The 144,179-nt window shown below is 46.6% G+C and overlaps 3 protein-coding genes, 1 long non-coding RNA gene and 1 pseudogene across 4 annotated transcripts in view; 2 read left to right on the forward strand and 3 right to left on the reverse strand.

Annotated features, from left to right (window-relative positions):
* Positions 1-4,117, forward strand: part of LOC121838104 (alpha-tocopherol transfer protein-like) — a 4,853-nt gene extending 736 nt beyond the window's left edge. The window contains exons 2-4 of the mRNA XM_042294172.1: positions 1-134; positions 1,313-1,423; positions 3,936-4,117. The exon at positions 1-134 is cut by the window's left edge and continues 60 nt beyond it. Of these exons, the coding sequence (XP_042150106.1) occupies positions 1-134; positions 1,313-1,423; positions 3,936-4,106 (416 nt within the window). The 3' untranslated portion in view covers positions 4,107-4,117. The remainder of the gene's footprint in view (positions 135-1,312; positions 1,424-3,935) is intronic.
* Positions 4,118-15,651: 11,534 nt separating this feature from the next.
* On the reverse strand, positions 15,652-73,951 carry LOC120841439 (alpha-tocopherol transfer protein-like). Its single transcript, XM_040212329.3, has 6 exons — positions 73,926-73,951; positions 30,154-30,289; positions 27,752-28,003; positions 24,648-24,841; positions 17,712-17,822; positions 15,652-15,961 (listed from the first exon to the last, which is right to left on the reverse strand). Exons 2-6 carry the CDS (start codon positions 30,257-30,259, stop codon positions 15,728-15,730), a joined length of 897 nt encoding a protein of 298 aa, XP_040068263.1. The 5' UTR covers positions 30,260-30,289; positions 73,926-73,951; the 3' UTR covers positions 15,652-15,727.
* On the forward strand, positions 43,515-59,969 carry LOC120841440. Its single transcript, XR_005715751.1, has 3 exons — positions 43,515-43,553; positions 59,392-59,474; positions 59,946-59,969. It is a non-coding gene; the product is annotated as an uncharacterized LOC120841440 (long non-coding RNA).
* On the reverse strand, positions 44,865-57,128 carry LOC115330166 (annotated as a pseudogene).
* A 17,531-nt stretch (positions 73,952-91,482) lies between the features above and the next one.
* LOC8052096 (zinc finger protein GLI4) lies at positions 91,483-118,423 on the reverse strand. Its single transcript, XM_040212330.2, has 12 exons — positions 118,203-118,423; positions 117,242-117,352; positions 116,365-116,547; positions 114,134-114,306; positions 111,576-111,797; positions 108,577-108,726; positions 105,472-105,636; positions 102,634-102,891; positions 100,463-100,651; positions 99,173-99,338; positions 95,785-95,889; positions 91,483-94,299 (listed from the first exon to the last, which is right to left on the reverse strand). The coding sequence occupies exons 1-12, from the start codon at positions 118,390-118,392 to the stop codon at positions 91,859-91,861; spliced, it is 4,353 nt and encodes a 1,450-aa protein (XP_040068264.1). The 5' UTR covers positions 118,393-118,423; the 3' UTR covers positions 91,483-91,858.
* Between the last annotated feature and the right edge of the window lie 25,756 nt (positions 118,424-144,179).

Below are 144,179 nucleotides of genomic sequence, written 5' to 3' on the forward strand. Positions count from 1 at the left end.
CAGAATGGACCCTGCTGAACCAGGCGTTTCAAATCGCAGGAGTCGTGGCATTGGTGGATATGGAAGAACTTCACCTCACTCACCTTCTTCACTACACACCGTCGGAAATCAGAAGGGTGTTCAAGCTAGTTCAGGTACAACTGCCAAGGTTTACATTTATTCGGCGATTGCAACAACTGCAAGACGTGCGTAGAGTCTTTAAGAGCCACCCCTGTAACATTGCTCCTAATTAACAGTATGCATACTATACTGATATCGTACACCAACGCACGTTTGTAATGCCAGGAACACACGTGCCAGCTAATGACACTTTTTGTTGAATGGGTGATGCATTTCTTGATTTAAAGAAAACATCCCTGAAAACCACGAATTTATTTTCTTGGTTACCATACAGCACACATGTTGTGAACTACATTGATTCCATGATGGTTCAAATTATCAAAATTATTAGTAAAAAAACAACTATGACTGTGACCGACGAAAAGAATCAGGATCCACTGTTCATTTTATTTTATTTGCCTCATGGGTAGATATTATTAAATGAAAACCACATTAAGAATATACATCTTATCATTCACCACTAAAAAAGGCGCAACAACACAAAAAAGCGAAACCGGATTTCGGTCGATAAAGATATTGTCATTAAAGTGATAATAACAAAACTGACGACGGTGCCCAGGCAACACAAAATCGTGCAAAAAAAAAACAATTTAATAATCTCGCGCTTCAATAATGCAGTGAAATGCAGATCAGACTCAGCAATTATGGAACTGTTTATAATGGTCTTTAAATAATATGGCATACTTGTACAATGATGCATGCTCCAGTTGTTGTGCTAGTAATGAGTACTATCTAACCGTTTAGGTAGAGGATTTAGTTACTGACTTTTGTTTTACATTTGCAAGTGTTAATGTGGATTTGCTACAAGAAGAAAAATGAAGATATTGCACTCATATCGTCTAGAAGGATATTGTAAATATTGTGTGTAGTGTTTTTCCTCTTTCCTATTAATAACACAATCGTCCGCGAAAAGTCTAGTTGGTAATTCCAAAGCAGAAGAGAGGTCACTTATATAGATTAGAAAGAATAAAGGCCCGAGGACACTACCTTGGGGGACACCAGATGCAACTGTGGTCGAACGCGATGTTGATTCATTATTACCACTTGGTTTCTTGTTCCAAGCAAGAGCTACTGCGCACGCCCAGAACGCCTTCCATAGACCAGTGGAAATAGATGACCGCACACAAAAGGCGTTCAACGAAAAGGGCTATAGCAGATAGGCTCCAAGATATATTTGTCTTTTTAATTGCAGGAGTGCTACCCCGTGCGCCTCAGGGGTATCTACGTCGTAAACAACCCTCCAGTCTTTCAGCTCTTGTACGCTCTCGTCAAGTTGGTGCTGAAGCCTAAGCTTCAGAGGAGGGTAAGGAGTTTCGCGGCGCTCATTTAGAGCGACGAAGAATATTTGACGCATCGCATTGAGCTGCTATGTGACAGCGCCACAAAAATCAGCTCTGTTCATGCTTCTACCAAAAACTTCCACAATATGTTTATTAGAAATTGTGTGTATTGAATCTCTACAGTCCGCGGGAACTAAGATAACAACCTGATTTTCTATCGTTTGCTATGTACTGTCTAGAAGTAATATTTTTGAGACTGAAATATACGCGGCTTTCACTTACGTCACATGGGCTACCGTTGTAGGGGCGTTGGTGCCGAGCACGTACCTTTGCAGCCTATTGGGCAGGAGATCGAACTATAGGGGGCGCTCTGACCCGTTTGTTTTCCCCACGCTCGGTGTTTACTCAACACAAGGCCTGTGCACATGCCAACAGGCCTTATGGGCATGGCCATGTCATCTTCTACAATAGAGCGCGGGGCACAGTTTAATGTAAAAAAATACTAACAATCGACGAAGCGACGTTAAGTGCCGGATCTATCCTCAGAGAATGGGAGCTTGACCCACTTCGGCTTTTGTGCTAAGCTGGGATCGTGCATGCTGCATTGTTCATGCAGGCCCTAGTGGAAACAAAAGAGCCCCTCCTCCCCCTCGCCGGAGAACACGAACTCCAGCCGAACGCTGACGCCGCGCTCGGTTATGTCGGCCGAGCGCTGCGTCATTGTATTTGTTGTCCCCATCCGTGTAGTTGATAAGTTAACCGCTTGGGGCGTCACGGTCTGTCCTCCTCCCCAATAACTTACACCGTGCTCGCAGAAAAGGATTTTTCTTTTCTGCGAGCACAAGTAAAAACTACTTGTGCTTGCAGAAAAAAATGAAAGCCGTTTACAATTCCCTGTAACGCCGGTTGGAGCAGAGCTCTTGAGGAGGAGGATGGAAACGTACTGAGGGACAGGTGACTCCTTAAGGTCACGTGACCTCGTGGGAGGTCGGATGACGTCAACGGCGTCACGTGACCTCGGGGGAGGGGGGTCACGTGACCTCAAGAGAATCACGTGACCTCAGGGGGTCACGTGACTTCAGGGGTCACGTGACCTCAGGCGGTCACGTGACCTCGGAGGGGGGTCACGTGACCTCGGGGGAGGGGCTCGCACGGTGTATTATGGGACATTTCCCATAATGCACCGCGCGGTTACGCCGACGGCGACGCCGACGCCGACGCCAACGCCAACGCCGACGCCGCTCAAGCTGGAAACGGGCGCCTAAGAGCTGCGCTCTAAAAAAAGTTTCACAGCGCGGTGAAGTAAGGTTCTAACTTCTAGCCCACTAAATATACGGGCAAAAACAAGGGAGAGGAGGATACGAGCGCGTGGGGGCGCCAGAGCTCCGAGCTTTGGTTGGAATGGTTGGCGGGTAGAGGAAAAGTTAACTTTCTTTCCCTCTATTCACTGTTTGAAAGCGTTCGAGCGTAACCACCGTACGCCGGCGCTTGGCGTCTGAGTGCGTTCGAAGGGTGAGTATAGAGACAACGGCTGGCTAATCTTTCCAACCAGAGCTCGGTGTACAGACTTTTTCGGCCACTCTCATCTTCCCTTTCCCAACCGTTTTAGCCGTGCGACGAGGCGTGAATTCGAATTTTTGTACAATAAGCTCTAACTGTTGTAAAAAAAACACACACACAAAAAAAGAAATCCCAGTTGCTTTAAGATATTTGACTCGCGGTTTCCTCTAACAAAGCTAATTGGGGATAAAACCGGTGCCTTCCTTTCGTTTCCAATTTTATCGAACAGATTTTAAAGGCTTTACGGAGAGCAAGCTTTTCGCGCAGGAGTTGCGGTGACGCCGGAAAAACGCCGAGCTATGATCGGTATTCATTGAAGAGTAGTGGGTAGACCTCAAAGCAAGCTGCCTTGAGGTCTACCCACTATCCTTCGTTCAGAACCAATTAGAACTCGGCGTCGTTCTGACGACACCACAACCCCTGCTAAAGAAGCAGAAGAACCTGTGCTCCGCGTATACTCACTGGCCTCTTAAGAAACGCATTACGTGACGAGCCCCGATAATCTTCCTATCGTTCTGCAGCTGATATGATTGCGGAAATGTTCGATAAGGAAAGCCGCAACCGAATCATGAAGCAAGAAGCTTGAAAATATTGAGGCACGCCCTGCCTTTCTTGAACTGTCAGAGGATATATGTGGGAAGAAGCTGAGGGAGAGTGTAGGAGACGGGAGAGCGCGGGGACACCAGAACGGCGAGCTCTGATTGGACCGCTTAGTGGGTAGACCTAAAGCTAGCTGCCTTTGTCTCCGCTGCACTGTTCGAACCCGTTCGAACGGGAACGCCGGATGCCAGCGTTGCGCGTTCTAATGCGCTACACAAATGCAGTCGGAGACAGAGGCAGCTAGCTTTAGGTCTACCCACTAATCATTCCAGTCAGAGCTCGCCGTTCTGGCGACCCTCAGCGCTTTTGTTTCCTCCTCTCACCCAGTTTCTCTCAACTGCAGATCTCACATTTTGGGTCGTCATCTTCTTTCAGATACACATCATTGGGCGCGACTACCAGAAGCTTCATAAGCTCATTCCTCGCGAACGACTGCCCGAAGAATACGATGGCACCCTGGAAAAATACGACTACGACGATCTTGAAAGGAAGTTGCTAAGCCAAGAAAACTTTTTTGTGGAGCTTGGCAGCTACGGCTACCAGTAAAGACAGCCAGGGAAAGAATGGACTGGAGTGAATAAATCATCCGAGTGCGCTTACAAGAGCCTGGCCAAGCAACTAGCCTGCGCAATGCTCTACATTGTCTAGTAAGAAAATAAATATTTACCCGCAGGTTTCCGTAGCACCAATTGAAGTGAATTAAATGAAAATCTGCTGCGTCATCGTTGGGTTGGAACTCGTGTTCTCACTGACTGATCAAGGGTCTCAGACGAATCTGATGCAGTATTGAAATCTACACCTCTGCTCGAGTAGCTCTCCGGCAAGCAACGCGGGACATTCGACACTACGGCGTTAATATCCATGAGCATAGGTCGGCATTATCAGCTGACCTTACAAACACTCGCGATCACTTCAGCTTCCCTCATCAAGACTCACTCACAATCACGACTTATTCAAAACAGCGCCATCAAAAACAGTCACAATCAGAATTCAACGCGAAACTAAACCTCACTTCCAGTCAGAATCACAATTTATGCAAAAAAGCGGCTCACCATCACGAGTAAAGACGAGACAAAAACACGCTCTCTTTCGTTATCGCACTTAGAGATCACCAGACTCACGTTTCATCACACTCAAAACTCATCACGATCATCACACAGCTCATCGCGGTCATCACACTCGTAGCTCAGATCGCTCATCACACACCACAGCTCAGTGCGCTCATCACACTCGCAGCTCATCACGGTCATCTAACTCATTCACACACTTACCCACTCGCTCGCTCTATCGCTCGTTCACAGAGTGACTCACTCACTCGCTCACTACCTCACTCACTCACTCACTTACTCACCCATTCATTGACTCACTCACTCACTCACTTACAATCACGATTTATTCAAAAGAGTGTTATCACAGTCACCACAAGAATTCAACGCGAGTCTAAAACTCACTTGCACTCACAATCACGATTTATGCAAGACAGGACCATCTTACATGAGCATGGCAAAGCGACTAACCTGCGCATCGCTCATTCACTAACACAATTAATTCAAAGTAGGGTCATCACAGAGAGTCACAATCAAAATTCAAAGCGAAACTAAAACTCGCTCGCACTCACAATCACGATTTATTAAAAACAGGGCAGCTCACATTAGAATGGCCAAGCGACTAACCTGCGAATCGCAGTGGGTGTATATCACTCACTCACTCATTCACTCGCCCACACTCTCAGTCACGATTTTTTCAAAACAGTCATCACAGTCACCATCAGAATTCAACCCCAATCTAGAGTTCACTCCCACTTACAATAATGCTCTATGCAATGCAGGGCCCTCTTACGTGAGCATGGCCAAGTGGGTAATCTACGCATCGTAGCATATCGCTCAAACCACTCACACTCAAATTTATGTAAAAACGAGTCATCACAGTCACCTCCAGAATTAACCACGAAACTAAAACCCAAACCAACTCACTATCGCGATTTACGCAAACCAGGGCCATCTTCATGAGCATGGTCAACTCACTCACTAACTGACTCCCTCACTCACACTCACATTTATTCAAAAAGGGCCATCTGACATGTGTATGGACAAGCTACTAACCTGCCCATTGCCGGGGGTGTATATCACTCACTCCGCTCGCTCACTTACTCCCTCGCTCTCTAACAGACTAACTCAATATCTCTCTCACTCAATCACTCACTCACTCTCACAGTCACTATTCATGCAAAACAGGGCCATTTTACATGAGCATGGCCAAGCGACTAACCTGTGCATCGCAGATGGTGTATATCACTCACTCACTCACGCGTTGCGTGATTTTGATAACGCGTCCTTGAACATCGCTGGTCTATTTTGCTTTCCCTCTTCCCCCCTCCCTCCCTTCTTGCCTCCCTCCTTCTCTTTCTCTTTCTCTCGCGCGCGCGAGCGCGAAAGAACGGAGTTTGGGCCCCAACCGGTGCTCCCTCACTCCATACCTCGCTCGCTCTTTCCCTCTCTCTCTTCAACCTTTCCTCTCCCCCTGTTTCTCTGCCTCCCCCCTCTCTTTCTCTCCTTCTCTCTCGCGCGCGAGCTGAGCTGGCGCAACAGGCACTTAAGCACCATACGCACATTCGCGTTTGAACGCGTTTGAGTGCGTTGCGGAGTCCTTGCGGCCAGGCGCGGTCGCTTGCGGACCGACGCGCGCCTTCCTGCAACGCTCGGTAGCGCGACGCAAGCGAGTAGAGACTCGTTCAACTCTCCGAAGCGTTGCGGTGCGTTCGGGCGCGTTCGACCAATCAGAAGCCGAAAGAGGAGAGGGGGTGACGTGTTCGCTCCGGCCGACTCGGCGAGACGTATCCGGTTCGCCGGTCGCAGAGCTTGCTTTTTCGTTTTGGGGAGCGGTGGGGACTGTATTTTCCAAGGCTGCGATGGTTCAAGCTTGACAAAACGTCGGGGAAGCCGGCGAGATTGTCCCAAGATCGAACGCTTCGACGCTGTCGCCGTGCGCCGCCATGTTGCCTTGGATTTCGCTTACTATTGGTGAGCCACTAGCGACGATAGCGCGTTCTTATTGGCTCTTGACTGCGGTTGACTGCGTGTCAACGCAACTGTGCGTACAAGTTTGGCGCAAGCGGTCTTCGCAACGCAACGCGTCCGCTTGCCGCTACAAAACGCACCGCGCTCAAACGCGAATGTGCGTATGGGCCTTTATGATTCAGCCACAATCGCTTTAGCCAGAGGCGTTGCGTCACCTTGAAGACACGACTTTGAGGGCAGGACCTTGAGGACACGGCCCTGAGGACACAACCATGGGGACATGACCTTGAGGACGAGGACGTGACCTTGGGCGTGCTTTGGCCTATAAAGCTACCGTTTTAAAAGTAAAGCCTTGTGAAAGTTTGATAATTCGGAAATGCTATTCTCGAAATAAAACAGGATTCCCGATCAAAGTTGGAAGTTAAGCTACACGATGTTGGTATAGATAGCTTAAGGAACATATGACAAAACACCGAAGGTGATATGCAATGGTCTTCATTCGAATGCAGGAAAGCTGTTATTAGATATAGTTCGCATAATGACCATTGCAAACATGGCGCCCCGACAATATGCCCCATGAGTGCAGGAACTTGCAGCCTACGCGTGAAGATAGCTTTGACAAGCTTGAAATTGCACGGGCTTGTCCGAACGACCAGGGACATGGCGGCGGCCAGTGGCTTTGCTTGCAAAACTGAGGGGAAAGAAATGAGAAACAATTGGCACTTGGAAGTTTTTTGTTTTTTTTTTAATATTTGTGCACAAGGAGTTTTGACATAAGATGGAAAAGGCAACTTATAAATCTCAGATAAAAATCTGTGGCTGGAAGTAGGGGTCAAACTTGGACGTAGTTCAACTACTCTACTCAAACTACTGTAGTTTAACTACTTTTCCGAGTAACTTGGTAACTTTCAATTCCAACTTTATTTGGGTAATTAGTAGTTTAATTTAACTACGTTTTTTGAATAACTTCTACTCAAATTACTAACTACTTTCGAAATCTACTGCTAATTTTGCTCATCACGAAAGTTTGAACGCAGAAATAAATAAGACGCCGGCAGATGAAGTGGCATTCCCGAACAAGAGGCCCCCTCACATTCCGTTCCCACGCATTTATACTTGGCAGGCGGCCGTAAAACTGCATCACAGGCGTCCTTGGGACAAGGTGGCGACGAGCAGCCAAAACAAAACACCGGCGCGCACGAACGCAGGAAGAGATGCTTAACAAGCCTTGGTCGGGTATTGACCTAACCCGGTAATGCACGCAGGCGCCGCGCCTCCAGCTGCAATCGTGAAAAACGGGGACACTCCGAGGGTTGTTGTTGTTTTCATGTTGTCTGCCTTTAGTGAGTTCTCCCGCAAGCGGTTTGGGGGTTCCACGAGAGGCACCAAAGGAATGACCTCGCAGCTGGACGCCTGTTCCCATGGTCGCCTCGTCGTCAGCGCATACTCGCTTGCAAAGCCGGACTCCCCCGCGCACAAACGCAGACACGGATAATTCGTTCATGGGAGCTCGTTCCCGCTTCCAGCTGCGACTGTACGAGCGACGATGCTTGTTCACGTTATCCTTCGCGTCCTTCCGACTTTCCACGCCAGGGAGACCTCCTCTTTGTTGAAAACGATGTACTTGTAAGGCGTGTCAGGCGCGTCAGGATACCGTAGTCGGCTACGAGGATTGCAAGTCACCCTTGGGAGATCCTTTTGTTAGACCCGGCGTCAGCGGCGAACTATATTTCGTTTCATGTTCTGTTAAATCAAAATAATCTTTTTCAGTAGCGTAGCACTAAGGTGCCTTCATGTCCCGCAGCAAACATGAAGGCACTCCACGTAGCACTAGCACTGCAACGAGATGCGCAGTCACTCGGATGATCTCATCGTCGTGGCGTGAGACTTGAACACTTAACGGTCAAGTGCACTTGCCCAGCGTACTCTCCGAACGTCGTGGGAATAAAGTGGGGCCAGTCATAATAATCTCAACTAGCGAAAGAAAAAGTAGGAGAGCTAGTTATAAGCGACCCTCTAGCCGAGGCAAACCTCACATGTTTCGTCATAGACACCTAAGATGCCGACACTTGGTTACCCCACCCTGCACAGCCTGTTTCTGAAATTTAACGCTGCCCTTCTATCGAGCGCGTTGGTGGAACGCGTTTTTAGCTCTGGCTGGAAATGTTTTTAGGGAAAAAAAGGGGAAAACTCTCCAATCAAGAACTTTGAAAGTCAATTGCTTCTACGAGCGAATAAACTATTTTATGACAATGCAAGTCATAAAATGACTGCATTTATTTTAGGCTCGCAGGGTGTTTTACGAATCAAAACAGCTATTCATTTCGCTACGACAAAATATGAAAAGAAACTTCGAAAGTAACTTCAAAGTAACTCGCTACTTTTTTTACAGTAGTTAGTAGTTAACTCAATTACTATTACAAATGCGTAATTTCTACTCTACTCCAATTACTTTTTGGCGTCGATACTCAGTAACTTAACTACCTTTTTTGAGTAATTTGTACATGTCTGGTAGGGATGCATTTTAGAAAATACAGGTAAGAAAATATCTCTTTACGCCACAAAAAAGTAAATATAAGATGCAAGACCGCGGACTAGATCGGGCTTCATTACGTGTAGATAACACAGGACGGATATTTCATGAGGAAGTATGTGCATTTGACGATATTAGAGGCACTTCATTGTATGATGCCAGGGTGGGAGATGGGCAAACTAAGAAGCACATAGCAAAATATCCGGATATATAGATACAGTGTGTGGAGCCTTGTCGAGGGGAGGAAAAAGGCTGAACACTTGGTACTTTAAAGCAGTGGTTCTCAAGAGGGGTTCCGCCAGACACTGCCTCATCAGTAAAGCCCGGCAATAAAAGTTGTCTTCTTTCAGCTTGAGAAGAAATGTTTCAGTTCTCGGGCGAGTTTTCTCTTGTGTATGTCAATAAGAAAACTCTAGTTCACACTAGCCCTTAGTCACATCCATTCATTAAATCATTATTATATTTAACCTGCACATTTCCCTTCCCTTCACCACGAACGGGGTCCCTCATCATGTCCGCCGACCCACAAGGGGTCCACGAAACATCGATGGTTGAGAACCACTGCTTTAAAGGGTTCACTTAGCAGTTGCCGAAAGCGAGATTGATTTAGTGGTGGAATCGGGGTTCATGGGCAGAGAGGGATAAATAGACCATGGCAAAGTGGAGGTGCCCAAGCGGAGAATGTCTGACTAAGGGCATAAGTCAAGAGAAGTATAAATATTAATTACCTTATTAATATCCTTTCGATCAGCTGGGCGGACGGCGCGCATACCCCGTTGCGAATAAGCATTACGTTACACTGATCATAATTTTCAGCAGTATTACTATTGAAAGGCCTAACGTAGTCTGCGTATCAGGTCATGGCCCACGAGATTTTTCGCGCACTCTGCTCCGGCTTGTCAAACGCTCGGCTGCCCAGCAGAAAAAGCGAGCCGAGTCAGTTCTATAGATGTCCGCATGCTGTGCTTAGAACCAAACTACAAAGGGAAACAGAATCGCCTCAAAGCGCGCTGTCAAGTGTGAGGCCGCAGCATGAAGCATGCAGCTTCCTTGTTCTTATTATCAAAATAGAGTAGAAGTAAGACGATATCTGTTGTTTTTTTTCATTTTTATTTGCTGCTCCGGTATTTGCGCTGTTTCACTGGATGATAACTCAGAAATCAAGATCTAAAGACGAGGAAGCCAGCTGGGTGTAAGACATGTTTTTCCCATTGTAAAGGAGCCAGCAGGACCAGCGGCATACACCATGTTTTCGATCAACAGGATGGTCGCACTGCTCGGTTACCAGGTCAACCGAAAGCCCGGAAGACTTCAGAGCCCGCATTCGCGAAGACCGCCACCCAGCCAGTACATGATGTTCGTATCGTTGGTCTCTCCTTGTCCTTTGCGTTTTTCTATTTAAGATACTGGACTCCTTTCGTTGCCGAAAATTCGGGCGGCTTGTCTACAAGCCGCGCACGTAGGACGCCCTCGCCGGGCGCTCGAGATCGGCCTGCTAGAAGTCAGCAGCCCATGCCCCACGATGACCACCGTCGCGAAGACCTCTGCAAGCCTAACACTCTTCATCCTCTTCAACCGCAACATCAACCCCTCACGCTCGTCCACAAGCTACATTTAAATTATCATCGCCATTTACTTTAATAATGCATCTGTGCAATACCATCTCATCATCGCTGGATGCGACGCCATGGGCCTTCATGGCATACGGGGGACTTGCCTTTCTGCGGTGCCGCGGCTCTCCTGAGCCGAACTAAATCACTTTCATTATCGCTATTTAGTGAGAAACTATATTTTGACTCGACTTCCTGATTTTGATGGAGCCGACTTGCTATTTTATACCGAAATGGTAAGATGCGCAGTTTGTTTGAAAACAACATCGTGGGCATTTATTCTACACCTTTCACCCTTCAAAAAAATGAACCTTCAAATCTCGACCAAACTTCTTCCTTCCCAAAGATTTGTGTGTTGCGCCGAGAGGCGAGGACCACATTTCGCGCTGTTCCTCCCTAAGTTTCGTAGACCGACGATAATGGTGATAATTCACAGCTATTTCTTTCTTCGGTTTGGTTGCGAGAGCCACCAAGCGCCCAGCAGTAACAGTTCCTACCGTGCGAATGCAATGGCCTGAGGAGCGCAGCAAACGCGATAAAAATCTCGGGGGCCATGATCAGGTGTAGGAGGATTACATTTAAAAACATCAAGCTGGGTGGCGAAAGTCGGTTCTCAATCTAGTGGGATCAGTTGTACGCATGAAATAATTCATCCATCGTCGATAGGTAGGATTTTGTATTTTCAGATAAATACAAAAAAAAAAATCCGAAAAACAGTCGCCGGCAAAATTTCTGCGAATTTGGATTTATCCGATTAACTTCGAGTTTCGATATCCTAATGCATGAAGAAAAAAAAACGTTCATAAAAAATTAGGTTAGAAATTAGAAAGTGCCCGGGGGAATCAGTGCCCTAGTGGGCTGGCGTACACAAGCTCGGAGCACGTGGAGCGAAAGCTCGCGCTGATCTTGGGTCCAATCCCCCACCCGTGCCCGTTTCGATGTGGCCGAGCATCGTACCGGCGTGCGGTCGTGTATCACTACTGCGTGGTGCACGTTGAGACCCCAGGCTAGCAGTTGTGCTGCACTGGCTAAATTTTTCCTCTACAGGTGGGAGATAAGTCGCCCGTTGAGGCAGACTAGGCTCTAGGCTGTATAAACATACACACACCCAAATTTATAAAGTGCCACTCCAGCTTTTTTTTTTTTTTTTTTCATCTTTTCTGGATTATTTGACAAAAAGTTCTTACCATTTATCTCGTCAAAGTTCCCTCAGGACCACAGGCAATTGTAATTCTAGGTCAGGATAAAAAGAAACCTGTTCCTGTTTCCAGTTTGGACTACACTATTTGTGTTTCTTTAAGAAAGGGCGGGTTTAATTAAATTTATTAAATTATTAAATAATTTATTTAGCTCAGGAGAGTCGGGAGTTCGCTGAAAGGCCGAATGCCCGTACCCGGTTGGCTTGCAAACACCCAATTTAAATTATTGGACGTGGTGCCCGGTCCAGTAAAAGTGATCATTGGATGATATATATATTCATTCATTCATTCATTCATTCATTTCATTCATTTGTTTATTTTCTGTGCTCATGAACAGCTTGATGCCTTGGTAATGATGCGCAACAAAATGTTCAAAGGTTAGTTACAAAAGTCTTAAAAGCTACGAAATTTGGGTTGAAAACATCAATATCTGCTTCCCTGAGGGTATTGTAGAAGTGTTGAATACGGATCATGGGACTAGTTGGGATGATGTGATTAACATGGAAAGTTGGAGAAACCCGCAAAACTCGACTCGGAACGTGAATATTCATAGCAGATCTGAGATCTGGGCAATCAATTAATCCATGAATACATTTATACAAGAAAACAAGATCGCGCTCACGCCGTCTGGAACTCAAGATAAGGCATTTGCATCGTTCCAAGAGTCTCGCATAAGAATAATAAACAGTACGACCAATGAAACGATCGTAAACAATTCAAAAAAAAGTGAAAGCCGTTTACAACTCCCTGTAACACCGAATTAGAGCGCAGCTCTTGAGGAGGAGGAGGGAAGGGTACTGGGGGGTGAAGTGACCTTAGGGGTCACGTGACCTTGGGGGGTCACGTGACGATGCCGATGATGTCATCAGTGACGTCACTGATGACGTTATCCGTGATGATGACAATGACAATGCGGATGCCGGTGACGTCACCAGTGACGTCACTGGTGACATCATCAGTGATGATGACGATGACGATGCGGATGCCGGTGAGGTCACCCGTGACGTCACTGATGACGTCATCAGTGACGATGACGATGTGGACTCCGATGACGTCATCAGCGATGATGACGATGACGATGCGGATGTCGGTGACGTCATCAGTGACGTCACTGATGACGTAATCCGTGATGATGACGATGCGAATGCCGGTGACGTCATCAGTGACGTAACTGATGACGTCATCAGTGATGATGACGATGACGATGCGGATGCCGGTGAGGTCATCAGTGACGTCACTGATGACGTCATCAGTGATGATGACGATGACGATGCGGATGCCGGTGACGTCATCAGTGACGATGACGACATCGGGGAGGTCACGTGACCTCGGCGGGGGGGTGGTCACGTGGCTTTGGGTGTCACGTGACCTCTGGGGGTCACGTGACCTTGGGGTGACCTTGGTTACGCCGACGCCGACGCCGCTCAAGCCGGGAACGGGCCCCTAAGAGCTGCGCTCTAAAACGCTTTTGGACATTTTCAATCATCTCTTAGCTCGTAGAACTAATAGAATTCCAGACTACAGAGGAAAACTCTAACTTGGTCCGGATTAACGAAAAATATAACCTAAAAATACAGGTTGATGTGGAGAACTCACGCGCGATTCTAGAAATTACCCCCAGCTTAGGCAAAGAGCCATTTATAAGGTTGTTGACATGTACAGTAAAGTATAACGAAGAGTCTATGTATACACCAAGATCACGCGTGCCCTCGACTCTTCGCAGAGGATCATTGCCAATCTGGTAACAAAAGTTAATCTTTTCTACCTTTCTAGACAAAGACATAACAACGGTTTCAGAAAGATTGAGCGTTAGCATGTTCTGACGACACCAACTGCACACACGCCTAACAACCTCCATAAGTTTTTCACAGTCTTCCAAGGATATGATCTGCCTAAACAACTTGACACCATCTGCATATTGCTGGACGACCGAATTGCGAACAATTGAGCTCAAATCATTAATAAAAACATTGAAAAAGATTGGCCCAAGTATGGAGCCTTGCGGCACAGCCGAAGAAGAAACGTAAGGCCGGGAGTGATGTCCAATTACACGAACAAAATTGTGTCTATTAGACAAATAATCTAGAAACAGGGAACAAAGGGAGGTACTCACGCCGTATGATTCTAGTTTGTGTGCAAGGAGCGAATGGTCTAGTAGGTCAAAAGCCTTAGAGAGATCAAAATATACAACGTCGACCTGTCCACGTTGACACACAGTAGGAGAAACAAAATTTAAAAAAAGACACCAGATTTGTCTCAACCGACCTTCCACGCATGAAGCCGTGTTGTGAAGGACTTATCTTATGCTTAAAAAAGTTTGAAATGCGCTCAAATAAAACAATTTCATAGACCTTAGCAAAGGGAGATAGTAATGACACAGGTCTGTATATATATACAAAGTGCATGATGATTGCTGGGAATTTGCAACAGAGAAAGCAATAAACCACAAATTTCATAGAAGGGGAAAAGGTTGTTGAATCGTCTAGATCAATTTACCACTGCACTCCGCGCAACCACAGGGTAGGGTGAATGAGTAAAATGGGATCAAAAACGTGCTTCCCAGCGACTACCCTCATCAGTTTAGTGATTTTAAGGTATCAACGAAGCAAGACTTGTTTATAAGTTACCATTGACAAATTACTACTGATCACACCAAGGGCTCCAGCGCCTCTCTAACTGAAGAAATATTTTAATGCAAGCGCGTTTTTTTTTAAATTCAGCACAGGTTCACACCCGAATATTGTATATTTTTATGTTTTTAAAATAGGAGACAATGAAAACTTCTCCAGAATTCGGGGAATTGGGAAAACAACAAAATAAACTCCAATCTCTAATAAACTCGAAGTTTAGCGCTCCCTTCCCCTTCCCTCCCCTCCCCTCCCCCAATCCCCCTCCCTCCCCCCCCCCCCCCCCAAAAAAAAAAAAGAAACATCCGTTAAACATTTTTAGATTACAACGAACAATAAAACTCGAAAACAAGGAACCGTTCCCATAGGCAGACCAGTGTCAAAGTGTCGTGAATGCAGAAATCCCTTTTGCTACACGAGGCTAAATCTCGAAGTTTAATAAAGGGAGTGTTTTAACACTTCTGAGAGTATTGTGGAAGTCATACCTTTCGAATGTCTACAAATCTGTATACCATGCGTGCAAAGTTCACTAATCAGCACGTAGAAGTTCACCACCTTGGAAGAAATACGCAATATGGGCCTTGGAATATGTCGATCCAGTTCACGGATTTCTGACTGCTACAGTTTGTTCAACGCGATTATGGTCACTCTCATAACAGCAGGGCAAGCCTTTCGAAACTCCGGCCTCCAACATTCGCTCCGTGCCTTCCGCTGTACATTGGCTGCGCTCGCGCTTGAGGTGCACAAGACGCTGAACCGACATCGGAGAAATGAAGTTCACGCTGGAAGCGGGACAACTGAAGCTCCTTCATGGCGTTGTCAGCTTGTCAGCAACTACAAACGCTTAACGCACGCGCCAGATTACAGCCGCCATTGCTGAGCTCTCTTGCATTACTGAGATGCTGAGCCACTGAAGCGGGCGTTGACGAATCTCCACAATGGCCTATGCTAGGGAGAAGGACACAGTGGAACCTAACATGGCAGTAAACTGTCCTGCTGCTGTAATGATCAAGTGAAGTAAGCGTAATGAGAGGAAACAAAAACTGAATTTCGGTAATGACGGCGCCCATGCAGAGATGCTGCGAAGCGTGTATAGCTGTGCGAAAAACTTTAAGTACATTTTTATTTTCCGAATGAACACGGTTCTCTTTTCTGCAAACGTTAAGCGCCCTCTGGCATTTTCACTTCACAGCACTCCGACGATCGGTTTGTTCAGATTCAACCGATTCCTTGAACTCCTGTCGCTCCTGGTAGCCGTATCTACCGAGGTCCACAAAAATGTCTTCTTTGCTTCGATATGTTGCTTCCAATTCGCCGTAGTCGTAGCTTTCCAGGAGGCCACCGTATTCTGTGGGTAGACCTTCACGAGGAACGAATTGGTGAAGTCTCTCGTAGTCGCGTCCTATGACGTGCAACTGAAAGGAAGTAGCGTCCAAAGATATAAAAGCGTTCAGAGACAAGTAATGCCACCATGAACGTTGCTCACGATTAGGTGGAAAATTTTCAATACGATAGACACAGAAAGCGAAATAGATTAGGCATTTCAATTACATATAAACAATGTTTTTTTTTAATGTAGTCACAGAATAACTTAGTACACTTCCATCAAATATAAAAATATTTTGTGAAGCCGTCACGGAAATTGTCTACACACTCTTTTTGCAACAATATCCCAGCAGCTGTCACAGACTCTTTTTCTTGAATGCCAAGTGATGTCCATAAAGGAGTTCCCTGAATTAAAAGAAGTCTGAACTGTGTATGGTAAAAGCAAGTGTGTGCTGATAATCACATTTTATTTTCAATTGCTTTGCTTGCGGCACGTATTGTGCGTGGCCTGGCATTGTCAGGTTTCAAGAAAAGCGCCTTTCTGTTCCACGTGAGGTTTTTGTAATTGCTGTTTGTAGCGCCAAAATGTAACACTCTGAGTTCATTCCATGAAGTCAAAATGGACACAATTAAACAAAAAAAGACTGTTGCCTTAACATTTACGGTACAAGCCTGCATCGTATGCTAATCTTCGTGTTCGATATTTTCATTGTCTAGCAAGACGATTCACAGTTCTCACATACATACAGTTACAATAAACAGCTTGCACTATTTTGGGAATTCCTACTGGAGGGAGTGACACCTTCTGTTGTCGAGAATCAATTACAACGCGTTGCGTATATCGCAGTGACGAGGGTTCTGCACGGGTTTCTATATCTTCCAATGTTGCTCCATAACCATTCACTCTAACGATTTGAAACGTAATCAGGCTCTGGAGTGGAATCCACCAATACAACATTTCAGTGCTTCTCAGAGGTCGCTCCTGTAATCGGTTCACTGCTCATGAAGGTGAAGGCATTACTTTTTATTAAACATTAGTGAACATCGACCGTAATATCCCGAGAGATAGCCAACCTAAAATCAAGAGCAAATCAGGGGAAAATACGGAGTGGGCTAACTTTCGCTGTACAATCAAGAATGGTTCAAAAAAATTATATTATTAGGTCATGTGTCCCTTCGAAACTTGTTATGGTGGCGAGGGGCGACGAAGCAAAGATGACTGTGCTTCCCAGTCAGCAACGTACGCTTATATCCCGCCATAGATAAGTAGCTGCAGTTACGCCGAGGCCATCATCGATACCAATTCCCAACACTGCTATTAGTAGGAGTGGGCTATCTTTCGGTGTTTACAAATATATAGCAAATCAATTAAAAAATATGGGTGGGCTATCTTTCGGGGGGGGGGGGGGGGGGGGAATTTTTCTAGAATTTAAGGTAGTGTTCAAATATACCGTCGATATGTGTTTGGAAAAATTTCCATTGAGAAGCAAGTGCCTTCCGTTCGGCCTCTTTAGAGCTGTGCGAGGAAACTGAGAAGTTAGCTCTGGGTAAATTTTCTTCGGTATTATTTCAATGCATAGTGGAAAAAAACGAATGCGCGACTTGTAAATTCGAAACACAAATTTAATTATAAACAGTTCACGTTAAAAGTAAAGTATTCCGTTATTACCTAAGATAGCTGCCACATTACCAAGTCAATATATTATTTTTTTTCTTAAAGGCGGCTTACGTTTCAAAGCAAGTTTGTATGGCGCTGCTTTTTGTCAGGTAGTATACATCAGTACACTGGGATATCAACTATTTTTCGTTAAGAAAAATGGGCGTTAAGACGAAGCTTACTCTTTCCCGATGCTTCTGCTTAAGCAACACCCTCACACAAGCGTAGATCAGCTGAAAAACTGGAGGATTGTTTATGACGTAGACGCCTTTGACCCGCAATGGGTAGGAGTCCTGTAATTAAAAAAGCACGTATATCTTTAAGCCTTCCTGAAAGTTCCGAGTAGGTTACCAGTTATGCGTTTACTTGTGGTTTTGATCTCAAATGAAGTATGCATATACGCTCGCGTTTGCGACATAAAATAAAACAGAAAAGCAAATTCGTGGTTTTATTGAAATATGTTTTTGAACCAGGAATCACTCTCTGTTCAATGAAGAAGGCGGCTACTATACTTCGTGTCACGATAACTTGGAGAACTGTGGAGGACCCCACGACCCAATAAGGGCGTCGGAGCAAGCCACGTGGCAGTACTTCATGGCCAAGGCTATGGACGCCTCCTCACCACCACAGCAACAGCGCCGTCCGCGACAAAATGTAGTTCTAGGCTTCTTTTTATTTTAATGACAATTGAACTGGCACGATCACATCTCTATCGACACCACAGGAAAGGAAGACAATGACATGTTAGTTTTCAACGATAATCAATACGGATCAAACCTTTTCAGAAAACAACGTGGGTTTTCAACGATGTTTGTACGATGGCAGCCCTGTAATCGACCGCTTCCGTTTAGAACTTCGCCCTGGCCTTGGCACCCGCCAAAGGTTCGTCAGAAAATTGAGCGTATGGTAGTACCATGAACTGATCCCGAAGACCTCGCTACTTTAGAGGACGGCAACATTGCGGCGTTGGACGTTCATCCATATTTTGTTGGCTTCGCAGCGGACGACTCTTTGCCAGCAGACGACAGCCAGTTCCTCCGGTCCTCGCATTGGGTGCAGTGACATACACGCTCCCGTGGCTCGGTGACACGGGCCTCGCTCCGACGCTCTTATTGGGTCACGGGGGCCGTAGCCTCCACAGTTCGCCAAGTTATCGTGAAACGGAGTATGACACAAGTATGTCGCCACACCAGATCTTCTCGGCTGGCTATGGAAGAGCGAAGGTTAACTGGGTATTGCCAAGTTGCGGAGTAAACAGAACTCTTTCACCTCCACTCGGAGACGGTAGCAAGATTATTTTCTGCCTCACGGCACGAGTATCGAACATACCTACAAGAATGCTCTTCTGTACGTCTTGTTTCAGCGCTGATTCCGCGTTTTTCTGGCGCTTATTTTCAATACTGGAAGAAATATTGGAAGAAAAGTCGGTAGTTATGGGGGGTTTATAAAAGAAAACAGGAAATAGCCGTGGGATCAGCGCTGCCAACAGAAAACAAGAGCGTTCCCGGAACTGTTGGAAAACGACAAGGTTCTGAATAGGGAAGTACGTGAGGCGAAGAATGTGCTTTTAAAAGTAAAAAGAAGCCTCACAGAGAGTTATGTGGAAGCTGTGTTCCGGAATAACAAGACAAATAAACTGTAGATAAGTTATACTTCTGCGAAGCTTCAGCTTTCCTTATTCAAGGACAACGCCAAACCAGCATCTTTCGTGTTTTTTTTTTGTTTTTTTTTAATAATTTATTTTATTATTACTACACCACTTGATTGGGGCTTGATTTCCATGGTTTGTCGATATAAAGGGTGTTCAATTTTTTATTGAACAGGTTTAAAAACGAATGAAGATGAGAGTTAGACGATTGTCGTCTTCAACACGTGCTTATCAGGCTCGGCGGACATTAGATGAGGGGATGATAATCACGATAAGTTGACTAATCAATAAAAACGGGTTAATAACTTCTTAGTGATTGATTTTATGGATAACGTTGCAACTGCAGTATTGACGGCAACGACGATTAGAGCACAGACCAATTAAAAGTATTTAAAAAAAGATATTGTATTTTGTTTAGATATTACGTGACAAATTTTCACGTAATTCAGCCCGATTAAAAATTAGCGCGCAAGAAGCGCTCCGCCAACACTGCCCGCAATCACGCGTAGAAAAGTGACGTAGCAGTTTCGGTAACATCACTTGTGCCGTATGCGTACCCCCCACCAAAGACCAGACTTGGGAAGAAATCCGCTAAAGGTAACGAATTACTTGTAATCCGTTACTTTTTTAAGGAATATTGTAATTGTCACGTTACTTTTTTTCGGAAGTAATTTGTAATGTAATTTCGTTACAAAATGTTGGTAAAGGATTACTTTAATTCCTCGTTATTTTTTAAAAAATGTGAGTATACTACAGTAACTGGAGCAATACAAGAACATTCAGCGGCATAACGAGAGCAAGTTCAAGAAAATAGAAAACATCAGGAAGGGGAAAATAGCCGAAAAGAACACGATTTGTTATATTACCGGTCACTAGAACCACTAGAAAAACGGGCCACGCACGTACAAGTAAAAGAAAGACAAAGATCAAGTAAGACAACGTCGAATAGGCTCTCCGTCGTCTTCCATCGTGTTTTTCTTCTTCTCCCAGACAGGAGAAAGCTCTTCGTGTTTATTTGTTTTTTGTCTTTTACACGTTTCACCCTTTCCAATTTCTTCGACGTCTCCCGCCACCTGCACAGACATCAAAAGCGGGTCCCCCTCGATTCGCAAGTTCACAGCTCGCGTAACGTACGATGTAGCCTCGCGCGAGGGGGTCCAATTCTCTTTGCCTTTGATATGTGTTACAGTATTCTAGCATGCTCTTGAGGTATGGCTCAAAAAGCGCCCGGCGCGAGGCTAAGAGCATCGTTTTCGAGGGTAGGGCAGACATGGAAGTAATCCGTTGCGAGTAACGGGACTACTTGTAATCCGTTACTTTTTTTGTAATTTAGTAATCAATCTATTACATTTCTGAAATTGTAACTCTAAAGTAACTTCATTACTTTCCGGGTAACGAATTACTCAAAAATACTCGTTACTTTCCCACCATCCGGCGAAAAGAAAATGTATGGTGGAAGAAGGGCGATGCAACTATATCTGCGCTTCTAACTCGGTCACACAAGATGCGGGTTCCAGGCGAAGGAAGTGCTAGCCAGGGAGAGAAAAGGAATTCATGGAAAACGGGACAGCGCTGTGTTCCTAGCAACACTCCGAGTGCACCCTCCCGCGGCTCGGGAGAAGGGAGGTGCAGAAGCCGTGCTTTGACACAAAGACGGGGTTCGGTGTTTTATTGTCCAGCGTCTGCGACCACTTCCGGACAACTCAACGAGCGGGTCCTGACCTTCGCTGCACGTTTCAAGAGCAGAAAGAACGTATACCAGCAATCGTTAACCAAACGGGGGGACCGAAGCACATGTGAGTGTGTATGTTAGCGCGCGTGAGATGGGATGAGGAAGGAACGGACTTGAAGAAGCTTGTTCGGGCAAATGCGGTGACCAAACCGTGACACCTTCACATATTAATGTCCCAATTTTTTTTTTCCTTGGAGGATGAAAAGCGATGGATTCAACGAGAGAGGACCAAATGCGGCAGGCCGAACCGAGAAGGATGCTTCGAGAAAGGACCTTGTGAGAAGCTCGAAATCAGAACGGGCTCGAAAGATAACCAGCTGTCTGCGTTTTCTTTTCGTGTTTGATCGTTTATTGATGTTTCCACCTAAGCGCGATCACCCCGCAAACACACACAGAACAGCGTGGGGCCTGGCCTCCGTTCACGCCTTAACGTTGTAAAAGCTCAATATTGCAGTCCAACCAGCTGTGCGCTTTGTGCCAAGTGACTTCCCACTAGCGGGTTCGTGTAAGTGGAACATGCGTCGGCGATATGACACCGGCCGCTTATTGTAACAGAAAAATCGTCAGTTTAAACGGAGATCGGCCAAATACCCTCGTCACGTTCGACGGCAAACAATGAGCAGGCAGTGGAGACTTCCAAACCGCATTCTCGAAAATGAGAATGTTGAAGGAAGTTCCAGTTGGGGGTCGGTGGTGGTTGTCTTAGCGGACTGTGCATGCGGGAAGTTAGACCGAAACTTTGGGGAAAGGAAAGCAGCGAATAAGCAGTGGCTGACATGGACACTCGAGTTGAGGCAGGAGCGGGCTGGCAAGGCACTTGCGTAATGGTTCTCACTTTTCTGTTCAGTTTTGCACGCCGTCAAGGATGTCCTTGTTATGTGCAAATAATAATAATAGTAATTATTATTATTTTTAAATGTGTGAGAGACGTGGGCGAGTGCTGATACTGATACTTTTTGATAATTTCTTCACGGCATACGCGATTCCGCCATGGCTTTGAGCATTAATATTTAAATTAGGTGAACAAGAAAAAAAAAGTCATTCGGTCGGATAGCAACATTCATCAAGCAGCAGTCTTCGAAACGTATCCGAAAGGAAGTAAAACATTTTGATCTCACTACTAAACCTCCTAAAATAGCAACAATAGCCCTTTAGCGACATGAAGCAGCCAGTGCTGGCTCGTGGAAGGAGAGTTTTTTGCAGTTCACGGATACTGAACTATGATTATTTTGAGTCGTGTCTGTGGTCTCCGCCAGCATTAGAAAGTGTATTGCCCAAATGCAATCGTTGTATGTTCATGTGATGCAACTCTGTCTCGGTCGATTATATGCTGGACCCATTTATCTCAAACACCAGTTTAAGTCATTTATTATTTTATACGTTTGACCTCTTAATGTTATTAACCTTAACCTATGTGACGAATTCTACTGAGTGCATTTGATCCGGGTTTTATTATTGATGAGGCAATAAATGCCGCCCCGAAAACACACAGTAAACATTGAATGTTTTTTGTGAGTTTCTTTGGAGTAACGCAAAAGTAATCGAGTAAAGTCACGAAGTAATTAATTGATTACTTTTTACGGCAAGTAATTTGTAACGGTAATCAGTTACATTTAAAGTCAAGTAATTGTAATGGTAATTGATTTCTTTTGAGTAACGGGCAGAAGTCTGGGGTACGGATGATACTTCTTCTGGTTTAATTATCTGGGAATGGTGGTCGAGTCTACTCCTCACTTTACAGTAGGGGGAGGAGGTTACACCATCTAGGGAGCGCTGACACAGAGAAAGAGAGAAGGCGTAAAAGAGGTGTGATCCTCTATTGTTTTGTGAGACCGATAGACACCGCTTCTCTCGCTCTCCATTCCCTCCCCTCCCGTGGCCTCCACGAATATCGCCAATATTCGTGCCATATTGGTATGAAATTGAGAACCGATGAACAATTGATAACCCGTAACCGCTACTTTTTCTCTGACTGGTCGAGTTTTCGTTCATGGAGTGTCCGTCGTCTCCATGGCCATCTCTTAATGAGATGTTCAAAATTCAGGGCATTAAGGAGAACGGAAACCTAAAGTTTCAGTGCATACTTCTGCTTGCCGTAAAAACATATACTGTAATCAGCAAGAACAAACTCTAACCTACGAAAACAGATCAAGGTAAGCAGGGACAACTGCATTCTGCATTGGCTATAGATTGTATCGTTAGAACGAAGTTTTTATTTTTGTGAATAACAGGTGAAATACAAGAGTCAAGAGGGAGCTTTCATACATCGCTTCTTTAGCTCCAAATCTCGTAGATGGAGGCAGACGCTGTTACTGAGAATGAGCACCGCTAGCTTTGTCTGCACAATTCCAGGGATCATTTTCGGAGGCCTTAAGCTAACGGGATGGTGGGTGTGGTTGCAGCTATCGGTGCCTTGTCAGCTTACAGGTGAACGGAGAGCACCTACACTCTTTCTATTAATACAATATTTTATTTTTACAAAGACTACTATAATATGGGCATATGAGAAATAAAAAGTAGTGTTGCAGAACATTTTTGCAAAATATCAAAATCGTTTTATAATTTTCTGGTTAAGTGTACGGAAAAAGTAACGTGAAAGTAATTTTAACGTAACGAGTAAACTAATCCGTTAATTTTGAGCAAAAGTAAATTGTAACTTGTGGGTTTTCCCTTTGGGGGTACCACTTAGAAACACAGAAGGTTCCTTGGGTCCTAATATAGACGTGTTTATTGACTCAAATGCCAACACGCTTCCGCTCTTAGACAAGAGAAGTCTGGGCGCTGGCTCAATTGCCAGTATCACCCGGTCGGTTTCCCGCGCTGCCACATTAGACAGATTCACGGGAAGTCGGAGGCCCACAAAGAAAAACGGAGCTCCGTAGAGCCAGGGCCTCCGCCGACGAGAGCCCCTGGCCCACGTTCGGGGCCAGCTTATGTAGCCTCGGAGAATGGACGCGCCCGGGGAGGCCGCTAGCAGTCGCGTCCATTATAACTCTCAAGGGTGCGCCAGTGGCACATTAACCCAAAATGGGCAAGGGAGCGCCGGCCCCTTCGGGGAATTCGGCCTCGGTTCCTTGTGTCCGGGAGGCCGACGCCATTGGTGACGACGGCTCCCACGGCCTGCTCGAAGCTAGGCCTGGATAGGGATAGAGGGAACCCCATGGTTCCCACAAACTGTAATCCATTATATTTGAGGCTCGGTAATTTGTAATTGTAATCTATTACATTTTTCAAGTAGCGAGCACAAGTCTGCCAAAGACAAGCTGCCGAGATAGTGACGATATGATTGAAACTTCTAAGTCAATCTTCTAAGCTTCATTGAGAGCAGGGCGTGCAGTTAACTCTTTGCGCGCAATTTTTAAATCTGGTGAAAAACGTGAATATGTATAAAATAACTTTTTAATAATAATTGTTTTCCAAATTCTCCTAATTTACTGGTATGGCAGCTATTAGCAATGGCCGTCAATACTGTAATTGCATTACGACTCCTAAACTAAAAATTTAAAAAGCTAGCTGATTAACAAATGACACTTAACCAAATACCGTGACGACTATCCCCTCATCTAATATCCTTCGAGCTTGATAAATACTTGGTTAAGACGTCACTCATCAAAATCTCAACACGTTTTTTTTAAGGTGGATTCGAGTTAAAACTCATTCACCCTGTATACCGAAAACATGGAACCATATCATTTTAAGGGTGAACTTTTCAAGTACACGTAAATGTCAAAGTTATACCTGCATTATCTTGACTGCCCTCCTGATTTCCGATGGCGTGAAGTAAAGAAAGTGAGAGATGTGAAGTCCATCCAGATCAACAACTCCTACGACGCCTGTGATTTGGTTCGTCGGAACCATAAGATTGCATTCTGTCCCAACAAGCACCAATCTGAAGAGCTCGTTCAGTGAACAGACAGCCGGATTCCAGGCACCTAAGAAGAAATGTTTGGAGCCAGAATGTTAACGTATTTGGTTCATTTTATTTATTGACACTGCCAGCCCGTGAGGGTTATTAGAGGAGTGGAAATCACAGCGCAGTGAAGGTGGTTCTTGATGACACAGCGCATTTCGTGAGGTTGCCACGGGACCCCACTTCAAAATCTGAGATATCCCTTGTCGATAACCTCCGTGACTGAAAAAGAAGAAACACCTATCCGGTGCCAACCACCGTCGTCTTTTTTCTTTTGATGAATCTCCTCCTAAAGTTTAGTGACTTCCTAAAGTTCCCAAACCCGAGGGTTCATTGCGCTAGATTGTTTCATTCATTGTTACTTCCATTTACAGCCTATCAAAATTTAGAACTCATCACTCCCGTAAGCGAAACAAACAATTTGATAGTACGTAATTCCCAGGAGTTCGTGGGATACGTTTCAGGTCAGCACCTTGACGAGGATGAAATAATGCTTTTTTTCGATGTCTATTTGTTTACAAATGGTCCCAGCCCTCTGGTTGAAAGAGTAGCTCAAACGCGCTAGCTCCACTCAAGCCCATCGTTAACACTCTAGGACATTGTTATGCTGTTACTGCTTTGCCTCAGTCAGTCTCATAGGTTTAGTTGACAAATTTATCACCAGCAGTGTTGCCGTTGGGGGCTGTTTTGCGCCGAATTGGCTACTCTCAAGTCTATCTGGCGGCAAAAAAAAAAATTAAGTTTGGCTCCCTGGCTTCCCTGGCTACATTTTTTTAACTTAAATTCTGGCGCATTTGTAGTCAAATCAATATTTCTGTATACAAACAGACAGAGAGATGACACATTACTTCTGTCATTACGATAGGCTTTAAAAAATACTAAGAACCACCTGACACTTTCCGATCATCACAATACTGAACGAGTGGCCAATCAGAAATCTGAGATGAACAAAATCCTTAGCTTCGTCGAAATCAGTCATTATTAGCCAACTAATCTTTTTTTGTGTTTACTACACAGCCAGAAATACGACAGATAATTTTTGGGCATTACTACGGGCTTTAAAAAGACAAGAAAAAAAAACTTGGCACATTATGGTTATCACGATACTGAATGAGAAGCCCATCACGTGGCCACAAACGTAAGGTAAACAGGAGCATCAGCTGATGCTTCGCTAAGATAAACAAAACCGCAGCCCAGGCTTCGTCCGCGGTTCGGAGGCTCAATACCATCAATCCAGAAACCGTAACCAAGAGCCGCGCAGACATATTGAGACATCCAGCTCACTTTTCTGGACCTTTTTCTCACGAACTCAAATTAGTAATCCGTTACCTGTAGTCTGTTTCAAGCACCTTGGAGCATACGACCTGCCTAAGCGTTTGACACGATGCCGCCGCTTACAAGGGCCCTTCTGGCGTACACCCTTTTCCTTACCTCTCAAAGGGTGCTCTAAAAATCTTATCACTTTCCATATAGAACGCGGATTCCGAGCGTGTGATCTCTCAAATATCGTTAACAAAGCCGAAACGTAATGAAGCTCGACGTCCGTGAGGCAATTCTGAGGCTGAAGGTCGGGCTGGGGCTGCATGAAAAAACATCCTGAACTTTTGACTTGCCCATTGCGCTTCTTTAGCCAATGAACCTCAATTGCACTAGATGCGGTAGCTTTTATTCGTGTCGATTGCGGTTGCACAGAGCAATATTTTCCCTAATATTTCCATTTCTTGTAGAGTTTAATTTTGTACACTTTTTATGATGTATTTCTTTTTTAAAAATACGGTGACGACACATTCGGCGCGAAAATAAATAAACTGCACACGTTTGGATACAGTCGGTTTGTGCTTTGGCTACTTCAATCGACCCCCCAATGGCAACACTGATCTTCACGAGATTCAAGGTTGTCCAATGGGTAGTTTGGTGTCAGCGACTATGGCGACTCTTGTCATGGAGCAGGATGAGGAAACCGGTCTACAGCGGAGTGTGCACCCAGTAAGGTTTTATAGGCATTACGTGGACGACACTCACGTAATTTTAAATAAAGACAGTGTTAATCACTTTTATTTCACTTTGAAGAGCGCTTAACCGTGAATACAATCTCACGTGAAAAAGAACGAAACGGTACACTGTCTATCCTAGATGTTAATGCATGCCCAAACAGCATTACACACGTAGAAACAGCCGTACAGCGCAAAACATGCTGGACAAGTAACTTCTTAAATCTCAACTTAATCACCCGGTTGAGCACAAAAGAGCAGTCGTAAAAAAATCGGGCAGGAGCAAATATTCTGCAAACAATTATATTTTTTTCGGTGGCTGTAACGCTCAAGCCTAATTACCGCACACCTTACTCAGGTATAAAGAAAAGGAATCTTCTGTATTTCACAAGTATTATATCCTAACTTCTAGATTAATCTGTGTGTGATCATTTGAATGCTGTGCTTTTTTTTACGCACCAAACGTATTTTTGTGATGTCGCGGTGCGCAGACCAAATGTTCCCTCCATTCATAATTAGGGATGCAAATGCGTTTTTCTTTCTTTCTTTCTTTCTTTTTTTGGGGGGGGGGGGGAGGGGGGTTCTACAAGGTAAATCAATTTAGTGCGCCCCTTGTTGGTCATCGATGAACCATCCGGCGGTGATCAAAGTCGTACGGCTTTGAGCCATTTTCGTAACCGCGATCCAACGTACAACGCGTTTAATCTCAAATTAGAAGGCTAGCTACATTCAATTCAAGGTTAGGCTGCATGGCGTGGCAGTGGAAGCCTTGAGCTCGCCGGACCCCTGAGTCACCTATATTTTATAACCTGTCCTGTTATCTTTTATAACCCCCCGTTCGTAGGCATGCGTAGGTGGCTTGGTTTTATAAAATTTGATCTCTCTATTCAGCACTACTAACCGAAAGGTTCGAAAGTTGTTTCGTGGAGAATCCGACTCACCCAGCTTGACAATGACAATCAGCCTTCCCAAAGAATCACGCTCCTTGGGAACAGTCAATAGCTTGTTTTGGTGCAGTGTCGCATCGTACAAGATGCGTGACGGCAGCAGATCGTCGAAAAGGTCGGTGTATTCCTGGCGGACCCGGAAATACCTCCGAATTATATCCAGGGTTTCCCTCACGTGGAACTTCCGGCTACGCAGGAACTTCACCAGGAAATCTTCGTCCAAGGGGCAATGCAATACCGGATCCTCTGTCAAGGGTGCATGGAGTGAGGTATGTGTCGGAAATGCCCAATCTATTAATTCGTACATGGATCTCTTATCACTGGCAAGCAAAATCACTTATGTACAGCACTCGCCAAACTTATCCTCAACACGCCAACGGTACCTATTCTCGTGAGAGCGCTTTCCTGACCTCAGTCAAAGAACTACAGCTTGAACTAGCGCTGAATGAAACAGCCTTAGCAGTAGGGTGACCAGACGTCCCGTTTTGGCCGGGACAGTCCCGTTTTTGAGGTCCGTTTCGGCCGTCCCGTCTTTTTGTCCCATTAAGGAATCATTCCCCTTTTTTGCAGGAGTGCATAATTTTGAAATTGGCACAGAGCGAGTTGAAGCAAGCGGAAACTATACCAACTTGTTACAATTATATTTAAAAAAAAACAAAAAAAAAACGTAGTTACTTTAAAATATTTACCCAGTAAAATTGAGAGTACTATCCTTGCCCACAAACACGTTTTTTGTCAAGACTCGTGAATAGAATTATTTTTTCTTGTTACTGAATTCAGCACGCATGTAGTACGTTAACGCTTTAAAATAGCAGTTCTTGCAATAACTCTTTTCTCCCAATCTCAACCTTTAATATGCCTCCCCTCCTCTCCCTCCCTCCCTCCCTCCCTCCCTCCCTCCCTCCCCCCCCCCCCCCCCCCCCCCCCCCCCTCAGGGCACGCTGGACCGTGGACACTGCGGCTATTTTGACGTTCAGCCAATCTATTGTTACAGCCACCTTTTCGCACGAAGGTGCAAAGGTGACTGTCGGAACAGTCAGTAATTGAATAATTCGATCAGAAAGCAATGAGTCTTCCTACTGAATAAGCTGAAAATCGTATAACGCATCGAAGGAAAAACTGCTGCGTTGTCCCGTGCCCAACAGCGATTTCGGTCTTGAGCAAGCAGCCTACCCTCCCATACTTCGTCTCAGCTTAAGTCGAGATGCAGCCGACGCTACGAGGAAATGGCATGGGATGAATCAAGCAACGTCAAGAGTGCAAGTCACTGGTCCTTTTACGTTTATGATTGGTTCAGCGACGATAGAATACGTACAGACACATGACAAACACCATGATGGTGCGGTTTTGACGCTCTCTAAATTGGTCTTATTTGCTCGTAGCCTTCGCTTCGTCTATACTTGAAATGAAACGACGTATGGAACTGTTCTATTGAGCGCTGAGTCGTGGATCAGTTTTTCCGCTGCCGCCAGGATAGCACGTCCATGAAATCAGATGTCGTTGACGTGTTCCGGACAAGTTTGCCGAGCACTGAACACACGTTTGCATATGCGGCCTTTGAGCACCGCCACTTTGGTGCTGCTGTGTGGACATCACGCGATCCGCCAGTTTAAATAATAAATAATAAGCTCTAACCTTTCGAACGGACATTAGGTTGTTGCGCCAAGGGTACGCCTTTCTTCGGTTAGACATCTAGTCTATTAAATTTGGATATTCATTTATACTCCCCAAATCCTTTTAGAGGAGAGGGGGGTTTAAGTTGCCTGGTTGACGGAGGAGGGAAAGAAGCGGAGGTGGTCGAGGCTCGGCTGACTAAGGTGATTCGCGCGCTAGCCTTTAGGCGGATTTCAGATTTTGTTGCCCGGCAAGCGTATGCAAATCTGGGCGCCGGCTAAAAGCTTCTCGCTGAATGAGTAAGGTGTATTTATCCGAGCCTCGGACCTGTTCTCCTCTCTTTCTCCCCGTAAACCAGGCGATGTGGCAAACATGCGGAGGCGCTAATCACTGCGCCCAAATTGACTCGTTGTCTTACTTCACGGGCTTTACCGAATGCGCCGTCCCTTCACCATAACTTCTTTATAAATAACCAAGTTCGTAGTCCCATAGTGCCTTATGCATCATTACAGGTTCATTTGAATTTTACTTTCCCCAATATTATTATCTTATACACTTAAATTTTTATACCAGGCCTTAGCGGTCTCAAGTTGCTCCTCATTCATACAGCCCATTTTATCCTCCTTCTTCCTACTTGCGTGATAATTACTGCTTATTCTCGAAGCGTTTCATTTCCAAAAACTTCGTGAGATATACAAATTCAAGCTTTCCGATGACCAGACCTTATTACCTTTATGTATACGTTTAACGGAAGTCCACCACGTCATTGCGTTTCCATTTACCGGAAAGAAGCGCCCGCAGTTGAGCCACGGCTTCTTCTTTCACTTGCGGTGTTTCACCGAGCTCTCGCTTGGCAATCATCTCCAAGTCGGGGGAAATTCTTTCCATGGTCAAGCTGGGTGGGCTGCCTGATCGGCTCTGAAAGAATCATTCAAACCCACAATTGTGTAAGCGTCAGCTAGATTTCGCCAGAAAATATACCATACGATATTTTGAAACGTCTCGTACTTGGTACGCAGTACAATCGAGGCCGCTGGCACGCCAGTTGATTTGATACTGTAGTGTACCAAACCCTACTCACGCTTCGAATACATCGAACAAAAGACAGTCCGCAAACGCTTTCTGAGGCATGTTTTTAATGCGAAAGCATTAACTGGGTCCCATGGAGCGATCCGACGTCATCAGCTTTGAAACCACGCCAAACGTTTGCGAAACGGCACCTAAAATCCCCTTTTCCAAGTGAAGCCGATTTCTGATGGATTATGCTGCCACGGGGTAACGCGCGTTTTCAAGGAACCAGAGGCCAGATTCACGAAGAGCTTCTTAGTTTACGACAACTTAGCTAAGAAGTTCGTAAGTTAAGAACATCGTAAGAAGGGGAGAAATCGGTATTCACGAACGCGTTCTTAAGTGAGAGGAGGAAAGCGACGTTGTCGTACGGAAAAACTAAAACATACCGGAGCTGTTGCTATGGCGACGGCGTCTTCGGCAGCACGAACAACCAATCGGAGAGCTCGGCATTTGTTCGGAGCCGTTCGGAGCCGTTCGGAGCCGTTCGGAGCACGTGGATTTTTCATAACAAATACAGGCGGCCTTTCTGCCACCGCTTTATTTATTTATTTATTGAAAGTACCCTCAGGGCCCGAAGGCATTACAGAGGGGGAGAGCACATACATGAAACAAAGATAGTAATATAGTAACAGGTCAACAATATTAAATATACAACAAACAAAGAATAATAATAATAATAGGTCATGGGTCACTGCTAAAATAGCTAGTGATGGAATTTCTAAACAGGTTAGTATCAGTTATAGTAGCAATCAAACCAGGGAGGTGGTTCCATTCCTCGGCTGTGCGGGGTAAAAAAGAAGATTGAAATGTTGTGGTAAACGAGCTTGGAACTCCAACTTTATGCTGATGGTCAAGACGGGATGAAATGTAAAAGGGGGGAGTAATCATCCGATTGCGTAGGAGAGGGATATGAAAATACATTTTATGAAATAGACATAGGCGTGAAATTTTACGTCGCAAGGAGAGAAGTGGTAAACATAAACTATTTTTCATTGATGTGACACTAGCAGTACGATGGTAGTTGGAAAGAATGAAACGGGCTGACCTATTCTGAATGGATTCCAATGCAGTGATTAGAGTATCGTGACCGGGATCCCAGATGGAGGCTGCATATTCTAATTTAGGCCTGATTAATGTTTTGTAGAGGATCAATTTTAGTGAAATAGGTGCCAATGAAAAGTTGCGTTTTAAGTAGCCCAACATGCAGTTAGCACGGGTAGTAACATACTGAATGTGGGGTTTCCATGAAAGGTTATTTGTTAAGTGAACACCAAGGTACTTGTACGTTGCCACTTGCTCCAAAAGGTTGCCATCTAGGTGGTAACAGTGACTGTTGTTAGGCTTGCGGGACACTCTCATCTGTTTACATTTACTAGTGTTTAGTTTCATTAGCCATAATTCACACCAACGAGAGACAGAGTTAATATCAGACTGAAGTGTAGACAGGTCAGAATCGTGACAGATTTCACGGTAAATTACACAGTCATCGGCAAAGAGACAAACGGATGAAGACACATTAATGGGAAGATCGTTAATATAGATTAAAAATAGTAGTGGGCCTAAAACCGACCCTTGAGGAACTCCAGAATTCACAGACACGGGAGGAGAATTTTCGTTGTTAATTGTTACAAATTGTGAACGGTTATTTAGAAAAGACCGAATCCATGCGAGAACGTTAGGGTCAATGTTAAGTTTTGAAAGTTTTAACAGTAATAGCTCGTGACACACCTTATCGAATGCCTTGGCGAAATCTAAGAAAATGCAGTCCACCTGGGAGCCTCGGTCAAGAATAGAATGAATGTCATGAGTGAAGGATAGGAGCTGAGTATCACAAGATAATGATTTACGAAATCCGTGCTGTGCTTCGGTGAAAAAATTATTCGACTCTAGGAAATGTACGAGTTGGGAAAAGATAACGTGTTCCAGAAGTTTACATGGTATGCTGGTTAATGAAATGGGACGATAATTGTTAGGGGAATACTTATCGCCACCTTTCGGAATTGGAACCACCTTCCCCACTCGCCAATCACAAGGTAAAATACCACCTTGCAGCGACTGTTCAAACAATTTTGAGAGAATAAGAGATGAGTATAGTTTAGTGTTTTTTTAAAAACTTGGAATTAATTCCGTCCACTCCTGATGAGGATGATAACTTCAGTTCATCTATAATTTTTGCAATACCAGCAGGATCAACAAAGATAGAATCCATTGGCAGATAACAGGAACAGCTCATCGAAGGGTAAGTTATGTTGCGAATATCGGAGAAAGATTCCATAAATATACTATTTAAGACATTAGCACATTCGTCACTGGGCACGCTGTCACCACTAGAAGTTGTAAGAGAAATTGAAAAACGGTCCTTTTTGTTAACAGTATTCCAAAATTTAATGGGGTTATTTACCAACATGTCTGGAAGACTATGTGTGAAAAAGTGAGATTTAGCGCCTTCAATCGCTTTTTTGTACACTTCTACAGAATTGTGATATGCGGCCCAGCGACGCTCACACTGGGAAAACTTGGCCGCACGGTACAAGCGCTTTTTTTTTATTTGACAGTCTCTTCAGGGCTTTCGTGAACCAAGGTGACTGATTATTTTCAAGTATATTTCGGAGCGGCACGTATTTGTTGATAAGGGAGATTACCTTATCTTTATACAAATTCCAGTTTTCGTCAACCGAGCGCCCCGAAAAGTCTGTCAAATACTGGTCAAAGAAAACCGCAAGATCATTGTTGATCTGATCGAAATTCGCTCTACTGTAATCGCGTATTTTCTTTCGTTGGTCAGTCGGCCTAGATACCGATGTTTTGAAATGAAAATGTAACAGAGTGATCACTGATCCCTGGAAGATAAGTTATGTCACTTGCATGTTCAGGGTGAGTAGCCAATATTAGATCTAAAACACTTGCTGTCGTCGGAGACACTCTGGTGGGATGAAGAACTAATTGCGACAGGTTAAAATCGAGACACAAGTTAATGAACGAATTACACTCTGTAGTGTGTACATTCATACAATGAACGTCATCTGACCATGATATAGCGGGAAAATTGAAGTCACCCAGAAGGAAGATGGGTGCGCTGGGATACCGCATCACTATTCTGTTAATGGCGTTATGCAAAGTCTCAACAAATGACGACGAAGATGAGGGTGGCCGATAACATACTCCCATGATCCACTTCTTATGGTTCAAAACAAGGCCGACCCAGGTTAGTTCTATATCGCACGCAATGTTTAATGAAAAAGATTTAATATGGTCAGCAATTGCAATCAGGACGCCACCGCCACACCTGTCCTGTCTATCGTTCCGATACACATTGAACTTTTTTGAACCATCAAACAGTTCACTGTTCCGTATCCTCCCAGAAAGCCATGTTTCGGTTAGAACAACAACATCAGCATCGGTAGTATCAATGATGGAACACAATTCATCACGTTTTTTTATTACACTCCTTATGTTAGTAAACAAAACAGAGACGTCGGAAAACTGTGACAGCCTAGCTCTACCCCTCGACAAATCCTACGTTGGCGAGCGCGCCTCAGCGGAATCTTGAGTAAGAGATGACTGTGTCTGGGGAATCGTCGGCTGTGCGGGAGAGACAATAGGCAAACTAGAAGGACCTAGCTCGTAGACTTCGCCATTTGTCGAGTTGAAAGCGTAACACCGGTTGTTAATGTGCAGCTTGTTGTGCCTAAGCTTAAACGTTCCTCCCTTAGATTTACCAAATTCTAACAGTCTTTTTCTCGCATTACGCGTAGCAAGCGAAAAGTCTTCGCTAACCGTAATACGGTGCGTTTTGAATGCTTGTCTTGCCATCAGGATCTGGTCCCGCAGTTTAAATGACGAAAATTTTATAATTATAGGTCGGCATTTTTCGTGATAAAATCTTCCGAGACGATGAGCCCGAACAATAGAGTCGCCCGTAACTGGCATGCCAAGGGACGTTCGAAAAACGCTCAACATTCTTTCTTCCGTCTGGGCCCAAGTTTCTGATATGGTGTCAGTAACCCCAAAAAATATCAGATTGTCTCGACGGGACTGATCTTCCGCCTCGTCAAGACGTGCTCGCAACGCAATATTTTCGCCTTGTAAACCATCAGCAACATTTCTGGCGTCGATTACTGCTGTTTGAAGTTGTGCTACAACAGAGGCGCTGGATTCGACTGCAAGGAGCCTCGAGTTGATGTCTGAGATGTTGGCCCTCATTGTTTCTTGGTTCTGTTTAATCTCGTTAATAGATGTTAGGATTCCCGATTGTGACGATTGAATCTGTATTGATCGCGCGTTAACGTCAACAAGCATTTGATGCATTTCATTAAACTGTTTCAACTGCTCGGTGTTCATCGGACCAGGATTGGTTTCCACATCGCCAGAGGTGAAAAGCAGGAGGCTAAAGACGTCAACACATTCGCACATGGTTTCAGATAGCACTTGTGAGCACGGGAACACAAATAAGAAGACATTGCTAGTTCTTTTAGCGTATAATGAGGGGGATGAACCAACCTGTACGAACAAGAAGAGGGCTGCGTAAGTCGACTGCATGTTACAGGTGCTCCCGTGCTCACTCAAGGCGGCGAGGCGCCGGCTGGCGTTTATATCGGCTCTGGATGGTGGTGGCGATGTCGATGTGACTGTTGACGTTGTCGATACGGTGAAACTGTCGTCGAGGTTTATGTGGCGACGTGGCCACAGATGCGCAGCACTTTCTTGAAGCGGAAATCCACTGTCACGGTGATCCACGCAGTTTGGCACGCGCTCTCGAAGAATGAACTCCCTTGAATCCTGAACCGTCATCAGCCCGAAAGCCGGCAACGGGAAGCAGACGATGACCTGTACGAACAAGAAGAGGGCTGCGTAAGTCGACTGCATGTTACAGGTGCTCCCGTGCTCACTCAAGGCGGCGAGGCGCCGGCTGGCGTTTATATCGGCTCTGGATGGTGGTGGCGATGTCGATGTGACTGTTGACGTTGTCGATACGGTGAAACTGTCGTCGAGGTTTATGTGGCGACGTGGCCACAGATGCGCAGCACTTTCTTGAAGCGGAAATCCACTGTCACGGTGATCCACGCAGTTTGGCACGCGCTCTCGAAGAATGAACTCCCTTGAATCCTGAACCGTCATCAGCCCGAAAGCCGGCAACGGGAAGCAGACGATGACCTGTACGAACAAGAAGAGGGCTGCGTAAGTCGACTGCATGTTACAGGTGCTCCCGTGCTCACTCAAGGCGGCGAGGCGCCGGCTGGCGTTTATATCGGCTCTGGATGGTGGTGGCGATGTCGATGTGACTGTTGACGTTGTCGATACGGTGAAACTGTCGTCGAGGTTTATGTGGCGACGTGGCCACAGATGCGCAGCACTTTCTTGAAGCGGAAATCCACTGTCACGGTGATCCACGCAGTTTGGCACGCGCTCTCGAAGAATCAACTCCCTTGAATCCTGAACCGTCATCAGCCCGAAAGCCGGCAACGGGAAGCAGACGATGACCTGTACGAACAAGAAGAGGGCTGCGTAAGTCGACTGCATGTTACAGGTGCTCCCGTGCTCACTCAAGGCGGCGAGGCGCCGGCTGGCGTTTATATCGGCTCTGGATGGTGGTGGCGATGTCGATGTGACTGTTGACGTTATCGATACGGTGAAACTGTCGTCGAGGTTTATGTGGCGACGTGGCCACAGATGCGCAGCACTTTCTTGAAGCGGAAATCCACTGTCACGGTGATCCACGCAGTTTGGCACGCGCTCTCGAAGAATGAACTCCCTTGAATCCTGAACCGTCATCAGCCCGAAAGCCGGCAACGGGAAGCAGACGATGACCTGTACGAACAAGAAGAGGGCTGCGTAAGTCGACTGCATGTTACAGGTGCTCCCGTGCTCACTCAAGGCGGCGAGGCGCCGGCTGGCGTTTATATCGGCTCTGGATGGTGGTGGCGATGTCGATGTGACTGTTGACGTTGTCGATACGGTGAAACTGTCGTCGAGGTTTATGTGGCGACGTGGCCACAGATGCGCAGCACTTTCTTGAAGCGGAAATCCACTGTCACGGTGATCCACGCAGTTTGGCACGCGCTCTCGAAGAATGAACTCCCTTGAATCCTGAACCGTCATCAGCCCGAAAGCCGGCAACGGGAAGCAGACGATGACCTGTACGAACAAGAAGAGGGCTGCGTAAGTCGACTGCATGTTACAGGTGCTCCCGTGCTCACTCAAGGCGGCGAGGCGCCGGCTGGCGTTTATATCGGCTCTGGATGGTGGTGGCGATGTCGATGTGACTGTTGACGTTGTCGATACGGTGAAACTGTCGTCGAGGTTTATGTGGCGACGTGGCCACAGATGCGCAGCACTTTCTTGAAGCGGAAATCCACTGTCACGGTGATCCACGCAGTTTGGCACGCGCTCTCGAAGAATGAACTCCCTTGAATCCTGAACCGTCATCAGCCCGAAAGCCGGCAACGGGAAGCAGACGATGACCTGTACGAACAAGAAGAGGGCTGCGTAAGTCGACTGCATGTTACAGGTGCTCCCGTGCTCACTCAAGGCGGCGAGGCGCCGGCTGGCGTTTATATCGGCTCTGGATGGTGGTGGCGATGTCGATGTGACTGTTGACGTTGTCGATACGGTGAAACTGTCGTCGAGGTTTATGTGGCGACGTGGCCACAGATGCGCAGCACTTTCTTGAAGCGGAAATCCACTGTCACGGTGATCCACGCAGTTTGGCACGCGCTCTCGAAGAATGAACTCCCTTGAATCCTGAACCGTCATCAGCCCGAAAGCCGGCAACGGGAAGCAGACGATGACCTGTACGAACAAGAAGAGGGCTGCGTAAGTCGACTGCATGTTACAGGTGCTCCCGTGCTCACTCAAGGCGGCGAGGCGCCGGCTGGCGTTTATATCGGCTCTGGATGGTGGTGGCGATGTCGATGTGACTGTTGACGTTGTCGATACGGTGAAACTGTCGTCGAGGTTTATGTGGCGACGTGGCCACAGATGCGCAGCACTTTCTTGAAGCGGAAATCCACTGTCACGGTGATCCACGCAGTTTGGCACGCGCTCTCGAAGAATGAACTCCCTTGAATCCTGAACCGTCATCAGCCCGAAAGCCGGCAACGGGAAGCAGACGATGACCTGTACGAACAAGAAGAGGGCTGCGTAAGTCGACTGCATGTTACAGGTGCTCCCGTGCTCACTCAAGGCGGCGAGGCGCCGGCTGGCGTTTATATCGGCTCTGGATGGTGGTGGCGATGTCGATGTGACTGTTGACGTTGTCGATACGGTGAAACTGTCGTCGAGGTTTATGTGGCGACGTGGCCACAGATGCGCAGCACTTTCTTGAAGCGGAAATCCACTGTCACGGTGATCCACGCAGTTTGGCACGCGCTCTCGAAGAATGAACTCCCTTGAATCCTGAACCGTCATCAGCCCGAAAGCCGGCAACGGGAAGCAGACGATGACCTGTACGAACAAGAAGAGGGCTGCGTAAGTCGACTGCATGTTACAGGTGCTCCCGTGCTCACTTGTCTGGGGTTCGTATCCGTGCAGTGATATGTCGACGCTAACACGATTTAAATTCGCCCGAATGCCGAGGCCGGGATGCGTAACCACCCCCATTGACTGCTACGAACTCGATCGCTACCAAGTCAACACAACTGTCATCGTTGGTAAAAGACGGCCCGCAGTCGCTTGCAAAGCGACGTAGATGGGAACAAATTGCCGCGGCGTTTTTTGCGGCCTCGGAAATGCAAGAGCGAGCCGACGTTAAAAAAGATACGTTTGAACTACGACAGTGTCAGCAAGAGCCACGTAAATGCCTGTTCACACTACGGAGCGGACGCGCGCGTTTGATCGAAGTGCTGGATTTGCGCTGTTGGACTTCGGGACCGATCCTTTACAATTGCAACTCGATGCTGACGTGACACCCGGCGAAGAAAGGTTGGACCGGCATTGCGACCCACGAACTGTTACAGCGATCGACAGTGAGGTGCAGTCGTGTCAGAATAAAATGGAATACTAATAACAAAGTGTACATACCACGTTGCGAAGGTAATCCATACGGCGTTTATTTGAGCTTGATATCACACAAAACAGAGATAGAATCGATGAGAGCTTCTTTTCGACGACAGCGTTCGTCACCGTTGCCTCGGAAAACAAGGGGATGGCAAGAGGAAGAGATTGACCTCTTAATCTAGAATTGAGATCAGCGATCAAACTATAATACGGGAAGGGTTCACAAGGGTCGAGCGAGCATATTCCCTTCAGCACGGCAGCCGGTCGTGGGCAGACGGTCTTCGCCAAGGACCGTCAGATCATCGCTGCGCCGAGTCGGAGTGCCTGCTAGGCCTATCTGCCGATTGGTCGGAGTCCGTACTCGTGGCCCTCGAGGTTTTTCCCGGGTGTCCGTGGATCCAGCGTTCTTGTTTGTTCGTCGTGGTCTGTTTCAAGTACTTTTTACTTGTTTCTTGCTGCTTGAAGTCGGGACGCGTGAGAAGCGCACGTAGAAATATAAACATCCGTTGGTTGCCGCGACCAACTGAGCGACGCTGTCGGCCATGCTGATTTGATCGTGAGAAGTGCGTAAGACAGCTTCGGAGCTGTCGTAGGATTTCGTCGTAACCTGCGCAAAACTTACGAAAATTTCGTTTCGTGAATACGGATTTGTTCTTAAGTTTTGTCTTACGCACATTTTTGGCGTAAGATCGTTTCGTGAATCTGGCCTCAGGCTCCCAGAGCCCGTGCGGGCAAGCTCCGGGGAGGGTACACGGCTGAGCTCGCGCGGCGCAGTCACTTCACGAGCGCGCGCTCGGCCGTCCACCAGCGGAACGTACGTTTCGTACGTTTCGCCGGTGGACAGCCACGTGGCGTGGATAGCCACGTGGCTGTCTAGGCCACTACGCCGCAGAAGAATGAAGAGAGCGGAAGAACGACATTCATGCTTTCGCATTCACAACTCATAAGAAGTACTTAGCTGTCTTCGGACTTTGTTTTTCTTCTTTTATTAGGGCACGCACATTGATGACACAAAATCTCTCTGTAGACATCTTCGAGCCATACAGATGTAAACATGCTTCGACCATTTTTGAGGCGCCTCCGCGGGTAATTCTGCCGTTATGTCTGCAGCGAACGCAGTGCGCCTGCAGCCTAAAGCCTGGTTAAGTCTTAGTTCAGATATGTGGCGCGTTTGAGTTTGTGACCAATTGCGTTAATACCGCTTGTGACTGCTTACGAAGACATGGCTGCTATCGCAGCCGCGGTGCGCTCAACGCGTCATAGTGGAGCGCAAGGAGTCCTAACGCATTCGCTCACCCTGAATGACAGGAATATAACAACTCTTGAAGGAGCTGTGCAACGTTTCTAACGTCGAAAAGATTTGCGTCTTCTACTTTTTATATTGTTTATCTTGTCCAAAAGAAAAGAAAACACATCTCCTTCCTTCGAAATGTTGCGATTGCGCCGCGTAGTCGTGAGGCAAAAATGAGAATATTTTACGATATGCAGCCTCGAGCGGCGGCCAGGAGAACCACGCGGCGTGACGTCAAAGGGGTACTTGTAAAAAGCTAGCAAGTTGTGCGAATATATGCCCGATAAAAGTAATTTTTTTTATAAATCTTGTCGTTCCAGCATAAATATAGAGGCGCGAAAAACTTGGTAACATCGACAAAACTTTTATTACACGAAGTTTTAGTGGCGCCATCTATTCGAGGTCAACAAAACCGTCAGCTCTATCTGCTACCGCGAACAGCCAGCACCTCCGACAGAGCTTTGAAGCCTGCGCGTTACGTGACATGACGTCACGTCCGGGATTCCGGCACAGGCGCTGATTGGATGCGAGTGCCGCGTCAGCGTTCACGTGGGACTATGAGAGGAAACGAGCGACACGCGAACGCTGACGCGGCATTTGCATCCAATCAGCGCCCGTGCAGGCCTCTCGGACGTGACGTCATGTCACGTGACGCACAGGCTTGAAAGCTGCCTAGGAGGTGCTGGAACAACCGCCGGAAGCCGGAGGGGGACGGAGGCACAGCCGAGCGGGGATGGCCGGACCCGGACGATCACGCTGCCACATTCCTCCTGTCGCCATGTTGATCTAGCTGCGCAAGCATGTGGTCACGTGGTCGCGAGCGGATGAGTTCTCGCTGCTCACTGATGGCTCTAGAGAGAGCTTCACCGGAACCCCGCACGTCCTCCTTTCACGTCACAGCGCACGTGACTTAGAAGATGGTGAAGGAGTTGAGAGGTGCCGAAAACCTCAATCTTTGTCAGTTGCATACGTCGAGGGAAGAATGAAGTTTCGTGGAGAGTGGTAGATGAAAGCCTGTGTTTAGTAGCTGTAAGGGATTATATTGCCCTTCTCCGTGGATTGCGAATTTAATCAGAAATTAGCTAGTTTGAGCGAGAAGCTTTAGCTATGGTAAGCGCAAGCCGCCGCCCGATTCAAACGGTCTAGCTGTATCCATCCATCCACCCATTCTAGAGAGCCTGAATTACAGAGAGCTTCCAATTGCTCGAACGGCGTCACGAGGTTTACGGGCTGCGTTTGTAATAGCAGCTGCGGGCAGGTGACCACAAAGGTGATCGTTTGCAAACGTCTTCGCCTTTCCTTCTGCTTTATCTCCTCGCACGCGAAAACGCAGCGCATGCGCACCTACGACCTATCGCCGCAGGAGGTGTCCGCCATTAAATTGAAAACGCTTCCCGAGGTTTGAGATGATCCCTCTCTTCACTCTAGGCTGTCCAACGAAGGTGGTGTCCCCAACCTGAAGCAACGGCGGCGGCGCGCAACTTTTCAGAGAGCGGCCCCAGTTGTATTTTCCTCCTTCCGACAGGCATGCGGAGTACGCAGGAGGCTATGACCATACTTGAGTCAAGTCTTGGGTTAGTAAAGCTTGCGGTGTCCGCGTTAAGCCTGTCACGGTGTTCTCTCTCACAAGGTACGCAACCGCGATACGCATCCAGGGGCGGATTCAGACCTCCATTTTGGGGGGGGGGGGGGGGGGGGGGCAGTTCCTCGGCGTAAAACGGGGGGGGGGGGGGGGGGGGGGGGAGTGTTTATATTTTTTGTGGAGTCATCGTTTTTACTAAACTCTGATAACATAATATAGATCTTGAGAGCTTTTGTATCGGTTTACCTGTAGGGGATGAACTCTTTGAACTTTCTGTGGCTATGCACACCAAGGCACACGCTCCCGTACTTTTGACTGCATAGCCTCAGAAAGCTGGGCATCTGGCCAACGCAATGTCTCTGCTCGTGCGGAAAATCACGTGCAATTGCAAGCCTACCAAAGCTATATTCACGTGCACGCCACACGTGCCTGCTCGTATGGGGCACCAGTCAGGACGCTACACTGTAGCGTCCTCACTGTAAATTTGACCGTAAAATTTACGGTCAAATACCAGGCAGCTGATGCTGCCAAACTTGTACAGTAAAAATAACGGTGCACTCCCTTACAAAAATGAACAATGAGTTTCAATTGAGCTTCTAATGTGTTTTTATAGAGTCAAATGAAACTCATAAGAAACTCATCGTTAAATGAGTTTTATCATTACCCACTCCATATCTATTCTTTTGAGTTTACTCATTACAAATTCAAGTGAGGTTTATCGTTACCCAATCAATATGAATTCTTTTGAGTTTACTCATTACAAATTCAAGTGAGGTTTATCGTCACCCAATCAATAGCGATTCTTTTGTGTTTACTCATTACAAATTCAAGTGAGGTTTATCGTTACCCAATCAATATCAATCCTTTTGAGTTTACTCATTACAAATTCAAGTGAGGTTTATCGTTACCCAATCAATAGCGATTCTTTTGTGTTTACTCATTACACATTGAAATGAGTGTTATCAAAAAAAAAAAATCAATAAATCTACTCCCTACTGCATTGCACCCGAAGCAAATAGCGCGTCGGTACTAGTTCTGATATACAGATTTATTTCCTGTGCTTAAAATAATAACTGTATTCACCCTCTTTTACTGTTAAAGGCTTATTCAAACGATGTATGTCTTCAACGCGCCACAGTTTAGCGAAACCAAGATTTCGCGAAATCGGCCTGTTCACACGTGGAGTTTGACGCGCGAAACCTGTGACGTATTGACTCACGAGAATTTCGCCAAACCTTGTCTGCACCAGGAATATTGAGCGTCTCGCATCAAAATGATATGAAGTACGCACAGTGTGAAGAGACAGCCTGTTTTATTAATGCCACTCAATGAATTTCGTCAGATTCGGCTCAACGGGTTTACTAGTTCTGCCAAACCCGGGAAAAACCGCGAGATGATCTCGAAGCATTTCGGACATTTTTGCACCGCTAATAAAGAACGTTATCCCCAGTCACCGTGTTTATATACAGTGCTTGCACCCGCCGCGACTGTTGACGAATCTGCACCGCGCCCCCAATCCGTACTGTAGGCGCCATTAACACACCTGCAACCGAGCAGGACCAAGACTCGTCGCCCGTATGTCGCTCGACATGTTTGTTTTGTTTTCTTTCGGCTTCGGCTCGGATACGGAATCGGCCAAAAATCAGACTCCTCCAAAAGCTCGCCCCTCCTCGAAGGTCAGACGTCATAGCGAAGTCGAGCGGCCATTGGCAGCGTCCGCGTTTCTCCTTCGGGAGATTGACGGGCGTCGGTGAGGTTTCAGCGAAAAATTGCTCCAGAAGCGAGAAATACGCGCCACTTTTTTCGAAGGCGCGCCACTTTTTCGGTTGCGTTCAGACGGGGAATTTGTTTCCCAAAACCTAGTTTCGCGACACAAGATTCGCCAACAAGATGCATCATGTGAACAGATCTATTTACGGCGCCCCTCTATCGCGATTTGGTCAGTTTCGGTTTCAGTATTGCAACTTTTACTGGTTTCGGTTTCATATTTTAAGGATCGCGTCTTCGACGCCCCATCGGTAGCGACACCAGTTCTTTGTATTTTTCTTTTTCCGGCATGGTTTCGCCATTTTTGCGACCGTTAGGTTGTTTTTCCGTTTCGCGGTATGGAAATGCCTTTAGAAATGGAAATGTGCTAATTTAATCAAGTTTATCTATCTGTGAAGTTTTCTCTTGTGATGATTATGTTCAAGAAGAGCGCGGAAGGCCGACGACTCAACAGAACGAGCAACTCAACGCAGTTGGTAAGTGTACTTCTTTGTTTGCATTGTACGCGTTGAACGAGAAGTGAACATTATGGAGTTTTAGAATAATCTCGTGGCTGCTGTGCATGCGCAGACCCAAAACAAGCTTCGGACTCGAGCTTTGGGGCCCATTATTTTTCGATAATAGCGTGGGTACCTTAAAAGGCGGCGTACCGCAAAAGGCGGCGCCCACGACATCTCCGTTGATTCCCAGACGACACACATTTGTCCAAAGGATGCCCAAAGGACGTCACCTTCAGGATAAGAAGGGTGTACCTGGGAGCTCCCGCAAATTTCCCAAAAGCATCCCAAATGAGACTCTAATGAATGGGACTAGAAGCTCCCATAGACATCCTGCCGACATCCCGCAGGTCCTTTTTGGGATGGCAGTAGGACTCACTAGGGACACCAAATCCTGCCTGGGATCTAGAGGGGACATTGCATTTTTTTAGCTTGCTATACCGGGTATTCATAGGAAGTATTTTCCTCGCCACAAAAATAAACTATGCATCGCAGGACGCTCGGTTTTCGAGTAAATGTAGCACTACCGGTTGGAACCAGACGCCAAAGATTAAAGGCTTACTGTTATCTGGTTCGATATATATATATGCAAATCTTTTAAATATTGAAAAAAACAATTATGGCTTTCTTCAGTAGGAGGTGCTATTCATCTGTAAATTAAAAGGTCCTGTTAACTGCAAATTCCTCGTTGAAAGCTTCGAAACATTGTCTAAAATTTTTGGATCAAGTAACGGTAGGCACTGATATTGGCATCCGGTCCCAGTCACTAGTACTACATTTGGGCAAGCTGAATGGAATAAGCTTATTTCTGTGGCGAGAAAAACAGTTCTCACTTCTCATGAACATCCAGTACTTTCATAAGTTGAGCATAATGAATGCGTGCTTTAGGCACCTTCCATCACGGCAATTGATGCAACCCATGCGGAGAACAAGTTGTCTGCTTCTTGCGCAGGAGTTGCAGTGACATCAGAAAGACGCCGAGCTCCAATTGGCTCCGATGGAAGGATCGTGGGTAGACCTCAAAGCAAGCCGCCTTGAGGTCTACCCCCTATTCTTCATTCAGAACCAATCGGAGCTCGGCGTTCTGGCTTCACCACAAATCCTGCAAAAGAAGCCGACGAACTTGTGCTCTGCAAATAGTTCGCAGTGGTCATGAAAGCTGTCTGAAGTGCACTTACTCAATTTCACCCACTAATGTTCCAAAAAATGTTTTAAAACGAAGTATCTATCAAATTTGAGATGCAAACTTCTCAAGCAGTCATGCCAATCAAAGATGTTGGTATGCAAAGGTAAGGCAGCTTTTAAATTTTATTGTAAGAACACTAACACTGGATCATAAAATCGTGTTACAAACATACTTTTGCTTTTACAAGAAAATAGTCTGCTTTCACAAGAAAAAGAGACTAGTTGTAAGTGGTTTCATGATGGTTTATCCAAGAAGCCTTAAGCAACTGTTGATAAAAATAAAATAGTCTGATAACAAAGATATAAATGACTCGTTAGTGACTTAACAAAGCTTATAGAAAAAGGTTGAAGCAACTGTTCATAAAAATAAAACCACCTCTTTAGAGAACTAAAAAAAAATTCCAGACTGCAACTGTTCATAAAAATAAAGTAGTCTGTTTTATAAAACAAATAAATTATTGACTAGTTGGCACCTGAACGAGGCTTAAGGAACTGTTCATTAAAATAACAGCACATCTTCACTTGGAAAGAAAACAATTCCAGATTTCAGTCATCCTCATCTTCCTCTGGGTGTGCCATCTGTGCAGCTCCCCTACAAAGCAAGTAGAACACATCTATGAGCATACATATTCACTAAGTTGTGCTAGCTCTTCCACGTGGAAACAATCATGGCTTCAGAAACCCTGCACCACGAGACGAGTTTAAAATTATGCTGAACCCAAACTTGAGCTGTGAGTATATGTATAGCAAAGTGCTTGTGTGTTCCCTAAATTATGCTATTTGAATAAAAAAAATGCAGAAAGAATAAAATTGTGAACACAAGATTTGCATTGTGAGCATTTATAAAAACTATCTTCATGATGTCACAGCTTTCCTAACCTCCACTACTCTGCAGCCAAGGCACAAGGAGTTCTGCTAAGCCAGGGGGAGGAGTGAAGGTTAATTCGAGTGCAATACGTTAATGTCAGGAAGCAGGAGGGATTCAGTCTTCCACTATGCAGTAGAAGCACCAGTCGTTGACTGCTGCTTCTACTGCATAGTTAAGGGAAATCTCAATTTGGGTTCAGCATCCCTTTAACGTAGACAGAAGTGACTTGATATCTCAATGTTAAGCATTTTTTTTACACTGCAGATGAATAACAACTGCAGTGTTGACATTTTGGCAAATTTACAATGTTTCGTTCTTTGTAAAATGTTTGCAACTGCTGTATTAAAGTTCTACAGTACTGATATTACTTGCCTATCAGCCTTCACATGCAGCCTAATCGTATGCCTGCTTACCTTTTCTGGCAGTTGTCCAGGCGCTCTTTGGCATGGCGCAGCCATGTCATTGTTGTTTTCTCAATATCTTTAAGAGTGACTTCTGCTTGTTTTGTTGTTCTGTTAAGCCACCTGTAAGATATATATTTTATATAAGGCAATTTAAGTAAAATAGTAGAAGTGACATTTGTCTAGGAAGCATTGGCTGCTTAAAGGTGCAAGCTACTGCTCAGTACAGCAAGTATATTCAGGTGTCCAAAATGGTGTGCCCTACAAAAATGAAACGAACTGCACGATGCTAGAAAGCATCTTGTGAGAGTTCCAGTAATTTATAATTAAGCAGAAATAATTCCTTACTTAAGAGTAATTAGCTAACTTATTAAGAAACTGGCAAATTGCTAGGAAATTGTGAAGCGGTTATGTGAAATGTTTCGCTGGCTCTTGCTTGGGCTGAATGGCTTAGTGCTGAAGTTAAGGACTCATTTCTTTTTCGCTTTAGTTAGCCTTCTCGCAAGCTTTCCGTGCATCTCCTGCAAGCATTGCAATGTCGGATGGAAGCACACTCGGCTTACGTTGCTGCCATGGGTTCAAGCCCAGGCGGCGACCGTCCCTTTAACTCTGAAACGCCCTGTCCTCCTCTGCACCGGCTACACCACGTCTAGCCGGTTGACCACGTGATTATCCAATCAGCGTCAAGCTTTCCTCATCTCCACCAGCTATACCATGCGACTTGTCCCGACCAATCAGCTTCGAGCTTGCGGTTACACAGTATACCGCATGTTAAGAGTGTAGAACCAGAGATCGTTTCACATTAATACTTATTTGAGAACCGAGGTGTCAGTGTGAAACTTGCAAAGTGCATTAAGAAGCATTGGAATTACATGACTGCAATGTGATACAGTTCACATACTTTATTTTACTGACCTGTAAAATATTACAAAATACCACGACAATCTGCCCCCTTAATCATGGACTCTTCTAAAATCTTGCGGCATTTCTTTACATATAAACAGAAGCATGCATATGCATCATGGTGCAAATATTTCAAGGTGCTTTAAAACTTTCCAATTGACATTTCAGCTCCTAAGTAAATATTTAAAAAGTTATCTAATTAGCCTCAACTAATTAATTTGGCTTACTTAAAAAAATATGACAAATTGCTGAGCAACTGTGTTGCGTACGTGAAACGTATGAGACACAATTCTTCAAAGTTCAAAGGTTGCTGCATTATAAAACGCTTCATACTCAAACACTGCAACTCTAGCCAGATGCTTGCTAATAACAGACAGTATGCTTAACTTGCATAGAGCACTCAACTTTTTTTTTTTTAATTTAAGCGAATTATTTGTGACATGCGGCATACGATCTTACCATTTATCACCTGGAAAAACATTCATAGGTTTGACGCAGCACTAAATATGAATATATGACACGACTAGAAAAGGGTGCTTTAGGTTTGCTCAGATGTGACGCTTTCTCTTGTGCATGTTTTCCTTTCCCACATTACATCCCCATAGAGCATTAGTAAAACATGAAGTGCCTTCCAGTGGCATTAAGAGCTATCATGGAAAAGGGCTTATACAGCTCCCACACTTTTGCATTCTCCTCCTTTGGGAATGCAGCATGACCAACAGTGTCATGGGATGGAAACAGCGAGAGGGACTGAGGGCACACACACGACGTTCCTGAAAATACTTCCACTCCTCGCATGCCTTTTGGGATTTTTGAAAATGGTCCATTACATAAAATTGAATAAAGTAAATTCAATTATCTGCCTTATTCAATGCTTCGTAAACCAAATTTATAGTCAGTCTAACTGATATGAAGCTCGGTACCAGGAGCTGTGTGTTAGTGACTTAGCACTCTTGATTTAGAAGGACAGTAAGGTATTAGTACGACATCACCTATACTGTACCTTAAAAACAAAGCTGTACAATTAATATTATTTCTACAAAATATCATGAGCCCTTTGAAGTGCTTACCACACATCAGCTGACAGAACTGCAGGTCACAGAATCTCCTCTTGTCTTTTGTACCATACCAAGTGAAGGCCACTCCTATGTCGTAAGTCAGAAGCTTCTTAAGTATTCGGGAAGTTTTTTCCTTTGCATCGTCCCCGCCAATTATTTTGATGTACCTTTTCTGGAATAGAACATCAGACAGTCGGGCCTGAATAAGAGAGGAATACCAGGGTCTTCAGTGGCGCAAAAATTAACTCAGCATTGCAGGAAGGTGAAACTCTGCCCGAATGTGACGCTAGCTGTGCTGACAAAATGAGAAAGTTTGAGAACATGGCATTACCTAAATCAAAAGATACGGGAAAGAAACACTTCTTCACAAGCGCATGTACACTCGGCCTTTTTTCAAAAAAGATAAGTTATTTTGGCCCCTGTGGAGCTTATTTTGGTGAGAGGGCTTATAAAAAGGAAACAAAAGAAGGGTTTCTTTCGTTGTGGTACGCTTAGTGGGCGTCACTCAAAAAGAAATTTTTTTTTTTTCTCAATTTCTTTTGATCCAAGTAATATCACATTCTCAAACATTCGAATTCTATCAGCACCGCTAGCGTCACACTGTGGCGGAGTCTCAACTTCCTGCAATGCATAGCTATTTTTTGCGTCGCTGAAGGCCCTAGTTTTTTTCTCCCCAAATTGGGCCCGGTATATGTTTTGTCCTTAAAGGGGTACCCCGGCCATTTTTTGAGCTACTCAAACAAATTGCATTTTCTGACTACCAGGACTTTAGTGTTCACGGTACGCTATTTATTTTTTTGAAGTTGATAAATAGCAATCGACAAAACCGTAAACGAAGATGATGCCGAAACCAACATTCAAATTTCCGCGCGCTCTCCAGTGGTGTGACGTCACAAATGGTACAGAGCTTTAAGTCGCGCAGGTAGTCTTAAACTGAGCATTTCAAGTGTTTTTTGCACGTTCCTTAGTGAATCAGCTACCAAGCATTCTTTTCCCACCATCAAATGTCTTGTAACCAGTTGGGAAAATGGCTTACTGCCCACTTTGTACCATTTCTGTCGTCACACTTCAATGTTGCCAGTAGGGGCCCCCGGTTTGAGAAACACGATGAAAACGAAATTATAAAATTCAATAACTTTGCAAAATCATCTTTTCACACAATACTTGGGGAGCTGGTACAGCCGTGTCTATCGGTGTGTTGAGCCATTTTTGAGGCAAATCAGAGACCACGAAAATAATGCCGGAATACCCCTTTAAAGGAACAGTGACAACCCCCAATTTTGTTTTTGTTTTTTTTTACTTTTTTGCCAGGCGGTTTATTATGGTGTCAGATCAATATTTTGCTAGTGTCACATCTATTTTTAATAAAGTAAAAAAACGCAACTGCTCGAAACCGAAACTGGACTGGGCAGGAAGAAATATAGAGGAGGGGATAGGTGGCAGAAGTCACGTAGCTGTGATACTTTTTTTCTCCCAAACGCATTTGCAGCTTTTTAGAAGCCACAAAAAACGGGTATCATATTTATTTTCTATTTTAAATGTTGTGTGCGTGCCTTCAATGACCTAGGACTTCGATTATATTTTGTGGTTCTGTCTAAACCATGAAAAAACGGCACATGGCCACGGAGAAGAGAGTGAGCGTGACTGAAACTAGCCAGTTCTCGATCGGCTGTTTTCGGTCGGAAAGAAAACGAATTCCGAGCCGCGAGTTGTTTTCTGGGTAGTTGGGCTCTCACGTGTAATGTGCAAATACATATATTGGCGAGCCTAAATACCCCGTCAGTTTTATCAAAGAAATTAAAAACAAATTTCATCTCACCAGTTGCAGCTTCTTTTCATCACTTGCAGCCAGGACTTTTTCGTAAGCCAAGAATTCCTCCAAATCCTTCAAAGGAGCAACAACAAGAGGTTCGGTCGGTGCAGGCAGCACACTGTCGAGCATGTTGGCAAGGAGTGCCAGTTGTTCTGATTGCTGTTGTTGTCTCTGCTTGAGTGTATGCAACATCCTCAGCACCTGCGTCATGAAATCTAAAAAGAGTATGGCATACAAATGGCATACAAAAGGCTTGAAACAAGGCCCCAGGGAAGATTGAAGGTCTCACTTCTAAAAAAATAGAAGTATTTATTACCTGTCCATTGTGGGCCCGAAATTGCCCCTGGTGGCATATGAGCAGTAATATCACGCGGCCGCCCTGCGCTGGGAACAGGGCCTGACAGAGAAATGATACACAACTCCATTTAAGATACATAGTGAGCTATAAAAGTATTTAAAACCATGGAAAAACAGCGCTAGAAATACGAGGACTAAGACAAGGGGAAACAAGAGAAGGCGATCCTACCAAAATATACAGTTGAGAGTGGCTCGTTTACCCTCATCTTAGTCCTTGTATTTTCCGGCGGTGTTTCTATTGCTATGAACCAACAGGCGCAAATCACCACTTTACTGTAGTTTTCAAACAGTGGAATTCATACCCCCTAAAGTACGCAGGTGTGCTACAAACTTCTGGCAATGACCACTGATAAAGAAACTTAACGAGCAAGTGTATCCCAACTTTAATGCCAACTTTGGTGGGAAGAAATTTGGGGAAGCACAACGCTAACTCACCCACTTTTTCAAGTGAAAGCTTAGAAGTAAAACATCGACATGATCAGTAGCATGCACTCAGAATGCACTTCAGGTTCCCCATCTTGCCAGTCATAATATAGCTAAGTATGGGAAGAAACATACCATGCTAGCAGATAAAGAACGTTGTCGTCTGTGATCGTCCTTTTCTTTTTATTCTTTCAGTTAATTTTTCTGCATTTAAACTCAGTGTAATGTACACTGCACATAATATGGTGCCTGGTCAAATAAGCAATAGAAAATAAACATGGTCAAATGAACAAGTTGCTACAGAGACGATGTGGTCTGAAAATGCACTTCAATAAAATGCCAGAACATCACAAATATGCTAGCAGAAGGAGAACATATTTTCAGTTACCATGCACATGCTGATTGAGGGCCTTGGGAGACATTGCTGAGCACCTCCCGAGTGAGGATTCTACCTCGTGATGGGAAGGGCGGCTCCCTATTGCAGAGAAGCATGTGAAATTTCAGCACAACGCAGAAAACTCTTATCGTCCGATGGGTTCTAGCTAGAACACTCTCTCTTCAGACAAAGTGACTCGACATCACTGAAGGAACCATATTAGCAGAAAGACAGTAAATAATGAATTACCATGTGCCTGCTGGGTAGAGTGCCTAGGGGAGAGTGAACGCCTCCACGGAAGTTCCTCAAACTCACGAGAAACTGAACGGCTGCCTGAGAAAAAACAGCATGCCTCCAATTCAATTTAACCATGTTACTAGATGACCTGCACATTGCTAACACTCCTTAGGGTGTGTGGGAGATGTTCACTTGTCCTGCATGACGTACATATTTGAAAGTTTTTTCAATCCTCTATAACTCTGCCACAGATATTCGTTCACATCATTTATATGTGAAACTTGAAAGGTAAGGTGCCTAGTTACCATGGACCCCACTCCTGGACCGCTCCGGTGATTTGGACTGCCTTCCATACGAGGACTTGCGCTCCCGTGAGACAGGAGGGCTGCCTGTTGCTACAAAAGTAATGCAAGCTGGTAGAGTAAGCATTTTCAAAGGAGAACATGTGTGTTCAATTACCATGCACATGCTGACTGAGAGCCTCAGGAGACATTGCTGAGCACCTCCCGAGTGAGGATTCTACCTCGTGATGGGAAGGGCAGCTCCCTATTGCAGAGAAGCATGTGAAATTTCAGCACAATGCAGAAAACTCTTATGGTCCCATGGGTTCTAGCTAGAATACTCTGCTACTCTCTTCAGACAAAGTGACTCGACATCACTGCAGGAACCATATGAGCAGAAAGACAGTAAATAATGAATTACCATGTGCCTGCTGGGTAGAGTGCCTAGGGGAGAGTGAACGCCTCCACGGAAGTTCCTCAAACTCACGAGAAACTGAACGGCTGCCTGAGAAAAAACAGCATGCCTCCAATTCAATTTAACCATGTTACTAGAAGATCTACACACTGCTAACACTCCTTAGGGTGTGTGGGAGATGTTCAGTTATCCGGCAGGACATTTTATTTTACATATTTGAAATTTTTTCAATCCCCTATAACTCTGCCACAGATATTCATGCACATCATTTATATGTGAAACTTAAAAGGTGCCTAGTTACCATGGGCCCATCGGCTGGACCACTCCGGGGATTTGAGCTGCCTTCCATGCGAGGACTCGCGCTCCCGTGAGACAGGACGGCTGCCTGCATAAAAATAAAAAGTTGACATAATTGATACAAAAGTAATGCAAGCTGGTAGAGTAAGCATTTTCAAACAGCCCCAATAAATACCATTGGATGAATTAACAGAACAATCAGCATATAGTTACAACGCGAGGAAAACATGAAATGCCCACATTCTGCTACAAAGCTCAAAGCGAGCATATTAACTGTCTTCTAGTATATGGCTCAGAGTAAAGGTGTGTTAAAACTTAATTTCAGTGCCCATTTGCAATATTGAACACAACTCCAAGATACATCATTAGGTCATTTAGCACAAGAACAGTATGCTTCGTTACCGTGCACACCCTGGCTAGACTGCTCGCATGATCTCGAAATCCTCCGAAGTGCCTGACCTTTGTTAGAGATGGGACGGCTCTCTGCAGAAATGATGTGAATAAACAGCATTTGAAAAGCAGTGCTAAGAGGAAAATAAAACTCTACCAAATCCGGATGGAAAATAAAAACATACTCATACAAAACCCCAGTTCAATGCAAAGTAAGACATAAAGAGAAATGTGATTGATGGTTTAATACCTTTCGCCTTCTGACGACCTGCCCCGTGTGACCTCGAATGCACCACAGCTTCATGTCCAGAAAAGATTAGACGGCTGCCTGATTTTGGAAAAAAAGAATACTATAAGGAAACTTTTATCAGATAGAAGTCTGCGAGACAACAAAGCTACTGCCGAAGCTCATCAGAAATAAACATGGAAGACCATTTTATAAGGAGAAGTTGAGCTTATTGCTTAACACTAAATTAATTAACCAAAAGATGACACATAAAGAAAGAGATAGACACATACAGGTCTTTCATGTACCTACATGTGTTTCTGCTTTCTAGAAATTATTCAACACTACTTTCTGAGAGTGTGACGAGTGGTCCCAGGCGATCATTTTTTACCGATACCAGATGATGTTTGCAACTGATAAGGAAACCATCATGTGGCTCTGATATTAGATGTCAGATATGGTTAAGGAGATGTACAGTACACTTCCTGTCCTGAGATGTATAAAGGATAAATAGCAACTGCCCAAAATATGATGGCAGTTGACAATAAGTCAGTCATCTGAACCAGCTCATATGAACTTCCCACGTGTTATGACCACTTGCAGCAACATAAAAGGCTCCTGAATATACAAAAACACTCCAGCTACATTCCAAATATTAAAAATGTTTTTTTAGGGCTATCAAAACCCATTTCTACAGATCAATTTAAGCTATTAAAATCAGTGACTGCAAGCTCTTATTGTAAACCTCTGATCTACTTCTGCATGACACGATAGACAGCAAAGTTATGAATATGAGCGCCATGCTCTGTAATGAGTATTGGTAGTGACAGCGCTTGTGCAAAAGGCATGCCTTGCAAAGCAATGAGCCGGTAAATGTAGCACTTGCTGCATCCAGTCAAACACCTGTCCAACCAAGTGTCTGGAACTGCAAAAGCACCTTGTTACACAGATCTCTTGATGGTAAACATCACCCTAGGCAAGATATTAAAACAACTGGGTAGAACCAGATTATCCTCTCTGTTAAACAGGTTATTTCATACTAGAGGCTTTCAACTGTACTCGAAACAGAGATGAATATTGTCGGCAGTTTTGCCTCTCCCAATGAGATAGGAGACTGTTGCCATCACAGACTTCCGTTAAAAATTTATTTTGGCTGTTTTATTTAAGTATGTTTTATTTTTATGAATAAACAGCTATAGCTAGCTTAAAATCTGGAGAGATATGTGTAATTAGTTCCATTAGCATCCCACAAAAAAAAAAAAAAAAATGAAAGGATTGAATTACTCTAAGAAAGGAAAATTTTCATAAAATAGAACGCAATGTCTTCAAACTACTCACTTTTCTTTGCTTGGTCAGATCTTTCTCCAAGGCAGGGTGGTGTGGGTGGTTTAGGAGGAATGTAGCCTTCTTGGATTTCAACTTCAGAATCGCTAGACACTAGCTTCCTAGTCTTTTTTCTTTTTCCACGCCCTAATTCTACGTCACTACGTAGGTCGGACGCCTCTTCAGCAATGGGAAGTTTCAGTCTTGCCTTCTCGTAACTGTCTGCAATAATCAACTCTTGATGTTATAAATCTCACAACAAGCATTTAGGGAAATAAGGTTATTCTACTTACCATACCATCCAAGAGAAGTGAACGGTAACTCCGTCCAGCCTAGCTCTGGTAGCTTGCCTTCCATGGTCAATGCTTGAAGTTTCTTGCTTGTTGTCTTATTGGGCCAAAAACAAACGGAGCCTTTCACCCAGTTTGCATGGACAACAGCGACAGAGTCATCCTTAAGAAAATGGAACACCCCAAACTTTTTGCCATCTGGTTGAAAAAAGAATGGAAATAACAGTCAACTAACGAGCACCACTTGAACCTATGAGAAAAAGAAATGAGATGGAGGGAAACATTACTGCAGATGAACCAGAGGAAAAATTGCATGTTTCCCTTTGAAAGGAATTCGAACACATTTCTGGACAATGCTCGAGAGTGGCCACGAGCTGGTGCCGGAGAGGTCAGAGGCAAGAACGATGCCGAGCATAGATGAAGCACAGGGGTAAGTATACAGGTCAGCTGTTTCCCTGAACTGCTTGCCAATCACTTGTGCCTGGCCAGACGCTGAGCAAAAAGCAAAGTTTTGAATTCTAATGATGGTTCCATCAGCTAAGATGCAAGTGTTGTCATTCATGCGTGTCCTGAGGCAGAATTTGTGGGGGAGATTGACAGCTTTGTACTGAGGGTTAACACAGTCAGGAGGCAGTGGCCCATTATCATGTGGGAGGAAAAAATGCCTTTCACTGTTGAGATCCTTTGGTGTTGAAACACCTCGGCGCTCCATGACACGGTTGTGCAGCTGCTCTAACGGCTTCTCGGGCTTTTTCTGGAGATCTTTCAGTGATATCCCATAAAATTCTCAAAAGGGAATGCACTCCATGATTGCAATGGCCCATGAACTCTCACATCATTGGCCAAGTGGATGAGATTGTGCACATTATGTGATACTCCATCCTTCCCATACAGAAACATGTATGTTTCGACAAAATGGACCAGCAACTTTTCAGCGTAGTCCACGAACTCCCGGCAGTACCTAGGACTGCTGAGAATTGTGATTGCAGAGTGCAGAACCATGAAGTTAAAAAAGTATGGCTCAGGAACCCTTGCGCAAAGCACAACTGGGCCTGTGTACAGCACGAGCAGTCGAAACTCCATTGCCTTCCAGCGGTCCAAGTCTAGAAGACTTCTGGGCTTTCGAGCAAAGTCTGAGCAGATATGGCACTGAATTTCAAGGTTAGCCAAAGAAATTGCATCTCGTACTGCTGTTCCCAGGCGATACCTGTTGCTTCCCTTAAGCCATAATCTCAGTAGCTTGTGGACGACACCTAAGCACACAAGATGCATAAAGTCCAGAGGAACTTGCATGACCAAATCAATGGGAAGCTTTTTCAGCTCTGTTCCCTTGACATGATGTTCTTCTTGAGCACAATCTCGAAAACTTTTATCTGTTCTGAGCTTTGCATCAAGCTGGGGAAAGCACATCCTGCCGTTGATGAATTCCCCCTCCGTCTCACACTTGGTGCAGCTAAAATAGCCATTGTGTCCTTTGATGCCAAGGACATAAGATTTTGCAGGAGCGTCACAGACCAATCCTGCGAGCTCTACTCGTACATGTTTTCCCTGCAGCACAACACCTTCGCTTAGTACTTGGTTGATATCTAACACAGCAGGCCGAAGGAAAGCCTCTGAACACACTGCTTTGGACTTTCCGTAGTACACACCAATAGGGAAGACATCGCATTTCCCCCAGTTCTTCACCTGGCACAGGATGGGCCAAAACTGGTCACGTGTGCTTTTCGTAAGGGGCAGGCCATCAATGTTAACATTGATGGTAATGATGTCTGGTATGTCACGTGCATGCTTCAGAGTGTCTTCCAACCCTGCTTCCAAGCCGAAGTGGCGGTACTTTCCTGTTCCCATGACCACTACAACTGCCTTCCTAGGTGTTTTAAGAAGCGACCTTGCACTCCCAGGGAGAGAAGCGAAGCAAGAATGCGAGCGCAAAATTTTGAGCAGCTCGTTAAGGGAGCGATGAGACACAGCTGTGTCAATGGCCCAGCCTCTGACTTGCTGCTCAATCGGCCCACGTGCATTGACCACGTAGCCTTGATGCTCGGAAGTGCCTGAACCATCGTGGCGCACAGATGCAGCCACCTGATAATCGGAATGTAGGTCCTCAATTGCGTTCTCTGAACTCGCATACCCATCTAATGAGTGATCTTGCTCTGGCGGAAATCCGCTGGGTATATAATCCTCCCTGGCTTCGGGAACTTCCCGTTCCGCTTCTTGTGCCATATAAATGTTTTGGTCTCCTTCCACGACTACGTCACCAACATCACCCAACAAAATACCGCACAAGTCTACGCGAGCTGCTTTACTAGCGCGTTTATAAAACGTGGCTTTTGGACGCTTATGCATTTTAAAACAGGCGCGTAGTTCACACGTTCAAGGAGTTGCCGCCATCAATTGAAGTTGGACGTATGATAGTCCTAACACAAGCGCTCCTAAAGCGGAAACATTCTATTTGATAGGATTGAAAATAAGCTTCGCACTGCACGGAAATGATTGAACATAAACGATTACCTTCCATTTCCATGTCGCTGCTCCTCTTGATAGCAAACCCGTTGTAGTACCTACAAGGCCTCCCTAAAAAAAACTCCGCGAAACAGCTATAAAAAAAAAAGAGGGAAAAGTTCCGATTGGATTGGATTGGATCGTGGCTTTCGAACCGAATGACTTGTGGTGGCTATCGACAAGGTTGCCAGGATTCCAAGCCCCTCAATTCAGTTTATATAAATACAAATTTCGTAAACACACACACACACACACATATATATATATATATATATATATATATTTTTTTTTTTTTAATATTGTATAAATTTGTTTTTTCTTTATATCGTTGCAGGGTCTTGTCGCCCCTTTACTTTCTTTTTCTTTTGAGGAACGGGGAGGAGAGCGTGGGAGGGAGAGGGAAGGATAATTCTCCTCCCCCCTTTCCAAGAGCGGTGCGTCGGCGCAACGTTGGTCGGCGCGTCTCAGCTCGGATGCGCGTGGAGCGAAAACGATCGTGCTGCAGAACCCTGGATTCAGTCGTCCAAGACCAATTTCGATCTCGATGAGCCTGGATGAGCTTCGAACGCGTCGCCAAACTCTGGCAAAATAAGGTCTAAGATGGCTTCTTTTGTGTCAAAGTTAATTTCTATATCAAGATGCCTTTTCAAAGTATACCTACCGGTAAAGCAAATAAAAAGTCAGTCTCATCCCCCAATCGTCCCGTTGAGGTAGATTTCAGGATTGTCCACATTATGTTGTCCCAAATATATCCTAGGGATAACTGCAATGGGATATGGGACGTGAAGACCACATAGGGACTTTTTTGGGACATCCCAGGGATTTTGTGTGTTGTCTGGGTTGCGTCTTCGACGCCGTCGCCCGCTCGGGAACTGCGTGAGTTGCACTCGGCGACCGCGGTCGGTATGGTCGACGCGTATTGAAAACGTCACGGATCGCTGGATTCACATCTCAAAGCTGTCGAGGCGCGTGTACTTACGATCGCGGCAGACATGTAAGCATGCCTGGGTGGTGGATCGTCTGGGCTTCGTAAGTACAACAGAGCAGCTTGGCAGCGACAAAAACAAAACATGCGGCATTGAGTGTAAAAAAACTACAAAAATGTTACTCTGGACAAAAAGCTTGTTTAATTTTCAAGATAAACCGTTCTAACTTTCAAATAAAAGCTGCCGCGACATATTGGTGGCGTTTTAAGCGCGAGATGCTTGCGTTTGGGGGGGTCCCCTTCAGAGAAACGCTATTCTAAAACTCTTCGCCGCAATCCTCGCTATTTTGCCGTCCGTAACGCGCGGTAAAGTAGCGCCCGATATTCTAAAACTCCCTATTTTCTCGTTAAGCTAGAATGTTTTTTTTTCTTTTTTTAACTAGTTGGATTTGCTTTATCTGTCCTAATGTTTGTATCTATGTGTAGCGTAATGAAAAGTTGCCACTCATTCTGTGTATGGTCCGAGAAAGTGTAGCTCATGTCAACAGAGCACGTATTGAATTCCTAATGCTACTTTCGGTCCGTTGCTTTAGGAAATGTCTTATTGGTCTAGCAGTGTACTGATGTCTTTCAACTATAAATTGATTACATTGACAATACTTCATTACATTTCCGAAGTCAGACTTCCTTGGAATTCGGTTCATGCAGAGACAATATTCCTTTTCAGTCAAAACGGTTGAAGAGGATATCCATCTTTTGTTTTGAAGTTATGGAAGTGGACTAAATTGTACTGTTAGGACAAACTTCGGTCCCCTGGCTTTCTAGAATTGAACTGGGTTTATATTTGTCGGTTAGAACTTTTGATAAAGCAGTTGTTCCTTTTGCCTCTTTTTTTTCTCTTTCATTTTGCAATTGTGATGTGATCAAGCCGAGGGCCGCAGTTATTCCCAAATGAAGCAGCAGCAGTGTGTTCCCAGCTTGCGTCACTTCGATTCATTTCAAGGCATGCCACGAAATTAATGCCCCTGTTCATACACCGTTCGAATTGGGACTGACTTCAAAATGCAGTTCGACACAGTGTTTAAGCGGTATGAAACGTCTGTTGAATGACCTATGCGGTTGTCACAGGTTCGTGGTTGGTCAACCCGAAACGCTTGTCTTCCTCTTCCCAATGGTTTGAAGCTCGGCCGGCATTATACTTTTTCATACTTAGCGTGCAACGCTGTCAAAGCTACTGGCGCGAGTGCGTGGCTTCATCTACGGTTTTGTTTGTGCGAGAAGGCGTGCAAATGATCAACAAGACCAAGCCCCACGCTCGCGCCAGTAGCTTTGACAGCGTTGCACCTTAAGTATGAAAAGGAGTATAGTCTCATCCGAGCTCAAGCCTTTGACGCTCAGGTAAACATGTGCGAGGATTATAATTGACCCTGCCCCCAAACCACCTATAAACAGGCCAAAATGACAAAAAGACAAAATTTGTGACAGCGGTGTTCGAGAGAAACTGCAGACGTTTAATTACCCTGCCTGAAACTTTGCAAACATTTCAGTGTGGTTGCACCTGTGTGGGCGAGGTAAATCCACTATGAAAAGACCCTGAAGTGACGCCTTCAGGATGCCGAAAATAATTATGGTAAGTTAGAAATTAACCCACTAGTATACTTCCTAAATATTTGGGCCGGGTGTCGATTAAAAAATTTTAACCCAGTTCATTTGTCACAAATTTTCAGGCATAATATCTTGAAAAGAATGGAACTGCAGATGTTCCAAACTGGCTGAGGTAAATCAGCCTTGCAGTGCACCAAGGTTTACACTGAACATACTTTTGTGTATTGTCCACGAGGTGTAGCTCTTGCATTGAAGTTTTATGTTGTAGTTTCTTCAATGTTTGAACTTTCAGCGCGCCAGCTGGGTAGTGTGTAAATTTTTTTTTTTTTATAGCGCAAGCAATATCTTAGTCCTGGTGGCAGAAAGTTTCGGCTAGCAGTTGACATGGTTGGACAACGGTGTGCATGCTTGCTTTCTCTGAAGCGGCCAATGAAGCAAAATAACAGCATGTGCGGATTGTTCATGCATTTAATTTTTTGTTTGTTGTTCGTTTCAGACTACATGTGCTCCCAGTACAGGGGGTGGCCCTCCAGGCGCTGACGACCAGCATGTCATCTCTGCTGTGCTGTCGAGGGAAATTTAAAGGGTAAATATTGCAGCTGCAGTTTTTTCTATTCTATCCCTGCTACACTTCCTGCGAATTTCTGTGCATACTTGGTCTTTTTGTTTTCATAGTACTGTAAACTTTTGTTATAGTCCGTTGCAACTATAGAATAGCACAAGCCCCTGCCACAATTCCCTTTGCTCGCCATGATTGGCGGTGTCCTCTCGGCTCTCCTCCTCTCTAGTGTTTGCTTATTAAAAAGAGTGAAGGGCTCTGTGGGAAGGCCTTCTGCTATTCTAGAGTGGCAACAGAGTATAATGACCTCAGTTAATTTAACCATTTCGAAGAGTCCTAGCGGGCACCCATGCATTTTTATGGGAAGGACTTTGCATCATATTTTGAACCGAGAAAATGACCCCACAAACGGGAAAGCACGGGCTTTCTGCTACAAAATTGACGGAACCAAACTTTGTTTTCAAGATCAGGCCGGAAAAAGTCGACTCCTGTCTTAAACGGCGAGTAACAGAAATCCTGTGCTAGTCTCGCCACGTTGGGAAGCTAATGCTATGACCCCCATCTTGATTTCTTTAATGCTTGTTATGGCTGTTTTCACATCTGGTATTTTCACTGTTCTTTGGCCAAAAGTGAGTGGCAGGTCACCATAGGTTTCCAGAAGAAAGTGGTCGCATATGCAGAAATTTCTAGCAAGTTCGTAGCGCAGTGGCACTTCGTCGCAACCGAGGAAAAACTATGGTATTGTTGGTGCAAAACATTAAGCCTCACGACTAGCAGCAACTTAATCATGGATATACTGCACCGTACGGCGTTTATTTGAGCTCTACTCCACTCAAAATATTACAGGGGCACTTAGGTACCCCTTTGTGGATTGAATGCGAAAGCATTGCCATTCCTAACGACACTTCCTTTTTTTTTTCCTCTATTGTTAGGAATGGCAATGCTTTCGCATTCCATCCACGTATTTATAACTAAGTGCCCCTCTAATATTTGTATTACGTTACATAATACGGCGTCACACATCATGGTACGTCATGTCGTCACGTGAAGTGTGATGTCATCGAACCGAGGACATATTTTTATGACCATCTTTCGGGCACATCAACGCCGATGCCGTCAAACATGATGAAAAAACAGCCTCAGATAAACAGGGACAAAAAACGGGTAAAGACATGCCATCTTTTGCTGTAATGGGACAAGCTTCTTTTTGAGGGGAGAGTAATGTCGCATTCCGAAGCGGCTGAGATAGCACAGCAGCTAGCATGCCCGGCTCTCACACAGCAGCACCGGGTTCAAATCTCAGCCGTGAAAGCACATTTTATTTTTTCTTTAATCCTCTGTTAACGTTTGGTACAACTCGGATTTTTCCCTCCATGGACGTATAATGCTTTGGCATTAAAAAGGCACATCCAGTCAGGAATGTGCCTTTTCGTGTGGTAGGGTCGTACAGCCGCTCACCACTTTGAAAATCACTACTGAAGTACAAGGGGGCGCTAATGATCACCAAATCAGGTTCACGTCATTCATAGGTGAAGGATCCTTTTGCGTGCACTGAAGATTTGTGTGGCATTTGCTTTCGTTGATACATTGGCGCATCTCACCGTTGATCGCAGTCCTGCACCTGGTTAGCTCTAACGGGCTGGATGGACAGCTCGGCAGACTCGTCGGCTGAATCCTCCGTGTGTAGTTTAGCGTTGCCCTTATACTGCTTCAAGTAGGGATGCATGTGAACAGTGCGCAAAACACATGCCTCTTGCCCACGCTTCTATATTCATTGCTGGTCGCGGCGAAATAGCCAAGTGATGTGCGGCCATGTTTGCCCTAAAAAGTTTGTGAGACATTTTGGATAATGTCGTAATATTTAGTTGTAAGTCACTCAAAAGGTGCGACAAATTTTGTTTTGTTAATACGGATTTCTTCTCGGGTATCGTAAGTTTGCTTTTTAAACTCGGCCTCTGATGTCTCGATCCTCCCAATAATTGAAACTTACTGTGGCGGATCCAGACCTTTGTTTGTTTTGGGGTGGGCAGAAAATTTTTAACGATACTATTCTCCCATTCTTTCTTGTTCAAGGGGTTCCACTCAGGGGGGTCCACTCATGTCCAATTGCCTCCGAGAAGGGGGGGGAGGGAGGGGGGTCCCCCCCCCCCCTGGATCCGCCACTGTTGTGAAACCTGCAGTTGATACTCACCCATTCGGAGCATGGCTTTATGATCCGCATAGAACCCTATTACCGTTTCCTTCCTGTCCAGTGTGATTAAAAATACTTGTTCAGGATAGTAAACAAACAAAAAAATTAAATAAAAATACACAGGGACAACAAGTAGACATAAAACACTGGCGCCAGTGTTTACCACCACTTATTGTCCACGTGTTTTTTGCGGCGCTTGTCTACGATCATGGATCAGTTGGCCCAAATTGCCATGTTAATTCTGCGAGATGCCTATAAGTCTTAGCTTCTCTATGTTCAAATTTGGTAAACTTCATAAGCGATAACATCTGCTCGCTTATCTTTGGTAGACCTTTTCAAAAGCCGAAATAAAAGAGTGCAATGCAGCAGCAAAAACAGTGAGCGATTGATTCTCGCAGACTCGGGGGCAAAATATACTTTTGCATTATGGTGCCCCTGACAATGTTATTAGTGCCACTCATTAAACTATCAAGGTAGTGTGTAAATTAAGTGCCTGGGTGAGCAAAAATGTAGGAATTGTGAATGGGACCTGCATTTAGGGCTGGTTCACACATACAGTGCAGCGCTAACTCAGTCCTGTTAAGGCAACGAGTCACTGCTACTTCCATGGCTTGTATCGTGTGTTCTGAGGGTCCTCCTTTCCTAAAGGACTGATGTCCCGGTTTGTAATACTGATTCAGCGCTGAGGTAGTGCTGCGCTGTGAACAGGATGCCTTGCGCGGACACTGAAGTTTAGATAAGCAGATCAACGTGTAACTGTGCATCTTTTTTCTTTATAGGTTACCAGTACAAGGTCTCCCATGGACATGAAGGCAGTACAAGGTCTCCCATGGACACAATGGCAGTACAAGGTCCCCCATGGACACGAAAGCAGTGTACCGTATACTCGAATTTTGCATTTTTAATAAACCAGTTATTACTCCTTCACACGGTTTTATGCAGGCATTTTCCGAACACTGCATGCGTATATAGGCATACATAAAAGTGACACTTGCACTCACTTTCCCCTTCCCTCGAAACAACCGTTAGATCCGGACCACATGTTATGCAGCCTATTGCCGTCTTTCCCCTTAGAGCCGTCTATCTAGAAACCCACGCTAGGAGTATAATTTCTAATACATTTCATTTGAAAGTCTAGATACACTGCTTTGAGTCTCTGTTGAAAATCAAATGTTAATTTCTACTGCGTTGCAATTCAGGTTTTGATGGGCCATCTCATTTGGTATATTCGGACTCGTCGGAATATACCTAATGAGATGGCACGTCAAAACCTCAAGTACAACGTGGTAGAAAAAAACATTCGATTTTCAACAGAGACTCAAAGCAGTGTATGTAGACTTTCAAATGAGATCTATTAGAAATTCTTATGAGGTGGCACGGCAAAACCGTAATTGAAACGCGGTGGCCAATAGTTTTCGTAAACTCCTTAGGGACTCGTTACAAAAACTCAATTGTTTTTCAACACAGACTCGAAACGGTGTCAATAGACTTTCAAATTATATTCATATGAAATACATTGGAAACTTTATGCGGTAGCTTTGTCGAAACATCAATTGGAACGCGGTGGCCAATAGTTTTCGTAAACTCCTTACGGACTCGTTACAAAACTCGTTTGCATTTCTATTGAGACTCGAAAAGATGTAATGAGTAGACTCCATGAACTGTCAAATGAAATTCATTAAAATTTTTTGTAAGGGCTGTAAATCTGGTTTACGATAAATTTAAACGGGGACCGCAGAAATCTACGGTCGGCCTTCAAATTTGCGGTAAAAAAAAATTACAGCGCGCCGTTATTTTTACGGTGCAATTTAAATGGCGAGAAAGGTGGTAGTATTCAGGTTCATAACATCATTGTATAGTGATGTTATGAACTCAATGATGTTATGAACCTCGACTGAACCAAGCACGTTTTGAAGGCTTTCAGCAAGTTGGCCGAACATGTATTGTTTGTACAAGAAATGCCGACGTTGAAATTCATAAATGGTTTTTTGAACTGTTGATACCGGCATAAGAAGCGTTCCGTTGAACTTCAGGTACAAAAAAAAACAAAAAAAAAACAAGGTCGTATTTTACGGCCTTCCTTTTTTCTCCTGCAGACAGAGACATTAACACGTCGTAGTTATCGTTAGGGGATTGCATCACGTTAACAGCACCGTCTTCATTAGAATCCGCACTAGTCGATCGAGTCGACGAGTCCTCAACCTGAAGCGGGCCTGCAGGCGATGCGCCGTCGCCCAAGAAACCCGTCACTCGTAAATGCGCCCAGTTCAAGTGTGCCATGATCGAACTATGATTTCACACCTTCTGACAGTTGGAGCACGAACACGAAAACAAAATACTGTCGGTGATGTGGCCTTTTAGATGTTTTAGCAAAGCCTCCCTTGTGTGGCACTCCTCTAGGCATGGTGGCAAAGTGCACTGAAAGCTTTCCAAACTCCTGGAAACAAACCAAACTTCCCTTAGGCGTACCAATGCCTATGTCTTCTCAAAATATGACACCTGAGAGCATCATACGTAACAAACTGGCGACAGCATCCTTCGTCCACACACGGAAGAATTCGAGAGCTGAAAACGTGCTCATCGAATTGCACAACCATCAAGCGTGCTTGAACAGAAACTACGAATTCTGCAAGTAAACATCTTTTAGAGTGTTGTATTTATGCAACCATTACACTATCCTTGCCAATCAAGCAGCAGATTGATAGTGAAATACCTGCCTCGAGTATCCAGTTGCCTTCCGCTCCAAATTTTCAGGTGCACAAAAATCCGGGAATGCCACAAACGAACGAGGACAAAATGGCGCGGAGACGGGTGGGAAGGCGGGAAAATGAACTGAACGTCAGCTTTTTCCACTTCTTTCCGCGTTGTCCCAACCAACGTTCCTTTCTTTTGTTTATGCTTCTAGCTCGTCGCATTGTTGCTCCACTGTTTGCTCTTAGTTCTCTTTTTTTTTCTTTTTTCAGTTAAGGCAGTTACGTTCTGCGTTGGCGCGACTGGCGCGGACAAAGAAAGGAGGTGAAGGGGCGAGAGGAGACTCTCTGGGTTCCCGCAGCTTTCGAAAGGTCAAGCGTGGTGACCAATTAGCGAAGCGCGTCTTTTCTTTCTGTTTTCTTGCTCCATGAAGTTTTGCGTTTCCCTCTCGGTTTTTTTGCTCGTTTACGGTGCATTTCAGATAATTCCTCTTCACGGCATACTTGTAGTTTTTATTAGCGTATAGCGCCGTAAATTTGACGGTTACTTTTTACAGCGTATGCTTTCGAAGCTAAGTGCTTGTGAGCCCGAGCATGCTGGGCGCCGATAAAAGCTGCGCACAATGCCTGGTTACTACTACTGATATGTCAAAAAACACCTCGACCGCACGAACACTCGTGTGGGGGAAGTTCCAAATCTAATAGATTGCGTTTGTCCAAAGTGAAGTAGGGTAAGATGGGCCAAATGAGACGCGGGGCAAAATGCGACAGTTGGAGTGAAGGCACCCCAACGAAAGTTTTTGTTTGGTGCCAGCTATCACCTAGACACAAGTTTCAAGCTTCACTGAGACGTGCCTTAGCCTGTTCACTTTGCGTGAGCCATAAATGACTGCCTTTGGCAAGTCCTTTCCGGAGAAAAAGAAATGCCGATTTGAGATTGCCGAGTTTACCGCCCGTCAAAGAGGTGCATAATTCCGCGCGAGATTTCGCTTCAAGAAGTACGCCCCGGTCGGCACAAACTTTCTACCAAGGTATAATTTAATTTCATTCCTAAGTTGTATTCGCTTCATGCAGACCAAATTTTAGTGTTCAGCGTGCTTTTTTTTTACGGAAATAATTATTCACGTAACGGGATACGCGCGAGACAAAACGCGACAATGTGGCATTGTATGACGCATGTGTCAATAATGCACCAGTTTCCTGGTTGTTCCTGAGTCATATTTTCCTCTCGGTGTCTAGGAGGATCAAATCGTACAAAAGAAAGACAACAGGGGCTTCATGGCGCATAAGTAACACTACGAATGCTCTTGAAAGTGAAGCAACAGCGTCACTCCCTTCGCGTTGCCGCCACACTTTATGGCGTACCAAGGAATGTGCTTCAAAAGCGACCAAAAAGACACAAAATGGGAAAAGCAATGGCTCCACAGAAAAAAAAAAAAAAGAAAAAAATGGCGAGGCGTTTGGGGGGGGGGGACGATCGCCCCCACCGCCCCCCCCCCCCCCCCCCCCCCTTGGATCCGCCACTGTACGCATCTAATATTGTTCTTCGCAGGGCGATAGCGCCGCTCGTTACGCGATTGACAATAAACGGTGTCGACGAAAAACAACGTCTGTACACAAAGTTGCGTTTGAATGCGTTGCGTCGAGAGACGGCTATGAGTCACCGGGTCATCCGCGTTTCGTGTGAAGCGCGGCAACCAATTCAAGGAGTAGCTTTGCAAGCGGCATACGAATCAGAAGCCCCAGTCGGAAACGCGGTTCAACGCTCTCAATCCAGAAAGCGCCACTAGAGCTCAACGCGCCGACTACGCCCGTGACCACTAAGGTCTACCGAAACCGACGGTTCACTGTTAATGTCACCTACGTTTTAAGAGATGTTGCAAGGCGGAAAGGCCGAAGGTTAGTTCTTTTTTATTTCTTTGATTTATTTTATACGAAATATTAAGCTTGATAGGAATGTGTAAAAATATTGATCATTTTGCCAAATCACCCAGGCAGTCAGAAAACACCCGATAAGCACCTTCATTCCTCTGTTTTGCTTTCTTATCGAGACAGGAACGTTTTATTTATAGATGCTCGGGTGGTGACGGGCATGTTCCTTGTAGTTTAGAAAGTCTCATGACTACGTGTCTTGTTCCCCTACACCATAAACCCCGATAATCATCTAGTTTTGTCCGACGTAGGAGATCAATGTTGAAAAACACTGAACCGGTGGGGGGAAAAATGACACCAGAAGCCACACCATCCAATTCGAAAAACAAAATAATAATCCCGAAAACAGAGAACCCTCATTCATCAGATATGAACACATTACTGAAATAAAGTTACTAAATAACGTTGCTCGTCTACCGCTCGACAAGTTCCTAACTACGTTAACTGTTGCGACTCGTTACTGCGATTCATAAGGAACACTCTACTTCCGCTAGAATGTAACGGGTCATTTTCTCGCTGTCTTTTTTAATGAAGCAGTACACGCTTCCAATACATGACGTCGTTAATATTTTTAATGCGTTCATCCAGGGTTAACTGTGGGAACTGGCATACCTTGTGCACGTGTTTTTGGTTGTCGATCTAGCGTTTTTCGTGTCGTGCAAAATTACAGACGCGAGCTGGGCTGAGAACCAGGTTTGGTACCCGTCTTGCAAACGTTCCCTTCCAGACGTAACTAAATACCGTTTACTCGTTAGTTAATCACGAACTAAATAAAATACGTTACTCGTTCCTTCTCTTGTATGGCTACCAGATTGTTACTTCGTTACAAAAAATATAAGTAACTCGTTATAGGAACGCGTTAGCTACAAGTCTGGTTATAATTAGGGTTCCCTGTTTTCTGATAAATTTGAAAAACTTTGAAATTCCTCCGCCGGTAAAATTTTGGTCAATAAAAATTTATCTGATAAATTTCGTATACTGATGTCCCGACCCCCCCCCCCCCCTCCCCCCTCAAAAAAAAAGTAATTAAAATACGGTTTTTTTTACAATAGACCATTCTCACTAAGCATTCGGCGCATGCGTGACGCCGCCATAACTTTAGTTCACATGAGGCAGAAGGCAGTGCACGAGAGGGATCGTGCCGTCTCGTGCTCTTCACGCGAAGAGCTCCTGCGAGGTTGTCGCACGTGCCCAAAGACTAAAGTTCCCTCGATGCATTGCGGCAGCGGTGGCGTAGTCGAAATGGCTGGTGAGATCGGTGTGTTAGGTTTGATCAGCGCACAGAGTCAATGGTCCTGGAAAAATGCCATCCCTGTTACCTTTGAATTCTGGGACCATTCAAAAGGGGTCTTACCGCGTATCTCGTCAAGGTTCATTCAGCTCAAGAGGTCATTGTACTTTGGGGTCACCACAAATACCACTGTTTTGGTTTCCAGTTTGGACCATATTATTTGTGCTTAAAAACATGCGTCTACAGATCCCGGCCCGCGGGCCGTATCCGGCCGGGTGAAGCCTTCCGACCGTCCGGCGGCTGGCCGCAGTCTTCATCACCAGTGTCACCATTCCTAGTCCCCTGCTTCATGGCTCTGTAGCTATGTTAAAATTTATTTGCCTCCTCATGTACATTCTGCTTGGTGACCTTTGTCACAACTTTTGCATATTATCAGCATTAGTGTTATTGTTCTCATTAGTCTTTGCACCGGGCGAATGGACCGAATTTTCCATGCGGTTTGGTTTATGCCTGGTGAATATACTTGGTCACAATTTTGTGTATGATCATACCTAGCTAAATAAGAAATTTCAAATTGAAGTATTGAAATATACATATTCGTCCACCTTAGGGTACTGTTTTTAATACTTACACTAACAAATTATTTTTTGCGTTGAAATGTTTATCTGTGATTGTTTATTGACGTTTCCTATTTGATAATTACTCTTTTTTTCTGGTCCCCCGGACTGCGACAGATCCCGAATCCGGCCCCCTTCTTCAAGACGTTTGGAGACCCCAGCTCTGAAGGAAGTAGAGGTTGTGTTTTCTGTAACAGTGAAAGCTATGAACCATAAATGTTTTAGCGAAGCTGTATACCTCTACCAGGCAAGGAAATTTTTGTGTCGTTGGCGTTGTAAGCAAAAAACTCCCGGCAAAGAATTGAAGGCAAAACCGCGTATCTCCTTTGAAATCAGACATACAGCATACAGCTCAGTATCCGTTCCAATAAAGAAAACCACAAAAGATGCATAAAAACCACATGATGGATGATAAGGCGCGTGTGAACAATAGGAACACCCTCCCACGCGTTCCGGTAAAGATTAGGTTTGCAGCTGCTTCGAAAGGGGTTGACGTCATTCGAAGCCCTCGTGTGAAGTGCAAACCGCATAATGGAGGATAACGGCGCCTGCGAACAATGCGAAGCACGTTCCTTCTCCACGCGTGTTTCCCGGTAAGGATTAAGGTCCGTTCACACTCTTGCGACCGAGTATCACCGAGGGAGATGAGACCTGTTGAAACCTTTTAAAATTTCTTAAGACGAGAGAACCGACTGGCACTCTGGCGCCATCTATGCGGTGGCTCTGGACGAACTGCATTTCACAAGAGCGAAGGTTTTGCGGGATTTCCAAGGGCAAATGTGCATAATACTTATAAGAAAGGCTCGTTTATAACGTTGACTAAAGTTTTTCGAGCCAAAAAAGAAAGGATAAGGCGTGAGAGAAATAGAAAATATGCCGGACCGCCAAGTTTGCACTGCTACCCAATAAATGGCGCCAGTGTGTCCTCTCGTTGTAAGGCCCGCTTCAGACGGGGCAACTTTTCCAGCAATTTTGAGGTTGCTGGCGGGTCGTTCCCTAGCTTTCCCTAGATCAAAGCGAATTGCTGAGATCGGGTCCGGCTCGAACAAGCGAGCAACTCGAAGCAGTTCGAAGACGTTTGAAGCGACTGCAGCCAATCAGGGACGCGATGTCTTCACGTGACACCCCTGTGGTGGTGATGATGACAGCTGAAGACTTAGTTCTGGTTTGAAATGGATCGTTTTTGGAAATAAATATTTTCAGAAAAATTAGTTAGTATTCTCAACGCTGTTCAAACATATAAGAACGGGATTTTAGCGCTTAGCTGGGCGACTAAATAGTGATATAAAAACCAAATCGGTGAAATAAAAATCAATTCGGTTGCTGCGTGTGAACGCGGACGGCCCCTGTTGCTTGTGTTGCGACGTCAAGTTGCTGGGTGAAATTGCTCCGTCTGAAGCGGGCCTAAGAGATATTAAGAGGTTCCAAGGCACCCGGTTCTAAGAGGTCGCGATTGTCGGAACGGGCCTTTATGGTTGCGTAAGCTACTCCGAGTGGAAATGTACCCAACAGCATAGAAATCACGTAGGGACGTCACCACGTTGTTCAAGTGACGTCGCAATGGGTAGTCGTTGTGGGTGTCATTTACAGCTTCGCTGTCCAACCACCTTCACAGCGTGGATTGGAGCCACAGTTTTCTGCATAAAACGGGGAACTTCTCTATTACATCCTGTCGCACTCCACCTCGCGCGGCCGCGGGGTAGGTTGATGGAACAGGATGGGGCGAATTGTATCTCCCCAGCGACTTCCTCGAGGGCCCGTTTGCCCGAAGCGCTAACCGCGGCTAAAGTTAGCCGCAGTACCTAGGAGAAAGATTTAGAAATCACGTGACTGGCTCGGTATTGATGGGATGCGGGGAAACATGGCGGGGCCCCGGTGAGTGGGCGCCACTCGCTTTGGAACTAATCTGTCGTTGTAGCTGCAATATCGGGCGCGTTAGTCAGGAACGAGTGGTGCAGGAGGCTTTCGCTTTGCCTTACATCACTTAAATCGCAAAGCAACAGCATTGACCTCGCCGCATTTTTTAGATAGTCTTTCGATTCTGGCTATTCCGAAGCCTAAATGAATGAGATAATTATCAGCATGGCAACGTCTTTGGAGAGCGCATTGCCTTGACTCAATCGGTCGTGTATTGATAGCACGCAAAAGCAGACAGCGTCCCAATAAATTTTTTTCTAAATTTCCCAAGCACCGAGGAGAACGCTGAAAGTGCAGTTCTACGGTCCGCGCGCGCTGGCCATTCTCTTATAAAAGATTCGAAGTAAATAATCATAAGGCTTTGACGAACGCGCGTGCAAGGCAAAATTTGTTTTAGACTTTTTGCTTTACAACAATTACTACTGCAGACGGCAGCACGTGCAACGGGTGTAACTACACTCGTAACATGCACCTCGGTGCTTGGGAAATTCAACAAAAGGTCTATTGGGACGCTGTCTGCTTTTGTGTGCTATCAATACCCGGCCGATTGAGTCAAGGCAATCTACTTTCCAAAGACGTTGCCATGCCGACAATTATCGCCTTCATTTAGGCTTAGGAATGGCCACAACCGAAAGACTATCTAAAAAATGGGGCGAGGTCATTGCTCATGCTTTGCGATTTAAGTGATGTAAGGTAAAGCGAAAGCCCCTGCACCATTCGTTGCTGACTAACGCGCCCGATATTGCAGTTACAACGACATATTAGTTTCAAAGCGAACGGCGCTCACACACCGGGGCACCGCCATGTTTCCCCGCATCCCTACCGAGCCAGTGACCTGATTTCAAAATCGCTCTCCTAGGTACTGCGGCTAACTTTAGCTGCGGTCAGTGCTTCGAGCAAACGGGCCTAGGAGTTAATCGATTTTAAGGTATCGACGTTTATCGAAGCAACACTTGTGTGCCTCTTTTGTCGCGGGCCAAATTACGATTGCCCGGTAATGTCACCAACACCAAATTCAGCTGAATAAATATGAATTGAAACAAGCGCGTTTTATTTTGTTTTATCTGAAAAACGCTTACACACGAATATTATTTATTTATTTTTAACCGGAAACACTGCGAAACTAAACTCTGACTTTCTAAGAATTCAGAGTTAAACAAAAATAAACTCCGACAAAGTCCGGATTTTTTGTCAAAAAATAAGCTCCGACAAACTCCGGATTTTTGTCAAAAATAAACTCCGAATTTTCATCAAAAAATAAACTCCGAAAAACATCCTCCGAGTTTGTGAAAAAATGAATTCCAAAAACACGAAATCCTAGATATAATGCAGTTGACAGATTAAAAAAAACAAAATCTTTTGAAGACTGATATCTTCGACGTTCCGTAGCAGAGCGCTCGAAGTATCCTGGATGTACACAGCTGTTTTAGAATGTGGGATGACCGCGTGAGATGGCAGCGAGCCAACTGCCGGCAGACGTAAATAAACGCTTATCCGCCGGACAATCTACTCTCTACATCGCCCTCACGTTTTGCGGCCTTGACATAAAGGCAACCCAAGAAGCAACGAGACGTGCCACGAGGATCGAGTGAATGACGATAACGTATCTGCCATGGCCGTGGACACAAAGGATATGTCAACTGGTGCCTCCATCCGAGAGTTCCCTCGGCCGCCATTTTCCCATTCAAATAAAGAATCGGTTCGAAGTTTTGAATAAGATGACGGATAGTTCTGAGACTTTGGCACCTGGTTCGAACCGCCAGCACAAAATTTAGGTGGAGAATGAGCGTTCCAAGATGCGTATAATTTAGGTTTCCGGTGAAAAATACCCTGTGAACGATTTTTCGGGACAGACTATGGATACACTTTAGATAGCTTGGAACGTTTCTCAGTCACGTAGACGAAAATATTGGTCGGTTACGGCGTCGTTTTTTTGTTTGTTTTTTTTTCAAACGGTGCTCAATTAGTTTCTTACATATATAATAATCTTTATTTTGTTGTGTCCACAAACAGCACATAGCCTAAATCCCCACTATCCAATACTGTTAATGCGAACTCGGCATCGGTACTTTTTTACGTGCGAAAGTAATGAAGAGCATCTTGAAAAATCAAAGGTGAGGTCAAGAACTATGCACAAACACCGGGGGAGCAGTACCTACTTAATGTAAGTTTGCTCTAGCGTTCAAAACGCTTATGTGTGTGCTCGGAAACTTTTAAAATGGGAAAATCTAGAAAACTCTTACCACCTGCATAATTCAGTCCACAAATAAAAGCAAAAACACACATTATAGTGCGTGCATTTCCGCTGTTTCACGCGTTTTAACCCCTCGAAAAATGGGGTCTTTAGTGGCATATATCTCTCGCAGATTCTCTATATTAGCGTCATCGGTATGCTGGCAGTCCTTAAAGAAGGCCTGCGCATTATCTTATTTCTGGTTAGATTCGCTGCTTGGCTTGACACACTTGATGTGGAACATATTGGACTGGACCCTGAATAATGAGAACTTAAGCATCGCTCAATGATCGAGAAACATACTGTAATTAAATCAATTTGACTGTCATAATGTTAAAATGTTGCGTATACTCTTCGCTACAACCCAAGTAAGAAAGGTAGTTCCTGTTATTAACCGGCGAGGAGACAAAATGCACGCGCGTTTTCCCAAAGGAATGCACAGGAGCGCCGCAAAGGTGGGCTGGTTGCTGTCTCGAACAATTTGAAACCGGAAGTCCCATGATACTACACTCTCAAGAAAAAAGGGTGTAGTTTTACACCCTTTGTCCCATATAATACACCCCAAAACTTGATTTCGGCGTACTGAGCCCTATAGTGAAACAGACGGCCCCTAATTTTACGAGGGGCTTGATAACTGTGCGACATAATATTTTAAATATCTAAAGTACGTATCAAAGACCACAGAAAGAAAACAGCGAGTTTTTACACTTGGGCCAAGAAAACCCCGATTATTATTATTTTTTTTAGTCAGTAACACATACATTAGCTATTTTAATAAGTTGTACCACACGGCTATCAAGCCCCTCGTAAAATATGGGGCCGTCTGTTCGACTGTAGGGCGCTGTACGTCAAATTGAAGTTTTGGGCTGTATTATATGGGACAAAGAGTGTAACGATGCATCCTTTTGTACCCTTTTTTCTTGAGATTGTAGCGCCAGTTGAACCTCTAGCCTGAATTATAATAATTCTATCCATCGCCACTCCGATCGTGTTAGTGAAGGATGTCGAACTTCGCAAGTTTGCACGCCGAATCCACCACCAAATGCAAAAACTGACACCGAACCATGCTCATTTCCTAAAAAAAGAAAAAATGCAGACTCACGTACCTTTTTGGAGACACAAACGAAAGACAACTCCCTCTTCGCCGCTACGCGTGTGGCGATCCAAGCTTGAAAAGTGAAAGTGCGTCCAGCTGCAGCCCCTGAGCAAGGTGTTTTGCTCTCGCTTCACGTGCTTCGTTTCACCCTTACTATGGACCGCGGCGGAAAGCTACGAGCCATTCCAGCTAATCGAGTGCTGTGAACGTGTGACGTGATTACACATTCCGGGCGTCGCTGCGTCACTCTCAAAGGTCGCGTGACGGTCCCACAGCATTAGACTGAACTTTGCTGTCTCGTAGCATCCGCTGCGATTTATCCTAGTGCGAAACGAAGCAAAAAAGTTTGCGAGAACGGTTGGAGAGGGGATCCGGACCGGCCTTGAGTTCGCTCGAGGACAGCTGGAGGCAAACAAACGCGATAACGGTCGTCGTCGGCGCCATCTTGTGTCCTGGTAAGAAACTACACGACGAAGAAACTGAGCGCGCGAAGATCTAAACGAACCTCGCCTGACGGCCTTCGCATTTTACGTCTAATGCCATTATCGGCGAAGTGGCGGGTTGCGGGCATGCTTCCTGCAGGGTCGTCGTGGCGGAGCAATTTGTCCTCTAAGTTTAAGAGGAAAATTTCTCCGTTAGACGTGGCGGCGTCACGTGACATTGTACCGTCGTGTCGCCGACGTATATTACCTCAGTTGTGAAAGCCCTGCTGAGGGAAGTGGCCCCTTCACTTCCCTCAGTCCGTCTCCCGTAAAGGCCCTCGATGTGTTTGCGTTTCTCTTGCAAGTAGAGTCAAACGCGCCACTGCAGGAGGCCCTTGTCTCGAGCGACCCTTTGAAGCAAATTGCGGCGCAGCACTGAAATTAGAGGCCCTTGAATGAGAATGGCGACGGAGCACCCGCTCATGGCTCGTGTCTTGAGCGTTTCGTTTCCACAACAATGGTTAGCACTACCTTAAAGGGGCCCTGCAATCCTATCTAAGCGTCTGTCTTTTTTGGGGATTCCACATCTCTTGTGGTTCGGGCAACCCGGCATGCACGGGGTGAGTCACTAAATATCAGTACGTCATATTATAACCGAAAGGTGTGGAAACCTCCTTCTTTTACGGGGACGCCCCGTGGTGCTGAACGCGCGCGGCATGTGATGAAATCGTGACGTTGTCGGTTCCGTTCGGCTCCTGCCTTACGACCGGACAAAACCGCTAAAAGCTCCTTTTCTTCTTTTTTTCCTTTTTTTTGAAATACAAAATTTTAGTTACGCGAACCATTTCAATTATTTATGAAAGTAGTTTTTCTTGAGTATTTTATATGATGCAAGAAACGAATGCAGTTTAGAAAGTACGGAAACAAGAGACAACGCGCGATGACCCGACCACATACCCCCCCCTCAAGCGGTGGAAGAGGCGGCGCAGGCGCCCCCGCACGGGATTTCGAAGCGCGCCTGCTTGAGGATCTCGGAGGCCATGCCCCGCGGATCCTTCCAGACGACGCACGACGCCGGCAGCATATTTTGCAAGAAGCGAATATACAAATATGTCTCCTCGCGAGACCAGAGGAGGCCCGCCCCAACTTGCATGGAACTTAAGCGCCGTCGAGTCGTGGTCGAGATGCTTCGCCAGCGCGATCCGGGCGTTTACGAGGAGTGTCCTCGTACGGTACTACTCCGAGCTCCGCACCTTTATCGAGGATTCTGAGCTCCAACTCCCAGAGACCCGGTAAATTCATGGCGGCTCTCGCGGTGGAGGGCTAAAGTAAACAACGAGCCGTCGACGCGCATGAGGCTGCAGGGGAAGCGGCCGTCAGAGCAAGCCGCAGCCGATTCGCCAGTAGCTCCGCCTCTACCATTGTCCGCCCAAGCCAGGACCCGGGACGTCATGAAGAAGGCTTTTTTTTTTTGTCTTGTTGTTGTGATGGCTTACGAGAGCGCTTTCACCAGTGTCATGAGCTTGCTAAATTGAAATCTAGCAGAATGGGCAGGTTTGTTAATCGTAAAAAATGTTTAGGGCTCTTCATAGTTGCAGTGTAAGCTGCTGCGCTAAGTCAAACGGCGATCCCTGAGAAATTCCTCTCGTTTTCGTATTAAACAGAACGCGAAACGGCGACACACCATATCGGAGGAAACTCCGATATGGTATGTTTAAGCTGGTATGCTACCTAGGGCTGTACGCAAAAGTGTAGTTTATTGGCGTGTGCTGAGGAATACCGGTTCGTGTGGGGCCGCGGTATCATCTTATTCATGCAGAGTGACCAAGGCATGATTCGATCTGCTGTTGAGCCTTGTGTTTCATCGAGTCCTCCACGCACCAACGCACAGGAGGCTATTCTCCCATGGAGGAAGGCTCTCAGTTACGTTGATGTAAATGCGGTCTGTTCGCCTTTTAAATAAAAATTTTTATTTTGCCAAACTTTTGTATATTTTTTCATACGTTATACTAATCACTGTTCATTCCTTTGCAAATAATCTTGAGCGGATACAAAAACGCCTCCCACAAGCTGTGCTCCGTTTGTAAATATACTACATTCACATTCAACAGCACGGAAGAAAAATATATTTTACAGCTTCACTGGCTTCGCAACATTCCTTAAATCTGTTTTCAATACAATGTTACAAAACATGTCCCACTTTTGTTACAAAATCTTCCATCTGAAAAGAACGTCAGATTGTGGTTAATATGAGCATATTACTTTTCGTAGATTCCTGGCTACCGGAGAATCATTGCAGGATTTGGCCATGAGCTACCGAATGCACTACTCGACAGTCTCAGGGATTCTGAGAGAGACCTTGCCGGCCATCTGGGACTGCCTGCCTCCTGTTGTACTGAAAAAGCCAGCCGTCCCTAAGTGGGAAACGATACGATAGGAGTATTGTGCCAAGTGGAATTTCCCGAAAGCCATCGGGAGCACTGACGGGAAAGCACTTTTCTATAAAGTGCCTAGACAACAGTGGGTCCGATTTTTACAATTATAAAGCGTTTTATTCCGTGCTCCTGCTCACTGTCACAGACGCAAGCTACAGGTTTACTCTAGTCGATGTAGGAGTACAGGGACGCATGTCAGATACCTCTTTCTTCAGGAAAGGTGCCATCAGGCGTCACTTTAAAGCAAACACTCTCGGGCTGCCCTTTGGTGTGTCGCCGGCGACGCCGCTTTTCCATTGAGAACGTACTTAAAGGGATACTACAACCAAATTTCGGCGCTCATTTTTTGGTCTATATGTGTTCGAAAAAGCAGCATCACATCGAACATACCAATATCTTGTTAAAAAAGTCACGAAAAGGAATTTTAAAACGAATTAAACGATTAGCAAAGAGCACCTGGTGGATGTCGCTAACGCCTCGCTTGTAATGCCCGTCTAGGAACCTTGACAGCTAGTGACGGAGGTTGTCTCGTCTCCGGCCGCGACGAGAGAAGAGGGGCAGGAGGAACTCCCCTTTTGCAGAAGTCGCTATTGTCCCCCTACAAGATTACAGAAGATTAACCCGTCACTCAAAATTCGTACAAAAGCAGCCGCTTCCGTGGCTGGAACGACTAGGCCATCCTCTCGACGTCAGCCTCGCCGTAGCTTTGCTCGTTTTGAGACGACCTACGTCACGATTGCGTTGGATGTCACGTGGTCTCCGCTGGGCCTTCTCCGAGCGCTTGCCAGAGTGGGCCATTTATAACGAAAAATACAGCCACCAGGCTCAAAATACAAACGTGCGATTGTCATTTACGGATATTGTGTATCATATTCAACCTATTTTTGAACACGACAGGAATATTTCGAATTTCGTTGAAGTATCCCTTTAATGCTTCCCTACACTGGAAGAAATCTAGATGACAACAAAAAAGTTCAATTACCGTCTTTCCAGGGCGCGCCGATGCGTCGGTAAAGATTCTTTCATTTTAGTCTCCAGGTGGCGTTCTTTCCTTGGAAGAATCGAAGGTGAAGTCGAGCTTGTCACTCATGAGAAAGGTAGCCGTCTGTCTCCATAACTTTCCTATGGCTGACAACTTTTTATACTGTCCTAATGGTTACGGTGACAGGTCACAGGGGTGGGCAGTGCAGAAAGTTCGGTGGAGGCTGACTGTAGCGCAGAATGGCACTGGCAATGCAGCGACCTGAAAGCACCCTGCTCAAGCAGCCATAGATACGAGGGATGAGATCTCAGACTATGTCATGCTTGCAGAAGGCTCTCTGCCACGGCAGCTGGACGTTGTCAGAAGTTGCTAATACGTGACCCTGTGTTACCATTTTTTTTCGCAAACATAGCGTAAGACAATTTTCCGCTTCCCTCCTCTAAACTGCTCTTTTTTGGCATATTTCACTGCACGTGTTAGTCTTGTTAACTATTTGAGTGCCACTTGTGCGTGTAAAAGTTGTTTGCGTGGCTACTTGTGTCAGTCTATATTCTTGAGCCTGATTCGTTTATTGTTCTCCAAGTTTTTTTTTTTTTCTGCTGCAGAGATCTGTTGCAGAGGTGAAAAACATTCCATGTCAGCCATTTTTCTTGGAATTAAAATGGGGGCGCTACATTGCTTCTATGTGACGTTCTTTCTGTCATTAAAGAACAAGGAACCCATAAAAACGCCATTCTTACTGCCTGGATACGGCAGGCATGTCACAAAATAAATGGTCGCCGGTCACGTGACTTTCGAACGGGCTCCATACAAACCAACACCTGGTACCAGAAACAAAATAAAATTAAAGCCGTTTACAACTTCCTGTAACGCCGAATTAGAGCGCAGCTCTTGAGGAGGAGGAGGGAAGGGTACTGAGGGGCAGAGCCGTATATTGGGAGAGTTTGGCTAGTGGGTGTGGCGACGAAGGCGCCGGAGAGGAGAAAGGCAAATGAAAGGGAGGAGAGCGCCGAAGGAGCGAGAGAGAAAAAAGGGAGCAGAGAGGAGACGACCGCCATTTTTTAGCAACGCTGTCGGAGACTGGTCGGAGAAGAGCACTGCTGAGGCTACGCGTCGTCTGCTACGGGCCGACTTCTTTTTCGCCTGAATAAAAGTTTGTGGCCATACGCCGGAAAATGTTCATTTATTAGCTTTTTGACCCACCGAGAAATAACAGAATGTCACTTTCTTGCCAGAGCCAGCGATATAAAAGGCAATAATCGAGATTTAGATGCCGATCCCACGCATTCCGCTGGGAGAATGATCGAAGATGGCGGCCCTCCCCACCCAGGTGGGAGCAGCCGGGAGTTCACGCGCATGCGCTCATGCCTCTCGCTCTACGCCGCGTGCTGATTGGCTCACTTGGGAGGAGAGCGTTACGGCGGCGAGATCATGAACTGACCAAACTCTCCCCATATACGGCTCTGCTGAGGGGAAGGTATATGCCTCCTCTCTCCTCCTCACCTCCTCCTCCTGTCTGCTACTCCTCCCTCCAAGCGGCGTCGCCGTCGCCTCACGAGGCTCACGTGACCTCACGGGGGTCATGTGACGTCACCGGGGTCACGTGACCCTAGAGGCACTAACGATGACGTCATCAGTGACGATGCCGATGACATCACCAGTGACGATGACGATGGCGATGCCAACGTTATTAGATTAGCTCAGTTACGGAACTGCTCTTAGGCGCCGCATACACGAACAGTACCCCCCCCTCACTCACCACGACTCGCCAAGCGTCGCTCGACGCGCCGCCAGACGGCTGCTTTGGTAACTGAATCAAGATACGTACGTTTCAACGTTACTAGAAACGTAAAAACCAACGGACAAAAACTATTTTTGTAGTAACTTTTATTGGAGTTTAGTACAAAATATGGGGGGGGGGGGGGGGGGGGGCGTGATGTTTTCTAAAATCTTTAGTTGGCAAGGTTTTGCAGTACAATTAATATTGTTTTCATACAACCATGCCTCAGCGGCGATTTCGGGTAGCAGGTCCCGACCTAGGCTCATCTTAACTTCGGGGCAATTTCGTGGCGCGCCTGCTGGGGACACGGGGGTGGCATCCCTGTGACCTCTTTCCATTGTATCTGTTTCGGCTCCGAAATGGCCGATTGAAGCCAAAATAGGTGTTACGTGCAGTTCCTTGAGTGACCGCTGCAGGATGAATGGCGGCGTTGTGATCGCCATGTGGCGCTTCAGCCGGGCTCTTGGGAACGAATAGTTATGAAACGAAAATGTGGATGGCGCTTCGATCGGCGCTTGGCGGATTGGAGTGAGTGAGTGAGGGGGGGTACCCTACTCCGCGGGAGTTCCACAAGTGAGGTAATCTAATAACGTTGGGCGATGTCGATGCCGATGACGTCATCAGTGACGATGACGATGACAATGCGGATGCCAATGACGCCATCTGTGACGTCACTGATGACGTCATCAGTGACGATGACGATGTGAATGCCGATGACGTCATCAGTGACATCACTGATGATGTCACACGTCCCATAATGCACCGCGTGGTTACGCCGACGGCGACGCCGACGCCGCTCAAACCGGAAACGGGCGCCTAAGAGCTGCGCTCTAAAATAGGATAGCAAAATATGATACGCCACTTATGAGAACAGACCAACAGTTTTAATAGTAATCGAGGCCACTACTTCGATGCATGTATTTGAAAAAAAGTACACAGGCCGCTATGTCGCGGGCCATGCATCCCTGGCACTCGGAATACGGAAACAGGCCCTCGCATCCTCGAGAGGCTTGAGGGCTGCATCCAAACGACTCGCTGGCCGTGCCCGTGTGTGTGTGTTTGAGACTTACGATGGGAAGGAGCTGAGCTAGTTTATTACAGTTGAAAACGAGCGTGTTGGTTAATAGATACAAAACTTGAAAGTATAAAACAGAGAGGACGAGGACGGGAACAGGACATTTTTCAAGTTTTGTATCTAGTTTATTGTATACATATTAAGATTGTGGAACCAACTGGACTTACAAAGAGACTTTGAGACACCTGCTCCACGGGTTCTCACCTGCTTTGCACTGACCGTTGATCAGTAGCGTTACAAGGAGCACCTGCTTGATGACGCACTTCTTCTTGGACGTGCCGACAGCCGCTGTTGGAGTCTCTTCGGTCATCATAGGGAGTCCAGCCGTCGTCGGAATGGGGATGGGGCTGTTCGGGCCGGCCTATGCAGAACTAAGAAAATGGTTGGAATCTGAGGTAGCCAAAGGGACGTGCAGGTCTGGACAGGTCTGGCATGAGCACTGTATTCGGCTAATGACGATGATGGTGATGCCACGAGAAGAGTGTTCTTTGAGAATGAAGACGCAAGCGCGTCAGAAAGACGTGGACTATTCGCGGTGAGAAGCTTGCCCTCGGGCCGCTTCTGTTTTTCTCGCTCCAGAGCTCTGCCTCACCCTGGGTAATGCACGTGCTACCCACGCGGTTATGTTTTAACGCGACAGCGTTTAGGAGCTCGCGTTGCAGGAAATCCGGCGTCGGCGTCGGTGTGACCAAAAAATACAATAATTTTTTGGCAAAATTTAACGGTAAAATTTCCCGCCAAATTTAGCGGAAAATTTTGCCGCTAGATTTAGCGAAAAGTTTTCCCGACAAATTTAGCGGTTCTATAGGATCATGACGTCACAGCCACGTATGAGGTCACGTGACACGTGGCGCTACCGACTAGACCACGCACAGACGCTTGCACGACTTGGGAACGGGCGCGGGTTTATATGGGAAGGCTTTGCGAACGGGGCCCGATAACGCTATCGCGCATCACTTTTAAAGGCATTTATTATGCCATAGTGAATAAAAGCTTGTTGTTGCACGTGCTTGCTCCAGCGGAGGAAGTTGTAGTATTCTCACTCTGGGTAGTGAAAACAACTCCACCAGGCGGCAATTCAAGACAAGGCGTGCAGAAATAAAGTTTAATTCTCTCTCTCTCTCAAGCTTCTCCCTGCGAATATTGCCGCCGCTTCATGTCGAAGAAGCGGCACTGTAGCCAGGATGCTGGTAAAGCCATTCAATCCCGGGAAAAGTGGCGCCATTCATTGTTGTGGAAAGACTCGAGGTACGTGCCGCGCGCAACTTCTGGGAAGAACATGGCGTCTGAAATCTAGCTCAAAGCTGCGCTGTGTCGCCATGATGTTCCCAAGGACTTCACGTTTCGCGTGCCTCGCGCATCGACGCACCTTGCGCTACTTTTGAAACATGAAGGGGCTTCATATAGACAATTGCAAGCATGGCGCCACAAGTGGTGCCCCATGCGTGCAACCGCGTGAAACGCGCGGGTGAACGTAGCTTTCGCAAGCTCGTAATCGCACGGGCGTGCCTGCTCGAGCAGACATGGCGGCGGCCAGTCGCTCAGCTTGCAATCGTCTATACCGGTGCATTCCTGCTCAAAGGGGCGTGACGTGAAGCGTCCAAAGTGCTGTGTGTGACAGCGTGGGGCACGAGAGCGTCTCGTACTACGCGTGCTCATGCAGAACGCACTTCTACGCGTGGTGCAATTGTGCGCCGCCCGATGGCACCAGGCGCAGGGCACCGGTGCCACCGGTGTCATGAACGAGTGGCATGCTATCGATTTTCTCTTCGGCACACTTCTAGGTCAGTGATTTCCCTACACACCCCTTAGAAGGTATGTACAGCTGTAACGGAAAAAGAGTGGCACAAGTGATCGATAACCGGAGCAGACAAATGGCGAAACGCGGCGCTATTGTTCCGGAGCGCTCCGATAATAGGGAGTTTTCGTAGATCGTTTTCGCCGTCCCGCAAGGCCCTCCGCAACCCGCTACGATAGCGGGAACTCCACAGTCAAGGCTATCGGCGCGCAGGCGGAGTAGCAACTTCTTCGCTGCGTAACGCTTAGCGGAGGGGGCAACGCGGTCTACGAAAACTCCCTAATAACGAGAGTACCAGGCGCGTTCAATATCTCAATGCGGGGGTGGCCAGCAGAAATTGAGGGATAAGATAGCTTTCGAGATACGGGCTTTAGGATAGGCTGCTTTCTGTCGGCCACCCCCGCGTTGGTCGACATGGAACGTGACTGGCAATCTCGCTATCGGCAAGCTCGGGAACAATAGCGCCTTGCGTCGTGATTTTGCCGCTCCGGGCGTCAGCCACTTGTGCTACTCTTTTTCCGTTGCAGCGGTACACCCCCTTGCTTTTCTGAAGGAACCCCCTTAATTCGCAACGACTCCTCTATTCTTCAATTTGGACCCCCCCCCCCCTTTCTAATTCAAATTCCTGGGGAAACCCCTGACCTAGGGTGCCTCAATGACCTTCTGTTTAGAGTGATGCCACCCTTTGTATAGTCGGTTGCAAGCTAAGAAAAAACCGGAAATGCCTCTCAGAGGAAAATGTAATCCTACGCCGAGAAACGCCAGCCAATCGTTTTCATGACGTCACGATTCCGTGGACCAATCGCGATCCTTTTGAAAAAAAAAAAAGAAAAGCCCAACATGGCTGCTGGCCTTAGCAACGCGACGCTAGTTTCTCGTGACAATTATTCTGCTTTTTTGCATGCACCGTGTTTTACGTGCCCGAGGTTACGCCACGAAATCTTAATGGTATCGGCTTGCGTTTGCAGCAGTTTTTGCGCGACAACGTGAGAATCCAGCGACGCTATCGCCAAAGAAAATTTCGAAGCGGGCGCGAGGCTTAGCACTGCTGAGAGGTATGTTAGACGGTATGTTAGGCAGTATCTTGGACAGAAAATGAGTTGGGAAGACGGCACATTGGACATGACTTTCTTCCTTTACTAAACAGCTATTTCGTTGACAAAAACGTATTCTAAATTATTTAAATGTCCTGAATGAATTAAATAAATATTGTAGTAGTTTAAGACACGTTTCCTGGAGGAAGAAAAAGCAACGTTGCTAGCGAACTACTTTCTCGACGGCGGATGCACTTAAGATGGGCGCAATGCGCTTGTGGGTGGAGCTAAAAGATTGTTCTTAGGTTGCATCTGACTATACACGTTTGCAAGTCCGGTCTCAGGGCGCCGCCATCTTCCTCAGTGGGGTGCGCTCTTGAGCGCGGCCATAATCCGATTACGACGCCTTAGCAAGGCTTCGTAATCGGATTATGACTCGTCCAAGCGCACCCCAGCCAAGCAAGATGGCAGCGCCCTGAACCCGGACTTGCAAACGTGTATAGTACCCGATGCCGATAGCACGCGCTCACGGGGAAAATACAAAGAAATCGACGAAAGCAAAATGTCGCCATAGCACAATCAGCGCCACAAACGCGTGCAGGGACACGCGCTTCTGAACAAAAAATAAATGTAAAGGTGGGAACAAAATGGCCAGATGTCTCCGCCATAAGCAAAGCGCACATGAAGGCACGCTACCCTGACCCAGGTTACTGTGAACTAGAACTAGAAGTAGTGAAAAAGCAGTGGCGGTGCTCCCTCAGCCGTGTCACGGCCGAACTGGATTCGCATCCGCTGTGGCCTCTCCACTGAAGCATGATAGCACCTACGTTTCCAAAGCCCCCCCCCCCCCCCCCCCCCCCCCCCTCGGACTTGGGCCATGATCCTTACCTAGACGCTGTTTACGTGCCATGTAACGAGCTTCTAGTAGTGGGATGTAATCAAAATAACGCCCACGTTGCCTTTATTGACAAAATACACAGGAAATGGAATGGCAGCGTGCTTTCGTTAGCTTCAACCTCTAGTTCTGGCGAAAAGGTAACGCGCAGGGCCCCCCCTCCGGGAAAGTGAAGAGTCTACGCCGCTGCCCCAGGCTAGCGGTTGTACTGCAATGGCTAAATTTCTTATCTACAGCTGCGAGACTTGTCGCCCGTTAAGGCAGACCAAGTTCTATGCCATGGGTGGCCAGACTGACCCGGCCCAAGAGCCGCAAACAAAACCGCGAAATTTCCAAGAGCCGCAGGGGCAAACGTCAGCTCAGAGCAATAAACGAAACTCGAACCACTTTCAATCTATCCGAGTCAAAAGCAGCCCGACTGTACATAAGGTAGCAGTAGCAGAAGACTACCAAACTGCAACCTGTCTTTCGATATGAAAAGTGTTCCATTTGTCTTTGGAGAAAGGCGGGGGAGGGGCGGAGGGGGAGAGAAGGGAGCCGCGAGCCGCACTTCAACACCCAAAGAGCCGCGTGCGGCTCGCGAGCTGCAGCTTGGCCACCCCTGTTAGGCTGTATAAACATACACACAACACCCCTAATAAAATTAAACGTCCCGGTCCCTCCGTGCAACGCTGTTGCGAGGCAGAACAGAATTCAGATTCTACTGTTTCTGTTAAAACTGCGTCACGCACGGCGACCAGAACCATGCGGTAATAGCAGCATCACGGCACCAAGGCCGACAGTGCCCGCTCCTCTGGTTCTCCGTTCGTCCGAGAGAGGGCGAGCGGCGGCGTTGGAGTGGCTTGCAGAGCCAGTGTATCGCGTTCCTTTTTTATTGCTCCGCCAACTCCCTATTGGCGGAGAAGCAGTCACGTGCGCCGAGCTGGATCCAACCTTCATGAGGGAAAGCGAATTTACAGGCGCCGAGTTTCGGGCGGACCACATGCTTCTCGCTTTGCGTTTGCGGACCACGGAACTGGTAAAGGAACCTCCCAGTTCGTTTGATTTTAGTGTAGGATGTCTACACTAAAATCGAACGAACTGTGAGGTTTCTTGACCATTGAAGATGATGTATAGCCACTGGGTACAGTATAATCGCGTTGTTTTACAACGCGCGCGATGTTTTAATTAATTTTTTTAAAGTCTGGGAAGCAGACAACACGGAATACGACCGCGATGCTCGCGTCTGCGGCGCTCACGGATTGATACGCGCCCCGCACATCCGGGCACTACGGCTTGCAAAGGGACGACGTTCTCATCGACTACTACTTTCTACCGAGGGCGTAGAGAAAACGAGAAGACAAATGACGGGACAACGGCTCACGTGCGGCGTGTCGATATAGCCCCGAGAGCGAACACAAGCGTCGCTGCGGTCGCCGCGCCCGGATTGGGTGAGGTGTACACTGTACAGTGATGTCAGGGGGAGTACTCCGCTCCGCGATCTCGCATCGGCTCGCTTCTCAGCACCGGTTTCCTGGTTTGGCGTTGTGTGCCGCAAGCTCTTCGAGGAGCTGGACTTCGTTTACCTAGTGTGCAAGACGTTGAGTTAAGCCGATATTGACGTGCTTCCGTACATTTTATAAGCCTGCTTGTCCCTTTTAACTTTAAGATTGGGTTTAAAATCCTGAAAGCTACCGGCGGAGGCAATTCCACCGATGTACCTCCCCGTTCGTCCACACGACACAAGGCAACCTTGCGAGGGGTCGGTGAAGCGGTGGCGCGAGTGTTTCAGACGCTGGAATTCTGTTCCTTGCACGTTTATGATTTAAGACGATATTACATCCCGCTTTCAAGGCATTCGAAGTGGCATTTATATCATGGGCCTTTGGGTGGTCGGCAAATTAGCTCGCGACCCTGACTCTGCGCTGCCACTCTGCATGCGCATGTTCGCAGATGTTTTAAAGGCCCTGTATCTGATTATCTTTGAAGTGCTCGTGGAACAGTGTTGTTTTACATAAATGTAGTTTCTTCGTGAATTAATTATATAGTTTACACAGGCATGCAGGCATATTTCTTAGAAGCTGCACAATTACTGGAAATTAGTTTGTATGGTAGCAGCAAAAGCGGCCGAATCGCCCCCAGTTGTCTGTATGATATGTATTGAACTGCCAAACTATGCACGGCAATAGTGCCGTAATATGCAATGTTTATACTTTTTCCTGACATTCTTTATTCCAGCCTTGGGTATTCCGAAAATACACCGTTTAGTCTGAATTGTCATTTCCAATTAAAAGAAACACTGCTGCAGGTACCCAAAAGCTTCCTCAGCCTCCAAACTCCCTAGAGCTGGACTCTCTGATATCAGAGGCAAACAGGAGTAAAAGCAAGCATTCGAACGTCTGTCCAGAGGTAGATGCAGCACTAGCAGCAGATAATGTGGAACCTGTGAAGGGCGACAGTCTGCGTGAGAAAAGCTTCTGGTATTTTAGCTTCAGGACAATTCAATTTAAGTAAATTCTCAATTTTAGGGCTTAAAAGACTAATAACGAGCTAGACACCTTCGCTTACGTTTGTTATACATTACTTGAGGGTTGATATATACAAGTCCACGGATACCGCCCGTGTAGTCCATTGAAATACTATCCGAATCCAGCAAAGGTCAAATGCGAGCAATGTATATAATAATTGTTCCTTGTTTCTTTTTTTTTTTTTTCTTTGCTTTTGCACTTGGGCAGTCTTACTTGTAAGGGCCGGTTCTCACATGCAGCGAAGCGCTGATGTAGCGCTCCTCACGTGCCATCAGCTACTTATCGTATGCCATGAGCAACAGTTTTGACGGTGCGATACAAAGCTGGTGAACGCTGCCGTCAGCACGCGCTTAGCGCGAGGTTAGCGCTATGCTTGTAGCGCTCCGCTCCATGTGTGAACGGGCCTTTATTCTCTCTTCATGGCCCAGACTGTATTTAACATGTTGCTCGAGCAGCATGCAGCTTTTCTGCTTCGGCGATCTTGTTTAAAAACAGAGATACAAAAAAAAAAAAAAATAATATGCATATCCTGCCAATTCATTCAGACCATCAGCAGCATTTATTGTGCAAAATGTAAATCTATATATAGTGATGCTCCTGCAATTATGGCCATATTTCTTTATTCTCATATACCAGCTGTGATTCATGCGTTCCCTGCCCTGTCAACCATGCTTAAAATGTCGGTTGAAGTTTCGCCTGTAGCTACAGGCCATAAATGAATAAAGGCTCATATAAAAATTTACACTTCCTAAGAAAAACACGCAAAAAAAATTAAATAGAAACGAGCGCGCCGTCAGCTAGCGTCGTCACAGCCTCCACAGGGCGAGCGGGCCGAGTCGGGGAAACATTTTCTCCTCGCCGTGACGTCACCCCGGTTCGCCGTAAGGGGGCGCCAGAGACCGTTTTACTGAAAGAGGGCGACAGAGAAAAGGGGAAAGGGTTACCGGCGCTTTCCCCCTTTCTGATTGTGTAGAAAGAGTGAAAGTCCCGGATGAGGAGGCTTCGCCGGTGTTGGGTGTCCGCTGTGCCCGAACTTCGGTCGCGCTTTTTTTTTCGGTTTTAAACTCGCAAACTTAGTTAGAGCCAGAGGCTTCGATGGCAACAGTCCCCCGGTCATCGGGACACCATTGCTGGGTCATAGGGTGCACGAATAAAAACAAAGCATAGAATACTGTCCGAGGACATATGTAGCTTGCAAGGAATCCGGCAAGGCGAGAGCGGCTGCAATGTCTTTGAGCTCCATCGCTTTCCACATGACCCCTGTCTCCGGCGGCAGTGGATTGCGTCTGTAAACCGAAAAGGCGTTTCCTCAACGCCATCCTCTCGACTTCGCTCGGAACATTTCGCGGATGGAGCGCGCACCAAACGCTGTACCGCCGATTAACATGGGGTACGCTAGCAATGTGCGTGCGAGTTTTCTCATGATAACTATTGTTTCAGCTTGTAAAATTTTGTAACTGAATTTATCTTAATAGTGATAATTTGCAGTGGTGACTGACTCGATTTTATCATCTACAACACTGAGTTGAAGGCTCATTTCCGCCCCCGGGTGAGGCTGGAAATTGTTAAAAACGTATTTCTATTGGTTTTTTTTTTTTTTTGTTTTGTTTTTTTAATCGCGATTTTCTGCGCGATACCAGGGAGCCGGCAAAAGCGTCCTTTAAGTGCCGCTGGTGGGTTCTTTTCGTTGACTGAGGCGCTTTGAGGCGCTGGATAGTCGCTGCAGGGAACGTCTCGTGTGTTGCGATCTGCGTTTTCGAGCCCAATGTGCACGTTTCTTTGTTTGAGTCATGGCATCCGCCAGTGTGGCGACGGGGGGGGGGGGGGGGGGGGGGGGGGGGGGGGGAGAGCGGCAGCGAATGTGGCAGCTATAGAAATTGGAGGTGAGTACCCAGAATATTGCATCAAATAGTAAGATAATTCGTGGCTGCTTCGAGGCTTTCTGCAGTTCGATAAAAGTACATCTGGAGCGTCTTCGTCGTTCATTCACAAAGAAATATAAGAACAGGGACACGAACATAAAAACAGCAGAGCGAGACGATATGTAGCAGCTCCGGGCGTTTACAAAGTTAATTGAGTTTCCCGTTTCGTGTATAACTTGTTGATTACAACTAAAAGCGGCTACGTTGAAATAGGCCCATTGCAAGCAAAAATGTATAAATGGTTCATCATTTCCAGTCATGCGGAAAGCAATGGAGCTTAAAAACATTCCAGCCGTACTTGCCTTGCCGGATTCCATGCAAGCTACATAGGTCCTCGGACGATATTCGACGCTTTCTGTCGTTATTCGTGCACCCTATCACCCAGCAATGGTGTCCCGATGACCGGGGGACTGTCGGCATCGAAGACCATGACTGTAATTAAGTTTGGGAGTTTGAAACGTAGAAAAAAGCGCGAACGAAGTTGGGGCACTGCAGACGCCCAACACCGGCCAGGCCTCTCGTCCGGGACTTCCACTCTTCCTACACAATCAGAAAGGGGGAAAGCGCCGGTAGCCCTTTCCCCTTTTCTCTCTCGCTCTCAAAATGGCGCTACCCACAATAAAACGGTCTGCTCCGTACGCTGCCCCACAGCCACGCCATCCGCGCCTCCGGGTCTCCTGCAAAAGCGACAGTCGCTTCCCGCACCGCGGGGGGGGGGGGGGGGGGGGACGGGGGACATTTATGCAGCTATTTATGCAGTCAAAGGTACGCGAGTGCGCTTGAGCGCTAATCAAAGCTGTGCGCGCGTGCTCTCTTCCTTGATGAAAATAATCCCTGGAGAAGGGGAACAAGAGGGACAAAGGACAAACACAAACTTTGTGTTTGTGTTTGTCCTTTGTCCCTCTTGTTCCCCTTCTCCAGGGATTATTTTCATCATTCTTGTCCAGCTCGCTTGCCCCTTTGCATTTAATTGCATTATAATTATAACATTAAATTGCAAGCTTCACCCTTGTTGGTGTTAGACTGGTGGCGGCTGATAAAACCCGTTTGCTCTACTGACGTCTAACCCCTGGTTAGTTCAGTTGGTAGAGCGCTCCACTTGTAATGGAGAGGTCCCGGGGTCGATACCCGGACCAGGCGGATTTTTTCGGTCGCTCACCAGTCTTAGCTGTGTTTGGAGTTTGTGTTTGTCCTTTGTCCCTCTTGTTTCCCTTCTCCAGGGATTATTTTCATCATTCTTGTCCAGCTCGCTTGCCCCTTTGCATTTAATTACATTATAATTATAAGATTAAATTGCAAGCTTCACCCTTGTTGGTGTTGGACTGGTGGCGGCTGATAAAACCCGTTTGCTCCTGGCTTGCTCTACTGACGTCTAACCTCGGGTTAGCTCAGTTGGTAGAGCGCTCCACTTGTAATGGAGGGGTCCCGGGGTCGATACCCGGACCAGGCGGATTTTTTCGGTCGCTCACCAGTCTTAGCTGTGTTTGGAGTTTGTGTTTGTCCTTTGTCCCTCTTGTTTCCCTTCTCCAGGGATTATTTTCATCATTCTTGTCCAGCTCGCTTGCCCCTTTGCATTTAATTACATTATAATTATAAGATTAAATTGCAAGCTTCACCCTTGTTGGTGTTGGACTGGTGGCGGCTGATAAAACCCGTTTGCTCCTGGCTTGCTCTACTGACGTCTAACCTCGGGTTAGCTCAGTTGGTAGAGCGCTCCACTTGTAATGGAGAGGTCCCGGGGTCGATACCCGGACCAGGCGGATTTTTTCAGTCGCTCACCAGTCACTTAGCTGCGTTTGTGTTTGTCTTTTGTCCCTCTTGTTCCCCTTCTCCAGGGATTATTTTCATCATTCCTGTCCAGCTCGCTTGCCCCTTTGCATTTAATTGCATTATAATCTCTTTCTTTGTTTTGAAATGCCGCAGAAATTAAGTTGTCCACGAGTATAGAACTTTTCTAAAAAAAAAAAAAAAAAAAAGCTCCTGGGCGGTTTTCTTTTCAGTGTTCGTGCGTATGGCGCGTCATTTGCTCACTTTCCGAAGCGACGAGCATGCGCGTGGTGGGCGGAGGAAATCGCACGCTGGACAGAGGCCTTTTAAATATTGAAATGGTAGATAGGCTTTAAAGCGTACTGGAAAAGCCATCAAATGGCAATACACTCACAGTGAAAACAGTGAAAAAAGGGTGCTTGGCCACACAGCCCAGTGAGGCTATGTGGTCATGAAGCATATATGATAGTTTTGCCTGATTCCCTGGACAATTTAAATATTTTGAAAGAGAAATATGCAAGCATGGATTTGATGTAAGCAAAAAAGATCAGACCCCATGCTTTCACCTGCTATAGAGTATATATTCAGAAATATCTTACAATCGGCCTTGGGATTCGACTAATGGCTTCAAAATGCAGTCACTGAATAAGTGTGTGCTCAATAAGTGTAGCTGTGCTTGGGGAGGACTACTAGCACCAAGCTGCCGGAATGCCCGCCGCTGGTGCATCTTAGTCCGGTTGCAGGATGTACTAATGCATTCTGCAACAGGCATTGAGCCATCAGGGATGCAGGCTGCACGGTTCTGATGCACAGCTTGAAGTTGCACGAGAACTCGAGCAGGTTTGGGGAAGGTGGGGAAAAAACATGGTAACTTGTCCTGGCTGGGGACACATAAAGACCAAAGGCTAGGCTAATAAACTGACCTAGCTGAAAAGACAAACAGACATTCCTAGGTCATTTGCCAGGTTTTAATCATGCCAAGAAGGTGTGCTGAATATAAACATTGTCAAATCACAAGCAGAAAATAATGAAACAAATAATTTATCAGTCGTTGTTGCATGTATGCATACATTCCAATTGCACTGTCGATAAGGCAACGCTGGCATCCATTGAAACCGCTATGGAAAACTAATAAAATAAAACATGTCATGAAACATAGCTCAGTGATAAGCAATCATACATGAACATGGGCAAAGTTCTTTTTACAGCTATATACAGAGGAGCTCAACAAGATTTCCTGAGTAAGACACAGAGTATTTCTCAGTATATCAATAGGGACAGCTGTAAAAGCATATCTGCACAAGTCTTAAAAATGTTTTCCTTCTTTTACTGCAATAGCTGCAGGCACTTTGTCTCTTGCATGAGGGATGTGAGGGTGGCACTCATGTCATTGATCACCATATTGTTGGTGCACAAGAGCGGGGAATGTGGGTGCGGCTTGCTCTCTTTCGTGACAGCCGAAGCAACGGGTTTCTTGCCTGACCCCTTGCTGGACGGGTTTTTCGGCGAGCCAGAGCCGTCCGGCACAGCCTTGAGCCCGTCCACCCTACTCTGTGCAGCTTCCGACTTGTCTGTCGTACTCGTGACCTTGTTGCATCCTGGTGACAAGACCATTCCCGCCTGGGCTGGAGCACCAGAGATGGGAGGCTGGAGGAGCACTTGGGACGGGACCTGCGTTGGCTCCGGAGGCACGAGCGGTTCCGCTGTCACTTGTGGAGCGATTCCTTGTGGGTCCTGGTTAGTTGTCCCTGCATTGTTGACAGCCACAAGCTGTTGGCACTGTTGCACATACTCCAGGGTGCGCCTGTAGGTGTCCGGAGGCATGGCTGCCCTCGACGACTGGCTCACGCTGCGACACTGAATCTCGGGCTGCGGTTTTGAGCAGTTGCTGCACCTCGAACACTTGTGCCCGTTGTAGCTGTGAGTGGCGTGTCCATACTGGGCACCCTTGTCCAGAGTGCCATTACTTCTGTGAGACAACGGACCGCTGCACTGGTTGTTTTGAGATCGGTGCAAGCACGTGCCTTGGCAGCTGCTGGAATGCGACGTCCCGTATGTTGCCACTCCCGACTGGATCGAGGGTGTCTGGGACACTGGTGCAGGTGACGGGGGAAGTGGCACTGTCATTGCCTGGCTCTGCTGGTGGCACTGTGGTTGCACTACCAGATTGGGCTGAGGCATCTGGATAAGGTTGTTAGGAGCTGCTCTAAAGATTGCTCCAGCAGTCTGGTTCAAGTTGGTCTGCACCCTGCAGGCTGGGTACGCTGGGTGGACCGGTGGCTGATGTGGAGTGCTTCGGCACAGCCGTGACCCACAGTGGCAGTAGTTTGTCTGCAGTTGGCACGGGTTCTGTTGGTAAGCTGGCGGAGGTGCGCGATGTTGGGGGAACATTCCCTGCGTTTGTTGGGGATGATTACTAGTTTGATGGATATGGCAGTTTGGCTGCTGAGGATGAGCCACGTGGGACTGGTGGCAGCAGCTGTTGACAGGGGGTCCATGATGAGCATTGAAGCTACCGTTGCAAGTGTGCCCTTGCTGTGACACCTGGTGGTGGACTCTGAAGTTGTTGTTGCTGCTATGCGAGAACTGGCTCCTTTCACAATAGTTTGCCGGCTGCGAGTTGTAACCAGGGTGAGTGCCTTGGTGCTGTGGCTGAGGAACAGGTGTTGCATACTGCTGCTGGCTGACCATAAGATTCTGTGTTGACTGGAAGCCATAGGGCTGGGAATTATGGATGCCATGAACTTGGGGATGACCATGGTGTGGTCCAGAGTGATGCGGTGATTGGAGGGGAAGATGACCTGATGATGCAGGAGGCTGAGGATGGTGCCAGTTATCAACATGCGCTGGCTGATGGCAAGGTTGGGCAGTTTCCTGACTAGGCGGATAAGGCGTGTGGTTCACCACCGGAGCGGGTGGGGCCGGATGAGAGTATGTTCCACTATTGCAGCTCTTCGGCTGAGAGTTCAGTGAGCATGCACCACCTTGCTGGATGCCAGCATCCTCTTGGTGGTGCACATTTTTTGTGTAAGATGAGTTTGAGTAGCAGGAATGGCCATTGCTTAGAGAACCATTCTGTTGAGCACCTGCATAGTTCTTGTTACGGATTTCATCGTACTGGCTCACACTAGACACTGCTTGACTCATGGCAGAAGCCGGTCGCTCTCTTTGTGCGAGGTAGTTGATGAGTTCATCGGGAAGCACCAAGTCGTCCAGCTCTTCTACTGGCTGGTCCGTCGTGCAGTTGAGAGCGGCCCTTTCGTTCGGGTGGTGGCCATCATTGCAGAATTCTAAGGGCACCGCAGCAGACGTCCCCGGCCTGGAAGGGGCTCTGTTTTCTTGCGTCGGGTTGCCGAGCTGCGTCCCCTGAGATCTGGGAGAACCCAGCGCCGGCTGAGACTGCATGCTGGACGAGTCCTCTTGTTCGTGCAGGACCTCCATGTTCTGCGCCGGTGGTGGAAGCATCAGACTGCTCGTCATTGCAATGTTCTGAGGTTGCACGACCAGGTTCCCAGTATTTGAGAGGGTGGGAATGTGCACCCTCCTGAAGTGCGTTGAGAGGCTGTGGATGGCGTCGTTGCTCCTTCGTGAGCAGCCCGTAGAGATCGGGTCGCAGGAGGAATTGATTGTGAGGCTGCGCGACGCCTCGCTGCCGGTCGATGTCTGTGGGCTGGCGTCGGAGCACATGCTGCTGTAGAAGGAGCTGACGGTGCTCGTGCTGCTGCCTCTGCGGCTGATCAACGTAGTGGTCTGTCGAGGAATGAAACCTGCAGAAGGAGGGAGATAGAGGTGACGTTACCGGGGACGCTATCTTAGAAGGCTTTCAGTATGGTCCTACAACTCTATACACGAACCCTCGTAAGAAAAAACAGGCTGTATAACATTGATAACTACACAAAGCATCTGTCATGCTAAAATTTGCATCAACATGCTTTCTGAAGCCCAAATGGGCTTCACGAAAGTGGCCAATAAGACTGTTAATCTGTGACATACATAGTCATATGTGGCTTTATTTTACATATAGAGGGCATTTCTTTTTTATTGAATACAAATTTTTCTAAAAACAAAGCCATGAAAGCTACACAAATGCGATCTGTGGAAGTGAGTTACACGGCCAGGCGGACATTATGCTCGAGAGAGAATGCAACAAAAAGATGAGTAATTTACGAAAATTCACTAATTACTTTTTAATTAAATGTTTTAGGGCACATGTGTTTCCTGAAAAAATAAAAGCAATCAATGTTGAAGGCCAGCCCAGTTTATAAAAATCCTGGATCAAGCGCTAAGCCATGTAGGTTATTGCTATGGTTCACCAGCCACAAGACACCAACTGCAATCAGCTCCAGTGTGCTACAAAGCGAAAGTGACACAAATTTGTTCATCAACACGCGTCCCTCTGGCATTAAATGAGGGTTGTCCTTCCAGCGGGCATCGCGCATTCGGTTTCAGTATTGATACATTTCCGAAACAAAGTTTGACGATTAACGAATCAAACTGCACGCTCGATCCAGGATTTTTAAAAAATCTCGGCTAACCTTCAACACTGATTGGCTCCATTTCTTCAGTATAAATGTGTGCCCTAAAATATCTAATTAAAAAGTACATAGTGAATTTAGGTAATTAGTCACCTGTTGCATTCTCTCTTGAACATAATGTGCGCCTGGCCATATAACACCTGCGCAGACTGCATTTGTGTAGCTCTCACTACTTTTTTGAGAAAGATATCTATTCAATCTAAAAAAAATTGTGACAGTAATCCTTCCCATATAAATATCATCTCCCCCAAATACTGCAGTGCATGGGCTCTCAAACCAGGTCCCGACAAGTACCTCCCACCACGAGTTGCCGGAGCTCCCAAATTTCCTCAACTGTTTCCACCCCTAAGTAAGGTGTTTTCCCAGTTTGTTAGAAAAAACAACGGTCAAGCAAGTAACATGTAGCAATCTTCATAAATATAATCTTCTAGAAAAATCTGTCTGAAAGTTTGCAGGCATTCCTCTCCCCTTCCATGTCTCCAAAAATTACTATACCAGGAACTAGGTTCAAATATCAGAAGTCAGAATGCAGACTGTGTCCTCTGCACCGCTCTTCAACTTTCTAAAGCCACGAGCTCGCACCCAAACATTTGGCAATATCACGCAATCAAGGCAAATTCAGAGGTGACATCGAGTAGACTCTCATTTGCGACCACTTCCATGTCCCTTTCGAAGCTGCACGTTAGTGGCGACGGAGCAATGGCAGGATTGTCTCACCTTGAAGCTGAGAAGGGTTTGACGAATTGCACAGGCTCACAAAGTTCTTTGGCTGGTCTGCTGGTGGAGGCTGGCGGACCCCACCATGCCGAGGCACATGTCCACCTGAAGTAGCAAACACTGAGACTCAGATGTAGACTAGTCTCTAGGGTGTAATTCTGGCATCCACACCACACACAAATTACAGATCGAAATCCTTACCAAAAGGGTTCTATATCACAAAAAAGAAAATGATTGCTCTTCTATTTTTTTTATAACGTTCTTGATGCTCTAGAACTTTTTTTTTAATCACATTCAGAGAGTGAAAAATTAGGTTAAACATTGAAAATACTTGTTTATCCAGCAACTGTTCCAAAATGTGTCTTTAAAACACTGGAACACAAAAATGAATATGCCTATGTAAAGGCAACAAAAAAAATGCTCAGAGAACACACATGTTATCAACCGTGTGCCATCATTGTTTGAGGTTGGGAGTAAACAAAATCATGTCAGTGCATTTCGTGGGTAAAAGAATGTATGAGTTGTGCAAGGAGCAGACAAACTTGCACACCACTTAGCTAAAAGTGGCCTTTCAGCAAAACTTTGCTCTCATCGGGGAAAGAATAAAGAAGGTAGCTCCCGATTTCCTCAATGTAAATAGGTTCACACACTAAAACAGTACACAGAATCTTCAGCAATGAAACTTTCTAAACAATGGAAGAGACTACTACTTTGATAAACATTTTGTGTGATATCCCTTTGACCAGTATAGTATCAGTTTTGAGCTCTCCAGAGGAGAGCACCTCATACACAAGTCACCTACCCTATTTACTCGAGTAATAGCTGCACTGTTTAAGAAGAAATCCTGAGGGTTAATTTTTCCGCGGAGCACGCGGATTGCGAATCACCGCGATCGACAGCATGATTCCAGCTGTTTACAGGACAGAGATAATTTCTTTGTGTGATGATACAATCTGTGAATATTGCATTTGTATGGAAAATCATGTTCTCGATCTGGTTATTCGCTATGCTATTTATGCGCAACGCGATGACTGGCTGTATATGTGTTCTGTGGAAAAGTAGACGCAAGGGCCTTGTTCATAAATAGTGAGGCTACGGTATTAGCTGAGTAAATACAGTACTTGCCTCAATATTACCAGGTGCAATCAAAAAGCTTTGAGATTGATTTTGTAGAGTAAAAAGAGTGGGCAACAAGGTGATGTGCACGCAGCAGTTGAAGGCAGGGACCTTCCTTTATCATTATGTAAAGGGGCGTCATTTTGTGAACATTTCGAGCTGCGCTAAACGAGTTTTTGTGACCACGAGCGACAGCAAACATGAATTCTGCACTAAAAAGCAGTGAATTGCGCTAATTGTTTTGAGTGGCACTCTTGCTTCAGGAATGGCAGAACATCACTGGAAGACAAAAAGGGGTCGGAGAAAGTCGCTTCACTTCTCTTCGTCTTTCAGCGATGTTCTGTCATTTTTGAAGCACGAGTGCAACTGAAAACACTTCAAACAATACACTGCTTTTTGACATAAGCCTGCTGAATCATTTGAAAGGTGTCTGTTCTAGATTTGTAAAATTTGAAGCAAAGTTAATATTCATTCAAGCTCTGGTTAGCAGTCTATGGAGAAATCACCATTTTCCTCATGCTTGCAATAACAAAAAAATCAAGAACACGCCGAAGACATTTAAGACTGCTAACGTGTAAGAATACGAAAGCATTCTTACTAGCAGCGCAATTCTACAAGCAGCACGCCACATCTTTTTTTTTTTGCACATTTCGCTCCGGTGGTGACATCACGCTCCACCATTGTGCAGGCACAGCGCACCCACCGGCTTCACGGCTTCCATGACAAAGCGTCTGTGTTGCTGCGCTTTTCTTTGTGTTTTGTTTATGAGGCGCATCCGCTTCTACCTTGTGCGGCGCGTGCTTGATGGCATATTTTTATGGCCATCTTTCGGGGACAACGCCGACTCTTTTTCATGCAATTGGACATATAAGGCTTTCACCTTAAAACCCTTGTAGCACAGCTCCACATGTTCACAGAATGACACCCTTCAGCACAATGACACACGGAGGCCCCTTCCTTTGCCTGCTGTGCACACATCACCATGCTGCCCTCCTTTTAGGAAATCAGTCTCGGAACTTTCTGATTGCACATCGTGCTTCTGAAGGTGTCATTGCGTTACAACATTATCATATCCAAGGCAACTAGAAAGGCATACTTCCTTATGTGCTGTGTGATCACACTGTGGGGGTAGGAAGCTTCTGGAGGTGACATGACGCCACCACAGGTGAGTGAAGTCAGAAGTGTGGAGGGACATACCCCCTACGATAACCAAACACCGAGAGACGCTATTGGACGAAAAAGAGAGCTAACTTGGTGCCAACGGCTGTTGTTGGCACCAAGTCAGCTCTCCGTGGGTGTTTTTTTTCTGTGGTGCACCTATACTCAGTGAGTAGCACACTGAACGGGGCTCGAGCGGGCACACATGAGCAATGAAAACGGGCACCACGGGAAACTTTTTTTAGCAACATGTGCGTATGCTGTGACATGGCAACATGGCATAGGTCCATGTCACAGCATCCGCGCAAGTTGTTATAAAAACTGCCGAGCTGTGCCCGTTTACATCGCTCATGTGTCCCCTGTTAATTTACCCCATCGACAACTACTTGGCATGATGAACAAACTTAATTTTGTTTTGAATTGTCACGTGCTGTCCAAACAGTCCAAAATAAACAACATTTCTGAGAGGATACAGAAGCTTATGTCATATATTTCACAAATGTTTCTTGTCTGGCATACGTGCTTATAATAAGCAGGCTTATGTGGAGAAAATCATAAAATATCTGATTTGAATGTGCAGCCATTCATATGGCAAATCATAATTTTATCTTGCAACATATTTAGATGACTTTCTGATCATTTGAACTTCCAATAATTCAAACAAAATTTGTGGCTTCCTGGAATTTGAAATAATGAGTGTTTTTCGAGTTTAAGAACTGTTTGAGTAGATGTGAGTCACTCCTTGATGCAAGCAAAAGACTGCTTAAATGTGCACTAGTGTTTACAAACTCTGCAGACCACTACGCTACATTACTGCACCAACGGCAAAGACCAGGAGGGGCTCCTCGACCTCTATTCATGGCAGACGTGTTCCTCGAGATTGTTTGAGGACCCAAGCACTGCAGAGCAGTCACTGCACTTCAGAAAGCTTCGAAAGTCGGCTTAGAATGGCGAGGGAAGGAGTCATAGTTTTGGTTCCTTTTTGGTTTCTAGGCTAGGTAGGTGGTACAAGCTACCACCCATTATGAAGAGTACAGACGTAAGCATCCATCCATCTATTCAGGAGGAGTCAGTCAAGATCAAAGACTGTTCCAAGATGTAAGAAACCACATACCCATTTCACTGCTGGGAGGTCCGCCAAGAAACGAGCCGCCGCCAATGTTTTTGAACGGCATGTGAAACTGTTTGCCCTTGATCCTGTTGTGCGCATTTCTCTCGGCCTCGGTGTGGTTTCCAGACGAGCTGACTGCGCACGTGATGGCAGCCGCAAATTCGTCGACCTGAAAGGAGATTGAAACAAATGGAACACTCTGAACAGAGTCAAATTCCCAGGCAATAGTTTAAATGCAGTTGAATCTAGCTAATTCATACTCGAAGGGGATTGAAAATTTGTTTGAATAAAGCAAAGTTTATATTACCAGGAGTTTCCCCCCTTAGAGACACATAGGATGGGACCTGCATGTTAGCTTGAATTATCAGCAAGTTTTAATTAAGAGAGTTGGAATTAACGAGATTTGACTGTATTGATTCAAAGTTAATGGCAGCCTAGAGAATGTTTTAAAGGGCCTTAAGTTAAAATGTTGATTGCCTCAAAACCTCAAGGATGACACACCAAACATAATCAACCATACTGTGAACAGGCTATGCATCAAATTCATTGAAGTTCATTAAAATATCTATATAGAGAATAACTATGCAACACAAACTACTGCATTTGCTTTAACTTAACGGAGACATACAACAAACAGTGCAGACGCCTACTTTTCCACAATCCGTGTAGAGATCGGATCAATGTGAATTACAGAAGAAACCAGCAAATGACAGTCATAAGAGATGTTTAGGCCCGAAAAAGTATTGTGACATATTGAGCACGTCAATATCATGTTCAGAATCAAACTTCAGGTCGCGATTGTAAGTTCAAGATGAGGTAAGTTTTTCTCCTCTTTCGGCATTTTTCTCCGGCAAGGTCATCACCACAGAATCTAAATGCAGCCCACGCCTCTTCAATCACCGGTCCCCTTTCATAAATTGCTACGAGTGGCTCTCAGTAAGCCGCGGGGTAAAGTACACATGCAGGATTCCATTGCAAAAACATTGTGGTGGATGTAAATAACTATGCTAGTCGTTCAGTTCGCTCGAGATGTTGCCACATACATTGTGTTAACTGTTAGTGTGACAAGGATATCGGCGCTTGTTCACTTTTTACTTCTAAAGGAAGCACCGCATTTTATGGCCACTTAGATTAGCACCCTAAAGGAGCACTTTGCACCACACGAAACAGTTTTGGTGAGAAATCTTCAGTTCTATACAAGAACAGGAAAAAAAGAATGGTGCTTGTTCGCACTACCAGCACAGCAAGTGAGTGAGCACACCCCAGAACGTGCTCCAGTGTCGGACGACGTACCTCGAGGTCTGCGGGATCCACGACGTCCCAGGGGCTGTCGTTGGTGTCCAGAGCTTCCAATTGGCCACAAGTTGTAGAGACACTGTTGTCGCTAATTGGAGCATCCATGGACCCCTGGTCGAGCGAGCCGAGGCCGTCGGTGGTGCTTTCCTCGCAGGGACTGCTGTCGTTTTGGGGGGAGCCTTGATCCTGTAAGCGAGGGAAAGCACAAGGTCAAAGTCGAAGGAGAATGTACAGTCGCGTTTTAATGGGGTGACCTCAGAAAAGAGAGTCATTCGCACTCACGAGAGATGGGGAAGTGGATTGGCAAAATAAATGTGACGTACATATTAAATGACCGGAGGAGTCGAGGAAACTGACAAGGTCAGAATGACAGGGAGGAGTGTCAATTGTCCCCGCCTCCAGTGCAAGCTTGCTGCCTCTGACAATACTTCAATGTCACGTACACCTCGAGCGCGCACACATGCAGCAAGAGCACGACGAAACACATGGAGTGTGTGTTGGAGGCTGGATATTCGAAAGACGAACCTTGCCATTGTCACTCTGTCCGTGACTATGCGAAGCGCAAGTTCGTCTGCGAAGGCCGAGCTCCGATTGGTTCTGAATGAAGGATAGAGGGCAGACCTCAAGGCAGCTTTCTTCGAGGTGTACCCCACTATCGTTCAATTAGAGCCAATCAGAGATCAACGTCTTCCTGACGTCACCGCAACTCCTGCACGAGAAGGAGACGACTTGCTCTCCGCATATGGTCACTTACTTTCTAGCTGGGATTATTGTCTCGGTCACGAAGACGAGCCAAGGGAGAATGAGTGCAGAAATGACGTAGAAAGAGTCGCATGGAACACCACAACTATTGAAATAAAAGTGAAAGCGGAGGTAAATGTTATGTTTGCTGAAAAAAATTAGCTCTGCTATAAATGACTTTATCAGCCTACTTCGTATGACCAAACTGCCATTCTGTCAATCAGAGTCCAGTCACACAAACCTGTTGTACGACTATATATTTTTCCAGGGAGGATAAAACAAAGCATTGATTGAGTGAATAGGAATATTAACTGGACACCGCCTACGTGCTACCAGAGTCTCTCTGAAACTCCTAAACTAGAGGGGCTAACACATAAACTATGCAGTGAGTGTAGACTTGCTACATATAAAGCGCACAGAGGGAGCATGAACAGTTTTTTTGAGACATGTATTTACCGGAACAAAAGAAAAAAGAAAAACTGATAGAAATCATTTTTTCTTTTTCGGTGAAATGGCCTTTGGGCTGTCAGTGACCACGTGAAATGAGTAATTAAACGAAAAGAAAATACTTTCTGTAAGGAAAGTTGGAATTCTTATACCTTCCACAACTTGTACTCTGGTTTTGTTTTTCCCTACATTTGTGCCAATCCGTCACGCTTCTTGGTTTTGCTATTAGTGCACCACGTTTGAGTAAGGACGAGTTTACTTTTATTTCTTTCAAAAGCAAGTCAGCTTGTTTAGAATCTCAAGGGCCAAGCCCTCGCAGTCTTCGAGCCTTTTGCATCAATCAGCCCCCCTATTTAATAGACTGCCTGCGACAAATAAATGATTACAAGCAATCATTCGGGAGCTTTGTCTGCTGTTTTGAGCGAGTTAAAGAATGGCAAAAGAGATGTCCACGTGCGCCCAGGCACTTCATCAAGGAGCAAAGCTACTTCTTGCAGGACTTTTCGTCTGGCTCAAGAAACAGAAAAAAGGTTAATGTACCCGCAAGGCAGGCTCAAGGGCCATTTTGGGCAGCGCAATCCTTTGAATCTAAACGAAAAAACGTGTTTTTTCCTAAAACAACAAGCCTTTGGCCCTTAGGGTAAGAAACTACTGCACAACAGTCTCCGGTCAGTGAATCGGTGGCTCAGCATGTTAGCGCGACGTAGCTTGGAGCACTAGCAGCGGAAGCTCGCTCTGGAGAACCCAGGCATCCTGGGCTCAATCCTCACTCCTGCCTAATCCGCACCGAACGGGCATTGTGCCGGCCCGTGGTCGCAAATTGCCACCGTGCGGCGCACATTGAAGAACTCAGGCCGGCGGTAATACTGCAGGCGCAAACTTTTTTTTCGCCTACGGCGGAGACTACGGATGCCCCTTAGGGCCGACCGACCTGCCGAACGTAGGCACGACACAACTGCGATTTCCACTTGCACGCTCACCTCCGACTTGACGCTGGGGCTGGACAGGCTGGCAAGCTTGCTGCCGCCATCGTCCGACCGGGGGCTACCCTCACTGCTTGCGGTGGGGTCCAGCATGTCCTTGAGGGCGCCCGGTCCCCCTTCTCCTCCGCCCTCCGCCCCCTTGTGCTTCTTGTTGGCGTAGAACTCGGCCCCGTGGACCGTCTTCACGTGCTTCCTCAGAGAGCTGGGGTCCGTGTAGCGTTTTGTGCAGCCGGGAGCCTTGCAGACGTAGGGTTTCTGTCGGGGAACGAGGCACACACTCAGTATGCAGAACGTCGGAAATGCGTGCAAGCTCCCGGTAGAATGGCAGAGCTGTACCGAATTCAGGAATGCCTCAAAATGATCAGGAATGAACTACGGTTCCCAATAGAACATTCTACATAAACTGCACTTTCAAACTTCTAGAGCATCGACAATCGACATCTTGTAAACCCCGAGATGGGGAACGATAAAAAACGGACGAAAAAACGTTCCCCATCTCAGGGTTTACAAGATGTCGATTAATTACCAGCTCGCCTGCACTCTCTCACTGCTTACAATACTAGAGCAGTTCCCAATGGAGCATTCTCAATTATTATAAAGATAAAAACAGCGCAAAGAACGATGGATTGGATGAAGGAAGACACGGACAAAGTGCCTTCTCTCATCCAATTCGTCGTTTTTTCGTGCTGTTTTCATCTTTCCAAGTGTGTCATACCAACTCGCCCAAGCTTTAACTTTAGCAATTCTACATGAACTGCACTTTCAAACTACTAGACAGCACCATGATGTGAAGAATGGGTGACTTTCTTCAAAGGGGCAATGCAACAATTTTAAGTTCGAAAGAATTTGTAGTTTTAAATTTTTACACTGTTTATCTTGCCAAAAGAAAGGGAGGAACATCCTCAGTCTTTCGAAATATCAGGATTTCGTTGCATGATAGCTAAGAAAAGGGACAGAAATTTTTTGCAATTTCAACTGCGGGGTGGCAGCTTGGCAACATGTGCCATTATGTGCTCAATCTAATGCTTTATTTCAGAAATTTCGTCATTTTAACGTTAGTAAATGCGTCGAAAACCTCCTATCATTGACAAAGTTGCATTATATTCAGTTTTAGGGGCGCCACCTTCCCGAATGAAAAAAACCATTCTTCTCTTGAGCCGTTACTACTACGTCAGTCAAACTTTCTTACAGAAAAGCAAGCTTTTCGCTTCTCCCCCTCTCTCCTCCTCTTCAGCTTGCTCAAACCAACCTTCAAGGTGGACATGCGAATCGCAAGCAGAGGCCGCCTGCACTGAAGGCTCTCAAAAAAAGAACCCAAGCGGATCCTTCCTGTCTTCATTACAAGTCATTGCGCACGTGACTCGAAAGACGGTGCAAGTGTTGAGAGTGGTTTGGAGGCGCCAAAAATGTCAATTGTTTAACACTTTTTTTTGTCTAAAGAACTAACACGGGTAGGTGAAATTGGGTTTCGGTTCTTTAACCCAGACGTGACAGGGAACAGCTACCCCAATTATTTGACCAAAGTTCGAACATTGGCTGACCAACTACATGCTGTATAAATATCCACACAACCCCAATTATTATTATTTATTTCGAACATTGTTGCCTGGCCCCTTTAAATGTGAGAAACCATCAACTATAGTCATCTGAAAAGCTCTGGACTTCCAGCGCATAAAACTAAAAGGGGGCAGGGGGAGGGCAAAGTATGTTGAGTTGCTGGGCCCTGCACAGATGCACGACGTCTGATATTACGCGAAAGTAAGCTACTGTGCACGCTCAAAACGCAGTCCACAGCCCAGGAGACAAAGGTAACAGCGCAGAAGGCAGTTATTGGAATGGTCTATACTTCCCAAGCCAATCACATTTGCTAACTATGTATTTGCTAAGGCTGAAATGGTGATGCAGCTGTTACTTTCTGACAACTCCCCCTTAAAACCTAGAGGGCTGTTAGCCTGTTATAAGAGTATGGCTGCTGATCAAGTGCACAGCAGCTATGCTTTCCTACAGCTTTCTACCGCACGGGAGTACTGATCTTTTTCAAGAAGCCCTGACCCTAAATGTCAGCCTCAGTTTTAAGAGTACAAACCCCATGATCTAGTCACTGCAATTAGATGAAAATAATTAGGTCGTTTAAGCTTTTTTTAAAGAATGCATGTGCTCTGGATTTGATACCAAACAACAATGTTAATTATTACACTCAAATGAGCAAGGCAAAAGAGGAAGCTACCTACTCAAGTTCACATAGGTAGACCGAGCTTATGCTGTCTAAACACAAAGATCTCATCTGTTTTTACTTTTGAAGTTCACCATATTAGGCCACATGTACTAGAGCAGGGGCTCTTTTTTTTTTCTGAAATAATGCCTGCATTTCTAGACTGGTTGCGAAGGAACTCTGCCAAGCATCGGCATTGAAGCAGTAAAGCAGTGCAGAAGCCCAGATATTTTTTAAATACTAATGCATATACGCATACTGGGAAGCGTTTGGCCCATCTATGCTTCAATGAATGGCTCAGATCTTCTAAAATAACCTTTAAACTGGGAAAATATCATACTTTGGGACAGAGGCAACCAGGGAAATTTGAGAGCTTGGGGAACTTCTAAGGGTACTATGGGGAACCCAGTTTGAACCCATGTACTAGAGACACAAAACAGCATAATCTTTCTTCTACCAAATTCACTATCTGCATCAATAAGAGTAAAATACCAATAAATGTCAGGAAGCGTTCTCTAGTGAAGTATGAAACAATGTTATGTCTCGTTATGCACGCCTCTACTTCAAGCTTGATCGTAAGCACATATATTCCCAAGGACTTACTGTACTCCAGACAAACTGACCTCGTTCGAGTGTGTCCTGTTCTGATGCTTCGCTCTGTCTGACGCATTGCTGAAGGCCTTGGTGCATCCCGGGTACTCGCACATGTACGGCTTCTCCCCCGTGTGCGACCTTAGGTGTGTCTTGAGATTCTCCAACCGTGAATAGGCCTTGGAACAGCCTTCAAACTGTATGAAAAGAAACAAAAAAATGGAAGAGACATGTGCGACATTGTGACAGTTTCAGAAAATTTCTACCTCAAGGATTCTGGCCAGACTTTAAATAAACACAACATGGAGTGATATTGATCCTCCACAGGTTCCTATAATGTCTTGTTTGGTAGGTGCAAGCAGAGGAAATACCATAGAATACTGCACAAGCAGCCACCCAAAATTTTATAGACTTATCTCACCAGGCAGTTTGACTATGCCACTGCTGCCACAATGTATGGAGGGTACATTAATCTTTCTGCACGTGCCCAAACCTCGTTGAAATTTGCGCGCGAAGAGCACGAGACGGCACAAGTTGTCTCGGACACTGTTTCTAGCCTGTTGTGAACTAAAGTTATGGCGGCTTCCTTGAATGCGCTGAACGCTTGGTGAGAGCAGTCTATTGTCAGACCCTAGAGCAAATATGCAGATGGGACACGGGTTAGGGTGGGCTTCACCAGATAGCACTGACGCGTGCGTGTCGAGCTTCATTGCATTGCATGTGCATGCTTTGGGGAGTCACTGGCACAGGGGAGCATCTTAGTAAGCTAGGTGTGCTGAGAAGTGTGGGTGTCCATTTGAAAGGTCCTTTGCCTATCTTTTTAATGTTTCAAAAGTAGTGGATGGGCGCTTATGAGAATGTGGGGGGTGCCCTGCATTTTACGGTAGGAGGCCTCACACTGACGACCAATGATTTACTAAGAGATTTCGTTCAAGCCCACAGGCACAGCCAGCATGAAGAATCTTCCCCTCCGTAACTTCCTTCCTTTCGCGAAAAAAGAAAGCCCTCCTCTTTCCTGCGGAGTGTACAGAGGTATGTACCCCAGAAACCTGCTCCTTAGGAGAAAAGAGGGTGAGAAAGTACGGAGAGGAGGACACTTGGAAAGGACATTCTGCTAGGCAGAAAACAATTCTGTAGGATGGCCTCTAAGTCTTTTTCTAATGAGACATTGACAGCAAGTCCGATGCCTCCCAGTAGTTGTCATTTAAAGTTCTTTCCTATTAGTTTATGAAAAAAGAAAAGAATGCAAGATGATGTTTTCAGACAAAGCTCTAGTTTAAAGATAGTGTGAAGAAGAATATAAAGTCCATTGCTATGTACATACTTCTTGAAGTATATTTCAATAACCTCTATTTTACTTGAAGTACATTTGAAGAGCATTCATTTATCATTTAGTACTTGGAGAACATCAAATCTGGACCATGAGAAATGGCTCGAACATAACAAAATCACTTGGGTGTCCATCACAAGCCACTGCTTTTCAAAGTGAAGGCTAGGTTTTAATTTGTTTTGTTTATGTAATAACAATATTTTTATTGCATTGACATATGATGGAAACTAGAGCCCACCAATAAAAAGGACTGCGCTGTAAAAGTAACTGTGACACACTGAAATTTCATCAAAGTGGATTGACATTTCTTGAGGTGAATTTCACCGCAGTACTTCTTAGTTCACTTCAGGTAAAGTACAGAGTAATTAAAATCAGCTTGTACTTTACCACAAGTATACTTTATAGATGCACCTTCTGCAAAGCAAACAATTAACTTCTAACAATGTTTTGAAGTTGACATACTAAGCAGACATATGGGCGTTGTTTATACAACAAATTCACACTATCTGCAGAACGTTATTGTGCTAGTGCTGCAAAGATTTTGTTTGATCCCGGAGATTTCACAATAGAGAGGGTCTATGAGAGGTCAGGAACCACACCTTCGGAGTTATAGCCGACGCTTTATAGAAGCTTCCTACTTCTCAGGCAATGCCGACTTCCTCTCTATTTAAAGGGGCAGTGACACATCAAAATCATATTTTTTTTTTATTGTTTGAAAGGATTGAAAACAATGCCTGGACATTACCCTCAAAATTGGAAACTTGGGAATTCAGTATTTGTTAAGTAAAAAAACAATTTTCAAATGCCGAATTTTAAGTTCCCGTGCGATCTGCGCCAGTGGAGTGACGTCAACATTCGAGGGCTCCTGAGAGTCCAGTTTCTTTCGTGCCTCCGCTCTGAAAGCTAGGAGGTGAGAGCTATAGCCCCTCCATCCCGGGAAATGTGGCGCCATTCATTGTTGTGGAAATGTTCGAGGCATGTGCCGCGCACCAATTCTAGGAAATTCATGGCGTCTGAAGTCCAGCTCAGTGCTGAGTTGTGCCGCCATGATCTTCCCAAAGGCTGCACGTGTGCCTCGTGCATCGACGCACCTTGCGCTACTTTTGAAACATGAAGGACCTTTAGTAAGAGTGGGAGAAGGGCACCGGGCGCCGGCGTCGCGGGAACCACCGTACCCAAAAACCGGTTTCCTGCGTGGGCGCTGTGCTGCTTATCGCTTCGAGCAGACGGCGGTGCCCTGGCGGTGTCACAACCGAAACTGCGATACGCAGACACCGAACCGAGTTGTTTTGACCGTTTGACGATTTCCTTCTCGAAGATTGAGAGGTCGTCGGGCGCCAAAAAAGACCCCTTTCTCCGATTCCCTGATTCACCAATCACCTTCTGCTACATGCGTCGAGCGCCGCCATGTCTTTCGAGGAAGGATAAAAATCCAGAAGGCGACATCACATCGGACTCTGATTTTTGGTATTTCAACAAGAAGAGCCATAGTGCGTTCGCAATTGCGTTAAAAAACATGTTTTACGGTTGCAGTTATTAAATATTATAGAAATGTCGCCTACAAAGCTTCTGAATTTCATGATTCTTGACATCACGGATCAAAAGAAGCGAGGAGGCGAAAAGCGGGAGAGGAGAACGCCAAAAATAAAAAGAAGCGCGCACGCCTAAAAAAATTTTTTTTCGCGATGCGATTTTTTTTTTGCATGTCTATGACTACAATTGTGCATCGTTTTAGACAATAAAAAAAAATATTACCTCTGGGGTGTCAGTGCCCCCTTAAGTGCACCGCCGCGATAGTGCCACTTACTGTGCACTTGTGTGGTTTCTCTCCCGTGTGCCGACGCATGTGCACGACCAGCATGTACTGCGCCTTGAACGGCTTCTCCTCCCGGGAACACTCCTTCCAGTGGCACACAAAGGACTTCTTGTTGCCGTGGATGTGGTCGTTGTTGATATGCTGGGACAACAAACAATGCAACTGTCAGTAAAGTCCAACAGTGAAGATGGGTGAGACTTTTTGTGCAGCAGTTCACATATGTAAGTACCACATTTTCCGGCGTACAAGTCACGGTTTTGTTTACAAATTTTCCGTCACTGCGTACGTCCCGTTCAACGATGCAACTTGAATGCAATTATTTTCTTAGAGTATGGACACAACTGTGCACCTTTGCCGCGGAAGTTGTATTTCTCATTCCATTTGTCGACGAGAGTGCTGCAACTGGTTCCCGCTTGTACCTGTATCGAGATTGCAATACATATGCGCTGGCTTGTCAATGCAGTCTCACCACACCAACCCTACAAATATATATGAGTGACTCACACCTAAACTTTTTTGTGAGAACACCTATTTATAGCGGGGTGCAACTTACAGACCAGAAAATATGGTACCACATATTTCGGGTTCTTTGTTTTTGGGTTTTAAATTTTTCAAAAATCGGGGAGGTAGAACTCGAGCGCTATTTTCCTGTCCTATAATTGGGGAGGAATCGAGTTTACCTAAAAACCAATCCGGAATTCGGGCTTTATCAGGTCCTATTTATTAAGGGGAAATACCTTAAATGGTTTTCCACTCAACCAAACGTCAACAAAGCCTATGATACAGGAACGATTCTCAGCACACAAAATTGTTTCACCTTCTGAACCATTCTGAAGCAAATCTATGCCGAGGTTACGCAAATCGAAGAAGCTCTTGACAATCAAACGAGTGACCGAGGGAACACGTTTGAGACAGATTCAGAATTGTTTCAATTTTCCATAAATTTAACTCATTTCAAGGCTGGTTTTCAAGAAAATATGATGTTCAACCTGATTTTTATAAAACCGGATGGGGGCAAAAATTGGGTAATATCGGGTTTTACCCGAAAACGAAGAGCCCTACATATATTTCTCTGTAAAGGACGCCTTCGAATGTAGGCCTAAACACCCTTACATCCTGACACATCAACAAAAATATTGTATAATCTTTTTTTTAGATATTCATTTTTGAGATACTCATTTCTGAAATGGTCAACTTATACACAGCAATCTATGGTAGTTGAATTAACTCTTGGGAGCAACGAAGTGGCTGATAAAACAGACAGCTGTTGTTGTAAAACAAGATACACAACACAAGCAGACCTGGCACACATCAATCTTCTCTAACTCTGACAATATGCCTTTTGAATGTTGTAATGAATGCACTTTTAATTTTCGGCTCTGCAAGTCTTGAACTGTGTCCAACTTGGCTAGCCACTAAGCTTGCCAATTTTCTTTTGTTGCCAAGCGGCCAAGCCAAGTCAAGCCAAGCCAAGCCGCTCTCATAATGGCTGCAATTGCGTGGTTGCGGTAATCAAACATGAAACCAACCAACGCGCACCCCTAGCGAAGCTGGGGTCAAGGAATTGCCCACCCCGGACATGCTTTGTCCGTCAGATGCATTGATGTCAACAAACACGCCGCCGTCTGTGATCCACTTTCGAACAGCGATAGTGTGAAAGTGGTTAGGCCTAAGAATGCTCGCGTTGCTCTCCGTGCTGAGTGAGCTTGATAGGGCGCTTTTTTTTGGGCAAAAGGCACGCCAAAAGTGTCCTCAAAAAGGTTTGCAATATTTAGAGCATGATTACTGTGGCGCACCCACGACCAGCCATGGGCACGCCTCCGTCAGTGGAGACGTGCCACAGTACCCTGCCATGTCATATTGGCACCTAAAAATGACATTTGCACAAGGTGTGTGGATGCAAAAATGTTACCCCTGCGTAATCAACACCCATCCCCCCCCCCCCCCCCCCCCCCCCCACCCAACCCAAATATCGGTTCATTTTTCGAAAAAAAAAGTGTGTTCATTATGTGAGAAATTATGGTATATGTAAGGATGACCTGCCTCAAACTATCTGGAGCACTACAACAAAGAAAATGCCAGCACAGCAGCTTCCTGGATAGATGCTCAATGTATGTTCAGAAAGCCTAGTGAAATTAACCCACTAAATTGCATTGCAGAAAAGGTAACTATAGACATCGCGCTTTGCACTAATTATTGCATCAGGAAATGATGAAATGTTACTCAACTGAGTTATCACTGATGTATGCTCCAAAGACCATCCAAAATGTTTTCCCTCAGTCTTTTTGAAGCATGCAAAAATAGCAAACCATAGCCGTCTACAAAAGGATCCTACCAATCAGCAAGACAGTTGTGACGTTCTGATCTGTAACTCCAGCCGGGACACTGGACAAGACACTGGACGAGTAGAGAGAGCACTTTTTTGCCTTCATTGTTCGTTGGGCTTTTTATGCTACTCACAAAAGTAGGAGGGGTACAGCCAACACAGCCTGGCGGTACACAGGGTCCCAAGGATGTCATCGGGACATCCTAACATTTCATGGACGACATGCACAAGACAACCGAGTACTGTGACTACTGTACATATTTTCACTGTAACTCAGCGAAGAGTAAACGCGGCGGACCCTTCTTGGAAATCAGAGTGACAGAGCCAGAGCATGTGGCCGCCCTTATCAAAGGTGCAGGTGTAAAAGCGTAATCCAATCATTAGGAGAAGAAGGGAAGGAGGAACTACACTCTTACCAGGACACTTTTTTTTGTGTCCCATAAGTCTCTTTTTTACCCCTACAAGAAGTGGCTTTCCTCTCTCTACCCTGCCTGTGGCATCGCATGTCTAGTGAGATAGTGCAGTCACACGTCTCCCTCCGACACGCCGACTGGCTGGATGGGACCGTATCTTTCGACGTTTGCCACATTACGGTGAGACGGGGCAAGAATGGTCACAGTACTCGGACCATCGATTAGGTGCAGGGCAATGCCAAAGCTGGTACCTTGACAAGGTCGTCCTGGGTGGGGAACTCCCGGGTGCAGTCCCTCCAGTGGCAGTTGGTTTCGATAAAGTCCCCAGGTTCGTCCTTCATGTCCCCGGATCCGTCCCTGTCGTCGTCCATGGATGCCCCATCCAGCTCCTTCTTCACCCGCCTCCTGGCCTCCTCCGTGTCCACCGTGCTGCTCACAATGTTACTGGCCGTCTCCCGGCCACTGGCGGCGTCCTGCAAAAGCCAACATCAAACCGGCGAGGCTGAGTCGGCGCTAATACTTCAGTGTGTCTACGTCCTCTTGGAGGAAACGAGCTTCACTGTCCCCTTGACAAGACGCAACCAAATGCAAGGGCCATAGTTTCTCATGTACTAGAACAGCTCCTCTGAAACATCTCCGGCTTGAAGAACGTCCATCTCTCTAGGTCGATAGCTGAGGACCCCTTCCCGGTATCAACGATCATGCGATGGAGCAGCGTAGAAGCCTACAGACCTTGTAGACGTGTACTAGAAAATCTGTACTATAAATGTGTTCTAGAAACCCCTGGGTTTCTAGGAACCCAGCCCAAGAACTTGTGTACTAGAAAAAATGCCGAAAGGAACACTAGGGTGAAGAGAGACCAAAAATGGACAAGGCCTACACCGCCACTTTGATGCGTCAAGTTTCCATCTTGAAATTCAAAATAATTTCTGAAGCAGAAAAAGGTAAAAATAGCGAAAGGCATGCAAACAATAGGTGTGTGCTTGTCATTAACATAATTTAAATTTTGTTGCTCATTTTATTATGACTTTTAATGACTAGCTTGCTCGTGTTTTCAATTTTGTTTTAGGTCTGTTTTTATATCATTTCTAAATTCAAAGCAATGTGATTAGTACTCATCTTAATTGTGCATAGCAAGCAGGAAAATAAGAATCAACCTGAAGAATTGTTTCACTCTGCTTTGTGTCACAGAAACCGGCTGTTCCAAAAACCTGGGAAAGGGGGGGGGGGGGGGGGGGAATCGTGCTGATGTCTGTGGAAGAATAATGGCCAGGGAAATAAAGGGCCCACCGGGCCGGGCCTATGAGCTCAGGGCTAGGCGCGTGTCAGGTTACGCAGGGAGGGACTGCATGTTCGGTGTTTCTTGGTATACACAACCTAGAGTGGTTTTGGGGGGTACACAGGTCTCTGCAGCCCCAGATTTACGAGGCTGAGGCGAGCTGGGGCTCGCTGTTGGATTGTGTTTTTTGTCAGCGCTCGAATTACCTGGCGGGTCTTAGTGTTTAGAAGAACCCTGCTTTAGGGTCAGGGGTCAGACCGAGGGGGCAACAACCTACCGTGACAAAGAGAGTGTGGGAACTGCGGGGTCGCCAGGACTGGCAGTGCAAGAGAGAACTCTAAGGCGGACATCGCGAGGACATCGAGGGATGCGGCGAGACCCTGTCGCCGGCCCCACGCCAGGCACCCGATGAAGCTTCCAGTGAGTGTGCGACAGCAAAAAGTGGGCGTGCGCGGCCAGTGAGCCGTGCCCACGGTGTGCCAAGCCACCCGCCGGAATTTTTCCACCTCGGACGGACCGCGCAGGGAGACGGCAGCACCTCTACGCCAGATGAGACTTTTTCTTTGCACTCACCTATCCTCCTATTTTAGTCTACCATTTGGACTCTCTTAAACTTAGCATTTTTCTAGTACTGTCTAGGCAACCCCAAACATGAAATTGTAACTGTTGCACTGTGTGTACCTGTGCTACCTTCCGTTTGGTGTCTACGTGATTTTTTGCAAATTATATAGTGCCTAATTATCTAATATACCCCTGTCAAAGCAAACTTAATTTATATATCCGACACACGCCTCCGTCTCTCTTCATTGGTAAGACTCTCCACCAAAGTGTGGCCCTATCGCTCGGTCAGCGGTCCCCTTCTTTCACATCGTCACCCGGGAGGCCTACCGTCTTCCTGTGGCACTTTGTACATTGTGTTTGTCACAGATTTAAATATATAGAAGTAAACAAGAAATGCTAGTTAAAGTTTAGCAGCATCACCTGTGATTAAAACATAAAGATAGAAAAACATAGATTACAGTCTAAAGTTGAACTGGTTGAAAGTGCATATTGATAAACTAGTAACAGTCCTCAAATTATGCATTCTATTTGTGAACTTCGTCTGCTTGTCACATATATATTTAAGTGCTCTTTCTATTTTATAAACACTAGTAGTCACTCTGAAGCCAACAATTGTATATCACAATTTTATCTCCATAAGAAGTAAGACTTTTTATGTGTAAAATGACATATAGCCAGCTAAGCTAAGCCAAAACCCAAAACACACTCACATGTGCAGATGTCCCATAGAGATCACATTATGACCATCAAAACATACACAAAAATTAGTTGCCGAGATAAATGATAGCAAATACTAACTGTTTCACACAGAATTCTTTCATTATGATTATTATCACCTCTAATATTAACTTCTCTCCAGTTCCGCTCTCCTCACTGTTTCCGTAATGGGCTAGCGGGTAAGCAAGATACGTTGAAAACCGGTGACTGTGTCATGTTTTGTAGGAACACATGCGAGAAAGAAATCCTCACCGCGGTCTCTAATTTCCCTGGGGCTGAGGTCAGAATCACAGGACTTGGGAGGATGGTCTGGGACGCAAATGCACCCGCCGAAGGCACCAAGAGAGGCCTCATCAGTTGGTGGAGGTGCTGGAGGTGAGCCGGAACGTTCGGAGCACCAACGCCCATGGCTGGACTTAGGGTTCCTAAGAAGTAACATACCAACGTTAACTCGTGGCACAAGAAAAGCAGGGCCACAGCCAGAAGGCCCGAGGGCATTCCATAACTGCTAACAAGTTAAAAGGGACGTGAGGCGTTTACTCTCGACATTTGCCTTCCACGAAGGCAAAATGCAACCGCACTCCGTTTCATTTTACGATAGACCACAGAAGGCGCTGTGAGCCATCGAAGCCCATCCAATGCCGCATCTGTGTCACGTAACCTTCGGGAGAAACGCAGTGATGTGCGGGGCACATGGTCATGTGATACGTCCACTGCGCTGACTTGGCTAGGATGGCTTGTAGTGTCCTCTGCTGTCCATTCATTTTATTTGAGAATATTGAAATATTTGAGATTATTGAGAATATTTGAGAATATTTGAGAACATTGGAAGGTGAAAACAAAGTTTACCTAATGCTACTTCCCTGTCCTCTAAACTGTGCTGTAGAGAGAAACTAGAAAGGCAGTCAGACTCGTGTTAATAATTCCAGGTCAGCCATTGCTGTCATTATTCCAACTTCAGCATGATCATGCTGAATAAGCACTGAGGTGCCAAGGACAAGGACACATAAAAGACATAGACAGGAAAAATGCTTGTCCTGTCTACGTCTTTTACTTGTCCTTGTCGTGGCAATTCAGTGTTCATTATGTATAAGCAACTAGCCCAGCAGGTCATTTTGACTATATGATCATGCCCTTGATGCAGTTTTCAATGAGCATGAGCTCCAATCAAATAGCGTGAAGTCGTCTTCAGCCAAACTATTAAGGTGCTTCCACACGAAACGGGGCATTCAGAAGACATGACCTTCTTATTTCTAAATGGCTTCTGCCGTGGAGTGCATGCACCGCTGCAGCGACTCAGTTGCCCATGCATTAAGCAGTTGTCAGTTACACAAATATTTATCAGTCACTGAACCAGCTGAAGTGTTTTCTCTGAAATGGTGATGGTTGGGGAGTCAAAACGTTACTAGGCCATTTAACCGGCATTAAAGAAACACCTCGGAAAGTGACAAACATGGGCCCCCTCATTGCAGCATAAAGGACACATGCAAAGGAAAAAAAAAAACTTTTTTTTTAACAGGCTAGATGGAAAAAGAATATTATAAAACAAATTTACAAGGAAGAAAAAAAATTTTACAGCTATATTTACGGCGCAAAACAAATTTGTATTTGGCGCCCGCGGGATCCGCCGCTGGTCACGTGGTAGGCCCACGCGCCACCGCACTGCGTCGGCGCCGCCGCAAAGTCACGCCGCCGCCGTACGCTGAGCGGTGTGCGACGCCGCTTCAACGCGTTTCTCAACGCCGCCGTCGCCGCAGAAGTTCGTCTGCTTCGGGGCGCCGCCGCCGTCATCTGACCGGCGCACAGGTCTATCACGCCTGCTTGCGCTTTTTCAGGAGCTTCCTTTGGGCTCTAAAAGGTACTTATTAATTTTAGTTTTCTGTTATACTTGAAACAAAGATAAATAAGTTACTTTTAGAGGCCATAGGAAGCTTCCGAAAGACTGCAAGCACCACGTGACAAACATGGGCCATACACGTGATAAATAAGGGCCACTTTTCCGCGGCGCCCGCGGGAGCCAACTACAAATTCGATAGCGCCGTAAATATAGCTCTAAACATTTTTTTTCTTCGTTGTAAAATTGTTTTGTGACATCCTTTTTGCATCGAAGCTGTTTAAAAAAAAAGTGTTTTTTTTTTCCCTTGCATGCGTCTTTTAAGTTCTTGTTGAGCGCCTTAAAAGGAATGAAAGACATTAAGCTTCTTTTTTTTTTTTACTTATTCCAGGAAAATGTGTCTCAATAAACTACCTCAAGAGTAACTAGAACAAGCTGTTGCCGAATTTCGAGCACCATTCCAGAAAAAGACACATGTGTCAGGCAGGACAGAGCAAGTGGTAACAACTTACCAGGCCTTATCCTAGTGATTGCGTAGCAGGGAAAGAAGGGAGAACACAAAGAAATGTAGCAGGCAGTCCTTTACCACTCTTCATGGCAAAGAAGGTGCTTTGGAGGTAAGGTACGTGCGTTGTCAAAGGCGCCTCACCTGCCGAGAGGTGCCCATAAGAGCCGCTGGCGCTGGAGCTCCTCGACCCATTCATGAAGGAGACCAGGGAGTTTGGAGAGAAGCGAATCATGGAGTTGATGTCGAAGCTCTCCGAGTAAGGGGAGCTCGACAGGGCCCGCTTGCGGCCCCTCACTCCTGCACGTGGACTAGTCAGTCGAGATCCTGCAACAAGAAGCACCCAGAGCTACGTCAACGAGAGGCCAACCCCAAACAGCAGCTGCGCACTTTGTAGCCCCTGAGAGCATCGGTTCTCAAACCGGGTTCCTTGAAACCTAGGATTCCCCCAGAGTAGTTCCCTCATGGGTTCCCTGAGCTCCTGAATTTCCTTGACTGTTCCTGCTCTCAAGTAAAGCATTCTAGCAGTTTATGCACTAGTTCTTCAAACCTCAGCCTCTCATTGATGCCTAATTATTAGCAAAACAATCTATACGGCGTGTATTATTTTTTACGTGGTCTGTAGGCTTCTGTGCTGCTTTATTGCAAGAATGTCAATGCTGGGAGGGGTTTCTCGCCCACCTTTAATGACACATGCGGGTTCCTCAAGATTGTAATGTTTGAAAGCCTCTACTATAAAGGGTCGAGAATGAAAAATTTAAAGTTCCTAGTTGTTTTTTGCTTTATTCTGCTTGAAATTCTTACTCAATGCAACTTAGATTTCAGACTACTGAGCAAAGGCATGCATTTTCCCCTGGCTCTGCAATGTGGATAAAAAATCGGCTTTTCAAATCGGGACAAACATTAATTACCTTAACTATAAAAGAACTTAAGTGCAAAAAATAAAAATCAGGTAAATGCATCGGCTACACTTCAACAAAAGTAATTATTTGTGGGACGTCTAAGAGTGTAATATGCCCACCTTCTGCTGAGAAAGCAATGTCTGGGGTCATGGCAGTGCTTTGGGCATGGAAGTCCATCAGGCCTCTCTGGCCCAGGGCCGCCATCTGCTGGAGGTAGTCCATGTGAAGACCTGTAACAGAAGACAGGTTCTCACGCCATGGGTTCTCAAACCAGGTTCCTTGAAACCTAGGGTTCTCCCAGAGTAGCTCTATGGGTTCCTCGAGCTCCTGAATTTCCTTGACTGCCGAGCTTGACTCCGTTCTGTGGACTGACCCACTTCACGGCACGGAGTCAAACTCAACAGTGAACAATGTGCATTCTCTTTCGTTCTTAGAGCTAGGTCCTCTGTAATGCACCCGTGCCTTAACGGTAAAATAAAAAAATAAAAAAAAAAATAGGATGACAGCCGTGCTTCATTTATAGTGTCACTTTGTTGCTGCTTGATGTTTAGAAAGATTAATTGTTATAGCTTTTGTCATGTCCAACAGAAGGACTCTCTGCAAGCACAACCACAAAACTCCTGAGATCAAAACCTGGGTCACTGAAAAGAAAACGTTATCAACTCTTTGCTCCTTTAGCGTTTTGTCTGCTTCCTCCTCCCCGTCCCGTCCTACCCTCGCCGTACCTTCTCGGGTTGCAGCGGACTATAATAATTCATTTATCTTCAATGCCCCAAGGCAACAACAATGTACAGTGCCCCCAACAACAACTGAGCGATTGCTGGCTGGCAAATCGGAAATCCGTCCGTAACCGGACATTCTGACTAGCTAACCCGGGTCGGGTAGCAATGGGGAGTAGAAAGTGACTACGGGTAGTTGGGACGGTGGCCGCCATATCAGCCCCGAAGTTGCAAAAGGTGCGCGATTTCGTAACGGCGTTCACCATATCTGGCAGAAAGTGCAGAGAAGTCCAAACGGCCAACGGTACCTCACTGTAGAAGTTTTTCATTGGACCGCTGTGGACCACCGAGGAGGACTCACCCCTGTGCTCGAGAGGGCTGAGCACGCGCATGGCGAGCGGGGGGCTTGGCTGGAAGGGGCTGTACACCTGGTCCATGTAGGGGCTGAGCCGGAAGGGCGAGTGAAGCGCCGCCGCCACGGCAGCCACATCAGCGTTCTGCCGGCGCTGCTGCTGCTGCTGGTGCAGGTGCTGCTGCTGCAGGTACGCCATGTCCTGCAGCCCCGCCGTGAGGTTGGCACCCGACAGCCTGCGCAAAGGCGCACTCTCTGTTATCACCGTCCTTTTTTCATAATGGATGTGAATGAAGTCTAGATATAGCAAAATACACATCCAGCTCATGTTTGAGATCGGTATGCTCGAATTTTAAATGAACTGCCTGAAGGGCACACACAATGGCAACACTCAAAAATGGTGGAGCCTTCAAAGAAGTCTCGTAACTTAAAGACAAAAGAGGTAAACGATTAGCCAAACATTGCCAATCACAACTGCACTTGATTGGAATGAGACATTTTGCAGCACCTTTTTGAGCATCAAAAAGAACTTCTGACGCTGATCGTACACTTCATTCCATTCGTTCCTTTGAAAATACTATGCTAATATTCGTGCGTTGGCCTGTCCAATTAAAAGACAATGCCTTATTTACCTTCTCTGCAACCAGTCCTTTGCATTCACTACACACCCCAGTTTGATTCTCTTAAACACTCAACTAGCTGATTAGTTGTGCTTTAAAAGCACAAAACACCACAGCAACCGCTGCTTTTGAAACATGATGACTGAAAATGAACATAAGCTGGACATTCATCTTCGGACACAGCGCGAACAACAGACGTGGACGAAGAAGAAACACACGGGACGAGCGCTATCAAATGAATTATTTGAATAGGAAAACACAGGAAAACGACCATTCATCTTCTGCAGCTAGTTAACCCCCCGTCTGCGTATTACGAGACACTTTCATAGCGGCGTGTTGGCACCTGTTGCTATCCCAAATTCAAAAACGCCACCTCACTGTCCAGCAGTGCCAAAGACGGTTGGCAGACACACGAGGTTCCCGCCCTTTTTATTTGATACGCTTCTACTATCTCTCTAGACACTTGGTCCCTGTGTCTGAACAAACCTTCAGTGCCTCTGAACCTCGGCTCCCAGTTAGAATCGCGACAATGCATTGCAAGATGAGAGTATGCACACCCTTTTAACGAACTCTGGTGCTCTCTTAAACGGATGTTCAAACAGCGCCCTGTTTGGCCAATATACACCCGCCCGCATGAAAAAGGTATCCTATACACTGCTCCAACGGTGCATGAAACGAACTGTGTGCCATGCTTTACAGTGCAACCATGACTACTCAGATTTTTCCGCTTACTAAACGCCCGTTCTACGGCGGGGCAAATCTGGCTCAGCTTATTTTTGGCCGAAAAAACGACACTCATACCGTATCTTGCTGCGATCCCCTTTAATCCGTGCGAAACGCGGTGAACGTAAGAAATGGAAGCCACCTTCTTTTTGTTATTCCCTTCCCGCTCAGCACAGTTTGTTGCTGCATTGGCCCTGAAACTCTTCTTTGCTTTTTTCGCAGGCAGCGGTAATCACCGGATCTGGAAAACCTGCTTCTCGGAGCCTTGCTATTTGGTCTAAAACGCTCTCCTTCATTTTGTGCTCGCGCGATTTCGACAGCGCATTCCGGACACAAGACACAGCAATACCGTTTTTTATCAGCTTTGAATGGGCGGACCGGAAATCGAGCAGAGACTTAGCGGTTCTGGGATGGCGAGACCAACATACATGCTCATGCGTAACATCGATACTGAGATCCAGAAACTGAATGTGGTGTTCTTTGGGGGTTGAATTTGGGATAGCAACACGTGCAAACACGCCGCTATGAAAGTGTCTCGTAATACGCAGACGGGGGGTGAACTGCAGAAGATGAAAGGTCGTTTTCCTGTGTTTTCCTACTAAAATAAGTCAGTTGATAGTCAGCGCTCGTACCGTGTGTTTCTTCTTCGTCCACGTCTGTTGTTCGCGCTGTGTCCCAAGATGAATTCCCACCAACTCGCCCGACTATCCATTCTTCTGAGCTGGACATCTGTAAATGGTCATTTTAGATATATAATGTTGTTAGAATGAAATCATTTGAGTAGCAACTTGAATACTTAATTCAAGTTCTGAAGGTTGTAATAAAAGTTGAATTCTTCATCAAGACAAAAAAAAAATTAGTCTCGTTTAATTATGCATACCATAAGCATGTGAAGTTTTAAAAACCTTGTTAAGGCTATTCCCAACTTTCCAATTCAGTGCTAAAGTTAATTTAGCTTTAATTCTGATTTTATTTACAGTGACCTGGAACAGACAGATGCCTATACTATAGGAGCGGTAACTAAGCTAGCGATTTCACATAAAAAACATATCATTCAGCCTAGCCACACCTAACCTCGGTTATTCGTATATCGTCTCGCTATAGCTAACTACTCTTTTCTTAAATTCCGGGTTTGAAAACGAACTATAATTAATGATGCACACAACTCGTCAAGATATCTCGGTTCACCATACATACTAGCGGGTTTATTTCGCAAATTTCAGAGTAAGGTAGGGTTGTCACGTCAATGTTCACTAAGTCCTTATGGTTTTTTTTTTTTTTTTTGTGTGTGTGTGTGTGTGTGGGGGGGGGGGGGGGCTTTTCCCCATAGCGCACGGCTGTACCGCGGCGAAGCGAGGTACGCAAAGTCGTAATCTGTACTCCCCAGGTGTTGCTTTTCCGCAATGCACCAGTGTGTAATGAGATGCGCACTCAACGGCGCTAACTAACCCACCCGAGCACACCGTGAGAAATGAATGGCATTGCGAAAACCCCCGAGGACCACCTGTCAATATTCAATACAAAGATCAAACCAGGTAGTACGTTATTCGAAGCACTAATAGAAAGTTTCAAAAACTCTCACAAGACTACCGTAACAATTCGTCAGCGTAGACACGGCTAATCTGTTATAGTTGTAGTATTGACCAAGTCCAATTACCTTTTGGTGCGAGGTTGGCACGAACTCCTCACATTTTTGCAAAATGTAGCACGGCAAGTGCCGTGGAGCAGTTTAAATAGCGCAGCAATTACATCATTGCTGAAATGGTTATGAAATTATGAGAAACACTACAGCTTGACGTGTATCACCACACACAAAGACCTTCACCTACTGGCGACATGTAGTCACAATTTGTGCTTTATACAGTACGTTTGGGCATATATTGCCACGCGCGTAGGCGAGCAACCGCGTGCGTGGCCAAATCGTTACCGCGCTTAACTGTCGCGCGAAAGTCTAGGTTCGATTCCAGTCGGTGGAATGTTCTTTTATTTCTTCATTCAACATTGCGTTCTCCTGAGTTCGAGAACATTCTCGACTGATCGAGTTCCGAATGCCCTCGTTGCCGAACGTTCTAGGTCGATTGTTCCAGAAGCCAACGCGCGTACATCAGGGGCTCCGCGGGGCGCTTTGCAGTCAGTCTCGCCCCAGCGCTCGATCCTACGGTTTCGCCGACATCGACGCCAACGACGCTCTCCTGCTTTCTTCTGTTTCATTTCTCTTTTATTAATTTGGGCAAAAGTTCACCCATGCATTAAACGTTTAGTTTACATCAGTTTTCGTCGCCTCATCACTTCTCATTCATGACAATATGGCATAGAAATGATCATGTATCCGGGGGCAAGCACGGGTCATCAGATGCCCCAATGTGCCCACCTCGCCCCCTAGAAGTGATACCAAAGCAAATTACGACATGAAGTAAATATTAAAAAAAAAGACTAGCATAATTTTTTTTTTTTTTTTAAACTATGGCGTTGTTGAGATTGTGAAGCATAGGTACCCTCATAAAAATAAACGATGAGTTTCCATTGAGTGTCTAATGTATTCAATAACAATACATTAGAAACCCAATGGAAACCCATCGATAATTTTGTAAGGGTAACAAAAAGTATCGCCCTCGAAGGATCCTCTATTACAGAATCCCAATGCCTAGTTGGAAGCTTACACAAGAATCAAAAGAATAACCAAAAAATAGTACAAATATCTTTAAACTTGCAATCTATCGGCCTTTTCCGGATTGGTCTGGATCAAACACATTTTTCAGATGGCACTTCGCCGTAACGCTGGAGCTGCCCAGAGAGTAGATTTCGAAGTGCGTGCAATGGCGCCGTAAAAGACGGTGAGGGCCTCGGGCGTGCATTTGGAACAATGAGATGATTCTGGGCCCCTGATTGGTAGCATTTGAGCAAGCCGCACCTCGTCCTTCCCGCAGTGAAACACGACATCTTTCCCGATAACGCCAACGTGGCGAAATAGGCGATCAGGGACAGCGCTTGGTTAGGAAGCAGCAGCTCATGTGCCGTAAACCAAAAAAGGTTTTAAAACGAAGGGAAATGACGCCATCAGATTAGTTAGTGCGGGGTGCCAATGAGCCAACGCAAACCGGTCAACAGTTTACCATCGGCGGTACGGCCTGTCACCAACCAGCGAAGGGAACACCTGTTGCCCCGATAAGTTATACCTCATAACCGTCGTATTGGAACAGGTCGTCGACTGCTGCCGCCGCGGTTTCGTCTTCAGATCTTCAGATAAGCGTCCGCAACTTCCAAAAAAACACGGTGTCACGCGCAAGAAATACGTCAAGGAGATTAATTTAATCGACTCACTGATTGATTACCGGGCGTTTATGGCCGAAATAATCTCTCCAGTGCGCCGAGCACATTAACGATCGCGAGTAAAGGACGATTTTAAAAGAAAGAAGAGAAGACTTCAGAAGAGGGCGATTATTCTATTGATATCTACTCGCCGATATTTCACTTCGCTCCGCAGCAAGAAAGTAAAGAAGATAGCATCCGTCCCCCTAGTATTTATGTTTTAATTATTTGTGTCTATGTCTTGCTGATTATTTTTATGTTGCCGTACTGATCTCTCTGTGTATACTGTCCTCTTGCACCTCAAAACTACGATCCCTCAGACGACATAGAGTCTAGATATCACTGGGAGCGCTGTCATGCGCCTGGTACGACAGACCTTTACTAATTATGTAGTGAACGCTCTAGTCGAATAAACGCAACACCCAGGAGGGAAGAGACAACCCTGACGAGTAGAAGAGCATCTCTATCGAGCGCTTCAAAGTAAAAGATCGTATCAAGCAGGATGCCACGTATACAGTGAAGGACGATCGCGAGCCAATACACAGTCTATTGCCCCGAGACCCGACGCTGTATGCATGCAGGCCGCCGGGTTGAGCGGAGCAATTAATCAGGACCAGAGGGGAAAAAGAAAAAGGTTAGTACAAAAATTATGTGACGACAGAACAATTAAGACTTTCATACACGCGCACTTGTAGATCCGGGCTCCGGCTCAAAAGAATGCTCCCTGACAAAAAAAAAAGAAAAGAAAACGACAACGGAATATGCGCACACGCTCTGGCACGGACGGAGACCGGCACGTTTTCGATAATTAAAGTTCCCGGCGTAGCTGTACTTCGTTGCATATTACGGTGGACCGCGCCGCCAGCTGATCCATCGCTGTGGAAGTAACCGCGTGACTAAACCTCCCCGCGTCGCTGCGTCCCTCCCCTAAGATCACGTGACACCTACACACTGTTCGATTGGTTGGGATGGCTGATGTAGCGGTCCGCTGCAATCCAGCGCATAAGTTGAAACGGAGGGAGCGCGCACAGGGCCGCGCTTGTAGCGAGGTAGGAAATAGGTTCACTTGGGCTAACTTGGGTGAGCACGTGATGACGACTTCCTCTTAATCGGCGCACAGGGCCCCTCCTCTTCCATCGCGGATGACAAATGAGCCCGGCTCTCTCCGCGCGGCGAGGCCCGGACGCACGGGGACGGCGCGGGGGGCGCCTTCATTAACAATCAAAGTCGGGTCACGTATTTTAATAACGGGTATCGCGGACACCGAAAAAGGCGTCGATTCATTAAAGGTTTCGGCTCAAGGTCAATTTTCTCCCAACGTTTCGCCAAAACGTATTAAAGGAACGAAGCAATCCGATGCGGAGGAGAGGTTTCTTTAATGTGGTAGTTATGGAGTTGCGGTGGGATGCAATTATGTAACTGTGTTTCGAACGAGCTGGAGTCATGATTTTCTTTTTACGTAGTTTTTTTACAATCTCACTGCATTCGTAGAGTATACATGTCCACGCCTGAACAGAGGCTTCGAAAGAGGCGATTCATCGCTCTTCACGAGTGTCTGTCGTAAGGTGCGACACGAGTGAGCCCTATCGCATCTTGCAACTTCTGTACGCGGCGAAAAGAGGTCCACGCATCCACAAGGGTCGCATCACGCGAAAGTTATCATCTTAAAGTGTGCCGTACTTAACGTTCTTTGCGTGTATCCATTTTTTTTTTGTCGACTTAAAGTCAAGAATATTTGGCATCGTATAGAGCTGACTCATTATTAACAGTCATACCGATTAGCGAGAACCCTCGATCACTGTTTCGAAACAAAGTGCTAACAAATGTTTATAAAAACAAAGTGAAATCAAAATTTGCACGGATGATCATCTTTGAGATCATCTGAGCGAACAAGTAAGCTCGGAGGAGTCTGCGACTCACAGAGGCCAGATTCCCAAAACCTTCTTACGACAAAAAAGTTCGTAAATTTATCTTACGACGAAGTTGCAAGCTTTTAAGTATTCCCGAAGCAAAATGTTCGTTAGTTTTGCGTAAGTTACGGCAATATTCGTAACTTACGCAAAACTTACGAACATTTTGCTTTGGGAATACTCAAAAGTTCGCAACCTTGTCGTAAGATCAATTTACGAACTTTTTTGTCGTAAGAAAATTACGGGAATCTGGCCTCAGACTCAGCGTCAGAGCTCCCACATACCGATCATATCCCGACGCCAAACTCCCATGGAGCGATCGAGCAGAGCCCCAAAGGTGCGTCGTCACGGTGCTCGTCATCTGTTCCCTATCACCGTCTAAACCAGACACGCGCGGAAAAGGACCTCGCATGTACGAGCCTTTCGTGGTGGCGCATGCGCAGTTCGTACTCCAAGGGCCTATCGAAGCGTATCGGATGTGCAAAAACGGTTCCCTAAAGCTCTCTATCGGGTATCGTCAGCGGAGATATCGAAACGATCTACTAAAACTCCCCGATAAAGAATTTTAGTAGATCTTCCCGATACCTCCAATAACGATACCCGATAACCATACGATGCATGCGCAAAAGCGTCGACGGAGTATCGGGTATCGTTATCGGAGCCACCCGAACGATCTACTGAAACTCCTCGTAGGAAGTTTCAGTAGATTGTTCCGGCGATATCCGATACTCCGCCGAAACCTCAGCGCGCGCATCGTATCGTTTCGGGAATCGTTATCGGACTTATCGGAACGATCTACTAAAATCGTGGAGTTGGAAGCTTCTGGAAGCGACATGAGGCCGCCATAGGTGAAGCCAGAAGTGTGGAGGGACACGCCCGGCAACGATGACCAAAACCAAGAGACGCTATAGGACGAAAAGGAGGGAGCTCTCCTTTTCGTCCCGTAACGTCTCTTGTTTCGTGGGCCGAGTTTTGGCCGAATTGAAAATTCTAAAGATTCGGCAAAGATTTGGAAAATACATTGTTGCCAGCCTGAAAAGGTTATATTCTGTTGGAACGAAAAAGGTTTTGGGCTTTTCTTTTTTTTAATGCATATTGACACAGTTATTACTAAACAAGTTGTTACTCTACAATATAATTGTGTCGGTGTCCTTTTCGTGTGTTTACCGCCAATTTTATAGTGACTTCTTGCAAAAGTGGTGTGACAATAAGGTTGGGTAGTAGCGCCTGCAGTCACGATACGCGAGTTTCGGCTTGGAGGCTTCATCAGCGCAAGCCAGCAAGTTTCCGTGCATAGTTAAAATTTTCACGCACCGTTTTTGTGCGTGAAAATGAATGCAACGGCTGCTGAGCCTTCACCAGAAGAGATAACAATATTATTGTAAATATGCATGTTTCTCGATTTCGGTCACTTCTCGCAAGCGTTGCATGCAAAATGTGTGTTCCCATATTCGCAATATCTCGTTACTTTACATTTTCATATATATTTTTTTCGCGCATCACTCTTACTCTTTTGGCTCGAACAACCCTAGACAATGTTATAAACGACCATTTCTCATAGGAATAGTGTACGCACATTTGACCTAGCAATTACTGCAAAAAGCCTTCGCTCCAGCGAAATGCAGTTCCGGGGTCACCTCATAGATGGCGCCAGCGTGCCAGTGTGTTCTCTCGTCCCGAAAGGTCACAAAAGAACTCGGTCGTAAGCAAACGAAAGTACAGGGTGTCACAAAGAAAAAAAAATTCAGACATTCTTTTTTACCGCAGAAATAAACTAGGAATCGCCGAACTCTCATTCCCCGCCCAAAGGAAGCGCTAGAGGCCACAACCAGATGCCAAAGTTTCGGCCCGATCTGATACCTTATTCAAAAGTTATAAGCGATTTTTTGAAAATTTAAATGGGAAAATGGAGCCCGATTTTGCCCGTTTTCGGTTTCTGGTGCCATAGAGCCCCATGTGTTCGAAACCTCTGTCGGCCGCCATTTTCCCATTGAAATTTTCAGAAAATCATTTATAACTTTTGATTATCGGATCGGGCTGAAACTTTGGCATCTGGCTGTGACCTCTAGCGCTACCTTTTGGAGGAGAATGAGCGTTCGGCGATGCCTAATTTATTTTTGCGGTAAAAAAAAAAAAAAAAATGTGTATTTTTTTTTTTGTGGCACTTTGTTTGTGACTCGGCTGGTGGTGACTCGCGACTACCAAAGCAGAACTGCGCACTCGCTGTTTTGCGTAAGTTGGTTCGACCATACCGACTGGAGAAAACGAACACGCAGAGACGATGCTTCCAAACGAGACGACGACCGAATCCGTTCGTTGCAAAGGCGCCTACCGACGCACATGTACATACACCGGTACACACGAAACGACAACGCCCGACGGCTTCGGAACAACGCTCACTGCCGGACGCAACAAATGTGCTCTGCAGCGTGCAGAGTAGATTTTCCGATCATCCCTCCCCACTATCGGTATCATCTCCACACAACGCGCACGCAATTCTACGCAGACGCACGCAATTCACGCGGACGCACGAGGCGGTGCACGCACAGCGAGCACTCAACCTGAGCGGGAATGCAGAGACACGGCCGGCGCATGGCGAGCCATTTACAATGACAGGTTAATCTGGTTCGATTCCCCGGGTTCGGAACAAGGTGTACACCGCGTTGGAAAGGGGGGAGAGACAGCCGCTCACGACCAACCTGCAATTGCACCGAAGATATTTCATTCTCATATCCCGACGTTCGCTCGTTAGTCGGGGCTCCGCCGCACAGTTACGGGGTCTGACCTGCCGCCAATTTGCTTTGACCCTCCGTTTGGTGCGGCGGCTTCTTCGTGCACGGCAACGGGTGCTGCCCGCACTTGGTGCGGTTTCTGACGGGGCACCTATGGTTGCGGGGCGAATGTTGACCCGCCCGTTGGTTGAGCTGAACGGGCGTAAATTTGGACATGTTCTGCTCGAAGCAGCTCAGTGTCCTCCGTTTCCATTGCGCCGATCGAAACTTCAGCTCGCGAAAGTTAAGTATAGACAGCTGGATGTTGGTCTGCCTTTAGGAGCCACTCATCTGTCCGCCGCAGCTGAAAGAATCAGCCAGCGTAGTGCGACTGCTAGCCTGGTGTCAACGATATCGGGTCATGTTTATGACTTTACAGAGGCGTACTGGTCCCAGTCTGGCCCGAGTATGCTCGCACGGACCGCCTCTGATTCAGAAGCTTCTTGGTCGCGGTGAAATTGTGAGGATAAAAGGAGGCTATTTCTCTCAGTCTAGCCTTCGCAAAGCGTGATATAACGTAATTCTGGGATGGAAACCACGCGTCTGACGACAGTCTAGCGCAACTCATGGATTGGACACGAGAACTGCGCGAGCACTCGACTTCGGCTCGTAACAAACAATGCCTCGGAGGACACCCGGGTAGTGGCTCGTGTCCAACCGCGGCGGTGATGACAATAGCCGAACTCTAACAATGCCCGTAGCTCAGCGACCGTTTTCTACTTCGCCAACCTCCGCGCGTGGCAATGATTAACGTTGGCAGCATAGGATAAGCACCAGGCCACGTGGCCGCTCGTTCTGGCTCCGAGTTGAGGGGATGAACGATGCTCGTATTTCTCGCATTTATTTGCCGACTTCCATTGCTCAGAGAGAAAAACCAAGACACAAGTTTATTCGGGTATTAACGTTAGGGAGTGATTCTGAGTAGCATTTAGCGAAAGTAAAAAAATCGTTTCATGGCCGGTGCATCACGCAGTAAAGGTACAAAAACGCGCGCCGGTACGATGCTTAGCCGCCGTCCGAGTCGGGCGCGAGTGAAGCCACCGGAAGTTCGATGCTTGTCCCGGAAGTCGAGAGTCTGCTGGCTTTCACTGTGCATTTAGTTAATATTTTTGTTCAGGCTTTCTTGCATTTTTGCGTGGGTTTTAATAATCCCTTTTAACATTCTATCTTGAGAATGAGGCATTTGAACGTGATGCATGTACACTTAATAAACTAAGATCTCAAAATGCTCACACCTCAAATGGCTTCCAAGAAGACTTCTCGGGCCTGCATCAGCTGTTATTGCGCAACAAGCAGGCTCTCCTGGTATAACAAAAGGAAATCGAGCGCCTTGGGCACCGTTTGGATTACCACTTGTAAGAGTGAGAAAGCCCATCAAGGCGCTCACTTCCGGGACAAGCCGCTTAGTTCCGGTGGCTTCGTACCTGTTCGCTCCATGCGCCATCCAGCCCTCTCGTGGAGATCAGTGATACAGGCTGGGGTGGGGATTGAACCCAGGATCCTTGGGTTCATCAGCGAAGCTTTCATTACGTCCGTGTCAAGATCCTTGACACCTCTTTCCTTTTATCTGTGAGTGTGTGTGTGTGTTTTTCAGCGTGAGTAGTATTAAGTGCGTGTGTATACAGCCTTGCTCGTGTGTGTTTGACATTCTTCTCTCCGTTTTCGTGTGCGCGCGCGTTCATTCGTGGGAGTGCGTATGTGTGTGTCCACACACACGAGATGCGATGTAGCATAGGCTAGCGCGTGCACACGTATGATATAGGGAGGACTGGAGGAGGAATCTTCTTATACGCAAGTGTTTGATGTGTCTGTTGCGCCCGGAACCAGCACACGGAAAGTAAAATGTTCTTAGTCTTCACTGCATTTCTACATTTGACGCGGTTTGAGACCGCGTCAAATGTAGAAACGAACAAGAAAAGAGAAAAAAAGCTGTCGGGTGATAAAAAAAAAATGAAGTTCCGATTCGGACAACTCTGTGCAAAAAACGGCCAAGATAAGGCCCGGCCAACAAATCAAAGATTTCAAGCACCATGAAGACAGACATCCTCTGTCCTCATTCTTCGCCATACGTGCGGCAACACGAGCAGCTACTGTGTGGAAACTCTCTCGGTAATATATCTGCTTCATTTTCTACGATCATCCAGCAACGACCGACCCTCGCGACCGCGTTCAGCAGGCACCTTCCGCATCTTCCCGGGCTTTCACCGTTCGCTCAGACCGCCTCGTTTCGCTCAACCCTTCCTCCCCGCGCAGACGAGACAAATATCGAAACGAAGAAGCCAGGAAGCGAGGGCTCACCGCCCAACCCACGCACGCCCGCACAAGCGGTCACGACTGGCGCAAAGGTCACCGTGCCGTTCTCCCGATTTATGGGAGCAAACGAGCAGGAGCAACATGCGATCCGGGCCTCAAAAGACCACGTGCGTAACCACAGAGCGAGAGATGCCGGCCGCGACCACGCAGAAGAGAGCGCGCCGGTCAGCTTCGGCGGCGGCCGAGCGTAATTGGTCCCCGGTCGTGTCACCGGCGAGGCACGGACCCGCCGATCCAAAGCGTAGATACCGCGAACGCCCAATCCATTGGCGGCCAGGCGACAACCGCCCAGCGGCCCCTGGGCCAAGGGAGTCCAACCGATGCCACCTAGAAAGCAAGGCCTGCATCCTTCCCCCTCAAGCGTCATCACGAGTGGACCCAGGCAGCACCGCCTATCTCGAGTCAACATCGCTGCTATTGCCTCTTGAAGTGTCTCGTGACGAGCGAGACACTATCAGGCGGCGATGACGAGACGCTCCGTCTATCTTCGGCGTGTTTGCCGCTTGGGGAGGGTCGGGGGTCCACCGACGATTACGTCCTGCGCGGGCCCTGCCTTCTTGGTGGTACTGGTCCAATCCACGAGGCGTGCGCGCGTGCTCTGGTGCCCGCAGCCATACTACAAGACTCGAATCAGTAAAGAGACAACGGCTGGTAGCCGGGGTCCTTTCTTTGTACGCTGCGGGGCAGTGAAGAAGGGGGGACACAACCGCTTCGCTGGGACGTGTTGTCACATAGCAGAAGCTATCGCAGGGAAGGATCGCGGAGCGATCCAAAAGAAACGACGTCTTTAATTTGATCCCGGGCCCTGGAAGCAGTCGAGGAGAATGGCTTCGCCCCGCGGAGTCCGTGAAGTCGTGGCATCCTTCGATCCATTTCACGGGGCAACGGATGCCCGGCGCTGAGATTAGGCGAGGTAGTTGGGGGCCAAGAATCGATGAACAACTGCTATATACGTACCTTAAAAGCATCAAGAAAGAAAAAAAAAAAAAAAAAAAAAACGGCAGAGATTGCACGAACGGTAACATGGGTGTAAAGAGGGAAGCTTGCACTAAAAGGTGTCATAAGCACACCGTGTTTTACACATTCGACTTGACCGGGCGTGGAGCCTCCCAGGGTCATGATACTTGCTGCGCTTATCTGAGATATACTCCGCGACAGTATTTCTTGGGAATGGAGGGAAGGTACAGGAACGCGTTCCCTCTACCATTTTGAGCGCTGACTACTGCTGTGCGCGGGCTCTCCTCCCTTCCCCGGTGATGCGAAGAAGAGCTGAGCGCCGAGTGTAGGATTGAACAATACTCGTTTTCCCCTCAAGAAGCGTAGTAAAAAGAGTCCGGATCCTCGCGGAGCATTACCCATGTTCCTCTTTATGTGGAGAATTAAGATTTCTGTAGGTGCCTTTTAGATTAAAAATATGTTATTTTCTCAACACGTACACGTTTCAAAGGCGAAAAGCATCGCTTCTTCCTCCGACAAGTAAATATTGTAAGAACTACTTCGCCCGGCGTACGAACAATGCGCAAAACGTCCTTTTTTCTTGAGGTGAAAACGAGTATAGTCTACTGAAAGTATGGTAACGGCAGGGCGTCGTCTTTACATGTCCGGCCTTCAGCATACTAACGGGAAGTTATGGCTTTGCAGCTTTATTGCATTCGTTTTACTTCGTTTTGGGGGCCCCTCCGCGGGTCCCCCTGTGTAGTCGGCAGCTGGTCGCCGCCACGAGACAGATGAAGTCTGTCCCTCGAAGTGGTTCGCGAAGACCCCCACTCCGGGTGTCAAGTGACACGGTTCGTGTTTTTCTTTGACATGTTTACGGCCCCCTGGTCCGCGTAACGTTCTGCCTGAAGCCCTAGTCGACGGCAGCGGTTAACCGAAAAGAGCCAGGTTCAGGGGTTTTTGGAATGGTTTCGACGTGTTGAGTAACAAGCAAATTGTTGTGTGTATATTTATACAGCCGGAGGTAAGTCTGCCTCAGTGGGCGTCTGGTGTCTCAGCTGTAGATGAGCAATTTAGCCAGTGCGGTACAACCGCTAACCTGGGGCCTTTAACGAGCACCACGCAGTAGTGGTACACGGCCGCACGCCGGTACGATGCTCACCCAGATCAAAACGGGCAGGGGTGGGGATTGAACCCAGGATCCCTGGGTTCCGCAGCGCGAGGTTTCGCTCCACATACTCCGAGCTGGTGTGCGCGAGCCCACTCGGCCGCCGATCCTCCTCGTGTTGAGTGGGGTTTGCTTTTGGTGCTATATAGGTTTGTTTTGGTGCTTACGCACTTGCGTACTTCCTTTTGGTTACGGACTTTTCGTGTACGCGCCATGGTCTTCTGATCGTGCCTTCGTACGTGCTTTGTCTTGTTTTAACTAATCTTGTTAAGTTCGTTCGGAATCTGTTTTGTCTTGTGTATATGCGCTCGTTTTTGCAATGCTGATGTTTGCTTTGGGCTCCGAGCCTTTTGATTGGTGCTAAGAAAACCCACTGTGATTGGTTGCATGGATCACTCCAGAATGCTGCTAAATGACATAAATCTAGAAAGTTACCTGACATTTCCATGATAGTGTATCATCGTATCAGTGAGAAATATAACCGGCGTCATATATATTTATATATGCGTCACACCAAATCTCTAACAGTAAGCGTCCTGTCATGTTTTCTCTCGTGTTACGTTCGCAAAGACGTGAAAAACAGACGTGTGGTGTCATACCGTTGACAACCTGTCCCACCGTGAAACAAATCAGAGGACAGTCTAAGCGCTCTTTGAGTTAACTACGGCACGCCGTCCAGAAACAACAAATTTTCGGACAATCCGTCGTGCACATTTTTGTCATTCATCTGTAGCAGAGACTTCTGAATGGCGCTTGAATGCGCGTTACTCCGGGGAGCGAAACGCCGGAGGGCCATTCAAATTCCCTCGGGCCGATGGAACGTTGGGTGGACACTATATACAACTATAAGAATGTACCGAGCGAGCCCCACGGGGAAATAGCATGGCACACACCAGAGCACCAAAAACGTCGGAACAGACACTGACACCGTGAAGCAAAAATCGTCAGAATTCTAAAGCCCTCAATTACGAAACGTCGAACTACCAGAATGTTCGAGGCGCTGGGGTAGCCAGTGAAGCAAACCGGACCGCGGAGTGAAGGATCCCTTCCGACACCGAGGGCGCGTAGGAGTGCAGACAACGCTACAATTACCTCGCCTCGATTTGGTAGGGAATTCCGGAAACGGGCCATGTCAGGAACCGGCCTATCCGCCGAATGGGACAATCACTGAAGGGCGAGTTGGTGAGAAAAAAAAAATAAAAAAAAATGGCTGAAATAGACGAATGACTTGTCGATGATGAAAATAAACCCTGGAGAAGGGGAACAAGAGGGACAAAGGACAAACACAAATCTCCAAACACAGCTAGGTGACTGGTGCGCGACCGAAAAAATCCGCCTGGTCCGGGTATCGAACCCGGGACCTCTCCATTACAGGTGGAGCGCTCTACCAATTGAGCTAACCAGGGGTTAGACATCAGTAGAGCAAACGGGTTTTATCAGCTGCCACCAGTCTAACACCAACAAGGGTGAAGCTTGCAATTTAAGGTTATAATTAGAATGCAAATAAATGCAAAGGTGCAAGCGAGCTGGACAAGAATGATGAAAATAAACCCTGGAGAAGGGGAACAAGAGGGACAAAGGACAAACACAAATCTCCAAACACAGCTAGGTGACTGGTGCGCGACCGAAAAAATCCGCCTGGTCCGGGTATCGAACCCGGGACCTCTCCATTACAGGTGGAGCGCTCTACCAATTGAGCTAACCAGGGGTTAGACATCAGCAGAGCAAACGGGTTTTATCAGCTGCCACCAGTCTAACACCAACAAGGGTGAAGCTTGCAATTTAAGGTTATAATTAGAATGCAAATAAATGCAAAGGTGCAAGCGAGCTGGACAAGAATGATGAAAATAAACCCTGGAGAAGGGGAACAAGAGGGACAAAGGACAAACACAAATCTCCAAACACAGCTAGGTGACTGGTGCGCGACCGAAAAAATCCGCCTGGTCTGGGTATCGAACCCGGGACCTCTCCATTACAGGTGGAGCGCTCTACCAATTGAGCTAACCAGGGGTTAGACATCAGTAGAGCAAACGGGTTTTATCAGCTGCCACCAGTCTAACACCAACAAGGGTGAAGCTTGCAATTTAAGGTTATAATTAGAATGCAAATAAATGCAAAGGTGCAAGCGAGCTGGACAAGAATGATGAAAATAAACCCTGGAGAAGGGGAACAAGAGGGACAAAGGACAAACACAAATCTCCAAACACAGCTAGGTGACTGGTGCGCGACCGAAAAAATCCGCCTGGTCCGGGTATCGAACCCGGGACCTCTCCATTACAGGTGGAGCGCTCTACCAATTGAGCTAACCAGGGGTTAGACATCAGTAGAGCAAACGGGTTTTATCAGCTGCCACCAGTCTAACACCAACAAGGGTGAAGCTTGCAATTTAAGGTTATAATTAGAATGCAAATAAATGCAAAGGTGCAAGCGAGCTGGACAAGAATGATGAAAATAAACCCTGGAGAAGGGGAACAAGAGGGACAAAGGACAAACACAAATCTCCAAACACAGCTAGGTGACTGGTGCGCGACCGAAAAAATCCGCCTGGTCCGGGTATCGAACCCGGGACCTCTCCATTACAGGTGGAGCGCTCTACCAATTGAGCTAACCAGGGGTTAGACAATTGACTTGTCGAGCTGCGTGTAGATTCTGTTGCACAGTCTGGTGTTTGGCAGCCGAATTCGACGTTCACAGTTGGCATCGAAATGTCGGACGTCGCATCTGCAGCTTGATCGATGTTGTCCAGGGGTGTCACTGGCCGAGTGCGTTAACGCACCTACAGCTTCGAGCACGTGGAGCGAAAGCTCGCACTATATAACCCTAAATTCCTTAGTCCGATCCACACCCCTGAATGTTTCGATCTGAGAATATGTCGGCGAGAAATCCAGCGGTCGTGATTGGTCGGCGCCGCGCTTGACCTTGGCGCCGTCCAATCACTGCGGTAGAGCTCCTCGCCGGCTTTTTTGCCAAGTCTCCTGGAAGCACATCGTACAGGCGAGGAGGCGTGTGTGACTACCGCATGACGTAGGATAATCAAACACCGCAGGTTAGCAGTGCACTGGCTAAATTTCTCTTCTATTCACTCGTTCTCGTGTCAGTTTAAACGTAGTGGCTGGCGCCAGTGTGGAAATATAGCCCTTGGACAGTTCCGGTTTAATTGAACAGAGGGTTTTGAAGAATTTGCGAAATCAAATCTGCGCGCTCTCTTCGAAAAATTGTCGCTTCTAGTACTGTCAGACGTAACTACGGTGAAAGAATGGTGCGTGAGAAATTAGGAAACAAACACGGACCGGAAGTGTGCCGGGGCTCCCAGATAGGTGGCGCCACTGAGCTTGTTGCCAAGCGCATAGAACGGCAAAAGAGGAGACCCCAGACGACTAAGGAGGGTGACTAACTCCCCGCTGTCTAAATATACACGCAACACACTTACGATTATATCATTGAGTGTCTGTTTTAGAGTGACGCAAACGGCGCATTGGTTCCGTGCCTTCTAACTTCATTCAGCTCATCCAACAAGGAAGGAAGGAAAGAAACATGATGCTCAATAAATCGGCAATCTTAGTCTAGGTCGCTTTTCGCCGAAGGGCTGGCGAACGCAGTGGAGGAACTGTTAGACCGGAAAGACATCCAGTCCGAGGAGAGTTTACACAAAACGTGAAGGTGATTCCATGGAACACGACGAAACAGCAGGCGACAAAACGGCGCAATAAAATTAGCATCCGTAACCCCCCCCCCCCCCCCCCCCCCCCCCGCCCCACACACACATAGACAAAACAAATCAAGAAAGTATATAGAATATGCCTGGTGTATCCAAACATCGACCAAAAGTTTCGCTTGGTAATTACGCATCGTATATATTGTTAGCGTCAAAAGGTATTGGAGTAAGAATAGGAGGCCCCAGTGGAGCTTTGGGTCCCTCGAGCTGATTGGGGTGTCGCACCGCGATGCTGCTTGGGCCAATCCGAAGCCTCCTACTCTAAAACTTTCTAATGAATGAGGCACGTGAGAGCTCGGACAATTAAGTTTCTAATTAAACTTAGATATTTTTTTTCATATATATATTGCTATCCGGGCACTTATCCCTAATACAACCTGCGCTAAAGGAGCTTGGAGCCGGTACGAATTTGCTTCCCGCACAGCACCGTACCATCTTCACACACACTTCCTACACCCTTACACACTTGAAAAAAAAAAAAAAAAAGGTGTGTTAGCGAAATAACTATGCTGAAAGGATGTAAAACATTTTACTATGCAAGTTTTGTTTAGCGGCGTATAAGCCCAGGTTCTCGAAACTCAAGGGAGGCCACAAGTCTGGGAACCATAGGCCATGTTGTCGAAGAGCCATATAGGCCATGTTGTCGAAGGGCCAGGTCTGAGCCTCCCTTGCCTTGTGAGCTGGAGGAGCCGAGTCCTGCTGAAACACATGCTCCCTTTCAGCGGCCACGTTGTCCATCCAGTGCTTCTCAACCATGTCCAACACTTTGGCGTAGCTGTCGGAGTTCACCCTCAAACCACTGTCCAAGAAAATGGTGCCATGAGCTCCCCCTCGCAATGCACAACAGCCAGGACTATGACAAAGGTAGGAAATTGTGTGTACATGACTCTAGGCACGTCAGGGGCATGCTGGCAGATTCATTGGTCATTCTGCTGGTTCATCTTGGATAAAGTTCCTCTCGTCCGAGAAGAGCCCCAGGAAGCTGACGTTGTCGTGTATCTGGTCGTTAAGCAAAACCTGGGCCTTCATCTTTCTGTCCATCTTGTTTGTTTGTTTTTTCTCAGGCGTTGACGGTTCTTGAGCACAAAGTGACTTGTACTGCAGGTCTTCGTGCACTGCCAAACTGATTGTGGACGCCGCCACTCCCATGCCATTGGCGAGGTAGTTCATGCTGCGCCCAGGATTTTGCTCGGCGTCTTGCCTCACTCAATTCGTGGGCAGTTTTTTTTCGTTTGATTGCGTTTTATTTTTATGTTTTGCTCGGTCTGCCGTAATGTCTTCTTGGTTGAGACTCTCTGAGCGTCTTGGCGCTGCTGTAATGTTGTGTGTTCTTGTAGCCAAACCTTACAGTAATTTGCTTAGGCAATTTTCCGCCGCAAAGTGATTCCAGTATTGCCGCCTTCCGGTCGTATACTCCCGGCTCGTTTCTAAGCAAGTCGCAAATTGTTCATCATACGATGGTCCGCCGTTCAATGACGTAGTCACAGAAGTATATACGGCCGCTTAGCTTCCCTGTGTTGTTGTCAGACGAAATTTGGAAAAAAAGCGCGGATGTATCTTCACGACCCTGTAGTTTCCGAATCCATCGGGCCGATCGAAGCGTTAGACAAAAATAAACAACGAGTAAGATTCTATCATTTTTGTGCACCGCATTTTCCTCTCCTCTACGCTGTCCGCAACGAGGCCGCGGCTTCTGCTCATGCGCACTGCTAGCTTCGTCTGCAGAGAAGTGGATGTCGTAGCGGGTTTTGGAGAGCGTAGCGGGACGGCTGGCATATGTACGACACGGCAAATGAGGACGGACATCTCCGCGCTTCCTGCCGGAAACACATCACGCTCGATTAAACGAGTCTAATTATTGAAGTAGCTTGATCCGTCACCCTGCCCCTGCGGAGTTAAGGGGCTCTAACCCCCGCACTCCAGACGCCCGATTAGCCTCGGCTCGTTCCCTGCGCGGTCAACGCCCTCTCCAAGTCAAGGGGAATTGTCGGCGAGAACTGCCTCTAACCTGCGACAGCCGCGACCGGCTGTCTTCAAAAGCGCCCGGCAAGCGCTGTTCCTCGCTGGGAGGACCCCCAGTCATATTCCGGGCTGCCCGTCGGAGCCAAAACAAAAACAAACAAAAAAAAATCCATCCCCTCTTCCACACACACACGCTGTCTTTCCTTCCTACTACATTTTTGTTTCATTTGACATTAACGTCTATCTAAGCCCACTTGACGTGGGAACACCAGCTCGATCAATCCTTCCAGTCGTCTATCAATAATCTCCCGAATGCGAAGCGTGCCTACAGAAGGAAAAAAAAGGAAAAGAGATGAAAGCAAGAAAGGAAGCGGAATTCTTCTTTTGTGGTCGTCCGTACAGTCGGCGTCTTCTTCGACTGACGGACTGGCCCGGCCTGCCCGAAATCGCGAATCATCTCTCGCGAGGCGGCAGGCAGCCGGGGTCAAAGACACTCCGGGGCGCCGCATGCCGCGCCGCCACCGCGGAGGATGGCCACAATTGCGCCCGACCAAGTGGATCAACTACGCGGCGGCAACAACAGTCTGAAAGAGGGAGCCGCTCTTACCAGTTGCTCTCTTCTCGGGCATCTCTCTTTCCGGGCGGATGGAAGATCGCGCAGAGGCGCAATCTCGCAAAATCCTCCTCCGCAGCTTTTGCTCCGCTCCCTACGCTCGCTGTCAGGAGGCGAAGCGAGGGCTTCATCATCTCGCTCTCTTCGGCGCTCGACGTTTTGCGGGTCACGAAGCGATCTGCCTTCGCTGTTGCATGCTCGACCAAACGACCGAGTAATTGTGTTGTGTGCAACCCCGCGGACAATGTGAGGTGAAACACCCGATGTGGCCTTTTTTTAACGTGAAACATATCACAGGCTAGGTTCTCGGATCAAGCGAAACCACAAAAAAAAAAAAAAAAAAAAAAAAAAAAAAACGTAATCGCGAATGTTTTTGCTAAACTTAGCAGGAAAACGACATCACGCGGCTTCATGAGACGTGACCTATCACACATTCAGTTTCTCGAAGATAATTTACGTCACGAGGCCTACTGAACTGAATTGGTGCGTATGCACCAATTCAGTTTCCCCGCTAAATTTACCGGGGAAAATGATGTCACGGGACTTCGTGTCACGTGGCCTATACAAATTCAGTTTCCCCACTAAATTTAGCGAAAGAAATGACAGTACGTGACCTATACGAAAATTCAGTTTCCCCGCTAAGTTTAGCGGGGAAAACGACGTCACGTGGTTTGATGTCACGTGACCTACATACAAATTCAGTTTTCTCGCTAAATTTAGCGGGAACATACGCACGTGACTGGCCGCAGCCCGTCATTCCCCCTACCCTGTCAACAGGGGCCGACCGGACGGGAGAAATCAATCAGCCAATGGGGTGGAAAGGAAGGGAGATACCTGGAGGCACATCTCGAGAACAAATGCCTGAAGGTTGATTACCAGCGCTAAACCAAGAAAGCTTCACGTAGCAGCACAAATGTGGTGCAATTTACGACACAATATTCGTCCGCGTCTGCAGTCCCGACAGCCTCCATTATTTCTCGACTTGTCAAAAAAAAAAAAAAAAAGTACGGGAGGCCAACTTTCCATTCCATTCCTAATTTAGACCACGGATCTGTCAAGAACTGGCACGTGAGCTAAAGAAGCATCGAGGACTGCTTCAACTCATGTTGTCCGCGATAGTACAGCTCGAGGTTCCCAGTAGGCGTCTGGTGCTAGACGAGAGATTTAGCCGTACCACTTAACGTGTATCACATTAAAGGACCCGAACGCACGCCGGTACGACGCTCGTCCCTATCGAAACGGGCAGGCGTGGGGTTCGAGCCCAGATACAGCTGGGCGCTGCAACGCGAGCTTTCGCTCCACGTGCTCCGAGCTGCGATGAGTTAGCGCTCTCGGACAAGGATCCCCCGACCGAACAAATTATAATCTTTTTTTGTAGCGTGAGCTACACTGGCCGAGGTTGAGCAGCTTCGCGTGGCTCCCAAAGAGCCGTGCTGCGCATGCGCGAGGAGCAGTGACACCACACAGCGCACAGTGACGTCACACAGCGCCGCCACCGCGCGCGCCTCGCCGGTCTGCGCATTCCAGAGGAGTGACGTCATAGCCACAGCAAACGCACTGGCGCCGCCGCGTGCCCAGCTGTGCGCCTCCGATGCGCAGTAGCCAAGTCTGACACTGCAACAGAGCTGCTTGATAGTGCCTCTCATGTGCGCATAAAGGCTCGTTTACACAGACCCGTTTTCTTACGTTACGTTACGAAAAGTCACCGGGAAATCTGTGCTTCGTACTAAGCGTGGCTACAACTCAAGGAGATAGCCTGGCACGTGACATTCGAGACACGAATGTTTCGGTGACGACGAGCTAGGACGGTGAGTTACCGTGGAGACCAAGGGCACAAGGCTCATCGTAATGTAACGTAAGGAGTTGACTTCGGTCACGTTGTAACATACACTCTTTTGGTGAGGACACGACGGGGCTGAACGCGCGGCGCGAGGAATCAGATGGTGTTCGTTCGACGGGCATCCGAAAGGCTGCATCATTCCGCGGCCACCGTGCCCGCGGCAAACAGTGTCGCCGGCGGCCAAACGGCGAAACTGTGAGAGCGAAAACAATTATCCCGTTGCCATGACACCCCGGTACACCATGGTCTTTTTGCACGTGTGGCAACCTCGCGGGAGCTCTGCCCGTGCGGTACATGAGGTGGCATGAGCCGTCTTGTACGTGCCCACGGGTCGACGAGTCACCTGCCGGCGCCGCTTCAAACCATAGTGAAAGAGAGTGAAGAGCTAATTTCATCGGGCACGTCGCGAGGAGCGCGCTGTCCTCACCTGAAGAGAACCATGACCTCGGTTCAACTTTTCACACAGCACCGTTTTCTAACGTTACGTCTAAGTCATCGAACATTCGTGTCTCGAATGTCGCGTGCCAGGCTATCTCCTTGAATTGGGTGCCACGCTTAATACGAAGCACAGATTTCCCAGTGACTTTTCGTAACGTAACGTAAGAAAACGGGTCTGTGTCAACGAGCCTAAAGGCTCGTTCACACATACACGTTTTCTTACGTTTGTTACGTTATGTGCGCTTTCTTACGTTATGTGCGCTTTGCTAGGGTGATGCCACCCTTTGTAATACCACTCGTCGACAAACCAGCAGCCATTTTGGTTCTCGGCGATAATCCGTGGGGCTTATAACCCTCCCGGAAACAAGCACCTTATCTCACAAGTTCGGAGCAGCGTTGTGGAACCCACGGAGCGAGGATTAGCATTTTCCCCCTCGGATGAGCGGACCGATGGAAACAAAGGCCACTTTTCGGCGCACGGGGAAACAATGAGAGGAATAAAATGGCGGTGGAAGAGGGTGTGGGAAAGGCAAACAGGCAGTTGGCATCACTCTGTGCTAGAGTGCCTGCATGTGCGCTTCGCATAGAGTGATGCCAACTGCCTGTTTCCCTTTCCCACACCCTCTTCCACGGCCATTTTGTTTCTCTCATTGTTTCCCCGTGCGCCGGAAAGTGGCATTTGTGTCCATCGGTAATCCCATCCGAGGGGGAAAACGCTAATCCTCCCTCCGTGGGTTCCACAACGCTGCTCCAAACTTCTGAGATAAGGTGCTTGTTTCCGGGAGGGTTATAAGCCCCGCGGATTATCGCCGAGGAACAAAATGGCTGCTGGTTCGTCGGCGAGTGGTATTACAAAGGGTGGCATCACCCTAGCAAAGCGCACATGAAGGCTCCCTACTCTGTGCGAAGCGCACATAAAGGCACCCTAGCCGAGCTAAGCCACCGCAATTTTTTTCTTCTTATTTTAGAAATGTTTGCGCGTCATCTTGTCTGTGGGTAACCAGCTTGCGTCTCCTTTCGAAAAAGATACAGGGGTCACGAATAGCGGTGCCGAAGCGCTAACCTGTGGAAAGCTCTGGGAATGGGCAACTTCAACGGGTTGAACAATACCACCTCGCAATCAGGTACAGCGTATGAACATCACGCGGCACAGCAAGCAAGAGGAATCAATCGTCAATAGCCATAATCTCACGCGTATGCGTTCAAGTGTTTCACAAAAACGTCAAGCTTTCTTCGAGCAGGCATGAAATATACGAAATGGTGTCCCATAGCGCCAAAGCTACAGGTTAGCTTTTTACGATGTGAGGTCTAGCGCCAAAAAGCAAAACAAAAAAAAAAAAAATTCCGCTGGGTCTATACTTAGGGTCAACTTTTTTTCGTGCAACGCTGTCAAGACCAGCGTAGTTCCTGAAGTGCTCAAACGCTGTCAAATATATTGGCAGGAGAGCGTGGCTCTGGCGATAGCACGTGCGAATAAGACAAAAGGCCAATATGTTTTTGTCCATAGTTACGCTTTGTCTCATTCGCAAGAAGTAACACCAGAAGTAACACGGTGCCACGTGCTCTAGCACCAGTGTGGAACTGGTGGTAGAGCCTTCTAGCCTTCAGAGAGCACAAAAAGTGGGCGCCAAGTGTATAGCGAACTCCAATGTATATCCAGGTGCATTGCAGCAGAACTCGCGCTGCAGAACCAAGGTATCCTGTGCTCGAACTCCACCCCTGCCCGCTTCGATACTGCAGGTTTATCCGAATTCAGTAGGCATTTAATAAGTTGTTTTTCTTATTATTGACTGTTTCAACCTCCGATTTAGAGGAATGGGGAGGTGTCCGAAAAACAGTCGAAAATAAAGAACTCGAACGAATGTGATCATGGCGACACGACACGTAGTTAGATGTAGATATTGTCACTCGGTCGCTTCATTTTATCCAAGGAGTATCCAGAACATATATTTAAAATACGCAAATGTAACCAGCAACGACACGTTCCGACCTTAGGTGTGTAACGGGAATGCGTTCCTTTCGGACAACTGGAACTTGTAAGGGGAACTGGTTCCAAGATTAAGAAAAAAAACCAGGAACAAGCCTTCCTTTCTTTACAGCACTACCAACGAGTCACGCGATCCAATTAGTCAAAATGTCCACTACTGGATCTTTTCGCTCACTGGAAGATCTCTCAAGACGTTGGACCTCTTGACTGGGAATCTCCAGAGATTTTCCTGTGGCAGTGCAAGAGGGATTTTTTTTCCCGCGCTCCGAGGACCAAGACAAACACCCACGCGCACATAACAAGCAGTGGAAGGGAGCACCAGCGCACCGCTCCCGGGTACGTTCAAAGCCGAGGACGCGGTGTACGAGCAAACGGGCGGCTCTACGGAGATAGAGATAAGAACTAATCTCACAGACACCGAAGCCTAGAGAAGCCCTCCTCACGACGTCCTCGGTCCCTTCCGAGCGAAGGTCGGAGTACAATGGGCAGTGCACAGACTGGCTCATCCGTCATGGCGAAGAGAAAGAAAAAAAAAGAAAGTGGAATGTCGTGTTGGGGTTCCGGGGCAGTTCGGGAAACGCGAGACAAAAGGCGGAGACCGGCTTCTTCCCGGAACGGCCGACGGCGGGAGAGCACCCCTCGTTCGGGAAAGGGGCAGAGAAAGGAACGACCATTCGCGCGGGGACAGTTCAAGGTCAGGCGCTGACAACCGGGCCAATGGGTTTCGTAGGTGAGCACTAATGCGGACGGACGACCCTCGTGAAAAATGACCCGTCTCATTCATGCGTACTCAACCGGGTGAACACGATCTGCAGCTTGAGTGGCCTTTCGGCAAGGTGCACACGGTCGGTGTCATTCGCCCCGAGAATACATCGAAATGTTTATTCTCTCTTATTACGAGTACGATCGATTCTGCATGCTATCGTACCGCCGCAAGAGGACGACGCCTTCTTTTGGTTGTTAGACTGACGGTAAAATAATCTCAGGTTGCATGGCGTTTGGAGAGCAACGAAACGACGATGTCGTCCCGTTCAAAAAGCAGCGAGCTCGCGGGCCGAAACCGACGCTGCCGATGTCGCCGTATCGGCCAGATCATGGAGCAGACGACATGTTGTCATAGCGCGCACGACCCCGCCGGCTCGGCAATCTTCCGGCGATATGTTACAGCCCTGGGGCTGACTACGCGAGGTAGTGACGCGTTGATGCCACCAAGTGTTAACGCTCATAATTACGGTACGCTTGGCCATAGAGAGGCCGATGACGTCGAGGGCAAGTCGTGGGCGCGACGGATATCCCGCACCGGGCTCTTTGATTGCGGATTTTGAAGCGCTCGCCAGAATCGAACATTTAGAAAGAGCGAAATTCAGCCATTCGTTTGAAATGCAAGCGTGGGATTGTCATTAGCAGATGGAGTTGGTCATGTGTTATCTCTGAACGTGAGATTTTAAGTTTCGATTCAGTACCCCTTTAATACGACAGATGAACCTCAAAATTCCAGTCTCGGATGTTGCGTCCTAAATAAGTGCCCTAGTCCAACCCTTAGTTTGATTTTGCCCAACGTGATCCGAGCTGCGCTGTGTTAAAGGAACGGTGCTACAACTTTTCTACTTTGCGCGAATACCACCTAGAACGAATCCCTGATGTTTGCGACCACGGATTCGTTTTTTGTTGTTGTTTTCTC

This window comes from Ixodes scapularis, unplaced genomic scaffold (genome assembly GCF_016920785.2).
Source record: "Ixodes scapularis isolate PalLabHiFi unplaced genomic scaffold, ASM1692078v2 PGA_scaffold0__279_contigs__length_252992795, whole genome shotgun sequence".
NCBI classification, from domain to species: Eukaryota; Metazoa; Arthropoda; class Arachnida; order Ixodida; family Ixodidae; genus Ixodes; species Ixodes scapularis.

What these genes read in the sequence shown, in the direction of transcription:
- LOC120841439 (XM_040212329.3), bottom strand. Translation starts at nt 30,259, where the DNA reads ATGGAAAGAATTTCCCCCGACTTGGAGATGATTGCCAAGCGAGAGCTC. An exon ending in ACTGCGGGCGCTTCTTTCCG is followed by an intron (nt 28,004 to 30,153) that starts GTAAATGGAAAC and finishes CACCCTTGACAG; the next exon opens with AGGATCCGGTATTGCATTGC. An exon ending in GGGCAGTCAAGATAATGCAG is followed by an intron (nt 17,823 to 24,647) that starts GTATAACTTTGA and finishes TTTTAATTACAG; the next exon opens with GACTCCTACCCATTGCGGGT.
- LOC8052096 (XM_040212330.2), bottom strand. Translation starts at nt 118,392, where the DNA reads ATGGCGTACCTGCAGCAGCAGCACCTGCACCAGCAGCAGCAGCAGCGC. An exon ending in CCCAGGACGACCTTGTCAAG is followed by an intron (nt 108,727 to 111,575) that starts GTACCAGCTTTG and finishes TTGTTGTCCCAG; the next exon opens with CATATCAACAACGACCACAT. An exon ending in ACAGGACACACTCGAACGAG is followed by an intron (nt 102,892 to 105,471) that starts GTCAGTTTGTCT and finishes GTTCCCCGACAG; the next exon opens with AAACCCTACGTCTGCAAGGC.